We start from the raw sequence: 122,200 nt of genomic DNA, 5'->3' as shown, positions 1-122,200 counted from the left end.
GTTTTGAATTTTTTTTTACAGTTTGTGTCACAAACACCCAAAGTGACCCCATGGAGCTAGTGGATTATTTGACGGACGCAAACAATCCTCTCGCAAGTGGTGTCTACGCTTCGCATGGACTCTCCCAAGCCACCGCCACTTGATTTCCCAGTGCCCTATTTACTAGGCTAGGAGCTTGGTAAAGCACGCGCTTTACCTCTGAGAACCAAAAGAATAAACTAACATCCAGAAGGAAAACTTTTCATCCAATCTTGAGTGATTTTTATTTGCTAACATGCATTTACGGTAATAAATCAAACATTTAAAAAGTTATCAAATACAAACAATGTATGTATAAGCATTTACCCCCTGAACTGTAAATAGAAATGAACTAATGTATGAAAGGAAGTACAAATATACGGTATGCAACGCACTATTGCCCACCTAAAATGAGCTTCTAAATATGAAAATAAAATATAACTAATATGTAAAAATGGTAATTTTGTATTTTTTTTATTGCTCTCAAATTGTGCATAAGAGGAAATTAAATCGACAATAAATGACGCAAATATGCAATATCCTAAAAGCACATGCAATGCTAAATATATGTAAATTTTTGTGGATATGCAATCTAAGATGACAGAAATGAAAAATATGATTGTTTTTGGACTCGATTCTCACGAAATGAAAGTGAGACATGTACATGGATATGCAACCTAAACGTGCTAAATGTGCACTAAGACAGTTATTCACGGAAAAATATAAGAAACTACAACAACAAAACGTGTAAAGAAGGAATATTTCAGTGATAAATTATGCTATATGCACATGAAGTGGAATTAGCTGAGTGTTCATGTAGTTTTCTTGTAGATTGCCGGAACACAGATAAACTCTGGATTAAAGAAATCCCACTTGAAGAGTGGGATGGGGAACAGTGTTTCTCATGTCCTAATATAAAAGCTGCTTTAGCCATCTCCTCCTCCTCCTTTTCCTCAGCTTTCTTGTTTCACTCACCGTAGCAGCAAAGCAACAATTGTCGCGTAGTCCGCAGCTTCACAAACCATGCAGCGGCGAGAGAGTCAAAGCTCCTACGCTAATCTCAACCCGGACTCGCAAAGGTGAATGATCATGCTTTCTAAATTTTTCCCATTTTACACAGCTCTAATAATCCTATTTTCATCCATGTCGTATTCATGCTCTCTCTCCTACTAGATCTAACATTCTCTTGCTAATCTTTCTTGTCATAGTCGATTCTGGGGTTCTTGAATGCTGCAACGAGCTCCTTTGCTGCTTAAGATTTAGTCCTTTAACTTTTTTACTTAGGTCATACTACTTGGTATTGGGAGTTCGCTTACTTTGGGTTGAGAGAAGTGAGTACGAATCTGCAATGAGATCCTTTTCTCATTTTCTTTTCCTTCTTTTAATGATTTTCACAGTATTATCATGATGAACAGTCATACTTGTATTGATTGTGATTTCAGAATGATAATTCCTTTCTATTCCAAATTGGGTTTCCTTTTCTTGCTGTATAAGTTATATATACAGACTGGTGACATTCGTATTCTCTCATTCGGATGCTTACGTTGATATGTTCCTGTTTTCTATCAAATCTGAATAAATTGCTAGTGACTTGAGCAATTTTCACCTCATTTCTTGGAAGAAATGGGGAATGAATGGTCAGATTCAGACCATTCTCATACTTTGTTAAACACTTTTGAACCTTCTGCTTCAGACAAACCCATTCTGTTTTGTAAACATTTCACTGGAATTGAAATGATTTTATAGCTCTATAGCTATCTGCCATATCTTTTGAGGAGAACATGCTATATTTTAATATTTTTTTGTGAAGTCATGAATTATGTCATAGATTTGTAATTGATTTATCCGGGTAGTCTATGATACTGCAAAAGTATGTGATGTAATTGGGCTACTGCTAGGTTTGAGGATGTACTTCTTCTTCAATCTGAATTCTATGGAACTCAGCCAAATGTTGAGCAGTCCTGCTGGAAACTTTACTATTAATAGTGGTTGGGGTAAACTTCGATCTTCACCTGCTAAACTGCCCTGGCATAAGCCGGTTTGATTTGCTTAAAACAAACCAAAACACATTTTTATGAGCTGGCTCGTTATTTTGAATAAGCTGCCTACTTGAAATAGATTGAAGAAGAGGAATCCATGGTGGAATAAATGGAAGTTGAAAGGCTTGCAAACGCGCAAACCTAAAGCCACGCAAAGCCCTTCGACTTCAGATGATTAAACAAAAACTTCTCTTATCCATCAATAAAGAGGAAAGCAGAGGGAGACCCCCTTTTGCTTTCTTTGGCCAGAAAATTGACAAACGACATGAGCGAGCGCGCAATTCTTTACATGCCTTGAGCAAAAAGAAAAAGCTGGTCTCGTCATTGACAGGTGAGTTATTGGTTCTTCCTTTTGGTAATTAAAGATCATTGTCAGAGTAATCAACCTCAAAAGATATTAATTTTGGAGGAGAATAATGAAACGTCCATATTCGCAAGCAAGAGAGTAAAAGTGTTATGTTCTTGACTTCCTTCTGGTTTACAAATCCAATGAAAATTCTAAAAGAAACGAAGAAGGAGAACTGCATGTTGAATTAGAAAAGAGAGGAAACGTGTTCAAAACTAAGACGTAAATAGGGATTAGTATGTATATATAAATTTGAAGATAAGAAAACGAAGAAATAAATAAAAGGATAGCCATGTATGAAACATATAGAAATTTATGTTGTTAAGGTAAATATTAATTTTTTCTATAAATATGGTGGGTGGGCTTGGGTTGGATTCAAGGTCTTGCCCAAGACAGCCAAGTCCGGGATTTTGGCCCAAAAGCATTGCACAAGCCTATTGTGGCAAAGATTAAGGTCACGACTAACGCCTGCCCATGTAGCCAAGCGGGCTTCATTAAAACACAAAATGTGGAAAGTTACTGCACGTGCAATAATTAAAACGCATGTCCATTAACTTGTTGTCACGATACTGTGACTTTCTGAAATCCGACCCACTTGGGATTTATGAAATGAATGATTTATGGACGTGCTTGTAGTTAGATCTCGCCTGGAATTGATCACTCTAGGGATGCTAACCGTAAGGGAAAGGCTAATTAGGGATTTAAATTCGCGTGACCAAAGAAACTCGATCGTGAATTGACTTTCAACCATCGAATTGTCGTGGTGACATTTTGAACCAATGTAGGCCGATCCAAGGATAGTTAGGGATCAATTCGCTGCTGTCATATTAGTGGATCGCGGGTGATTCCGCTTGACCACAAGATGAACTGACGAATAACCCTAAACCTATACCAAACGATCGCGCCCGTCGGAACTAGCGATCGATCCTCACGATTAAGTGACAACCGAGGTCGTCACGACCCAAGTGAACTTGAACGTGGCTTGATTCAGTATCGGCCACGGGTTAAATGTACAAATTTCCCCAAAAGCCACCCGTTAGTTCGAGATATGCTCAAGTTACGTTAATTAAATTTGGTCATTAATTAACGATCAAGATTGGGCCTCGGAAATTATGAAGGTTATGATAGGATAGTTGGACGATGTTGTTATTGGCTTAGTCAGCCTTAGAATTGTCCGAATCTTTCAGAAAAATCAAATTTCGGCGAGAAATGGAAAATGACCGTTTTACCCTTGAGACTTTGTTAAGGCCAAGTGTAAATGGGGAAGGGCATTTTGGTCATTTCACCCTCACTTTAGAAATAGAAATTTTTGGACAATTTTTCCCTTGGGAATTTTGTGAAATTTCAATTTTGCCCCTGGATATTTTTGGCAAGGATTAATCCGGACCGTCGATCTTATGATAAGATCGAATCTTGGCCGTTGATTGGAATTGTGAGAGAGGGGTATGATGGTCAATTAGCATGTGTATTAGACACAAATAATTAACGTTGGACTATTTAAATCAATTTTCTCTCTCTCTCTCTCTCTCTCTCTCTCTCTCTCTCTCTCTCTCTCCTCACTCTCTCTCCCTCTCGACATTTTCTCTCTCTCCCCCACCCGACCGAGCCAACCCCTCCCCACCGTGATCGTGGTCATCTGGCCCAGCCAGCAGCCACCGCCGTCCTTTCGCCTAGCCGGATCAGCCGCGCCCGGAGCCACCGCCGCCGCCGTGGCCGCTCGCCTCACCACCGCCGTGGCCGCTCGCCTCACCACCGCCGTGGCCGCTCGCCTCACCACCGCCACTCACCTCACCGTCTCTCTCTCCCCTGTTCTGTCCCCACCGAAACACCAGCCCCCTTCGGTCCTGTCTAGCCGTGGAAGACCAGCCACCGTCCAGCTAGCCGCCGCCGTCCGCAGAGCCGCTCGCCGTCGCCGTCTGCCGCCGTGTGGCCGCCGACTGCCGCCCCTTTCCCTTCAGCTGAGCTAGCTTAGGAATTCAAGTAAGTCACCCCCTAAACCCTATTTAGGATATCGGGTATCGATAGACTTGATTAGGGGCTGTTTTGGGATTAATTAGTGGCTGTTAAGAGCTGTTTTGTGTGGACTGATTTAAGGGCTATTGTTGGCTGGATTGTGGGTGAAATAGTGATGGTTTGGGAGTGAATTGAGGCTGAATTGGGTGCTGGAAATTGTGGCTCGCATTAACGAGCGGATGGTCCAATTTAGGGACTATTTGTGTCGGTTTGACGTGCCGAGTTGTGGCTGGATTGTGGTGGTTGTTAAGGCTGGAAATAGACTCGGAAATGCTGAATTTATGTTCACAATAGTGGCTGTGATTGTGGGCTCGATGGTGGCCTTGTATGTTTGTTGAATGGTGAATTGATTGATTGAAATGTGGGCCGTTATGTACGCGTATGGGCTGAATTGAATTGACTAACAATTGGCTGTGATTGGGTGTTTATTAAGCATGTGAAATGCGTGTGGTTTGGTGCGTGCATGGGCCGAGTTTGATCGGCTAGTATATTGGCATGTTGGCATGTAAATTGAGCGAGCGAATAAATGAGAAATTGTGTGTGATGTTGTATGTGTGGTCACGAAAGTCCCTGAGACGGTACTATTACGCGGGGAATTGTGCCGTCCTGAGGCGGTACCATAACGCGGGACGATGCCCGGTATTACCGGAAGACGGCCAACCTGAGGCGGTACGTACCATAATGCGGGTGGTGCGTAGGTGGTGGATGTTGAGCCTGAGGCGGTACCATTACGCGGGCAAGATACATAGCCTGAGGCGGTACCATTACGCGGGCTAAGGAGTATTGTGAATATGAGTTGGTCGCAGTGAACCTGAGGAGGTACTACTACGCGGGTCACTGACGAGTCAAGTGAAAATAGTGTGATGAGGCATGAATGAGTGTATGGAATGTGGAAATGAAATGGCACGTGTTCGATTTGTGTATTGGGCGTGAAATTAATTTGAAATGTTCATGTGATTGGAAATTATATATATTTGAGACTAACCTGCAGATTGTGCGTATCAAAAGCTAGGTAAGTGCAATTGTGTGCATGATGTGTTTATTGGGTGATATTATGTTTGGTCTTGTCTGGAGGTACGTGATAGCCTTGGTGGGGTTTAGGGTGTGTACTTATTGAGACGTGTTCTCATGGTTGTTTCAACCAAAAATTTCAGAACCCCGGCCTGAGCCATGAACCTTTCACCACCGCCGCTGCAGCGTTTTGGGATTCTGATGCACACCGACCATGATGTTGTAGAATACCCGATAGACGAAAATATGACCTGGGTTAAACATACTACCGTAGTCTTGGTAGATGTAGGACTACCTCTTTGGCAGGCCCACACCTACACCGCCTGGATGTTCAGGGACGGGTTGGATGAGTTTGGCCTCGTCCGTGGCTTTGACGTTCCGTTTGACGGAGTAGGGGATTGGGATCCGTCAGCCATACCCCCTCCTGATGGCGAGATGACTAGTCTGGATACTAGTCTCGCCCAGTTCGAACACCAGCCCGTACCTGCAGCACCTGAACCTCCTGTGGCTGAGCCTGATTCGGAGCCAGAGGAGTCACAGGCAAGGTATGATCATATGGATGTGGATCTTGAGGTAATACCATAGGAGGAACCGGAAGAAGAAGACCCTGAGGAAGAACCTGAAGAGGCGCCAGAAGAAGAACCCGACGATGAGCCCGAAGAAGACCCAGAGATGGAACCAGAGGACGAGCCAGAGGACGAGCCGGAAGAGGAGCTTGATGAGAAGGAGTGGGTTGAGGTTCCGGTGGAGTCGGGTGACGAGGACAATCCGATCGAGATCGAGGCAGATTCCGAGTCCTCAAATGATCAGGCAGCTCAGGGAGATTCGGACTCGGGTCCTGAGGAGTCAGACTCGGAGTGGACGCCATCCAGGGGGCGTGGGGGCTAGTGTAGGGGTTGAGTGCAGGGGTTGAGTGCAGGTCTTTTGAGGTGTTCCATTTTTAATAGTTAGGGTATCCAGGCTACTGATCTTTTTGATATCGGTGGTGCATAGTTTAGAGGTTTGGTGTGCATGTATATGATATGGTTGTATATGGTGAATATTGTATAATTTTGGATAAGTAATTGATGTTTATTCTCCCTTGTACCCCTAGCTAATTAATGTCTGGGTGTTTGTGGCTTTTGCTGATTGCTATAAATCTCTGATAAGTTGATTTGGGTCGACGATATCCTGGGACGTCGCAATATTCGGCCATAGAGGTGTGTCGCGTGCTCGATCGTGTTCGGGGCGTGACAGATACTCTTTTTCCGACATGGTCGGTGGAGAATGAGTTTAGAGGTAATGCCCAAAAAGTGGACCAACGGCCCTCAATTAGGCGTAGGCTCTCCCAAGCCCTTATCTCACGCAAATTGGATTCATTTTAAGTTCATATTAATCCTAAAGATTCTATGTGAGCTAAGAGTCGCCATTAGCCTTTCGGGGTCGGCTAGAAACCAAATGAGATATAGGAGATTGCCTCACTTTCTACATAACCAGATTTTTCTAGATTCGAGGACTTAATTACATTAATGTCTGGATTTTTAGTCAGGATATGACTTGATAGGATATGATATGATATAAAATCTAGGGATTTTGCTATATCTTGTCCATTGTTATGGTGAATTGCACTAATAAAGCCGGATATTTTCATATATTATTATATCCATTGTTTTGTATGAATAGCATATCGATGTAAATGAACTTGAAATGCACAAACAGATATGGTAAGAATTTTTCATGATTTACTGATAAAAAAATCACAAGTGCACAAATAGAGATAACCTCCATCAATTAATTCTTAATTATTGTATGATCTACATTTTAAACAGGTTTGACAATGATAATAAATGTAAACGGACTATAACAACATTGATGAAGTAGATTGGCCAGCAAACGCAAAATCTAGTAAAAAGAAGTAAGGAATTTGAAAAGAAAAAAAAACTTGGAGAGAGAAGGCGGGGTTGCAAATTGGGGAGGGAGGAGATGCTCCGCTAGGTCGTGCAACCCCGGAGGCTTTGGCAGGGGTCTCGCGACCCTCGCAACGATTTACAAGGGCTCGGTGGCCCTCATTTGTGCATGGGTAGGCTTCCGTCTCCCCCTTCTTTCTCTCTAGGTATGGTTTTTGTTAATTCTATAATGTCTTATCTAGTCCGCATGAGAAAAATACATGTAACCACTAATTTGTCCAATCAGCTCTAATGAAGCGTTATGTGATACCGCATAAGCATTTCCATTTTCCTTTGAACAGAAGGATCAATTCAAATAAAAAGTGTATGACTTAAGGATCCAATTAAACAAAAAAAAAATTGAAGAACCAGGTTGAACATTCTACAATAGTTCTGGGATCCCTATTGACTTTATCCTTTGTACCTATGGTGACTATTAAAACGGACTTGAATCCATGGTCCTATTTATTGTTGATAGGCGTACTTTGATTTGTCAAAAAATTATCCATGGTCCTATTTAAATATATATAGTCGTTGTTAATCGCAGTACTATGATCTGTTAAAAAATTACCCACATATATAATGACTGTCACTTTAGAATATATTGAAGTCCCTAAATCGCCAATGGATTACTTATACTTGATATCAATTAGGAATAAAAATAGAACTTTGTTTCACTGGGTCCACTTTTGAACACACGTATATGCTTGCTGTTTAAAAGAGAAATATGATTGCTATTTGTTTGATGAAAAGTCAGTAAGCTTTTATATTACATCATTTCCAAGATCAGTCCGGAATCCGGACATTAGGTTTAAGGATCTCATTAGGAAAATTTCCTTCTGACCAAAACTTTTACCTTGCTTGCACTTCAAAATCAGTTGAAATTGATCTAGTGCTCTTTGAATGATTAAACACTTCTTGATTTATCTGAATTTTCAATCAAACTTGCCTGAGATGAAGGATTAACTTCTCCCTTTTTTTTTTTTTCCTACAGTCAAATTTGCCTCAGATGGAGGATTAAGTTACTATTACAATTACAAAAGCCCCTTTGGTCTCCCTTTTATGGTACTTCCATGATTTTTTTGGTACTTTCATGTTTTATTGCCTAGTTATGGCATATCTCATATGAAGATGCTTCCCGATTGGGATAACAGGTCACTACCCTCGGACTTTTGGTTAAGTGATTGTGCAAAGTAGTTATGATTGAAATCGAACATTTTGTAAAAGGTATGATATCCTTATTGTAACGCCTAGAGAAGTTTGTTGGCCGCTGGTCACTCCTCCATTGTCTTTTTCACTCTACTATTATGACTACAAAAGCACCCACAGGATGCTAAACCGTGGCAAATCATGGTCATTGAGTCCGTGGCTAGTAAAATTACACATGTATTCATTCTCACTACACATTAAGCGGAGAAAATGGGGAACAAAAACACGAACTCCTTTCTTCTTTCAACAAAAAAAGAATAACTTTTTACATTCATGTGTTGACATGATCAGTTCTCGGAAAACAAGATCTGATGTTGATTCCTTGGTTTCAGGATTCCGAACTTTGAGATTCTTGAAGCTTTGATGGATCAGGAAACTTTTGCAGATTTGAACAGTTCACAATGTGAAGTATCTCCAACGATTCTGGACCACCTTGAATCTCAAACGGCTTAGTACAATCTTTTAAATGAATTTTCTTGAGCTTATTCAAGTTAGTCAGATCAGTCCACTTCTCCAATGATGGAAGTTCCACGAGCTCTAATGTTCTCAGGTTCTCCAAACCTTCGAGGCCTCGAATCTCTGTTAGCTCATCACAACCAACAATGACCAAATCTGATAACACTTTCAAATTCGAAAGATCACTCGCTGTTTTCATTTTCCAGCAAGACTTGATACCTAAGTATGACAAATTTGTCGAAAGCCTAGATAGGCATTGCAAATTACAACACTGGAGCTTGAGTTTCTTCAGCTGAGAAAGGAGAATGAGATCAGAAGATAGGGTGGTGATATAAGGAGAAGACAGCTTCAAGAACTCGTGCATTTGTAATGTTCCAATCCACCAAACACTCGGAGCTGCTTCAAGTTTACAAGGACCCTCAAGATTAATCCACAAACTCAACCTCAAATTTCTCAAATTTAATAGGTTCGAGAAGTTTGGCAAAGTCTCCATCGAGGTTGTTTTACAACATAGAATGATAGACTTTCCGGAAGCCGAGGCACCGCCGAAATTCTAGGGCTACCCAATATCAGAATTTTCAGAAATCGTAGATTCCCAATATTACCGGGAATTTCTGCAAAAGTAGCCTATGCCTCTAGTTCTTCGAGCTTCTACAACATTCCAATGGCGCTAGGTAGTTTTCTCAAGGGCCATATCATCTTTAGAACTTTCAAATTCTTCATGTTCCCAATTACATCAGGTAACTCCCGCATATTCGTACTTGATAAATTCAACTGAATTAGTGAATTGAAATTTTCAATCGACTAAGGCAGTTGAGTCAAGTGGTTATCCACTAATGAAACGTTCGCTGCTGCTGCTGCTACACAACCAATGAAACTGAACTTATTCAGTAATGTACATTTGTCCAAGTTGAGAATTTCTAGTTTTTTCATCCTTCTCCGTTCAAGGTTCTCTTCTACGGATGTAGAGTCAAGAAAAAGTTCCCTCAAAGATTCCAGTGCGCCCATCTCGTCTGGTACCTCTCGAGGATTATTACAATCCTTCAAGTTTAAGAAGACTAACTTCTTAAGCCGACTGATTGATGGATCAATTTGAACCAAACTCTCACAACTTTCGAAAATCATTTGCTCTAAATTCACATGGAAAGACAAGTCTGAGATTTTACGCAACTTCATGCATCCAGTCAGATTTAGGACCTTCAAATTCTTAGCCAACTGAAAAGAGCATAACATATTTTTCAAAATAAATTAAGATTACATGCGACAAAACAACTTTCGCTAATTTTATCTGAAATCATACCTTGATGTGGCGCCATCCATCCCATTTTTCCGTGATTTTACTCATTGACAAATCAAGGATTAGTAGCTTCCTCATGGAAAAATTGGTTAGCTTAAAAACCATAGGAAAGTAATTCCATGAAAGCCATCTTAACTTTGGAAGGATAAGTGGGCCAAATGTGGTTTTAACAAAATTTGAGCACTGGTAACATAGGAAACTGCCCACTTGAGTAAGGATAGACTTTATGTTTCCATCAATGTCTTTGCTATCCACTTGAAGAAACCTTAGATTTGAAAGACTTGCTAAGCATTCGTTTATCAAGGAGTATTGAGATATTTGATCAAGCTTGAGACATATTGCTTCGATACTTCCAATTCCATGAACATCACCTCCTATCTGCCAAAATAAAAACCAGAAAATGAAAGTTAGAAAAAAACCATAATTTACCGCGATGATATTCTACAAAGGGGGCAAACAACTATATCTTTTCTCCTAATGTTGAAAACAATTGATAAACCACTTATGTAAGTGCACAGCAAATAAATCAACTCTGATTAAAACGAAATCAAAAGGAACGAGTGGATTAGAAGTGTTAAAACTTGTTATTAAAGTGCAATTGAGCTCCAAAACTTTCAAAAAGTGCGATTAAGTCCTAACGCTTGTCACGAAAGTGAAATCAAGTTGTAAAACTTTTAAAAAGTACAATCAAGTCCTAAAACTTGTAAAATTAGTACAATCAAGTCCTTCCATTGATTGCACCTTTTTAAAATTTTAGGACTTGATTGAACTTTCGTAATAAGTTTTAGGACTTTATTTCACTTTTTGAAAATTTTAAGACTCGATTACACTTTTGTGACAAGTTTTAGGATTTCTAGTGCACTTATCCCAAATCAAAATGAATATGTTATGACCAATCTCCTTAAAAAAGAATGAAATTGTACGATTTTACCTACATTTTCTCTAGAATCTCCAATGCTTGTGTGAAAGTCCACACCCATTGTTGCTTCTCTAGTTTCTTATCACTTCCTTGTAGTATAAGATTTCTTCCAATATCTCTTAACCAATCATGCATCCACAGTCGGTTATCTTCTCTAATCTTTATCAAAGATCTTTGCTGGAGGGTGTTAGGAGATTGTTGAGGAAGAAATTTACAACTTTCCCACATGTAAATCATAATTCTTTTATCAATCCCAATGAAAAAGCAAGCAACATCAAGAAATATCTTTCTTTGGTCTGCATTTAAAGCCTTAACGATGATCATCAACTTCCTTTGAACATCCTCATGAGGAAATTCCTCTAGCTCCTTTAATGTGGCATCCCACTCCTCTGTGTTTTTTCCGGATAAAAGAGAACCTATAACCTCAAGAGCCGAAGGAAGACCGCCACAGATATTTACCGCTCTTTCGAAGTGAAAGATGTATTGCTCTATAGGATTATCTCTTCTAAAAGCATGTTTGCTAAAAAGTTGAAGAGAATGATCAAAATCCATGCCAATAAGTTCATAAGTCCAATCAACAAGTGTAGGCACATTAAGAATTCTCCAATCTCTAGTTGTAATGATAATCTTGCTTCCCTTGCCAAACCACTCACGCTTCTACATGAGTGCATCAAGTTGACTTGCTTCGTCAACATCATCAAGCAGAGGAAGCACTATTTTAGAGCATAACCTTTCCTTGATCACCTTTTTACCTTCCATGATATTGTTGATATCAAGCCATCTTTTTTTTAGAATGTTCGACACGAGCTGATTCTGCAAGCGTGTAATCTCTGTTTCTCGGATGTTAGTGTCACGCCCCGAACCCCATCGAGCTCGCGACATACCTCTATGGTCGAATATCGCGACGTCCCAGGATGTCGCCGACCCCACACGTCCAAATATAAGGCACCAGCGGAAGCAACAAACACCTAGACAATATTTAGAAAGGGGTAATAGAAAAACTATACATACATTACCAAGTCGAACTTATACAATATACACCATTTACAATCCTTTCCAAATATACACGCACACCGGGCTTCTAAAGTTCACACCACCGATATCAAAAAGGACCAGTAGTCTGGGTATACTCTAACTCTAAAAATGGGACACTTCAAAAGGTCCACTCTACCCCTAAACTAGCCCCTATGCCCTCTAGACGGCGTCCACACCGAGTCAGACTCCCCAGAACCCGAGTCTGAATCCCCCTGAGCCACCTGCTCCTCTGAGGACTCAGAATCCGCCTCGATCTCAATCGGGTTGTCCTCATCACCCGACTCTAACGGAACCTCAATTCGCTCCTCCTCTTCAGACTCCTCTTCTGGCTCTTCCTTTGGCTCATCCTCTGGTTCCTCCTCTGGTTCTACCTCTGGATCTTCTTCTGGTTCTTCATCTGGTTCCTCCTCAGGCTCTTCTTCTTCAGGTTCCACCTCTGGCACTGCACCCAAATCTACATCCATCGGGTCGAACCCTGCTTGTGACTCTTTTGGCTCCGGATCAGGCTCAGCCATTGATGGTTCGGGTGCTGCAGGTACATGCTGATGTCCTGATTGTGCGAGGCTAGTATCAAGGCTAGTCATCTTACCATTGGGAGGGGGTATAGCCGACAGATCCCAATCTCCCACTCCGTCAAATGGGACATCAAAGCCTCGAACATGACCAAACTCGTCCATACCATCCCGAAAACACCAAGCTATATAAGTGTGGGCCTACCAAAGGGGTTGTCCTATATCTACCAAAACTACTGTAGTATGCTTAATCTAAGCCATATTATCATCTATCGAGTACTCTACCACTGCATGGTCGGTGTGCATAGGTATACCAAAACGCTGAGGCGGTGGCGGTGGAAGATTCATGGTCCAGGCCGGGGTTCTGAAATTGTTTGGTTAAACAACCATGAGACATGTCTCAGCAAGTAAACACCCTAAACCCCACCTAGGCTAACACGTACCTCCAGACAAGTCCAAACACAATAACACTCAACAAGCACATAATAGGCACACAATTGCACTTACCTGGGCTTTTAATGCGTATAATCTGCACGTTAGTCTCAATTACACAAATTCCAACCACATGCACATTCCAAATTAATTTCATGCCCAAAACATAAGTCGAACATATGGCATTTCCAATTCCGCATTTCACACACTCGGTCATGCCTCACCACACTATTTTCATTAAACTTGCCTACGACCTGCGTAATTACACCTCAGGTCCATTTTAAATCCACGGTTCACATACGACCGTCTCAATTTCACAACACTCCTTAGCCCGCGTTACAGTACACGCCTCAGGCTATGTCTCTTGCCCACGTTACAGTGCACGCCTTAGGCTCAGCATCCTCCACCTACGGCACAGCCCGCGTTAACGAACACGTCTCAGGTTGGCGGTCTTCCGGTAATACCGAGCATCGTCCCGTGTTAAAGTACACGCCTCAGGACCGCTCAATTTCCCGCGTTACATTACACGCCTCAGGGACTTTCGTGACCACACGCATGACATATCACATAAATTTTTCACCCATTCACTCGCTCGAACATCATACAAACATGCTCGATTGACACACCAACATGCCAAATTACCAACCGATCCGATTCAGCCCATGCACGCATCGAACCCCACGCATTTCACATGCTCAATTGGCACACAAACAAGCCCAATTTCCAGCCAATCCAATTCAGCCTATGCACAAATAAATGGGTCCACATTTCAACCAATTATTCCACAATTCGACGAGCGTGCGAGGTCGCCATTAGACCCACAATCACAGCCACTAATATAAGCATCAAATCAATATATTCACGTCTATTTCAAGGCACAATAACCACACAAACCAGCCATGGCACAACGCACCAAACCGACACGTTTAGTCCCCAAATCGGACCATACACTCATCATTTCGAACTACAATTTCCAGCACTCAATTCAGCAACCAATCAACCCCGAAACCATCACAATTTCATCCACAAACCAGCCAAAATCAGCCCCAATTCAGCCTATCCACATAACCCCTAAACAGCCACTAATCAACTCGAATCGGCCCCTAATCAAGCCCGTTAGTACCTGATATCCTAAGTAGAGTTTAGGATGCCACTTACACGAAGTCCTAGGCTAGCTCGGCAAAAGGGGGGGAAACGGCAAGCCGGCGATCTCACGGCGGCGGACGGCGACAGCGACGGCTGAACGGCGGCGACGGTGGCCGGAGGAGCGGCTGGTCTACCTCGGCTGGGTTGAACCGAATGAAGGCTGGTGATGGTGGATTCGGTGAAGGGAAAACGGGAGAGAGAGAGAGAGAGAGAGAGAGAGAGAGAGAGAGAGAGAGAGAGAGAGAGAGAGAGAGAGAGACGGTGAGGCGGTGGTGGCGACTCGCGGCACTGTGAGCGACTGAGCGGCGGTGATCCGGCACGGCGGGTGAGCGGCGGCGATGGCTGGCCTGGAAGGCTGGCCACGGTCACGGTGGGATGGGGAAGGCTCGGCCGAGAGGGAGAGTGAGGGAGAGAGATTGCCGAGAGAGTGAGAATGAGAGGGTGAGAGAGACAAATGAGAAGAAATAAGGCTAAATGGCCAATAATTGGTGTCTAACCTTGCCAAATGACCATCCTACCCTCCTCTCTACTTTCCAATCAACGGTCACGATTGAATCTTATCTTGAAATCGACGGCCAAGATCAATCCTTATAAAAAATATCTAAGGGCAAAATTGGAATTTCACAAAATTTCTAAAGGAAAAATTGTCCAAAAATTTTTATCTCTAAAGTTGGTGTAAAATGACCAAATTGCCCTTCTCACATTATACTTGGCTTTAGCAAAGTCCCAAGGGCAAAACGGTCATTTTCCATTTTTTGCCAAAATTTGAATTTTCTGAAGAATCCGGACAAATCTGAGGCTGACCGCGCTAATAACAATGTCGTCCAATTATCCTGTCGTGACCTTTGAAATTTCCAATGCCCAAACTTGGTCTCTAATTAATGACTAAATTTAATTAACGTAACTTGAGTGTATCTCGAACTAACGGGTGGCTTTCGGGAAATTCGCACATTCGACCCGTGGCCGATACTGAATCAAGCCACGTTTAAGTTCACTCGGATCGTGACGATCTCGGTGGTCACGTAATCGCGAGGATCGATTGCTAGTTCCGACGGGCGCGATCGTTTGGTATAAGTTTAGGGTCATTCGTCAACTCATCTCGTGGTCAAGCGGAATCACTCGCAATCAACTCGTATGACAGCGGCAAATTGACCCCTAACTATCCTTGGATTGACCTACATTGGCTCAAAATGTCACCTTGACAATTTTTATGGTCGAAAGTCGGTTCACGATCAAGTTTCTTTGGTCGCGCGAATTTAAATCCCTAATTAGCCATTCCCTAACGGTCAGTATCCCAGGAGTGATCAGTTCCGGGCGAGATCTAACTACAAGAACGTTCATAAAATCATCCATTTCATAAATCCCAAGTGAGTCGAATTTCAGAATGTCACAACTCTTCCCCCCTTATAAAAATTTCGTCATCGAAATTTACAATTCAACCTAGCTACTCAAACAAGTGGGGGTATTGACGTTGTATTAGCTCTTCACTTTCCCAAGTAGCGCCTTCTATCCCGTGATGATCCCAAACAACCTTGACCATCGGGATCGTCTTGTTCCTTAAAACTCGTTCTTTCCGATCTTCGATCCTTATTGGCCTTTCGACATACGACACCCTGTCGTCAACTTCTATCTCTTCATAGTTTAACACATGAGTTGGTCCGGTTTATACTTTCTCAACATTGACACGTGAAATACATTATGCACTTGCGACAAATTTGGCGGTAATGCAAGGCGATAAGCTAAGTCTCCAATCCTTTCCAAAATCTCAAAGGGTCCCACATACCTCGGACTCAACTTCCCTTTCTTGCCAAATCGGGATCATCGTCTCATGGGTGATACCTTAAGGAATACGTGATCCCCTACTTGAAATTCCAAAGGTCTTCGCCTTCTATCTGCATAACTCTTTTGACGGCTTTGAGCTATTTTCAGCCTTTCACGAATAATCTTAACCGCCTCAACTGACTGTTGAACTAATCCTGGCCCGGTTATGCTCATTTCTCCAACTTCGTCCCAACATATGGGCATTCTACATGCTCTGCCATACAGCGCTTCAAATGGCGCCATCCCGATACTCTGCTGAAAATTATTATTGTATGCAAATTCCGCTAAGGGCAATTGTTCTTCCCACTTGCCTTGAAAGTCCAATACACATGCCTGAAGCATATCCTCTAGAGTCTGAATTGTCCTCTCAAACTGGCCATCCGTTTGTGGATGGTAAGCTGTACTAAACTGTAGTTTTGATCCTAATGCCGTCTGCAGACTTTTCCAAAAGTTGGCGGTAAACCTAGGATCACGATCCGAAGTAATCGTCACTGGCATCCCATGCAAACGAACTATCTGTTATACGTACAACTCCGCATACCGATCCAATGCGAAGTCCTTTCGTATGGCCAAGAAGTGTGCTGACTTTGTCAATCTATCGAAAATCACCCAAATGGAATCATGGCCTCTTTGGCTCCTAGGTAATCCCATTACAAAATCCATAGTAATATGTTCCCATTTCCATTCTGGGATTTCTAAAGGTCGCAACAATCCTCCGGACTTACAATGTTGCGATTTCACTTGTTGGCACGTCAGACACTTAGCCACGTGTTTAGCTATGTCTACCCTTCATGCCATTCCACCAATAGTACTGTCTCAAATTCTGATACATTTTTGTACTCCCCGGATGGATACTATAATTACTACGATGCGCTTCCGACAAGATTTCTTCCTTAAGTTCCGCATTGTCAGGCACGCATAACCGTCCACGGAATTTCAAGATCCCATCCTCGGATACTAGGAAGTTCGGTTTTCTCTTAGTAGCGTCTATCTCTAGAATCTTCTGAATTTCTTGATCCGTAGACTGTAAAGCCTTAATTTTAGTCTGGATTTCTGGTTCGATTCTTAAAGTGGCAAACAAGCTCGAAACTTGACTTACTTCGAACTTAAACTCCGAGTCTCGCACTCCTTCCAACAAAGTCCATTCCTTGACCATCAAGTGTGCGATACTTGACTTCCGTCTCAATGCATCGGCTACCCGATTGGCCTTTCCGGGGTAATACAAAATATCACAATCGTAGTCCTTAAGTAACTCCATCCAACGACAATGTCTCATATTAAGCTCCTTTTGAGAAAACGAATATTTCAGACTCTGATGGTCCGTATATATCTAGAATTTCTCTCCGCATAAATAATGTCGCCAAATCTTAAGGGCAAATACTATTGCGTCTAATTCCAAATCATGCGTCGGGTAGTTCAACTCATGCGGTCTCAACTGTCTTGATGCATAGGCTACTACTCGTACATTTTGCATTAGTATACATCCCAGTCCTTTCAATGACGCATCACTATAAATTTCATATCCTCTTAGTCTTGATGGAATAGTCAATACCGGGGCCGTGGTCAATCTATGCTTTAGTTCTTGAAAACTCCCTTCACATTTGTCGGTCCATTCAAACCTTGTTTCCTTTTTCAACAGATATGTCAAAGGTGTTGCTATTGCCGAGAATCCTTCCACGAAACGTCGGTAATATCCTGCCAAACCCTAAAAGCTTCGAACCTCTGTTATCGTCGTTGGTCTCGGCCATTTCATTACAGCCTCAATCTTTGCTAGATCTACTGAGATTCCTTCCCCAGAGATCACGTGTCCAAGAAATGCTACTCGATTGAGCTAGAACTCACACTTACTAAACTTGGCGTACAACGCGTGTTTCCTTAAGGTCTGCAGAACTTTACTCAAATGGAACTCGTGCTCATCCAAGCTCTTCGAGTACATCAATATATCGTCTATAAAGACTATAACAAATTGATCTAAAAACTTCTTAAACACCCGATTCATTAAGTCTATAAAGGCAGCAGGGGCGCTAGTCAATCCGAACGGCATTACTGTAAATTCATAGTGTCCATATCTCGTCCTGAATGCCGTTTTCGGTATGTCCTCCTTCCTAATCCTCAACTGATGATATCCTGTCCTCAAATCAATCTTAGAAAATACCGAAGCCCCTTGTAACTGATCAAACAAATCATCTATCCTTGGCAGGGGATATTTATTCTTGATCGTCACTTGATTTAACTGCTGGTATTCAATACATAACCTTAATGACCCATCATTCTTCCTTACAAATAAGACTGACACTCCCCATGAAGACGCACTTGGACGAATAAAACCCTTATCCAATAATTCTTGCATTTGCACCTTTAACACTTTTAACTTTGACAACAACATCCTATAAGGTGCCTTCGAGATTGGCTCAGTCCCAAGGGCCAACTCGATTACAAACTCTACTTCCCTTTCAGGTGGCAATCCCGGTAATTCCTAAGGAAAGACATCGGGAAAATCGTACACCACGTGTCACGCCCCGACCTCAACGAGCTCGCGACATCCCCTGCTCCGGTCGAATTGTTACGACGTCCCAGGAATGTCGCCGACCCAACCCAAACATCAGAGCCACATGCGGAAGCGTATAACAAAACCCCGGACAATTAATGACGACAACGGGGTAGAACAACAGAACAATCCAGCAACCACATATTCATACAGCACCAAATATACAAACATATTCAGCAAACCAGCATCCGTAATCACCGTCATAACAAAATATCAGGGTCTGGTTAACTTAACTTCACTACTAGTCAAACTAGTCTGAACAACCCCTAAAATACCCTAGGAAAACCTAGGGCTCATCCTCCTTTCTTCAGGCTCCTACTTCGCCTGGTTCGATCCTCCGGAAGACTTCTTAGGCATCGCCTGCAACTCCACTGGGCAACCTGGACGGCTCCTCAAAATTCCAAAAAGAGGAGACGAGCCTCCTGGGTCTAAGGCTGGGGGTCTGAAAGTGGTGGTTATACAACCGTGAGACGAATCTCAATAAGTGTACAACCCCAAACCCCACATAGGAACTCACGTACCGCCAGACGAAACATGCATAACACACAATCTATCAACCAAACTAGCAACCACACGCGACCCTACCTGGAATCCATCATGCACGTCCCTGCACGTTAGTCAACCACACAGCCAGTATGCCACATAAATACGTCACAGCCGCGCGCGTGCCCCGATTATAGAGCAAAATCCACTTGGACACGTCCCATACCATGCCTAGCAGTTTTTACCCCATAATCGAGCATCACACCACGCGATACAAACACACTCGCACCCCAACTCACACCACGAGTCACTTTCTTAATTTCACTCGTCCCGCCAATTCTTGCTCATTCTCAACCTTTCCACCACTACCGCGCCCGCGTAAAACGCATCAGGCCAACGGTCTTCTGATCTCGTCAGGCATCGTCACCCCGTCGGGCCGGGCATCGTCACCTCGTCAGGGACGGCATCGTCCCGCGTAAACGTACACACCTCAGGACGAAATCCTACACACACTTTCCTTCTACCGCGCCCGCGTAAAAAGCATCAGGCCAACGGTCTTCTGACCACATCAGGCATCGTCACCCCGTCGGGCCGGGCATCGTCACCTCGTCAGGGACGGCATCGTCCCGCGTAAACGAACACGCCTCAAGACGGACCTTTTCCAATCAATCCTACACACCCGTACCTTCGTTCCACACTCTCCACACGTTCCACGCTACCACACAAACACACTACCAAACATACACACTTCACACCCATTTCACATTTACACAACCTCGTTACGCAAACACCACACAAACACCCATGCTTGGCATGCGAACTCAATGCACAATCACACTACCACACCACCACACTACACGGCCACATACACACAACACCCCACCACAATTCACAGCCACTCACATAGCACACACAGTCACGCATAATCAGCCCACAGCAATTTCCAGCACACGCGCTCATTACAAAATCACACTACCACACCTCACAGCCACACAATCACACATATGAGCTCATTCAAGCATCAAATTAACCGTCAAAATGCCACGATAACACCGAATAATTCTCGAGTGAGAGAAAAATCGAGAATATATAAAATCGGGTCCAAACTGGGCAGTTGCGCAGCGACAGAAATCCATTTGAAATAAATAGTAAACGAACTCCAAAAATTCTAAATTTTGGATATGTCATAAAAAAACATCTTGATCAACATTTCTTATGAGGAACACGAAATCCGGTTCAATCTGCAACCATGCCGTTTGGTCCCTTGAAATCAGACCAAAATCAGTTCGCTCAAATAGACCGTTTTGTCCCTGAATATACATTTATTTCAATACCCAAATCACCTTGAAAATATTTTAAATTTTTATATGTTATAACCACGAATGTTCCCAACAACTTTTGTGAAGGAAGTATTTTGAAAATATGCCTGAAAAAATTTATAAAAATTCGAACAGACCCGAAGATCGGGTGAACAGTAAATCGGGCAGTTTTATTTCGGTCCAAAGATGGACTTCCGAATGGAATCAAATGATTTCCAAAAATTCCCAAATTAAAATATGTTATACTTCAAGATGTTGGTAACAACTTTCATGAAAAACACTTCCTCAAATTCGGGCCACATAAGTCACAGTAAAAATAACAAAAACCAGCGACGCAGCAGCAACCTAACTGGAAATCAGCCACACACACCAACGAGCAAACCAGCCACTAAATTCACCCTAAACCGAGCCCTAAACAAGCCTAACAATACCCGAGGTCCTAGGAGACATTTGGGGAGGTCACTTACCCTACAAAGGCGGGACAAACTAGCTGGATGGGTGGCTGGAACGGCGGAACAGCAGCCACAGAACCGGTTTGGCTTCGGTGAGGCGATTTGTCGACAGAAAACGGCACGGACGGGTTACGCACGGTGGCGGGGAGTCACGGCGTGGCTATTGGTTGCTCCACAGCAGCAACACAGCAGCAACACAGCAGCAAGGGGGCTGTTCTGTTTGCTCAATCGAAGGAACAACAAAATAAAGAGGAAAAGGGGAAGTTGCCGTGGAGAGGAAAAAGGAGAGAGAGAGAGTGAGAGTTCGGGAGAGTGGGCTGAATGAGGGGAAGGAGAGAGAGAAATAGTCCAATGCTGGTCAAAGATGATGGCTAAAGTGGACACATGTCGGCGATCCGCAATTTTTCCCAAAATACCCTTGATCCAACGGTCCTCGTTTGTCTTTATCCAATAATTCAAGGGCAATGTGGTAAATCAATAATCCCAATTTCTTTTTTTCACTTATTTTAGTCCTCAATTATTGCCCAAAATTGTCCAAAATTCGGAATTCCCAATACCGGGTCCAGGGGCAAAATGGTAATTTTTCCGGTCCCGGGGCGAAATTCCAATTTTCGCAGATACGCGTTCTATATATGCGTGGCCAACCTAATATGGTGTCGGAATCGCGAAATTCACTTTTTAAGCCCCCGAAAATTGACTGCAAAGTTTCGGGAATAAAATAATATTATTTTCCCAATTTTTGTCGAAATTCCAATTTTTGGCCAAAACCACTCTGAATGTGCGTGGCCACCCCAAAATGACCTTGGCCGCGAAAAATAACCTCAAACGGCCTCAAAATCCAACATCGGTGTCCACAGGGGCAAAATCGTAATTTTCCCGGTCCCGAACCGAAATCCATTTTTTTGCAGAAATGGTTGGCCCCAAGGTTGGCCAAGCCAAAAACGTCATCGGCCGTCCAAAATTGTCACTTTCAAAATTCTCGATTCCCGGGCCCGAATTCCAAGAAATGACTAAAATCGAAGAATCGCGACTTTAGCTTATCTCTTGCTAACGGGTGGCTCATTGGGATTACGCGCTCTCGACCCGTGACCGACACTAAGTCAAATCACGTTTAAGTTTGCTCGAACCAAGGCGACCTCGATTGTCATATAATTGCGAGGGTCTGTCACTAGTGTCCTTTGGACACGATCAATCAAGTAGACCGGCCTCGGTTGGCTCAAAACATTCTCTCGTCAATCGATATGGTCGAAGATCGAACCTAGGTCGAGTTCTTTGGTCGTGCGAACTCAATCCCGTAATAGCCCTACCCCTAAGGTTAGCATTCCGTGAATGCGCATTTCCGGGTGAGATCTCACTATAAGTGCATTGATCAAATTCATTTCCTAAATCCCGGGAAAAGGATCGAAAATTCAGACTGTTACACCACGGCTATGTCCTCTAGCCTCGGCTCCTCAACCGTCGAATCGATCACAGTTGCTAGAAATCCTTGACACCTTTCGTTCAATAACTTAGTCATTTCCAGCGACGAAATCCAAGGGATTGAGGTTCCCCCTCTATTTCCCACAAATTCGAATTTCGGATGTCCAACCAGATTAAATTGGATCACCCTGCTACTACAATCCATGACAGCCCTCTGCTTAACTAACCAATCCATACCCACAATCACATCGAGGTCATACATGGCTAAAACCGCTAGATTTATCATTTCCTCCCTATCACCAATCACAATCTTACAATCCGGGCACCCTAATGAGACTAGCACCTTATCATTCAGTAGAGTGGTAACACACAATACAACGTCACGTAATTACGGCTTTATACCAGTCAATTTAACAAACTGTTCTGATATAAATGAGTGTGACGCCCCAGGGTCAAACAAAGCATATGCAGCATGATCGCATAGAGAAATCGTACCTGTGACTACCCCTGGCGCATTCTCAATCTCTCTCCTAACCATAGCGTACACCCATCCTTGGGCCGGTGGCCTATTCTGATTAACCGACGGGGCAGCTCCAATTTGGTTCCCGTTCCGGGGTGGCGGCAACGCAGGCGACCTATTCTACTTGATGTTGGGGCAAGTCCTTATCTGATGACCAAACCCGCCATATCCAAAACATGCTCCGCCCCTGTTCGGACAAGGTCCATTTCCATGTCTTTCCCCACACATTCGACATGGTCTGGAAACGGTTCGGTTTCCCGATATTCCTTCTAACAGGAGGGACGAAACGTCGATTATTCGCCATTGGCCTCTTCCCAAAGTGGTGATTGTCCCTACCCGAGGCAAATCTTGACCCAGAAGCGGTAGCCCTATCCACTAAGTCACGCTCGATCGCTTGGGCCCGATCATAGATCTCGTTATAATCCCTCAAATTCAGCGAAATCATTTGGCTGCGAAGGTCCGGCTTCAAACCGTCTTGGAACCTCCGAGCCCTATCCAACGGGTCCTCCACCATCCTTGGGGCAAACTTAGATAATCGAGCGAATTCAGCCTTATACTGATCTACTGTCCTCTGTCCCTAACGAAGCCTCATAAACTCAGGTAACTTCTGTTCCCGAGCACTCTCAGAAAAATACTTACCATTGAAAACTTCCACAAACATCGCCCAAGTCTAGGCGGCACCAGTAGGGAACACCCTTCCTCTGGTGGCTTTCCACCAATCACTTGCATTTCCTTGGAGTTGGTACACCACCAAGGTCACTTTTTCTTCCTCGGTGCACCCTAATACCTCAAAGGCATTTTCTAACTCCTCTACCCACAGCGATGCAACCTCAAGGTTGCCCTTACCATCAAACTTAGGGGGCTTTAATTTCAAAAATTGCTCAACTAGCTGATGCATCTGTCTATTCACATTCACTTACCCCTGCCCTTGATTCCCATTGTTATTATTGGTGGCGGCGGCCACAGCGGTCTCAACAGCTTGGGCAATAGTGGCAGCTCGTTCCTAAGTCTGCCGTCCTATCAGATTACCAATCTCTTCTAGGGCCCTCATGATCGCATCCATTCTCGGATCTCCCGCGGGTCGGGCTCACGAACTTGATTGACCCCCTGTCCCTCTACCTCTCGAACTCATCCTCACAATTTTCTATCGCTCACCTACCTGCTATAATTCCACTCAGGAATTAGAAACCTAGACCAACTATACCAATCTAGTCCTAGGCAGCGAATTAACACAATAATTCACTTAGCAATCAATCAACCACCACAACACAAGATCACAATCAATAAGTTTCATGCACGTACCTCAGGTCCAGACGCACCTGCAACTCAACCGTTAAAGCACTCAGTTCACCCATCAATCACAACAAACAGTTTGGAGGCATGCGTAGTTCGTTGCACACCTATGACTCGCTAAGGTCTCCCTAGATGACTACCACAGGGTCTCCGCTCCTTATCACTCTAGGCTTCGACCAACTTAGATCGAGCTGAGCTTGCTTTGATACCAAATCAACGCGGGATGTCACGGCCCGAACCCCATCGAGCTCGCGACATACCTCTATGGTCGAATATCGTGACCTCGTTCATTATAATCTGATTTTAAAAGTTACAGTATTCTAGAAGTCATATTATTATTGCCCATTTTTTGGCAATTCTCTGGTCAAGTTAATCTTCTTGTGTGCTCAAGTGCTTGAGTGTGTGCCTTATGTGCGTCGTGCATGAAGTTGTGTGCCCCTCCATCCACACCCCAAACTATCTTACACTGAAGGAGGAAGAAAAGGGATAAAAGATGGTAGTTCTTTTTTTATTAATCCAAATTTCGCATTTTCTTGTAAGCATCAAATGCACTAGGAGTTGTGTATGTCGACGTCAACCTAGACTTTGACGTTCACTTTGATTTGGCTTGCTGTAGTGTAGATTAATTAATGTTCGGTTGATGTGATTTTGATGGCAGACCTTGTCACGTCGATCCATGAGAATTGGTTCTGCGCAAGATGCATGAACACATTAAATTCTGCTGGTGAAGGGGCTATTGTCATGCAAACAACAGCTTTCATCTTGGTGGCACTGTGAGCATAAGTTTTAAGGATGTTGGTAGATAGAAAGAATTGGTTTAGGATGATAATGAAAGCATACTATGCAGTTTTAAGCAATCAGCTATGGAAGATAATGCTTTAGCATGCGTTTCCCCCATCTATCACACGTATGATGGTTCAATTGGAGCGGCATCGAGTGCTGTAATGGCTGCTGATCAGTTTGCATGGCAGTTAAATCGAAAAAATCTTTGACCTCGCAACGAAGTTGAAATTGTAAGCGTCAAGATTTTCTCTTGTTTTGTTGTTTGGATAAGTCAATCTTAAGGAGCTCAAAACTATGTTCCCGTCCAAGTTGGTTAAGTGAATCGCAAAGAGCTCAAAACTACGTTCACTTTAGCTGCTTTCATGGGATAAACACGAAATGGACTTTTTTACCATGTTCTCTGAGCATTAAAAGGTATGGTTCATCTGCAGACTCTTCCGTACCAGTCTGAGCCAAATACTCGCAGCTGGTGATCCTGATAATCCAGTGAATCCGTTCAGCAAATCTGTCATTGATGGCGAGGAGATCATCTGTCTTGCTAGGCTTCAAGTTTGTCACTGCTGGGCTCAGAATGTTCAAACAAGACAAGCTCCAGCAGGTTCGATGGTTGTTGCAAGAATTTTCAAGCGACTAGTATTTACAAGCATTGGACTTTGATTAGGATGAATTGGGTAAAGGACTCTCTGAGTTAAAAATCCTCTGTGAGATCGTTGGTCTGCTTTTTCTTACAAAACTGAGGTCATCTTATTGCGGCGAATTGCTTTGTTCTTTTGCCCACTTTATTACTGAATTTAAACTCTACTTGATAGATTCATCTTCATTAGGTGCCTCAAAACTATATTGCTATTTGGCCATCCTGGTACCGGGTGAAGGTCTTGCTGGTGTCTGCATTGTGATATTCCTTTGTACAAAGATCGTTAAATAAGGCTGTTCAGCTGCCTTTTTACTGTCAACATCATTCTTATACCTGGACTTCATGCCGATAATAGAAATTAGAACAGGGATGAAACTGTGCTTGGATTAATTACATTTAAGTTCTATGTCCTCATCCACTTCTTTTAGCATCGAATGAGCCCTCCTTTTATCTTGAAGCAAGTCGTCTTCTTTTATAGATCGGGCTACCACCTTCTCGGAGAAAAACTAGTCGTGTAGCTTGACCCAGAAATGAAGAAAACAGAAGTTGATCATGGCAGGAGTTCATAAGCATAGCACAAGCAGGATATTAATAAAAATAGCAGTTTATTAGTACTATTAATAAAAATTGAGACTTACTTTCTTCTCAATTTCATTTCTTTAACAGGATACATTTGTCTTCACGGTGGATCTCACACCAAAGCAGTCCTAGAGCTCGTTATGATGCATGGCACAAGCAGAAGCCCTGGGATGTTCAATTGCATTGCATATTCTCTCACACCATTATTGTATAGACAGAAATATATATCCCCTGGCTGAAGCGAACATTATCAATTAATCATCTCTAAATGTACAATTTCATGGGAAAAAAATATATAGACTCGGAAGAATCAGATCAAACCTGGGAGCTTGTTGACTGAATAAGGGAGACAGATCTTGTTGGTCTATAATGGATCTATGAGGCAAAGTAAAATAAAGACGAATTGATCCAGAAGCACAAGGTCAGATTAATCAAATAAGCTTTCCTTTTCAAGGACCCACCTGTCCTCATAACCCAAGTCAAGGACTGTTGCTAGATCCTGCAACGTGAATTGGCTCTTTTTTAAACCATTTTAAAATGCATTACGAAAATATGTTGAACAAACTATGATAACTTATGTATAAAGGAAACAAGTCAGATCAACAGAAGAAATCCTTAGAGCATTTCCAAAATTCTTCATTTGGAGTTTGTCCTATGTTTACCACCTACAGCAAAAGAGCAAGCATCCTCTGCTGTCAGAATTCTATTGAGCTGTCTGCTTTTAGAGTGGGAAACAAGCTACTGACTTGTCTTATAATGGTATAACAAGAAGCAACATCAGTACTGTCCTTCTAGCAAAAATTCAGAACTTTTACCCCAAACTATACTAGGAAACACTAAAGTACATATGTTGAAATGATATTGAAGACTAACTACAAGTATATAAACAAGTGAACTAAATCAAATATAGGAGCAAGGGATAGAGAATTTGGTCAATCGATTTATAGTGGTTCGGAGCAAAGTCGGTGCCTACGTCCGCTCCCCGAGCCTTGCTGGGAGTGCTTTTTTTTTTTTTTGGTAAGGAAACCTTGCTGGGAGTTTAAATCCACTATCTCAACAAACATTTACAGTTTGGTTGATAAGGAGCCAAATACTCCAGAACAACGTGAATTCATAACTCGTACAAGTGATTGTCTCTCAATAGACAATAGCAAGCCATTTTCACAAATGTTTCAGCAATCTCCAACAGAATACAAGTGTTCTGCCCATTTAAAAATACTCAAAATAGACCTCACTATGTTTGCAAATAAACTAAAGAAAAGCTAGCTGTTGAAGCTTCAAAATCAGTTCACTTGAAACAGGATCAGTCGATTGGCCCGAGGGACATGGTGACCAGGTAGGTTCTTGCCACAGCCTGTTAGGTTCAGAGACGACTTCAAATCACAAGCCTTCGAGCCATGACTGTAGGGACTAACTTTGCAACCTAAAGGGGGTGAATAGGTTCCTATAAAGGTTTTTAAAAACTTTTGCGGAAGACAACGTGTAGAGAGAAAATATCGGATTTCACCAAATGTAAAGAAAGCAATGATTCACTTGTGTGCTTAGAAATGATAAATAGAAGAATAAGCAGCTGCACAAAATAATATATAGTGATTCGGCTTTGATTTCAAGCCTACGTCTACTCTTATCACTAACAGTCACAAGTTGGATTGGATTGCACTAATAAATTGCTGAACAAGTTATACTCAACGTACATCACTCTTATCAATTCATAGATCTCACTACTAGGAGTTGGATGCAGCTATTACTTGATACACTTGATTTTTCAACACAATAACAATGCAGCAAGTGCTATTGATAGACATGAGCTTTTTGCTCAGTACACAACGTATAGCAGATTCTGGAATTTTATGAGCACTCTTTAACTTGTTGACTTCAAAGACCTTCTCTTTTATAGGCATCTTCAATATGGTCATTGATGATGTCTTAGAGAGGCAAGATAGCCGTTAGAGCCATTGGTGCTACTGTCCCAGGAACTGACTGCCCATATAGCCTTTTTTGGAACTTCTGCAGACTTTCCCAAAATAACTTCTACTGCTATTCTGTAGCTGTGGCTCTAACAAACTGTCAGATGTCCTGTTCTTCTCTATACAGGATCTTCTGCTGTGCAAGTCCAATCAACAACGGTTAAAATAGTGAGACAATGGTCATATTAAATGATTCATTACCTAAACATTACCATTTACTTGATCTCTTCAGCTTCAATGAGACATCGTCATTTAGCTGATCTTTGTGATCGATTGTGTTATTTATATGATCCTTCAAGGACAGTCTTATGATCTTTTCTTCAATGAATTACACCTTGAGTATCACTTAATCTTTTGAAAATAAATGCACTTAGACAATGTAGATATTATACTAAGGATAGTTTGGGTATCATCAAAATTCATTTAAAAATGTGTCACACCCCGTTCCCTCGGGACCGCCAACTTCTCTCCATGGTCGTTTAGTTGCAACGTCTCCGGACACATCGCCGACCCTTTCTTTTTAATTTTTCATTAAACGCATGCGGAAACGTATAAACTCCCAAACACAAAACAAAGGGGAATAGCTAAGAAAACCCATCGACATAAAACAAACGAGCCATTTTATAAACATATAGTTAACCTTGAGGAGCTACACTTTACAAGCCCATCTAGGGTAGCTTCCTTAACGACCGATCATACGCAAAAAGGGGCAATCGGTCAAGTCAACTTAGGCTCTTCTATAAAAAAAAAAAAAGGGGTGGTCAACAAGGTGGGGCATCCTAAGCCCATCACCAAAGCCGGTGATACCCAGAACGAGTGTCCGGATCAGATTCCTTAGCATCCGGATCCTCTCTAGATCAGAGTTAGCTCCATCAGGAGAGTCGAGGTCCATCGAGTCCCAGACCTCATCTCCAGTACCTCTACTAGGGGGCCTGTCAAATCCCCTAATAGGACCAAAAAGATCATCTTCCTCCTTTATAAACCAAGCTAGGAACTCATGCGGCACCCACACAGCCAACCCCTCGTCTACCTATACAGTCATCAAATGCCTCTGGAAGGCTCTATTCGGTCCGACCAGGTGTTTCGTCACTACCGTGCCCATATCCATGGGCATCCTGAACCGCATCGAATAATGGTTCATAAATGGGGGTCTGAAAACAGTCAAACAAACAACAATGAGAAAAACTTAGCAAGTTAACGACCTAATCCTCGTTTAGGAAGTCAACTCGTATCCGATGCACCTAAACCATGTAGCGATATAATGATGGCAGATCAATTACAAAGCAACCCCTTACTTTGCTTTAATTATACACAATGGCAGGCAACTCGACACATCATACACAAACACACCATCACACAATCCCAGGCATCCTTACCTTGCCTTGGTACACACCCTGTACGTTGTAAACCATCATGTGCCATAATAAAGCAATAAGCATATAACATAATCAGAACACATAGCAACTTTCCCCTGCATAATGCACATATGCGTGTCCTGATTATTGCGACCATTCAGAGCTACAGCACAACCCCACGGGTTGACGGTCTTCCGACATGATCGGGCATCTATAACGGCCGTTCAGGGCATGCCCGTCCTCGAATAGGGGGTCTATCGATTGAACCGGGTATTTATCACGGTCTTTCAGGACATGCCCGATGTCACGCCCCGAACCACCATCGAGCTCGCGACATCCTCTGCTCCGGTCGAATTTGTTGCGACGTCCCAGGAACGTCGCCGACCCAACCCAGACATCAGAGCCACATGCGGAAGCGGATATAAAAACCCCCGGACAAAAAGATGACGACAACGGGGTAGAACAACAGAACAATCCAGCAACCACATATTCATACAACATCAAATATACAAATATTGTAATACAAACATATACAGCAACCAACATCCGGAATCACCGTCATAACAAAAGATCAGGGTTTGGTTAACTTAACTTCCCTATGGGTCAACCCAATTTATACAACCCCTAAAATGGCTTAGGGAAAAAAACCTAAGGGTCGCCCTTCTCCATTCTGCCCCTAATTTATCTGGCTCAATCCTCCGGAAATCTCTTGGGCATCGCCTGCGAATCCACCGGCACCATGGGCGGCTCTTCGTACTTCAAAAAGAGGAGGCGGTTCCCTGGGTTTATGGCTGGGGGTTTGAAAGTGGCGGTTATACAACCGTGAGACGAATCTCAATAAGTGTACAACCCCAAACCCCACGTAGGCACTCACGTACCGCCAGACGAAAACACGCATAACACACAATCTATCAACCAAACTAACAATCACACACGACCCTACCTGAAATTCCTCATGCACGTCCCTGCACGTTAGTCAACCACACAGCCAGTATGTCACATAAATACATCACAGCCGCGCGCATGCCCCGATTATAGAGCAAAACCCACTTGGGCACGTCCCATACCATGCCTAGCGGTTTTTACCCCATAATCGAGCATCATACCACGCGATACAACCATACTCGCACACCAACTCACACCACGCGTCACTTTCTTAATTTCACTCGTCCCGCCAATTCTTGCTCATTCTCAACCTTTCCACCATTACCGCGCCCGCGTAAAACGCATCAGGCCAACGGTCTTCTGACCTCGTCAGGCATCGTCACCCTGTCGGGCCGGGCATCGTCACCTCGTCAGGGACGGCATCGTCCCGCGTAAACGTACACGCCTCAGGACGGAATCCTACACACACTTTCCTTCTACCATGCCCGCGTAAAACGCATCAGGCCAACAGTCTTCTGACCACGTCAGGCATTGACACCTCGTCAGATCGGGCATCGTCACCTCGTCAGGGACGGCATCGTCCCGCGTAAACGTACACTCCTCAGGACGGACCTTTCTAACCAATCCTATATTTCCGTACCCTCGTTCCACTCAAACCACACTTGCCACGCCACCACACAAACACACTGCCAAACATACACACTTCACATACATTTCACATTTACACAATCTCGTCACACGAACACCCATGCTTAGCACGCGAACTCAATGCACATTCACTCCACCACATCACCACATTTCACGGCCACACAAACACGGCACACAACCATACCGCATTCAGCCCAATACACAAATCAGAACCAGCCAACAACAGCACACAAAACAATTAATCAAATAAACCCGATCAAGCCAATACGATTCCAATTAATCACACCATTCAACCCCGATCGATCCTCAACATCACGGTCCTAACCAAGCCTCCTAAACCTCGAATTTCCCTCGCCAATCAGTCCACAATCACCTAAACAACCAGCCATTAAACATAATTCACACAACCACGCACAAATTTCCATTCAAGGCACAATCCCATCAATTAATCGCACAATTCAGCCGCGATCATTTCGCATCACCTCAGCCCCATCCAAGCCTACCAAACCATGCATTTTCAATCTCCCAAATCAGTCCATAACCTCCGAATAGCCAGCCCCGTTCTCAGTCCTAAAACAGCCACGTAATTACCCAAACCGAGTCCTAAACGAGTCTAGAAATACCCGAGGTCCTAAATGACATTTGGGGAAAACACTTACCTAAAAAGCGAGACAGAACGGGGCTGGAACGGTGTGGAACAGAACAGCAGCAGCAGCAGCGGCGGTGGCGTCGCCGGCGAAGTACGGACACCCGTACGGATCCCCCGTACGGACACTGTACGGATCCGTACGGACAGCAACGTACGGCGAGACTGGACGTCGCTATGGCTGCGGCTCGGCTGTTCGAGCTCCGGCGAGGCGGCGATCGGCCTCCAAGCGGCGGTTCTCGGCTTTCCTTTCGCCGAACGGGGAAAAAGAGGGAGAGAAAGACAAGATGGGGCGGTGCTGCTGGTGGGTGGTGGCTGGACAAGGCAGCAGCAGTGACGACGGCGGCCGACGTGGCTCCGGCGAGCTCCGACGAGGACGGCCAAGGAAGAAGGAAAACGAATGAGGAGGAAGAAACGTGGGGGAGGGGCTGCTGTGGGTGGTCTGGCCGAATGGGGTTGGGAGGAGAGAGATAGAGAGAGAGAGAGAGAGAGAGAGAGAGAGAGAGAGAGAGAGAGAGAGAGTCAGCTGGTCAAATATGATAGCCCCAAGTGCCACGTGTCGCGATCCTACGCACTTTGACCATTTTACCCTTGATCCGACGGTCTAGGTTTAACCCAATCCAATAATTGAGGGGCAAAATTGTCCAAGGTCCAATAATGCAGCTGAAAAAACCAATAATAATAATCCCAAATAATTTCCCGAAATTCGGAACTGAAACGGGCCCAGGGGCAAAATCGTCATTTTCCAGATCCCGGGACGAAATTCCAATTTTTATCCCAATCAACCCCAAATATGCGTGGCCAACATAATATGGCGTCAGAATCGTGAAAATAGCTTCTTAAGCCCTTGAAAATCGACTGCAAAGTCCTGAGAATAAAATAATATTATTTTTCACTTCCGAGCCAAAATTCCAATTTTTGACCGAAACAACTCTAAATGCACGTGGCCACCCCAAAATGACACTAGCCTCGAAAAATAACCTCAAACGACTTTAGAATCGTCATCGGTGACCAGAGGGGCAAAATCGTCATTTTCCGGGTCCCGGACCGAAATCCATTTTTTTGCAGAAATGGGTGGCCCCAAGGTTGGCCAAGCCAAAAACGTCATCAGCCGCTCAAAATTGTCACTTTCAAAATTCTCGATTCCCGGGCCCGAATTCCAAGAAATGACTAAAATTGGACAATTGCAACTTTAGCTTATCTCTGGCTAATGGGTGGCTCATTGGGATTATGCGCTCTCGACCCGTGACCGACACTAAGTCAAATCACGTTTAAGTTTACTCCACCCGAGACGACCTCGATTGTCATATAATTACGAGGGTCTGTCGCTAGTTCCCTTCGGAAACGATCAATCAAGTAGACCGGTCTCGGTTGGCTCAAAACATGTGACATCCCGAATTTCGGCCCTTTTTTGGGATTTATAAAACGCGTAATTTGTCAGTGTGCTTATAGTAAAATCTCGCCCGGGAATTGATCACTCCCGGTTATCATTTTAAATTAGAGATTTCGCTAGAATCGCACTCGATCAAATTTGACCGTTATTTAGACCCCGGACTTGGCAGTCGATTTTCGGGAGTGTCGGGACGAAATAAATTGGACGGTGTCAATATTATGGTAGCCAACGTTGAGATTGTCAGGAATGATGGAAAAAGGGGAGTTTTTGACCAGGTGCAAATTTGGACTAGTAGACCTTCCTCGCTATAGTTTGATTTAATTAATTTGGCCTTTGTCCCTTTTTATGTGCGAGGCTTATTTTGGATTGGTAGACCATTTTCGGTTTTTAATTTGGGCCATCAGATCGCATTTAATATTTGAATGAAGTTTATTTTCTTTTATTTCTCTCCCCTCTCTCTCTCCCTCTCTCTCTCTCCTCCGCGCACACGCTCCCCCCCTTCTGACCGCGCACGTTCCCTCTCACTCTTTCTCTCACTCTCTCTCACTCTTTCTCTCTCTCTCTCTCTTTTCTCCTCTCTGCCGCACGCAACCCCCCTGCAGAAGTCCACTCACGCCCATTCTTCCCCCCTCCTCTTACACCCTCTCTCCTGTCTCTCTTCTTCTTCCTTCTTCTTCTCTTTCTTCTTCCTTTCTTATTTTCTGCTTCGGTCTTCTTCCTCCCCGACGAGTCGCGTCTGGACTCCGCTCCGCCAGACGCCATCTCGCTCGTCGCTAGCTGCCGCTCGTCGCCACCGCACGTCGCTTGACCGTTGCCGGCACCCTGTCGCCGCCACCATAGAAGCCCCCACTCTCTCTCCTCCTCCCGGGCCGACTGGGTCTCGCTTTACCTTTGCCCAGCGGGCCGACCGCCTAGGCTCGCTTCGGGACCGCCGCGTGCCTCGCCATCGCCGGCCAACTCGACCGCCGTCAAGCGCCTCGCCCTGGCCCGCCGCCCGAGGCTGTCGCTTTCTCCTCCTCGTCGCGCGCGGCAGCTAGCCGAGCTCGCTGCTGGCGGCTTTGGCGCCCGACCGCGCTGTTCGCTGGCTCGCCGGCGGCCCCGCGCCGTCTGCCGCCTCCGATGCCGCTGGTCGCCGCCGTGTTCCACCACAAACAACCGGCAAGCCCCCTTCCCTCCCTTTTCTCTCTCTCTCTCTCGGTTTGGCCGTGAGAGGCCTTGAGCCGAAGGAGCTCCGCCGCCGCAATCGTTCCGTGCGCGGATCCGTCGCCTCGCCCGCCGTCCCACGCTCCATTTCCCTCTCTATCTCTCGACCGTGCCCCTCTCTCTCCCTCTCTAGGCCGTGGATTAGCTTAGACCGTCGCCGTCGCCGCGCCGCTCGCCGGAGCCGCCGCCGCCGTTCGTTTCCGGCGAGGGACCGCCGCTGTCCAGCCGCCATTACCACGTGTTCAGCTCGGTTTGAAGCTTAGAACATCCGGTGAGTTTGACCCTAAGCCCTAATTAGGACAATTTGCATTTCTAGACGGGTTTTAGGGGTTAATTAGGGTAATTAGGGGCTAAATGGTGGCTGCTGTTAGGGGCTGATTTTGTGGCATTTTTGGTGATCAAGGATGATTATTTGGTCGAGGTTTAGTGATTGGTATAGTGTTGTGATGTGGCGAAGCGTAGGTGTCGGGATTTGGACAAAATGGTGGACTTGGGGAAATGAAATTAATAACCCGTGTTGTGGCTGATCTTGTGGCTATTTTACGGGCTTAGTGTGATAATTTAATTGAGGTTTGGTGGCCCGTATAGTGCTGTGCGGTGGCTGGGCATAGGCGCCTTAATTTGGGCGAAAATGTGAATTTAGTGGGTGAAATTGGGAGACCGAATGGTGGCTGTCTTGGTGGCTATTTTACGGGCTTAGTGCGACAATTTAGTTGAGATTTAGTGACCCGCGAGGTGCCGTGAGATGGCTGGACAGATTGGTACGGAGCGGTCCAAGTTTGGAGTAAGTTCGGGCTTTAAATATGGATTTTAGTGCGTGCCTCACTTGATCTTTGTGGTGGCTGATTAGAATGATGGTTTGGGGAGTTTAATGGGGCATTTTGAAGATATTTATTGGCCTAGACATTGCGGTATAGTGGCTGGCCACGACAGGATTTGATTTAGGCGAGGCGTGATCAATTTGAAGTTTAATTGTGCAATTACCGGGAATGATCGCATTGATCAATTGACTAGCTAAATGAGCCTTGTTGTGATTGATTTTAGGATGCCATGTTGCTTGTTTAGCGGGACTAAGAATGGAATAGCTTGGCGGGCCTCGAATGCGAGGGTTCTTGTTATCCCGGTTGTATGGATTGTGCATGGATTGTGTGTCAAGTTGATGCCATGGCTGATTTGAATTGATTGTCTGATTGGGCATGTTGATTTATGAAATTGAATATGCGTGGTGCAAATGCGCATGATTGCATCGTGATTTGAGTAAGTGGTGCGGTGCAAGTGAATGCCCGAGTGTGAAGTTTATGGCCATGAGTTTGCATCACGAGCATTGGCACGGCATGTGCATTTACAAGTGTGCTCGAGTGACATGTGCATTGTGATCACCTAAAATGCCCTGATGCGTTTAACGCGGGGTTCAGATGAAAATTGGTACTTGTGAATGTGTGATCACAATAAACCCTGATGCGTTTTACGCGGGGTAGTGAACCCGTCCTGAGGCGTGTTACGCGGGACGATGCCCGGTTTACCGGAAGATGGCCAAACCTGATGCGTTTTACGCGGGTGTTGTGCCATGAGCCTGATGCGTTTTACGCGGGCTAGAGATCGATCTCGAAGTGATGGACCTGATGCGTTTTACGCGGGTCGGACCTGATGCGTTTAACGCGGGTCGGAGGAGAAATTGATAAATGGCAAGTGTGCTAGAGTGCAAGCGTGCGAAATGCATTGATGAGGCGTGAGCACGCGTATGAGCACGAGCATAAGCATGACATGCGTTGTGATCAAATGATGTGTACGCGTGCTGCGATTGGGTCCTATGTTTTATGCCTGAACTGTAAGTGCCTAACCTGCAGGGCAATGTGAGTGTTGGATTTGGGCCCGAGGGCCTAAGTCAATTATGATTTGCTTGGTGTGTTGATTTAGTACTCGTCAGGAGGTGCACTTTAGCCTAATTTAGGTTTAGGGAATTACTCGCTGAGATTTATTCTCACTGTTGTTGAAACCCAATTTTTCAGACCCCCCAGCCTTGAGGATGGCAGGCGTATCGATGTGTTTTGGGAGGAGCCCCGGTTAGATATAGTGTTTGATCGCCGAGCCACGTATCCGCTTTGATTTTTGACTGTGGGCAGTATATGAATATTGTATATGTTTCCTAATGTCAAAACAAGTGTATATTTATCCATGCTGGTTGTTGTATGGCTATCCTTGGTTAGGTGTATTTTAATGTACGGGTGGTTTTAATTACTTCCGCATGTGCTTTAAATCTCTGTGTTGGGTGTTGGGTCGGCGACGCGTCCTGGGACGTCGCACACGAATCGACCCTTGGCGAGGGATGTGGCGCACCGAGGAGTGCGGGGCGTGACAAAACATTCCCTCGTCAATCCATATGGTCGAAGATCGAACTCAGGTCGAGTTCTTTGGTCGTGCGAACTCAATCCCGTAATAGCCCTACCCCTAAGGTTAGCATCCCGAGAATGCGCGGGTCCCGGGTGAGATCTCACTATAAGTTCATTGGCCAAAATATTCATTTCTTAAATCCCGGGAAAAGGATCGAAAATTCAGACTATTACAATTCTTCCCCACTAATAAAAATTTCGTCCTCGAAATTTACAACTATACCGGCTATCTAAACAGGTGGGGGTGATGACGTCTCATTATTCCTTTCTCCCAAATATTCCCACACGACTTAGACCAACGGGACCGCCTTAATCCTTAAAACTGGTTCCTTCCCATTTGCCCCTAAAATCCAATATACATGCCCCCAACATATCCTCTACAACCGTATAGTCCTTCCAAACCGGCCATCCGATAAAATCTCTTACTTAAATCCTTCAACAATGCAACTATCGAGGTTCCTTCTCGACTCCTTACAACCTCAAATCTAAGGTGTCCAGCCAGACTAAACTGAATCACCCTACTGCTGCAATCCATTACAGCATTCTGTTTAACTAACCAATCCAAGCCCACAATTATCTCAAAATCACACATGATCAACACAGCCTATCCATCATATTCCCAATCCTCTCTAATACTCTGAGGACTCCTTCCATACGCGGATCTTCCACAGGTCTAACATCAGCTCTGGGGTCCACTGCAGCTCCAACACCAACTTCAGGATTTCCTACTACCCCAGCATCCATACCCAGATCCTCTACGGCTCTAGCTCTAGCACGACCTCGACCCCGTACTCCTCTTCCTGCACCCCTTCTTGGGACTCTTCCTACTCCTCTTCTTTCGCTGCTCATTGAATCAGCTTCCTACTATTCTCCTTCCTGTTATAAGTCCACACGGGTATCAGAGGTCTAGGCCAACTACACTAGTCCAAACCCTAGGCACCAATCTCGACAACCAGCATTCGACAACCAACAACCCACCATCAAACCGATCACCCAACATCAAATCAACACTACCAAGCACTCAACAGGGTTCTCGTACTCACCTCAAGTCCTGCCGCACCTTCGTCTCAACCATCATTACAACCACAACAACCCACACAGCAATCACAGGTGCGTACTCACAGAGCATGCACAAACAACATAACCACGCATCTACAAAGGGCTCCCTAACTGACTACCCTGAAGTCGTCGCTCCTTATCACTCCAAGTCTCGACCTTACTGATATCGAGCTAACCTTGCTCTGATAACAATTCAAAACGGGGATGTCACACCCCAAACCCCCATCGAGCTCGCGACATCCCCTGCTACGGTCGAATTTGTTACGACGTCTCAGGAACGTCGCCGACCCAACCCAGACATCAGAGCCACATGCGGAAGCGGATATAAAAACCCCCGGACAAAAAGATGACGACAACGGGGTAGAACAACAGAACAATCCAGCAACCACATATTCATACAACATCAAATATACAAACATTGTAATACAAACATATACAGCAACCAACATCCGGAATCACCGTCATAACAAAAGATCAGGGTTTGGTTAACTTAACTTCCATATGGGTCAACCCAATTTATACAACCCCTAAAATGGCTCAGGGAAAAAAACCTAAGGGTCGCCCTTCTCCATTCTGCTCCTAAATCATCTGGCTCAATCCTCCGGAAATCTCTTGGGCATCGCCTGCGAATCCACCGGCACCATGGGCAGCTCTTCGTACTTCAAAAAGAGGAGGCGGTTCCCTGGGTTTATGGCTGGGGGTCTGAAAGTGGCGGTTATACAACCGTGAGACGAATCTCAATAAGTGTACAACCCCAAACCCCACGTAGGCACTCACGTACCGCCAGACAAAAACACGCATAACACACAATCTATCAACCAAACTAACAATCACACACGACCCTACCTGAAATTCCTCATGCACGTCCCTGCACGTTAGTCAACCACACAGCCAGTATGTCACATAAATACATAACAGCCGCGCGCGTGCCCCGATTATAGAGCAAAACCCACTTGGGCACGTCCCATACCATGTCTAGCGGTTTTTACCCCATAATCGAGCATCATACCACGCGATACAACCACACTCGCACACCAACTCACACCACGCGTCACTTTCTTAATTTCACTCGTCCCGCCAATTCTTGCTCATTCTCAACCTTTCCACCACTACCGCGCCCACGTAAAACGCATCAGGCCAACGGTCTTCTGACCTCGTCAGGCATCGTCACCCCGTCGGGCCGGGCATCGTCACCTCGTCAGGGACGGCATCGTCCCGCGTAAACGTACACGCCTCAGGACGGAATACTACACACACTTTCCTTCTACCATGCCCGCGTAAAACGCATCAGGCCAACGGTCTTCTGACCACGTCAGGCATCGACACCTCGTCAGGCCGGGCATCGTCACCTCGTCAGGGACGGCATCGTCCCGCGTAAACGTACACTCCTCAGGACGGACCTTTCTAACCAATCCTACATTTCCGTACCCTCGTTCGACTCAAACCACACTTGCCACGCCACCACACAAACACACTGCCAAACATACACACTTCACATACATTTCACATTTACACAATCTCGTCACACGAACACCACACGAACACCCATGCTTAGCACGCAAACTCAATGCACATTCACTCCACCACATCACCACATTTCACGGCCACACAAACACGGCACACAACCATACCGCATTCAGCCCAATACACAAATCAGAACCAGCCAACAACAGCACACAAAACAATTAATCAAATAAACCCGATCAAGCCAATACGATTCCAATTAATCACACCATTCAACCCCGATCGATCCTCAACATCACGGTCCTAACCGAGCCTCCTAAACCTCGAATTTCCCTCGCCAATCAGTCCACAATCACCTAAATAACCAGCCATTAAACACAATTCACACAACCACGCACAAATTTCCATTCAAGGCACAATCCCATCAATTAATCGCACAATTCAGCCGCGATCATTTCGCATCACCTCAGCCCCATCCAAGCCTACCAAACCATGCATTTTCAATCTCCCAAATCAGTCCATAACCTCCGAACAGCCAGCCCCGTTCTCAGTCCTAAAACAGCCACGTAATTACCCAAACCGAGTCCTAAACGAGTCTAGAAATACCCGAGGTCCTAAATGACATTTGGGGAAAACACTTACCTAAAAAGCGAGACAGAACGGGGCTGGAATGGTGCGGAACAGAATAGAAGCAGCAGCAGCGGCGGTGGCGTCGCCGGCGAAGTACGGACACCCGTACGGACCCCCCGTATGGACACTGTACGGATCCGTATGGACAGCGACGTACGGCGATGTACGGCGAGGCTGGACGTCGCTGTGGCAGCGGCTCGGCTGTTCGAGCTCCGGAGCGGCGGCGATCGGCCTCCAAGCGGCGGTTCTCGGCTTTCCTTTCGCCAAACGGGGAAAAAGAGGGAGAGAAAGACAAGATGGGGCGGTGCTGCTAGTGGGTGGTGGCTGGACAAGGCAGCAGCAGCGACGACGGCGGCCGGCGTGGCTCCGGCGAGGACGGCCAAGGAAGAAGGAAAACGGAGGAGGAGGAAGAAACGTGGGGGAGGGGCTGCTGTGGGTGGTCTGGCCGAATGGGGCTGGGAGGAGAGAGAGAGAGAGAGAGAGAGAGAGAGAGAGAGAGAGAGAGAGAGAGAGAGAGAGAGAGTCAGCTGGTCAAATATGACAGCCCCAAGTGCCACGTGTCGCGATCCTACGCACTTTGACCATTTTACCCTTGATCCGACGGTCTAGGTTTAACCCAATCCAATAATTGGGGGGCAAAATTGTCCAAGGCCCAATAATGCAGCTGAAAAAACCAATAATAATAATAATCCCAAATAATTTCCCAAAATTCGGAACTGAAACGGGCCCAGGGGCAAAATCGTCATTTTCCGGGTCCCGGGGCGAAATTCCAATTTTTATCCCAATCAACCCCAAATATGCGTGGCCAACATAATATGGCGTCGGAATCGTGAAAATAGCTTCTTAAGCCCTTGAAAATCGACTGCAAAGTCCTGAGAATAAAATAATATTATTTTTCACTTCCGAGCCAAAATTCCAATTTTTGACCGAAATAACTCTAAATGCACGTGGCCACCCCAAAATGACACTAGCTTCGAAAAATAACCTCAAACGACTTCAGAATCGCCATCGGTGACTAGAGGGGCAAAATCGTCATTTTCCGAGTCCCAGACCGAAATCCATTTTTTTGCAGAAATGGGTGGCCCCAAGGTTGGCCAAGCCAAAAACGTCATCAGCCGCTCAAAATTGTCACTTTCAAAATTCTCGATTCCCGGGCCCGAATTCCAAGAAATGACTAAAATTGGACAATTGCAACTTTAGCTTATCTCTGGCTAACGGGTGGCTCATTAGGATTATGCGCTCTCGACCCGTGACCGACACTAAGTCAAATCACGTTTAAGTTTACTCCACCCGAGACGACCTCGATTGTCATATAATTGCGAGGGTCTGTCGCTAGTTCCCTTTGGAAACGATCAATCAAGCAGACCGGTCTCGGTTGGCTCAAAACATTCCCTCGTCAATCCATATGGTCAAAGATCGAACTCAGGTCGAGTTCTTTGGTCGTGCGAACTCAATCCCGTGATAGCCCTACCCCTAAGGTTAGCATCCCGAGAATGCGCGGGTCCCGGGTGATATCTCACTATAAGTGCATTGGCCAAAATATTCATTTCTTAAATCCCGGGAAAAGGATCGAAAATTTAGACTGTTACACCCGAAATCTATCAGGCGTCTCATCACGGCCATTCAAGGCATGCCCGCACTCATATGGGGGTAACGGATTCTCATTATGTGATCACGCAAACACCTCATGCCATTTTCATTTTTTTCTCATTTAACCAATGTAGACGTGGTTGTGCTCACATATCAACATACTGCAACTTTCATGCCTAAAAATGCAGTAATAAATTCACACATAATCACATACACACAATTAAACCGTCAAACTTTGCATGCTTCCCTTTTTAAACAACAAAAGGACACTATAAGTGCCATAAGTTGTGTACGAAGATCACTTTGGTGCCATAAATTTTTTTCGGATCACTTGGTGCCAAGTCGGAGGAAAAGAGATCACTTTAGTGACTCCGGCCAAAATTCCGACAAAAAAAAGAGCCACGTCAGATTACCGGTGAGCCACGTCAGATTTTCGGCGAGCCATGTCAGCATTGAAAATTAATAAAAAAAGAGTCACGTCAGATTTCTGGCGGCCATGTCAGCATTGGCACTAAAGTGATCATTTTTCAAAAAAGTTGGCACCAAAGTGATCTCCGTACGCAACTTATGGCACTTATAGTGTCCTTTTGCCCTTTTTAAACATTCTTGCCCTATTTAACTTATAAAATTTGACATATGAACCCGACACCTCGGGGTTTACTATTTATGTCCACAAAAACCCTTTTAAAAATTAACTAACAAGGTTTCACATAGGGCAATTATTTTTCAGGGCAAAGCAGGCATTAAACAGCATGAAATGAGCATAATTCAACACTTAACTCAAGCAGAAAACACCCATATAAAATTCACTTATCGCCCTAATCGTGATAATTTATCAACCAATTATTGATAGCTTATCACCCTTTGGTAATAGCTTATCATTAAAATATCCATAGCTTATCGTCCTTTTGACGATAGCCTATCACATTTTCTCGATAACCTATCAAGTCCACTTATCACCTATCGCGATAGCTTATTACTTCTGCCTATCACTTATCACGATAGTCTATCAACTAATCCCTCATTAATTAGCACTAAGCATAATTAACTTAGTCTAATCTAACCCTAAGCAAGTTTAATGTACTAATCAAGGGATTAGAGCATTAACTCACCTGTTAACGATGCCGGTTGCACGAGAACGATGGCGGCGGTGCGAGCGACGAGCGGTTTCGCTTGGAAATGGCGAGAGGCGGCGGAAGCTCACGGCGAGGAGAGAAGAGGGCGCTGGTGGTTCGGTGAGGGCGCCCGCGAGGAAGAGAGAGAGAGGCTGTTAACGGTGGTGGCTTGGACGAACGACACGGGTGGAGGACAGCACACGGACGATGGTGAGGATGGCTTAAAGCGGTGCGGCACAAGGCGGTGGTGATGCACGGCGGCAAGGGGCGGGGGGGGGGCGAGTGGCAACGGGGAAAATCAAGAGGAAAAGATGAAGAACAAGAGAGAAAATGAGAGAGAATAGAGAGAGGAGGGGGTGGCCGCAAGAGGGAGTGAGGAGAGAGAGTAAGTGAGAGAAAAATGAGAGATATTTCTCTGTTGAAAGGCTGTACCTAAAATTCATCATTTCCCGTCATTAATATCCAAGACTTTCACTCATCTTTTGTCACTTCTTATCTAATGCAAGAAGCGCAAAATGGTCCTTTCACAAAGTATAGTATAAAATACTTTACGCATATATGGGTCAGAATTATGTACAGGTTCGTATAAATCAAGTTTGGGCTAGAATAGCTCATGGGCTTGATTCAGCCCAAGGTGGCCGAATCTCAATGGGCTTGAGGCACATTGGGCCTTCGTCCAGTCCGCTCCTTCATGGGCTTCAATTCTGGGCCTGTTAATGCTTAAGGAGATCTACGTGGAACTTTTCTTGGAAGATAGTGAATGTCGATCATATCTATGTAGAGTTTACCATTTGCGGCTAACGTTTGTCTTAAATTTTAGGTCAAATGTCTTTTGCATAGGAGATGATTCTAATTCTTCTTGACCTATTAGTTTGTTATGCCACGAGAGATTGTCTTTTGCAAAATTACTCTTTCGCGGCCCACCTAGCCTCTCTCTCTCGTTTCATCCATGTATATTTGACATTCTAGATATTCACCACTGAATGTAATGTGAAAGTTTCGCAATCAAAGGTGTTATATTCAATGAATTCGTAGCCATTTTTAGTGGAGTGAAATCTACCGATGGCTGCTAAACCGTGGCCACCATGTTAGTACTTGTCGGAAAATTGGTCGGCTTTTGGTTAAAGCTATCAATTGCAAAAAAAATAAAGTTAAAAAGATTATAGTGCATTGACGAGTAAAATCAAGTATCACTTAATTGCTAACGGTAGCGAATTACACCAATCATTAGTGAAGTTTACCCATTTTTATATTTTGCTGGACTTTCCTTCTTTTTTTTTCGGCTAGCTAAGAGATCGGACCCTGTGGGTCCCCTACAAAAACACTTCACTTTTTACAACAGTAGCTAAACTTCAAGATTTGAATCCCTGACTTATGTATCCCCTTCTAGAGAAGATGTTAGACTTTGATAGATCATGACGCAATAACATACAGATTCAGCAGCTTGGACGTAGCTCAGTGAAAGTGCGCAAATAAACAGGATAAGTCTTCAGACCAAAAAAAAAAAAAACAGGATAAGTCGATCCATTATATTCTCTTATTTTCTTTTCCCTAGCGATCATAAAAAACTCTTCCACTCTCTTCAAAGCATCCAATCCAAGCATGAAAAAACACTGTCAAAAGTCATCAAGTAGTTGTGGATGTTGATAGGTGATGCATATAAAAGCTGTAGCTGGCGTACAGAAGAATGTGTGCATCAAAATCAAATGTTATTATGTCCTCTTCTATGTTTCTCTCTCGTGTACTTAAGTTTAAAGGTTGTGCTTCTCCCGTCTCTTTTCTTTTGCTCTGATAATTCCTTTTGTTGAATTGCTTATGTACCCCTGGCTAAAAGAAAAAAAAAAGAAGCAAAATGAAATCAACTAATCGCACTCGAAGTAAATCAAGATTTAACGCGTTAAACTACATCAGAGATAGCGAGAATCAATCACCGCTTACAATTAATCTATGATCTTACACATTATAAAATAATAAACCGATGCATTTATGGCGAAAATAACTTAGAGCGAAATTACCAGAAGTAGTGGGGAGATTGAAGGACAGAATTTGACAGTGGCGAGCCTGAATAAGATGGAGGCAACAAGATAAGGAGCAACGAAGAAACGGGTCTTGAGTGAAGAGATGGTTCTTGAGTGCTGCCTGCACTTATCCTCGTTGCACATCAAATGGAGAAAGAACAGAGGAACATCCCTTTCTTATGTGGACCCGACAAGGAAATGTGGGAAATGATCCCCCTTTCTTGCTTTCACACGAGAAAGCACTTCTTTTGCATTACTTTCTTGCTTTTGTAAATTTCCTGTCTCGCCACTGTGTTGACTCCATAAGTTTTCTCGTAGGGAAAACGCAATGCGTCATCACTTATGGTCCATACCCATGTTCACACTCACGCTTTATCAACACGGCTAACAAAAGGAGGTGAAGGGGAAAGGAAGACAACACACTTTATCAACATGGCCGAAAGGACTAAATTGACAAATCATAAAAAATTTAGGATTAAATTGACGAAATTGAAATGTTAAGAATAAATTGGCACAAGTGGAATAGGTATAGGATTTCTTTTGGTAACTTCCCCTTCTCTACAGCTTTGCAAAAATGGAATGGAATCAAGGAGATGCATTTCAAATCCTTCACTATAGTGCAGCAAGGAGGTGCAGCCCCATATATAGAACTTACTTTAAGATGGGCTCTTAAAATATTCCATTTTTTGGTAAGAAAACGAAATTACGAGGGAAAAGATCCAGAAAGTCCAAGAAAGAGAGTGTATCAAGTTTAGAGACGGTAAAGACCCAAGAAAAGATCCAAGGGACCCAATTTCACTGAGTTTGAATCAATTTGCCATCGGAACGAATTATTTGTGGAGGTCTACCAGTCTTGGAAACTCTGGCAGATTCTCGGATGATGTTTCTTTTGTAATGATTAGGATGCTTGATTTTTTTCCTTGAACTATTGGTTTAGTGGTCGTACTACCCAAGCCAAGACCTTTTCAATATCCAAGAGGTGTTAGAATCCCTCTCTCACAAGAGATTGTTTATAGGTTACCACACTTGGTGCTCTATCAACTAAGCATTACTTCCTTATCATGTAAAATAATCTTGATCATTCATGTGGTTCCCCGGAGAGGTAAGTTCATCATCTGCAAGGTTGACTTTAAGCCCCAAATACGCCTCTAAGCAAGAAAAACTGATCTATACTACACATCCACAATGTCTCAGGTGCCTAGGATCATTTTGTTATCAGCAAAAGTTGATAAGATCAATGTAACATGGAATAATTTGATCAAACCCGTTCTGAAAACCAATCTTTGCAGCCTATCTTGATTAGCATGGCATTTTGCTTGATACGTCCCTAGCTAGAGTGAAAAATATGGGGGTAGCCTTGTTTGGGTCCCAGAAAAATTGAACAGACCATCTGTGACTCCATTCAATAATTAGGGCAGAGAGGTTGAAACCTTAGTCTGATGCAACGTTTACTACCAACATTTTTCAATTAGCCATCAGAGAATTACCTTCAGCAAGTTGTTTTTCACCTCATTCATTTCCACATTATCACTCTGTCAAAGAACATATTTGACATTCCTATATCTGTTATCAGAAGAGGAGGGGAAGTATGTCCACCATGTCATTTGCTAGTCTATATGTTGTCAACGTAAAACAAGAGGGATGTTCTACCACTGTAATGAGAATAATAAAAAAAGATATAAATTGCTATTTTTTACATATAACAAGTGACAATTCAGTAGTGAAGATAGTACCGCTTCGTAAGGCGCCTGCTGTTTAGCAAACCCACAATTATAAACACCACTGTTTATGCAGTCGTATATCCATCCATTAGCTTCGTCTATCTGGGCTTGCAGGTTAGGAGGATAAAGGTCAAGATCCGGATTCTCTGCTAAACCATTGAACTCAGAATTAAGCATGCGAATGATCGTTCTTTTGCATTTCTTTCTTGCTTTTGTAAATTTCTTATCTTACCACCAACTGTTGTCTCATTAAGTTTTCTCGCAAGGCAAATGCAATGCGCCATCGCTTATGGTCCCTACCCCATGTTCACACTCACTCAACCCAAAGAGTCAAAGACTCTTTCTTTATCAACATGGCTACAGAAAAGTAGGTGAAAAGGAAACGAAGACCATTAGCAAAAATAAACAGAAAAAGAGCTTCCTCAAGTTACTCAGATCTGGCAACTTCGCCAGTGATGGAATTGTTGAGAGCACTAATGTTCTCATGTTCTTTAAACCTTCAAGGCCTTGAATCTCTGTTAGCCTGTCACAACAACAAACTTCCAAATATGATAAAGCTTTCCACTTCGAAAGATCATTTGTTGTTTTTATTCACCTGCATTATTGCTCGATACATAGGAATGACATATTTGTTGGAAGCCTAGGTAGGCATTGCAAATTAGGGCACCGGAGCTTGAGTTGCTTCAGCTGAGAAAGGTGAGCGAGATCGGAAGATAGGGTGGCGACCCTAGGCAAATTGAGGGCATTCATCGAAGTGATAAACGGATTACTAAGAGAGCCCAGATATGCCTCTTGCGAGGTGGCACTAATACTTAGGTATGATTTTCCCAAATCCTATGGATCCCAACTCGGTTCCTGAATTGATTGTGAAAATTTATTTTTTCGTTATGGAGTTGTCACTAAGCTTCTTTGAGTTTGAAAGTTGCTTCTCACGGGTTCACATTTTAATGGTCTTGCAGGTGATAAGAGTCGGAGAGATTCAAGCATGTGCTACGACAAAACCAGAACCAAACAAAAAACATTTATTATGGATATTTCCGACGACCATTGTTGCCTCTTTGGTCTAATCATACTGGCCTTTTCCGCGAAATTTCAACAACGAAACAGCGACAAGAAATTCGTTAGCAATTTCGTCGAAGCACAATGTTTCCAATAGCTGGCTTTTTCCGTTGGTAAAGGCAAGAATAGATAGGATAACTTCTGAGAAAAAGGGGCAACAAACCGACTTCCAATTACGTCTCAATCATAGCCATCTATTCCATGTTGTTCTTTTAGAGAGGTGATATGAAAATCATTCAATCAAGGCCATCTGCTCATATCCCATAATTGCGTCCAAATTTCTTTTGGTTAGGGTCACATGCAAAGGCCAAAACTTGGACTGAACCGTTTTATGGAGTTTGCAAGGTGTTTCATGGATGTCCAGTAGTCGGATCTCCACATTCTTGCCACTGCATTATTAAAACAAATGTTCATTCAATTAATTAAGCCAATTTTTCTCGAATATATCTGAGTGGTTTATCTTCTTAAAGTAAGGAAGTAGCTTCCTTTAGACGGGAAATTGTTTCTCAAAATGCATCCTATGTGAAATTGGTGATACGGGCAATTTTGCATAGGAGTGTGCAAAACCGATTGCCTGGACCGAACTGGACCGGTCGGTTTGGTCTGGTTTCTAGTTCCTAAAAGAGGAACCGGTATCCTAGTGGTTTGGTTCCCGATTTCAAGAGGGAACCAGAACGGACAGACTACGTGTACTTTTTTTATTTGTTATTTCTTCAAAAAAATTAGTAAAAGTGAACTAAATCAGTGCACAACGCTTTCCCCTTATTGCCACACTACAATGACTCTTTATTCATCGTCGCTTCCGTCAATTTATTGAAATTTATGTTGAGATTTGTCACTCTCTCTCGTTGTGGTGGGAAAAAAATAAAATAGTGACTAGTTCCTTTGGATCAGACCGGACCAATCTGGACCATTGGTCCGGTCCAGTTCCCGATCCTAGGACCAACCGGTCCGGCCCCCGGTTCTCAAACTTGGGAATTGATACTCCTCGTGTGGTTCCCAGTTCTACCTTAGAATTGGACTAGATCGGGAACCAATTGCCCTTAATATAGCATCATAATGGATGAAGTTCATCATGAGAGCCTTACCTACAAGAAAACTCTACACGTATAAAAGCACTTGACTCCCACGTTCAAGAGGAGAAGGCATGACAGAAGGATTTGGCACGATCGAAGATTTTCTAATCCTTATTTCTTACTCCTTGCAGTCTCTATTGCTTCTTTCAAGAATGGATCAACATAGTTCACAAGTATAATAATCCTCTTCTTAGGCTCCGCTCATTTTGCGAAAAATGTGGCGCTTTCTGAAAAATATTTTTCAGAAAGCCATTTTTCAGGAAAATGATAATATTTTTCAATGTTTGACTAAAACCTAAAAATGAACTAGAAAATATTTTTTGCCATTTGGTATCTAATTTGATTTTCTAAGGAAAATTACCAAAAAATTCGAAATTTTTAATTTTTTTAATTTATTAATTCTTTTCTTTCCTTTCCTTTCCTTTCTTTTTCTTTTTGGTTCTTCCTCGGCTGGTTGCTTGCCTCGGTGATGGCCGGCGACCGGCCACAAGCGAGCTGGAGCCTCATCACAGGCCAATGAGGCTCAAGCTCGCTAGATTTTGGCGAGCTCAAGCCTTGTAGGCTTGTGGCAAGGCTCTGCCTTGCTTGATCCAGCAAGGTTGAGCTCGAGCCTCGCCGGATCGGGTGAGCTAGGTGAGGTTCTAGCGACCTCAAGCCTCGCTGGCTTGTGACAAGGTTCAAGCTTGCCTGTGACTGGTCGTCGGCCACCGCTAGGTCATTTCTGGTCAATAAGGAACCGGTGCCATTACCATAGTAACGTCCTAAAAAAAGTAAGTACCTGTAGAATTTGGCATTAAAACCATGCTTTCGTTTTCAGCTAGTTCATTGTATGTTTAGTGCTTCTTTTCCACATCCTCAATGTCAAATTTTCCCTCTAGCAACGCAATCTCGTGCACCCAACAATTGCTCATTAAGTGTTTCAAAAGCACTTAAAAAACCTTGAATAAAATGGATTTGTTCCACACCATTAAAATAGGGAAAAGTATTGAAAAAGTCTTAAATCTTTTGTATTGATATCAATTTAGGCTAAAATCATTGTTTTTGTGCCAATTCAGTCCTTCCGGCTAATTTTGGCCAAACTTTGGTGACGTGGACACTGGCCAGCCTACGTGGCGCCGCTGGCGCTAACGGGGACAATTTTTAATAATATTTTATTGATTTTTTAATTAAATTTTCCTGATTTTTTTCCTTTTTCCTTCTTTTCTTTTTCTTTCTTTTTTGTTCAACCTTTGGCTAGTGGCCGGACACCCCGGCGATGGCGGGGTTGGCTAGCCTCGTCTAGGCAAGGTCGCTGTTGCCTGCCACAAGCGAGGTCCGCCTGACCCTCGCCTGGGCGAGGGCCGGTCTCGCTAGATCTAGCCTAGGCAAGGCCCCACCCAGCCAAGGGTCGGCCAGGCCTCACCTGTGACAAGCAACGGCAGCCTCGCCTAGGTGAGACCAGCCAACCTCGCCATGGCCGGCCATGGTTGAAGAAAGAAGAAAGAAAAAGAAAATAAGGAAAAAAGAAAAAAAGAATCAGAAAAAATATTAAAAAATTGAAAAAAATATTAAAATATTATTAAAAATTATCCACATCAGCGGTGCTACGTATGCTGGCCGGTATCCACGTCACCAAAATCCGACCAAAATTAGTCAGAAGGACTGAATTGGCACAAAGACAAAAGGTTTAGGACTTAATTAGCACAAAAAAAAGTTTATAATTAAATTGGTACAAATACAAAAGGTTTAAGACTTTTTCAACACTTAGACTTGAGCGAATAGAAACTAGAAAACTTTTAGCTGACACAATGCATGTGAGCTCAATTAACATGCACTAGTAGATGAGGTGAGCCCTACGTGAGACTCACATGATCTCGGTAGATGTGAGCTGGGCTCACATGATCTGAGTGCACCCAACAATTGCTCATAGAGTGTTTCAAAAGCACTTATAAAACCTTGAATAAAATGGATTTGTTCCACACCATTAAAATATGAACCCGTGAGAAGCAGCTTACAAACTCAAAGAATAAGTTTTTTGTTTGGGTCTGGTTTTGTCGTAGACCGTGTCTTTGCCTGCGTCGTATTTGGAAGACTTTATATTCTATTAATATATTAGATATATACGACGATGACCAACCGGCGGACAACATATTTTATTTATTTCCCGCACTCATGATGCTTTTTTTTAAAAATTTATTTTACAATTAAATGCCGTTTAGAATACGCTAGTTAGAAGTATACTGGTTCAATATTCATTTGTATTTCAAGAACCTCCTTGGAGAATATGGTTCTTCACATCCTGCCCTAATATAAAAGCTACTTTACAGAAACTCTACCTTCTCCTTCTCCTTCTCCTAAGCTCTCTTGTTCACTCATCATAGCGGCAAAGGAACGTTTGTCATGTAGTCTGCAGCTTCACAAACCTCGTAGAGGCGAGAGAGTAAAAGCTCCTACACCAATCTCTACTTGGATTCCCAAAGGTGAATGATCATACTTTCTCTCATCTTTTATAGATTTGATTCCTCCGATTTCACACTGCTCTAATTAGCTTATCTGCATCCATGTGGTATTTGTGCTCTCTCTCCTACTAGATATGTCATTCTCTGGCTAATCTATCTTGTCGTAGTCAATTTTATGGTTCTCGAATGCTGCAATGAGCTCCTTTGCAACTTAAGATATAATCCTTTAAATTGTTGACTAAGGTCATACTTCTTATACTACTTAGTTGGCATTAGGAGTTCGTTTTCTTTGGGTTGAGAGAGGTGAGAACGAGTCTGCAATGAGCTTCTTTGCTCCTTTGCTCATTTTTCTTTTCCTTTTTCCTTAATTTGCACAGTATAATCATGATGATCATTTTTACTTGAATTCATGATGTTTAGAATGATCATTCCTTTCTATCCCAAATTAGGTTTCTCTTCTTTGCTGTATATGTAATATGAATATTATTTATATTAGACTGGTGACATTCCTGCTTTCTCAATTGGATACAATTTCTTTGTGCTTACGTTGATCTGTTCCTGTTTTATATCAAATCTGAATAAATTGCTAGTGACTTGAGCGATTTTCACCTCATTTCTTGGAAGAAATGGGGAATGAATGGTCATAATCAGACCATTCTGGTACTTTGTCTAACACTTTTGAACCCTCTGCTTCAGAGAAACCCATTATGTTTTAAAAACACTTCACTGGACTTGAAATGATGTTCTAGTTCTTATAGCTATATGCCGTATTAATGAGGAAAACATGCCATATTTTGATTTTTTTTGTGAAGTTGTAAATTATGTCATAGATTTGTAATAGAATTATCCAGGTAGTCTATCATACTGCGAAAGTAGGTGATGTAACTGGCCTAGTGCTAGGTTTGAGGACCTACTTCTTCAATCTAAATTATGTGGAATTCAACCAAATGTTGAGTCTACTAGAAACTTTACTGTTCATAGTGGTTGGGGTAAACTTCGATCTTCACCTGCTAAAATGCCCTGGCATAGGCTGGCACAAGCTGGTTTCATCTGCTTCATAAAACACAGTATTATAAGCAGGCTCGTTATTTCGAATAAGCTGCCTACTTGAGATAGATTGAAGAAGTGGATTCCTTCTTTGGATGATGTTTGCCTTCTCTGTGGATCTTTCCCTGAATCTAGGGATCATTTGTTTTCCAAATGTGCTATTTCTTGTGAAGTCTGGACCTTGGTTTGTAGTTGCTGTGATATTCGAAGAAGTAGGCAGAATTTGAGTGATGAGTTGCAGTGGGTTGGTGCTAGTTGGAAGGGGAAAGCTATAGCTAATGTTGCTTGCAAGATTGCTGTGGTGTGCTGCTATTTATCACATTCGATATGAGAGGAATAGAAAGCTTCATGATGATAATTTTCTTGTTTCTAGTGGTTGTATTAAGTCCAGCGCTAAATGTGATGTTTTGTATAGATTTGGTAGAATCAAATCAAATCGATAATTTCTTAGTTCAACCTCAGAGTACGCAAATCTGTAGTAACTGGAGACTCTTGACCTGAGTTGCTGTATTTCTTGAGTTTCGGTTGTAATCCTTTATGTCACTTTGTGGCAGGATTCCCGTGCTTTGTTTATATGAATAAACCTCACTTGCTTACCTAAAAAAAGAAAAGGATAAATACAAGCATCAAATTCAAAGATTCAAAATAAATTTTATCCGGCACAAATACAAGATATTTCAAATAAGCCAAAAATCTCTTTGCAACAATTTTCTGTTTATTTTTTCATTTTTTTGTTGTAATATATAAACGAACGCAATTTGGGCCCGAATAATAATCATTTTGTTTCTCTATTTTTTTATTTTTCTATTCCTGGGAACAGGTTTGAAATAGAAATCTGTTTGATAATGCAATTTCATTTTTCTATTTCCAGAATAAATTTTAGGTCTATAAATAGGTTTGGAACAGAAATAGGAATTAAAATTTTCTCCTTTTTTGTTTTTGGAACAAAAAACTATTCTCATCGCTAGCCCCTGTCGCCTATTACATGCGACAGCCGCCGGCCACCACCACCACCCCCCACCGGCCATCGTCTCTTGCTGGCCCCTTCCGCCACCCCCTATCGGCCAGCCATTGGCCATCGCCACCCCCCGCTAGAGGTGAGCATGGTCAGGGTGGGCGGTGCCCACCCCAAAACTGTGGACCGTCGACTAAGGACCGGTTCCAAAAAATTGGAACCGAGAACTACCCGTCGGTTCCATGGACCCACCCGAGAATCGGACTGTCGGTCCGGTCCGGTTCCCGAGTGGGTTCATGGAATCGGTCCCACTAAGTTTTTCTAGACAAATCAAAAAATGGACTGGTCTAATTCTTGCCCGTTGGTGGATTGTGTTCATCACATGCTACTTTGACTTACCTTAATGCACATGTGTGATGTATCTTCAGTGTACACAAAACACCCCTACTTTGGCATTTGATTTCACTAGTCTGATGCAGAAGTCATGCACTTCCATCTAAAATGGTCTGATGCAGAAGTGCCATCTACAACTTTCCAAACTTCTACACGACCTGCTCAAGCCTCAAGAGTTAAGAGGCTCTCATTTAAACTAACATATTAAATAAGCCTAAAACCCTAAAAAATAATGACAACAAGATTTCCTACAAAGTTTAATTATATATCACAACAAGATTCGTCACAAATTTCACAACTTCACAAGCTTCACATCAAATACATCCATAGCCTATATTATATATCACACGTGGGAGTTTGCTACAAGTTCACAATAGTCAGCAAGCAAACAAAACAACAACTCTCCTATTTTCTTTTTTCTTTTTTATTTTTTTTGGTCAGATTTTTTTAATTAAAAATTAAAAAAAAATAAATATATTCTTATTATATTACTGGTCCTGTCTGGGTGGGCGGGCGGGCGGGCGGTTCCACACCGAGAACCGGGAACCGGACTGTTACCCACCGGTTCCATAAAATTGGAACCAGGAATTGGACCGGTTCCCTTGGGAACCACCAGTTTCGGGCGGTCCCGAGCGATCCGGGCGGGTCTCGGTTCTTTTGCACACCCCTAACCCCGCCAACCATAGCTTCCTGCCAGCCCAGCCACCACCATCACTCGTCGGTACCGCCCTCGATGAATGGAAAAGAATGTAAGATGAAAATATTTTATGTCTTTATCAAATGCATATCTTTATTTAGAAACTCATTTAGCGAATGTCCAAAAATCTATTCCACAAACAGAATAGTTATCATTCGCACGTTTCAAGATGAGAGAGACATACCCACATAGACATGGCCACGGGCTAGTTTTGGCCCGAAACCGGCCAGGTCAAACCCGGGCCCGACCCGTTGACCGAGCCCGCGGTTCGAAACCAGAACCGGCCCGTGGCCTTCGGGCCCGGTTCCAAATTTTTTTTTTTAAATAATAATGAAATTTTAAAAAAATTCATCATTTAATTTTTTTTTTATAAAACAATTTGAACTCTAATTGCCATGCATTGTAAGTGCATTGATCTCTAATTACAATGCTTGACTTGAGTGTATTAAACTCTAATTACAAGGCTTAACTTGGATTTTATATATAATGATTCTAATGCCTCTTCGTTCCCATTCGATGTGGGACTCTCGGCTTGCCTTGAAGACCTTCAATGTGAGACTCTTGGCTTGTCTTCATGCAAATGCCAAGAGTCCCACATCGAATGGAAATGAAAAGACCATCAAAGGGGTTGTGTATAAAACCCAAGCCAAGCCATGAGCATGTGAAGTTGTATGCCTTTTGTGGCTACGATCCTTTGCTAGTTAAGAGCAAAGGGTTCCATTGGACTGCCTAGAATCGGACCGGACCAATGGTCTGGTTCCCGGTTTTATGATTTGCTGGTCCGGTTCCTAGTTCTAAAATTAAGGGACCGGTCTTACCGGTTCGATTCCCGGTTCCGAGCGAAACCGAACTGAACAGGAAACCGATCACCCCCACAATTTACATTTTGATTACAATTTATATTGAATAATTCATTATTTCATAATTTTTTTATTTCATAATTTATTTTTAAAATTTTTAAATTACGGATCGGAACCGGCCGGTTCACATATGGCCACGAATTGGAACCGCCGATTCCGAACCGTGGCCATGTCTATACCCACACCTTTCTACTGTGCGGCTTTGTGTGTTGGCCGAAGGAAAACCTCTTGTCTGGTTGACTTGAAGAAACAAGGACAGCCAGGCTACACGAAAATGAAAACCCTATCTATTTTATTTTATTTTTATCTTCTAAAACCGTAGGTGACCCCCACGAATTTATGTATAAATAGAAAACTTGTGACCCTCTTCTTTGTCTTCTAGTGGCAGAAATCTTTCCCTCCATTTTCCTTTCATTGTGCAGCTCAAACCTGTACATTTATCCAATCGGGTCGAGTTTCGTAAACAGCTCAAATTCAAGACATAATTCAATAATTTTTCATCTTGACTTGATGTTTGAAGCTATGTTAAAGTGTTTGTCATGGTACTCATCATCCATGCTGCCCTCCCAACGCCTCCACGGGCGCTTGCTTTCCACATATGCCAATTGTGCTAAAGCAAAGCTCCAAAGGAACAGACTTAGTCATCATATCTTCCGAGTTCTCTATTATCGCTATCTTTTTCACAACAACCTTTCCCTTCGTCAAGACATCTCGGATGGAATTGTACCTGATGTCGATATGTTTCGTTCATTTGTGATAGACCGGATTATATCCTAGATATATTATACATTGGTTATCACAGAGTATATCAACACTTTTCCGTTCTAACCCAAAGTCCTTAACTATATTACCTCATTCGCTATAAATGTTAGTGTTGTGTACTCTGCTTCAATCGAAGATAACCATGAGCATAAACACGTACCTTGCTAAAGACATGCACTTATTCAAGTCACCGGTGTGATCCGAATCCATATAACTAGTGGTCTCACTGCCATTGCTATCCCTCCAGTACTACGCTCACAGCCTGTGAAATGTCAAGCCTAGTGCATACCATAGTATATATAACACTACCCACTACATAAGAATAAGAAATACATGACATGTGCTCCTCCTCCTCCACAATCTACGATGATAACTTATCAAAAAATTGCAAGTGCTTCGCTAAAAGCGTACCCGCAGAATTCGCTAACTGCGTATTAAAACATGCCATAATCTTCTCAATATATATTTCTTTTGAGACAGACGTAAAACTCAAGCAGTTCTATCATGCAAATTCTCCATACTCAATTTTTTCTTTGCAGCACCTAAATCTTTCATATGAAACTCAACACTTAACTGCCTCTTCAGCATATCAATATCAGGCATACTCTTAGCTACTATTAATATGTCATCAACATATAATAAAAATAAATCAAAGACCCATCTTCCAATCTTATCAAATAATCACAGCTATCCATATGACTTTTTGAACAGTCCTGACTAACCATGAACGCATCAAAACGCTTATACCATTGCCTAGAAGACTGTTTAAGCCCATACAAAGATTTCTTTAACAAGAAAACACACTCTTCCTTACCTGGAATAGAAAATCCCTCTGTCTGTCTCATGTAAATCCGCTCCTCCAACTCACTGTGAAGAAATAATGTTTTCACATCTAGTTGCTCCAGCTTGAGATCATGTCCAACAACTAAAGCAAGTATAACACGAATAGAAGTATGTCTTATCGTAGAAGAGAACACCTTGTTGTAGTCAATGCCCTTCCACTGTGTGTACCCCTTCGCAATAAATCTCGCCTTATATCTCGCTACCTCGACACTAGGATGTCCTCCTTCCGTTTATAGACCCATTGCTTCCGACAATCCTCTGTCTCTTGGGTACATTTATTAGCTTCCATGTTTGACTACAATGGAGTGATTTCATCTCTTCGCTCATAGCCCCTAGCAAGTGCAACGACTCAATACTAACAATCACCTTAAAGTAAAATAAAGGCTCATCTGTCTCCACCTCGTCACCTACGGTCAATGCATAAGCAATATCAGTATAATCATAATGCACCAGTGGTTTAATTTGCCTTTTATGTCTGCCAGTGGCTATAGTATGTTGCGGCTATGCTGGTTGTTTAATATCACCAACTTCAGGAATCGTGGCCTCATCTGCAGTCTCAACCTGTGTTACCTTCGAGGTCTCCAAAGTCTCATGAAACTCTACCTCACTATTGACACCATAATTAGTCTGCTCTACTGTTAGTGTCTCAGGACTCCTCTGTTGAAGCATTGCAATCTCATCGAAGATCATGTCTCTGCTAATTAGAAAACCGGGTGATCTGGGATCAGTACACTATAACCGATAGCCTTTTAGCCTATATGCATAATCTAGAAATTCGCCTCGGCTCAAGCTTACCATCACTTGCATGAGTATACGCAGGACATTCAAATACTCGTAATCTAGAGTAATCAATAGGTTTCTCCGACCATACTTTCTTAGGAGTTTTCCACTCGATAGTAAATGATGGAGATCAACTAACTAGGTAATACACCATGTTCAGTGTTTTGGCCCAAAATTTCTTGCCTAGTCCTACATGTAAAAGCATGCACCAAACTCACTCAAGTATAGTTTTATTCTTCCGTTATGCTGCGTCATTCTGTTATGATGTCCCAATTATTGTGCAATGTCTAACAATTTCTTTTCTCTCGCAGAACTTGGTAAAATTTTTACTGCAAAACTACATGCCATTATTGGTTTTCAAACACTTGATTTGTTGCTTCTCAATCAATACCTTAAATTTCTTGAATCGATCAAAGACATCATCTTTGTGCTTCAGAAAAGTATACTCATACTTTTCTTGAATAGTCGTCGATAAATGTTGGAATGTATCGAGCACCTCCTTTTGAAGGAACTGGAGACGGGCTCTAAACATATGAATGAATGTACTCGACTAGTTGCTTGGTCGAATGAATAGCTGTAAGGAAATTTAATTCGACACTGCTTGACGAAGATGCAGTGCTCACAAAATCCAGCTAGCCTATCTTTTGACCCTTCAAAAACCTCCTCTCACTCAGTATCGTTATACCTGTCTTACTTATGTGGCCTAACCACATATGCCATAACTAAGTCAAGTCAGAGTCTGATTCACCTAACAAAACTGCAACAACTCCTGTCACGGTTCTCCCAGTAGATGATAGAGAGTATTCACTTTCTTCCCGTTCGTCACTGTCATGGCACCTTAAGAAATCTTCGGTACTCCACCTTCAGCGGTGTACTTACACCCGATATCATCAAGTGTCCCCTGAGAAATAAGGTGCTTCTTGAGATTCGGTATATGCCTCACGTTTGTCAATGTGCGCACCCCCATCATGCATCCAAATCCGAACTATCCTTATGAAGGTTACATTATTCTCCATCACAACTCTACCACCATCTATAGTTTGGTAAGTAATAAACAAGTCCTTCTTAGGTGTCATATCATAAGAACACCCCAAATCTAGCACTCATTCGTCTCTTGACGAACTAGTAGTCACACACAAGATAACCTCTGCATCACTAGTGTTCTCCTCAACAACGTTCGCCACACTGCTTATGGCATTCTGCATGTCACCTTGATTTCTCTACTTTAGACAATCTCTCTTGATGTGTACCACCTTATGACACTCAAATCATGTCACGCGTCCTTTGGACTTTCTATGGCGTGACTTCGACCTACTTTTACTTCTATTGCTACTGGACCCCCATGTTGATCTCTACCTCGAATCACTTGTCCCCGCGCTACATCCTGCGTATACTGTCATCTTGCAACTTTCTTTATCACTCCTTAGAAAACAAGGTAGACTTTACTGCTGGGAGAAGGACATTAAAAGTGCCAAAAGTTGTGTACGATGCTCATTTTAGTGCCGAAAGTTTGTTTCGGATCACTTAAGTGCCACTTTTTTAAAAAAAAAAATCACTTAAGTGCCAAATCCGATCTGGATTATCGAAAATCTGACGTAATAATATTTTATTAATTTCTTAGTCCTACATGGCTAGCCGGCATACCCAGTTAGCATATAACCCATAAACGACGTCGTCAAAAAGTTATAAATAGTGATCGTTTCAGTACCAAATTTTGGTTAAAGTGATCACTTTAGTGCTAGTTGTTGTTAAAAAATGATCATATCAATGCTAGTTGGATTGTACGACGTCGTTTTGGATGTCCACGTAGATTGAATTTTTTAAAAATATATGTCAAGTCGTATTAAAAATTTTAATTATAAATTTCACGTAATCAATTTGGCTGGAATTGACACTTAAGTGATCGTTTTTTCTCCGATTTAGCACTTAAGTGATCCAAAAAAAACTTTTGGCACTAAAGTGAGCGCCGTACATAATTTTTGGCACTTCTAGTGTTCTTCTGCCATTTACCGCTTCCGAGGTAATTGTAGTACGCCATTGTAAAAGTAAATCGGTAAAGTGCTCCCATGACTTTGGTAAAAAAGTTAATAACATCATGCCTGCTCTTCATCATCTAGAATCTTACCGACGTTCTTTAAATACATCAGAATTTACTAAACTCATGTAGGTGAGATCTGATAAATGTACCTTTAGTATATCTAAATTGAAACATCATCTTCAACATGTACAAGCGTTTGTTCAAACCTTTCGTTACATAAGAGTGCTTGAAGTTTTGCCTACAACGCTGCTTTATACTTCTCCTTGACCTTCTCTGTTAACACCTCATCTGATAGATTCAACAGAATTATTCTCCTCGCCTTTCTCATTAACTCATCCTTTTCGGCATCTTTCATTATCTCGGGCAACTTATCCTTGCCCTCCAATACTTCAGACAAAGCTTGAATTGTTAATAGCGCCTCCATCTTAACGCTCCATAACCCAAATTTGTTCCTCTCATTAAACTTCTCAATTTCAACTTTCACCCAAAATAATTGCAACAATAAATTTTCCAGTTATTAATCAGACAAGCAAAAGCCCCAAATCACAATTCAACAAAATCCTATCCGTAGCTTTAATACCAATTATTTTAATATATAAACGAACACGGAAGTTGACCGGGTTCTTGCAATTTAAGTCAAGGCAAAAATACCAAAGAAATCATGATGAATGATAAAGGACATCAAAATTTACGTGGTTCAATCTGATTATCGGTACCTATACACACTCGAGTGTTTCTTACACCTAAATTAAATTCAAATCCAAAGTATTTACAAATAAATAGCTTATTTTGGATGTAAAATGCTCACAGCACAAATTTCACCTTGTTTGAAGCACGTCCGCATCAAGAGCTCTTCTTCGTGGCTGCGTTCTTCGTTTGGCTGGACTTCTCACTGAAGGAGCCCACACATTCTCACTGTGCAGATACTCTGCTCTTCAAGAAGAGCTACTGTTCGACCACTTCAAGAGGAGAGAGAGAAACCCACACCTTTCTAGTGTTGGCCGAAGGAAAACCCCTTGCGCAACTTACTTGAATAGATAAGGACAACCTAGGCTACATGAAAAAGAAAACCCTATCTATTTCACTTTGTTTTTTTTCTTCTAAACCCTAGGTGACCCCACACAAATATATATATATATATATATATATATATATATATATATATATATATATATATAGAAAATGTGTGTCCCTCTTCTTTGTCTTCTAGTAGCAGAGATCTTTCCCATCATTTTTTTTTCATTGTGCGGCTTATACTTGTATATTTATCCAACAAGATCGAATTTCATAAATGGCTTAAATTTAAGACATAATTCAACACTTTTCTTTTGCACAAACATTTCGCTTTGCAAATAAGTTATGTTACTAAACAAAAAAAAAAGTTTTGCTAAAGTGATTTGATACCTAACATTACTCAATCAAAACCCTTATGGACTCTTAATGACCATATATTCATATTGCCTTTTCCACGATAATGTAGAGTTAAATGTCTAGTAAAATTTTTAATATATCCCAATCTTTAATTTACTTTAGTATTAATAAGAATTGGACCATTCAGGGGAAAAGTGTCAGAAAAGCTCTAAAACTATTGTATTTGTGTCGATCTAGTGCTAAATATTTTTTAGTGTCAATTTAATCCTAGTGCCAATTCAGTCATTTTTGCTAATTTTGGCTAGATATTGCTGACATGGACGTCAGCTGGCCTATGTGGTACTGCCAGAGCTGACGTGGACATTTTTTTAAATAATTTTTTCATATATTTTCAATATTTTTTCCAATTTTTTTTCTTTTTTTCTTTCTTCTCTCTTTTTTTTTTCATTCTTCCTCCTTTTGCTGGTCATTTGCCATGAGCCATGGCCAAGAACGCCGGCCTCGCTTGGGCGACGGTTGCCCTTGTTCAACCGGGCTTGGCAAGGCTGACTTGCCCGGCCATGGCCGATGGTTGGCCATTACCTATGGCCAGTGGTTGGTCACCGACAAAAGGTGGAAGAAAGAAAAAATTAAAATATAAAAAATTGAAAAAAATATTATTAAGTTTTCCACCAAATAATAGACAGGATAGAATATGAAAATTTATGGCCTCAATACTACGATTCAATAAATAATGAATAGGATATAGCAAAATATCTAGATTTCATATCCTAAATATCCAATCTTATCTTGACTAAAAATCCAAATGACCAAACATATCCCGAGTCTGTTCATGTATTTTGTTTTCTTTTGTTCTAAGAATATTTAAGTGAGAGGGTTTAGGGTTTATGCTTTGGGAGTTTTATTGTTTCAATTTAATGATAATTTATTTTGTTCATGAATTGCAGTGGTTTAACAAATGCTTAAATTATGGATTCTCTACTGTGAATGATATATAAGGGATGGATTTTGTCTCATTGGAAAATTGCATACTTTAGTCTTTGAAACAGCTAATGAGTTTTACTCACCAAATAATATTACTTGTGTTGTGGAACTTCATTTCTTTTCAACTAGAGATGGGTTTTTATTGGGTCTTGACAACTAGCTTCTTGGGTGGGTCGGTGAGGTTTTAGAGGAGGGGGCCTCCAACGGTGGCGTGAAGGGGAAGGAATGCGGCTCGGTTGGAGGTGAGATCGAAGTAGGAGAGGTTGAAGAAGGAAAAGGAGAGTGTGAAAAAGAGGAGGGTGGTGAGAGTGGACATTCGCGGTGGGGAGGAGAGAGTTTTGTGGGGGACTTTGGAGGTGAAAAAGAGACAAAGATGAAGATCAAAGCCAGATGATGAAGAAGAATAAGGACGTGGCGTTACTATAATTATATTGCATAAAAATGGTGATTTTGATCGGAACCATTTTCGATCGACTCGAACCCGATGTGACCCACATGTTGGATAGGTCTTCTGATGATTGTTGAAATTCGCTCCATTTTGCAAGTAGATCGCTGAAAGTGATATTTGATTTCACTCATCAGTGCACTATGTTTTTTTACTGATTTTTTTTGGCAATTGATATGTTATGACCAAAACCCAACCAATTTTCCTACAGAGTACTAACAGGGTGGCTACGTTTTAGCGGCTATTGGTAGAATTCACTCCACAAAGCTAACAAATTCATCAAATATAACATCTTTTGTGGCAAAACCTTTATTATTTGTGATTTCTGAAATTTGTCAAATATGTTAGGGCATGGTTCATACGTTCCAACGATAGGAAGTCATGGGAGTCCCACGCGTGAACTAGGATAAAAACTTACGCTGGATGTAACAAAGAGGTGCGATGTGCAAATTATGATGGAATAATCTGCTAAACATAACCCTAGTTTAAGGGTAAACTATGAGAAAAACTTTGTGTCTTGATTTTCTTTTCTCACTTTATTCTCTATTTCCTTGTGATTGTACGCTCATCTAGTATCAGAGCAAGGTTTGAGGTTAGGGTTTCTTGATATAGAGACATCTGAAAAAAAAAATCGAATCTTGGGAAGATGTCATCTAGTCAATCACGGATTGAAGTAGAGAAGTTTGGAGGAAAGGGTTTCGAGCCCTACTTGTGGATAGAAATATATGGCATGTGATCAAAGATGATAAACTAGAGAAAAATACCAAGGGGAAGGCAAAGGCGTCTGAGTCAAAGGACTCTACATCCACTGAATTGAATGAGTGGAACAGTAGCGATCGGAGGGCAAGCCTGATTTGGCTATGTCTTGCAAAAAACGTCCTGGTGAACGTGACGTCGAGAAGACGGCCAAGGATCTTTGGACGAAGCTGTGAAGCCTTTATCAAAGTAAGTCGCTTGTGAACATGTTGTTTCTGTGGAAGCGATTTTACAACCTTTGGATGAGCGAAGGTGATTCTTTTTCCACACATTTAAATGAGTTTAATACTATTTGTGGGCAACTCACATTGATTGATGTTAATCTAGATGAAGAAGCATAAACTTCACTATGTTCACTGCAAAAATCATGGGAACATATAAGTGTTTCGATTGGCACTAGTATTAGTGCGTTATCCTTTGAGGGTGTTGTAGCTGCTTTCTTGTCTAAAGAGATGAGGAGAGCAGGTTCTGATAGTACAATGCAAGAGGCTCTTTTCATAAAAGGAAGGAACATTAAATGATTCAAATCTAGATTTGGTAGTAGGAATAAATCCAGAGGAAGATATAAAAGCTGAGATCAATCGGAAATAACGTGTTGGAGGTGCAAAAAGTCTGGACATTTGAAAAAAGATTGCAGAACCAAAAGTGTAGGTCCAGAAAAGCGAGACAAGGCAACACTGTCTAATACAAAGAAATGATGACAACGGAATGGGAGACGTGTATCTCATCTATAATTCATCACAAGATGACTATAGTGCATAGATAATTGATACTGTAGCATCTTTCCACATCCTCATAGAGATTGGTTCTTCTATTTTGAGCCATATTGGGGAGGTACAATGCAAATGGGAGATGAAAATACGCTTGATATTGTTGGTCGCGAAAAGATGACGCTAAAGATGAAAGATGGTGTGACATTCCGAATTTTGGCCCATTTTTGGGATTTATAAAACGGGTATTTCGTCAGTGCGCTTATAGTAAAAATCTCGCCCGGGAACTGATCACTCCCGGTTATTATTTTTAAACCTTGAGATTTCGCTAGAATCGCATTCGATCGAATTTGGCCGTTATTTAGACCCTGACCTTGGCAGTCGATTTTCGAGAGTATCGGGACGAAATAAATTGGACGGTGTCGATATTATTGTGGCCAGCGTCGAGGCGATTAGGAATAGTGAGAAAGTGGATTTTTGGACCGGGTGCGAATTTGGACTGGTAGACCTCCCTCGTAGTGTGTTTCGAGTTATTTTATTTTGGCCCGTTGTCTTATATTATTGTTTGGGATTTTTCGGGGACAGTTAGATCTTTTTCCGGGTTTGAATCGCGACAGTTAGAATAATATTTAGTTTGAACCGTGTCCGTTGGTTCGCGCTCAAGGATAAATATTAGCTTTTCTTTCTCTCTCCTTTCTCCTCTGCGCCGCGCCACCCCCCCCCGTGCAACGTCCCCTCTGCGCACGTCTCTCTCTCTCTCTCTCTCTCTCTCTCTCTCCTCTGCGCCGCGTCTGCCCCCCCCTTGCGTGCACGTCCCCTCCCCCATTAAGCCATGCAGACCCATCCCTCTCTCTTTTCTCTCTCCTCCTTTTTCCTTTTCTTTTCTTTCTTCTCTTCTTCTTCTTCGTTGTTCCTCGCGGGCGTCTGGTTCGCTCCGCCGTGCCACCGCTTCGCCGACCGCCGTTCGACCGCCGTTCCGCCTCCGTCCAACGCCACCCCACCAGCCGCCGATGCCGCCGTCCTCCCCGCGCCGTCGTCGCCGCAGCCGTGTCGCCCGGTAGCCTCGCCCGACCCTGCCTTCTCCTCCTCCCGAACGCGTGAGCTCGGCTCGCCGCCACTGCCCGTCTCGGCCCGTCGCTGCCCAGCCGGCCGCCTTGCTCCGCTCTGCCGTCCAGCTCGCCGTCGCGGGAGCTCAGCCCGTCGCCTTCGCCGCTCGTTTGTTCGCGCACCTGGGAGCTCGCCGATCTGAGCTCGTCCGTTCCGTGCCGTCCACCGCCGCTGCTGCGAGTCACCGCCGCGTCGCCCAGCCGTCCCCGTCGTTCCTTTCTCGCCGGCCGGCTCCTCCATCGCCCGGCTCGCCGGCCAGGCTCACCGCCGGTCCGCCATCTCTCCCCCCGGCCCGATCCTCTCTCTCTCTCCTCACCCTCACCCCGGCTCACTCTCTTTCTCCCCGTTCAGCTCGTCGCCGCCGCCGTCGCCGTCGCCGCCGGTCGCCGCCGCGTGCGTCGCCGCCGCGCCGCCGCTCGCCGTCGCCGGGTCGCCGCCCCGACCAGCCCGGCCCAGGCCGTAGCCGGCTCGTCGCCCACGCGACCAAGCGGCGAGCCCGTCGCCGTGCCCGTTCCGCGCCGTGCCCGTGCGTGTGCCGTGGCCGAGCAGCCGTGGCCGAGCTCGCCGGCGCCGTGCCCGTCCGACCCGGGCGCGTCGCCCGTCCGACTAGGCGCGTCGCCCGTCCGTTCGCCGTGCGCCCCCCGCACGCCGCACGGCCATCGCGCCCGCGCGCCAGGCACGCCGATCGGCCATTGTGCCCGCGTTGGCCGGCCACCGCGCCTGTTGGCCCGCGCCCACGCCTAGTTCGGCACTGTTCACCCGGGCCATTTTAGGCCCGAGCCGATTTTCTCCGGGCCAAAACCAAGTAAGTGACTTCCTAAACCCTACCTAGTACTTTGGGTATTTTTAGACTTGTTTAGGGTGAAATTTAGTACCGGCTTAGGAATTTAATTAGGTATGGGCTAATTAGACTGATTGTGTTTAATTGGTGAATTATTGTGGTGATAATTGTGCGGCTAATTTAGTAATTGACTGAGATAGATATGCCTGACTGAATGGTTGTGGCGCTTGTGGGTGAATTGAATTAATTGAATGTGCCGACATGAATGTCGGGTCGGTGGACTGATGTGGGGAGCATGAATTGAGTTGACTGATGTGGCGTGCTGGATTGACATTGGTGAAAGGGTGGTGATTGAAATTGATTTATATGACTAAGAGCATGGTGAATTTTGTATTGTGGTGCATGTGCATGAGAAAAGCCCGGCTTGATCTGAGGGCTGACCTGAGGCGCAGTAGCGCGGGTCGTGGGAAAGTGTGAAATGTCCAGTGAGGGACGAAGCCCGGCTTGATCTGAGGGCTGCCAACCTGAGGCGTGGTTACGCGGGTGTGGCTAGAAAGGCAAGTACGGACCTGAGGCGTGGTTACGCGGGTCGAGAGAAATGTCCTGAGGCGTGGTTACGCGGGACTGAGCCCGGCTTGATCTGAGGGCTGCCAACCTGAGGCGTGGTTACGCGGGTGTGGCTAGAAAGGCAAGTAAGGACCTGAGGCGTGGTTACGCGGGTCGAGAGAAATGTCCTGAGGCGTGGTTACGCGGGACTGAGCCCGGCTTGATCTGAGGGCTGGCCTTGAGGCGTGTTGACGCGGGCCGTGTGAAAGGACCTGGGAGGTCGTGAGAAAGTTGCTCGGCCACGCATGCGAATTGAGTGTGATTGAATTGACTGGTTGAATTAGTTGGAGTGATTGAGTGAAAGCGTGGTTGGTGTTTGAGCGATTTGTGATGTGTTGTTTAATTAATATTATTGCCTTATCACGTGACGACCAACGTGTAGAGTTGGCATGGACTTGATGACGAGGTAAGTACAATTATGCGAATTTTATATGTTATGGGGTAGATTGCATGTATGACTTGTCTGGGTACGCATTGGCCTACGTGGGGTTTAGGGGGTTGCTTATTGAGACTCGTTCTCACGGTTATTATATAACCATTTCAGATCCGCGACCGTAATCGATTCGGAGACGCCGCCAGAGCACCACAGGGATTGAAGAATAGATCGTTTACCCTGTCTTTTGAGTACCTTTTGTAGAGGAGATAAGTTTGTCAACCACCGCCCCCTTTTGAAAACTGTGGTTCTAAATTGGTAGCCCGAGTTATCGTTTTGTATAGTGACTATTTTATGATGGTATGCAATTATTGTTTCGCACTATCCCTTTGTCGTTGTTTATTGTCTGGGTTAATTAGTTTCGCTTCCGCTTGCTTTTATTGTTGGGTGTTTCATTTGGGTCGGCGACGCGTCCTGGGACGTCGCGTTCAATGATCGACCACCAAGGGATGACCGCGCGCTCGCAGGGTGCGGGGCGTGACATCCCCGTTGATTTGGTATCAGAGCAAGGTCAGCTCGAACCAAGATGGTCGAAGCCTGGAGTGATAAGGAGCGATGACTTTGGGGTAGACAGTTAAGGAGATTTGTGTGCCATGCGTACCCCAGACTGTATGATTGTGATTGCTGAGTGGTTTTTATGCAATATTATGTGAGGTGCAGGTGCGTCAGGACTTGAGGTAAGTGCATGAACTCTGTTGGTTGTGATTGGGTGTTGTTGTGGTTGGCTGCCTGCTTAATGAAATGTGTTGTGATGCACTGCCTAGGGCTTAGGCTGGTGTAGTTGGCCTAGGTTTCTAATTCCTGCGTGGAATTTAGCAGGTGAGCCTTGTGAGGACCGGTAAGATGAGCGGTCGAGGTCGAGGTAGAGGTCGAGGTAGAGGTCGAGGTCGAGGTCGTATAGCCCCGCAAGCTGGAGTTGTGGGGGATCCCAGATTGGATGAAGTGTGGAGGGTACTTGAGGAAGCAGGATTATTATCGGGTAGACAGACGGGAGAAAGGAGCGCGACTGTCGCTGCTGCAGCTGCCAGTGAGATCATAGGGAATAATGGAAATCAGGGGAATAATGTGATTAGTGGAAATCCGGGTATAGTGCGAGTAAATGCGAACAGGCCGATGTCCAAGCTAGTTGAGCAATTTCTGAGGTTGAAACCCCCGAAGTTTGATGGGAGAGGCGACCCCGAGGCTGCACCAAGATGGGTAGAAGAGCTAGAGAAAGCTTTTGAGGTGCTGGGGTGTACTGAGGAAGAGAAAGTGACGCTAGCAGTCTATCAGCTTCAGAATAATGCAAGTGATTGGTGGAGGGCCACCAGGGGTCAAGTGTTCCCCGCCGGTACTGCCCGAATTGGATTGTTTTTACCGAGACCTTCAATGGCAAGTATTTCTCGGAAAGTGCCCGAGAACAGAAATTGGCTGAATTTATGGGGCTCCGCCAAGGTCAGAGATCGGTAGATCAGTATGAGGCCGAGTTCGCAAGACTGTCCAAATTTGCCCCCAGGATGGTGGAGGACCCGATGGACAAAGCGAGGAGGTTCGGGATGGGTGAAGCCGGACCTTCGCGACCGGATGATCTCGTTGAACTTGAGAGGCTACAATGAGATATATGAAAGGGCTCGAGCAATTGAGCGAGATCGGACGGATCGAGCTGCCGCTCCGGATCGCGGTATGCCCGGCTAGGGACAACCGTCAAGCCAGGAAAGGACCCATGACGGGAAATAGTCGCTCGTTCCACCCGCTCGGAGGAATATCGGGAAGCCAAACCGTTACCGAACGCCCGTGTAGGCATGTGGTGGAAAACACGGGAATGGACCTTGCCCAAATAGGGCGGAGCATGTTTTACATGTGGTGGAAGGGGCCATAAGATGAGAGAATGTCCAAACAACAAGCAGGCCGGGTCACCTGCACTTCTGCCGCCGCCGCCGCCCCGGAATGGAAATCAAATTAGAGCTATCCAGCCGGCCAATCAGAATCGGCCGCCGGCCCAAGGACGGGTATATGCAATGGCAAGGAGGGAGGCTCAGGACGCGCCTGGCGTGGTCACAGGTACGATCTCTCTCTGTGATCATGCTGCTTATGCCTTGTTTGATCCGGGGGCGTCGCATTCATTTATATCTGAGCAGTTCGTTGAATTATCTGGGATTGAGCCAAAATTGCTTGATGTTATGCTGTGTGTGACTACTCCGCTGAATGATAAAGTGCTGATTACGTTTGGGTGTCCCGATTGTAAAATAGTGATTGGTGATAGAGAAGGAAGGATAGATTTGGCGGTATTATGTATGCATGACTTCGATGTGATTATTGGTATGGACGGCTAGTCAAGCGGAGATGTATGGATCGTAGTAGCGGGGTGATCCGGTTTAATCCGATGACATCCTAGATTTGAGTTTGTGGGAAACCGAGGAGGAACCTCGATCCCTGGATTTCATCGCTCCAGGTAACAAAGCTGTTGGATGAAGGGTGCCAAGGATTTCTGGCAAATGTAATCGATTCGACGGCTGGAGAGCCGAGACTAGAAGACATAGCCGTGGTGTGCAACTTTCTCGATGTTTTTCCTCAGGAATTGCCGGGACTGCCACCTGATCGAGAAGTGGAGTTCGCGATTGAGTTAGCCCCAGGGACGGAACCGATCTCGAAAGCACCCTATAGGATGTCACTGTCGGAATTGAAGGAATTAAAAGTCCAAATGCAAGAGTTGTTGGACAAAGGCTTCATTCGCCCTAGTGCGTCTCCATGGGGAGCGCCAGTGTTATTCGTGAGGAAAAAGGATGGATCCTTGAGGTTGTGCATTGACTACAGACAATTGAACCAGGTGACCATTAAGAATAAGTATCTGTTGCCAAGGATTGATGACCTATTTGATCAGTTGCAAGGGGCGTCGGTGTTTTCAAAAATCGATCTGAGGACTGGCTATCACCAATTAAGGATCAAGAAGGAGGACGTGCCGAAGTCGGCATTTAGGACGAGGTATGGACACTATGAGTTTACGGTAATGCCGTTTGGACTGACGAACGCCCCTGCAGCCTTTATGGATTTAATGAATAGGGTATTCAAGGAATTTTTAGATCAGTTTGTGATCGTGTTCATAGATGATATTCTGGTGTATTCAAAGAGTTCCGCCGAGCACGAGGTACATTTGGAAAAGGTTCTACGGACCTTAAGGGAACACGCACTCTACGCTAAGTTCAGTAAGTGCGAATTCTGGCTTCACCAAGTGGCGTTCTTAGGACATGTGATATCCGGAGAAGGAATTGCGGTGGACCCGACAAAGATTGAAGCCGTCACGAATTGGCCGAGACCGACAAACGATAACCGAGGTTCGGAGCTTCCTCGGACTAGCGAGTTATTATAGACGCTTCGTGGAGAAGTTTTCGGCATTAGCGACGCCGTTGACGCGGTTACTAAAGAAGGAGATGAGGTTTGAATGGACGGATAAGTGCGAAAGGAGCTTCCAAGAATTAAAACGAGAGATTGACGACCGCGCCGGTGTTAACGATCCCGTCGAGGCCGGGAGGATATGAGATTCTGATGACGCGTCGTTGAGAGGATTAGGATGCGTGCTAATGCAACACGGGAAAGTAGTGGCATACGCATCGCGACGCTTGAGGCCACACGAGCGGAACTATCCGACGCATGACTTGGAATTGGCCGCGATTATTTTCGCTCTTAAGATTTGGAGACACTACTGTGTGGGGAGAAATTTCAGATTTATACGGACCATCAAAGTTTAAGGTACTTGTTCTCCCAAAAGGAATTAAATATGAGACAGCGCCGTTGGATGGAACTCCTTAAGGATTACGACTGCGAGATTATGTATCACCCTGGAAAAGCTAATAAGGTAGCGGATGCACTGAGTCGGAAATCGAGCATCGCGCATATGATGGTCAAGGAGTGGACTCTGTTGGAGGGAGTTCGGGATTCAGAATTTAAGTTTGAAGTGAGTCATGTCTCGAGTCTACTTGCAACGCTGAGGATTGAACCAGAAATACAGACTAAGATTAAGACTTTACAATCGACGGACCCGGAGACTCAGAAGATTTTGAGTATGGATGCCACAAAAAGGAAATCGGATTTTCAGGTATCCGAGGATGGAATTCTAAAGTTCCGTGGACGGTTATGTGTACCCAGTGATACAGTACTGAAGGAAGAGATTTTGTCTGAAGCACACCGTAGCAATTACAGTATTCACCCGGGTAGTACGAAAATGTATCAGAACTTGCGACAGCATTATTGGTGGAACGGCATGAAAGTGGACGTAGCCAAGCATGTGGCCAAGTGTTTAACATGTCAGCAAGTGAAGGCACAACATTGTAAGCCGGGTGGTATGTTGCAGCCATTGGAAATTCCCGAGTGGAAATGGGAACACATCACGATGGACTTTGTAATGGGATTACCGAGAAGTCAAAGGGGTCATGATTCGATTTGGGTGGTAGTCGACCGATTGACAAAGTCAGCACATTTTCTACCTGTACAAAAGGACTTCGCCTTGGAAAGGTATGCCGAGATTTACGTGCGACAAATAGTCCGTCTGCACGGAGTGCCAGTGACAATCACTTGAGACCGGGATCCTAAATTTACTGCCGCCTTTTTGGAAAAGTCTTCATGCGGCATTAGGAACGAAGTTACGATTTAGCACGGCCTATCATCCCCAGACGGATGGCCAGTCTGAAAGGACGATTCAGACCTTGGAAGACATGCTGCGAGCATGTGTGTTGGATTTTAAGGGTGGTTGGGAGGAACAGCTACATTTGGTGGAATTCGCCTACAACAATAGCTATCAGCAAAGTATCAGAATGGCACCATTCGAGGCACTTTATGGCAGGGCTTGCAGAACACCGGTTTGTTGGGATGAAGTTGGTGAGAGGAGCATCACAGGTCCCGAGTTGGTTCAGCAATCAGTCGAAACAGTCAAGGTAATTCGGGATAGGCTTAAGACCGCTCAGAGCCGCCAAAAGAATTATGCGGACCGGAGACGTAGGCCTTTGGAATTTCAAGTGGGGGACCACGTTTTCCTCAAGGTATCGCCTATGAGAGGATTATCTCGGTTTGGTAAGAAAGGGAAGTTGAGCCCGAGGTACGTGGGCCCATTCGAGGTCTTAGAGAGAATTGGTACCCTGGCCTACCGTCTCGCGCTACCACCAAACTTGTCTCAAGTGCACAACGTATTCCACGTGTCAATGTTAAGAAAGTATGAACCGGACCCGACCCACGTGCTGAACTACGAAGAGATAGACCTAGACGACAGAGTGTCGTATATGGAAAAGCCAGTTCGGATCGAAGACAGAATAGAAAGAGTGCTGCGGAACAAGAAAATTCCGATGGTCAAGGTGATTTGGGAGCACCATGGAACTGAAGGTGCGACGTGGGAAAGTGAAGAGTTGATGCGACACCAGTACCCTCATTTGTTTGAATAGTTGGGTTGAATTGTAAATTTCGAGGACGAAATTTTTGTAAGGGGGGAAGAGTTGTGACATTCCGAATTTTGGCCCATTTTTGGGATTTATAAAACGGGTATTTCGTCAGTGCGCTTATAGTAAAAATCTCGCCCGGGAACTGATCACTCCCGGTTATTATTTTTAAACCTTGAGATTTCGCTAGAATCGCATTCGATCGAATTTGGCCGTTATTTAGACCCTGACCTTGGCAGTCGATTTTCGAGAGTATCGGGACGAAATAAATTGGACGGTGTCGATATTATTGTGGCCAGCGTCGAGGCGATTAGGAATAGTGAGAAAGTGGATTTTTGGACCGGGTGCGAATTTGGACTGGTAGACCTCCCTCGTAGTGTGTTTCGAGTTATTTTATTTTGGCCCGTTGTCTTATATTATTGTTTGGGATTTTTCGGGGACAGTTAGATCTTTTTCCGGGTTTGAATCGCGACAGTTAGAATAATATTTAGTTTGAACCGTGTCCGTTGGTTCGCGCTCAAGGATAAATATTAGCTTTTCTTTCTCTCTCCTTTCTCCTCTGCGCCGCGCCACCCACCCCCGTGCAACGTCCCCTCTGCGCACGTCTCTCTCTCTCTCTCTCTCTCTCTCTCTCTCTCTCTCTCGCGCCGCGTCTGCCCCCCCTTGCGTGCACGTCCCCTCCCCCATTAAGCCATGCAGACCCATCCCTCTCTCTTTTCTCTCTCCTCCTTTTTCCTTTTCTTTTCTTTCTTCTCTTCTTCTTCTTCGTTGTTCCTCGCGGGCGTCTGGTTCTGCTCCGCCGTGCCCTGCTCGCCGACCGCCGTTCGACCGCCGTTCCGCCTCCGTCCAACGCCACCCCACCAGCCGCCGATGCCGCCGTCCTCCCCGCGCCGTCGTCGCGCAGCCGTGTCGCCCGGTAGCCTCGCCCGACCCTGCCTTCTCCTCCTCCCGAACGCGTGAGCTCGGCTCGCCGCCACTGCCCGTCTCGGCCCGTCGCTGCCCGGCCCGGCCGCCTTGCTCCCGCTGCTGCCCAGTCCGGCTCGCCGTCGCAGGAGCTCGGCCCGTCGCCTTCGCCGCTCGTTTGTTCGCGCACCTGGGAGCTCGCCGATCTGAGCTCGTCCGTTCCGTGCCGTCCACCGCCGCTGCTGCGAGTCACCGCCGCGTCGCCCGGCCACCCTCCTTCTTCTTGCTCGCCGGGCCGGCTCCTCCATCGCCCGGCTCGCCGGCCAGCTCACCGCCGGGTCCGCCATCTCTCCCCTCGGCCCCGATCCCTCTCTCTCTCCCTCACCCTCACCCCCCGGCTCACTCTCTTTCTCCCCTGTTCAGCTCGTCGCCGCCGCGTGCCGCCGCCGCCGTCGCCGCCGCGTCGCCGTCCGCCGCCCGCCGCCGCCCGACCAGCCAGGCCCGGCCGTAGCCGGCTCGTCGCCCACGCGACCAAGCGGCGAGCCCGTCGCCGTGCCCGTTCCCGCGCCCGTGCCCGTGCGTGTGCCCGTGGCCGAGCGCCGTGGCCGAGCTCGCCCGGCGCCGTGCCCGTCCGACCAGGGCGCGTCGCCCGTCCGACTAGGCGCGTCGCCCGTCCGTTCGCCCGTGCGCCCCCTTGGCACGCCGCACGGCCATCGCGCCCGCGCGCCAGGCACGCCGATCGGCCATTGTGCCCGCGTTGGCCGGCCACCGCGCCTGTTGGCCCGCGCCCACGCCTAGTTCGGCACTGTTCACCCGGGCCATTTTAGGCCCGAGCCGATTTTCTCCGGGCCAAAACCAAGTAAGTGACTTCCTAAACCCTACCTAGTACTTTGGGTATTTTTAGACTTGTTTAGGGTGAAATTTAGTACCGGCTTAGGAATTTAATTAGGTATGGGCTAATTAGACTGATTGTGTTTAATTGGTGAATTATTGTGGTGATAATTGTGCGGCTAATTTAGTAATTGACTGAGATAGATATGCCTGTGAATGGTTGTGGCGCTTGTGGGTGAATTGAATTAATTGAATGTGCCGACATGAATGTCGGGTCGGTGGACTGATGTGGGGAGCATGAATTGAGTTGACCGATGTGGCGTCTTTGGATTGACATTGGTGAAAGGGTGGTGATTGAAATTGATTTATATGACTAAGAGCATGGTGAATTTTGTATTGTGGTGCATGTGCATGAGAAAAGCCCGGCTTGATCGAGGGCGGACACGAGGCGCTGATAGCGCGGGTCGTGGGAAAGTGTGAAATGTCCAGTGAGGGACGAAGCCCGGCTTGATCGAGGGGCTGCCAACCCGAGGCGTGGTTACGCGGGTGTGGCTAGAAAGGCAAGTACGGACCTGAGGCGTGGTTACGCGGGTCGAGAGAAATGTCCTGAGGCGTGGTTACGCGGGCCGAGCCCGCTTGATCGAGGGGCGCCAACCCGAGGCGTGGTTACGCGGGTGTGGCTAGAAAGGCAAGTAAGGACTGAGGCGTGGTTACGCGGGTCGAGAGAAATGTCTGAGGCGTGGTTACGCGGGCCGAGCCCGGCTTGATCGAGGGCTGGCCTGAGGCGTGTTGACGCGGGCCGTGTGAAAGGACCGGGAGGTCGTGAGAAAGTTGCTCGGCCACGCATGCGAATTGAGTGTGATTGAATTGACTGGTTGAATTAGTTGGAGTGATTGAGTGAAAGCGTGGTTGGTGTTTGAGCGATTTGTGATGTGTTGTTTAATTAATATTATTGCCTTATCACGTGACGACCAACGTGTAGAGTTGGCATGGACTTGATGACGAGGTAAGTACAATTATGCGAATTTTATATGTTATGGGGTAGATTGCATGTATGACTTGTCTGGGTACGCATTGGCCTACGTGGGGTTTAGGGGGTTGCTTATTGAGACTCGTTCTCACGGTTATTATATAACCATTTCAGATCCGCGACCGTAATCGATTCGGAGACGCCGCCAGAGCACCACAGGGATTGAAGAATAGATCGTTTACCCTGTCTTTTGAGTACCTTTTGTAGAGGAGATAAGTTTGTCAACCACCGCCCCCTTTTGAAAACTGTGGTTCTAAATTGGTAGCCCGAGTTATCGTTTTGTATAGTGACTATTTTATGATGGTATGCAATTATTGTTTCGCACTATCCCTTTGTCGTTGTTTATTGTCTGGGTTAATTAGTTTCGCTTCCGCTTGCTTTTATTGTTGGGTGTTTCATTTGGGTCGGCGACGCGTCCTGGGACGTCGCGTTCAATGATCGACCACCAAGGGATGACCGCGCGCTCGCAGGGTGCGGGGCGTGACAGATGGGACAATCGAGAATCTTACAGATGTGATGCATATTCTTGGTCTTAATGTAAATCTGATTTCCATGGGAATTATGATAGATGCTGGCATTACTTTCACTGGCGACAAGTATCCATGCAAGCTAACCTGTGGATCTATGGTGATCGCCAGAGGCAAACGATATGGAAAACTATGGAAATTATTGGAAAGCACCATGATCAGTAGTGAAAGATACATCTTAGAGCAGGCGGAAGAAGATCCTTCATGCTATGACATCGGAATTGGGTCATATCGGTGAGAAAGAGCTGATGACCCTTACATCAAAGAATATGGTGGATGAAATTTTAAGCGGTTGTATGGGTTTTGGATTTTATGAACATTGTTTACATAGGGAATAGAATAGGGTATCTTTTGAATCCATCGGAGGGAGAGTGAAAGGTATTCTAGATCCGATCCACAATGACATCTTTGGTCATACAACTGTAGTATCATTTGGAAAATCAAGGTATTATGTTTCTTTAACCAATGATTTTTCCAGATATGCGTGGTTATATTTTCTGCAGAGGAAAGATGATGTGCTTGAAAAGTTTCATGAGTTCAAAGCTTTGGTGGAAAATCAGTTTGATAGGAAAATCAAAGTTTTAAGGACCGATAACAGAGGAGAATTCTGTTGAGCGAGATTTGATCAATTCTGTGCGACTAGTGGCATTGCAAGGCATAATACAATGCTCTACACACCTCAACAGAATAGGGTGGTAGAGAGGCTTAATCGGTTTCTCATAGAGAAGAAAAGGAGTATACTAGGTGGTGCAGGCTTAGCAGCTGAATCTTGGTTGGAAGCACTGGCTACCGCGTCCTATATGAGGAATAGGTCTATCATATCAGCTTTGAATGATCAAACACCATTTGAGCATTGTTTGAAAAGAAGCCAAACATATTCCATGTTAGGGTGTTTGGTTGTGAAGCATATGTACATGTGCCAAAGAAAAAGAGGAACAAGTTTGAGAGCAAGTCAAAAAGGTGCATCTTCATCTAGCTCAAGGATGGTGTCAAAGAGTATAAACTGTGGGATTTTGATACTAAACGTATCATCTATAGCAAGGATGTGGTGTTTCGAGAATCTACGTAAAATTAGATTGTTCCACAAGCTCCTAAAAAAATATAGATGATTAAGTTAGATGATACTTTGAAGGAAGATATAGACGCTACTCAAGCTGGAACATAAAATTCATATTCTAAAGCTTCTGAAGCTCATGAGCCGGACGAGGTGGATGACTTAGTAGATTATGAAACTGAGTTTGAAGTCGAAGCACCACCAGAAATAGTCTTAAGAAAGTCCACACGTCTAAGAAAACTACCTAAAAGGTATACTCTATTTTCCTGTAATGAGAATTGCACTCTAACTATTATAGGTGATGATCCAAGTACTGTCAAGGAAGCAAGAAGTGCAAAGGATGCCAAACAATGGGAGAAAGCCATGAAAGACGAGATTGACTCCCTGGATAAAAACGGAACGTGGAATTTGGAAAAACTACCTTCAAACCAAAAGGCAATTGGTTGCAAGTGGCTATTCAAGAAGAAGATGTCCGCTGATGGAGATAGAATGATACAAAGCTCTTTTGTTTGTGAAGGGATACTCGCAGATAGAGGGAGTCAATTATAGTGAGATCTTTTCCCCGGTTACTAAATTGAATTTCATAAGACTTTTCACATCTGTAGTAGCTGCATACAATTTAGAGGTAGAGCAGCTCAATGTTAAAACTTCATTCCTCCATAATGACTTGGAGAAGGATATTTACATGAAAGAACCAGAAGGGTTTGTGGTCAGGGGAAAAGAAAAATTTGTTTGCAAACTGAACAAGTTTTTGTATGGCTTGAAGCAATCTCCAAGGATGTGATACCAGAAGTTCGATTCATATGTCTTGAAGATTGGCTTTGTTTTGTGATGCTGACCATTGTGTCTATGTAAAGAGGTTAGCGGATGATTTTATTATATTAACCTTCTATGTTGATGATATGCTACTAGTTGGGAACAGTTTAAGAATGATTAGCACTGGGAAAGGAATTTTAGCAAAACAGTTTGAGACAAAAGATCTAGGCCCACCAAACTTTATCTTGGGCATGTAGATAAAAACAGAGCGTGAGAATGGGAAGTTGTGGTCAAGTAAGAAGAAATATGTTGAAAGTGTGTTAAAGAAGTTCGACATAGTAAATTGTAAACCAATGAAGACCCCAATGTCCACACATTCCAAGTTATCAATGTTCTAGTGTCCCAAGATTGAAGAGCAAGCTAAAAGATGGCAATAGTCCCATATGAAAGTGTAGTTGGGAGCTTGGTGTATGTCATGGTATGTACTCGTCCAGATATTGCCCAAGCAGTGGGAGTATTGAGATGATATATGTCCAATCTGGGGAAAGAGCATTGGATGGCAGCAAAGTGGGTGCTTCATTATCTTCGTAGTACATCTAACTTTGAGTTGTGCTATGAAGGCATGAAAAGCTTAAAGGGACAGAAAGCTTTAGAACTGAAGTGTTTTGTGGATGCTGATTGGGGTGGTGACATTGATAGTAGGAGGTCAATTAGCGGATATGTTGTTTCCTTATTCGGCGGAGTTGTGAGTTGGATGAGCAAAAGGCAGAGTACGAATGCTTTATCTACTACTAAGATAGAGTACATGATCTTACTCATGCTACTAAGGAAGTAATCTAGACATGCATATTATGTAAAGAGCTTGGTTTTACACAAGGAGGAGTGAAGAATGGATGTGATAGCTAGAGTGTTATATTATTGGCCAAGAATCCTGGATTTCCTGCAAGAACAAAGCATATCAACATACAATATCACTTCATCCGAAAGAAAGTGGAACAAAATATTGTAGTACTAGAGAAAATTGATATATAGGTGAATAGTGTAATTTTTTTTACCAAGACAGTAGGTGCAGAAAAATTTGAATGGTGTACAATTGTGTTGGGTTTAAAGAAGTATGTGGAGTATTCACCAAGTGGGAGGATGTTGGGTGTGGTTCATACTCCCCAGCGATAGGAAATCAAAGGGGTGCTGCTCGTAAGCCAAGATAAAAACCTCTGCTAGACGAAACAAAGAGGTGCGATATACTAGTTTTAGTGGAATCCTCTGTTGAACTTAGTTATAGTTTAAGGGTGAATCAGGATAAAAATCTTGATGTCTTGATTTTCTTCTTTCACTTTGATTCTCTATTTCTTTGTAATTGTACCTCGAATCCTAACAAAATATTCATTGATAAAACTAAAGAGAGAGGCTTGGATAGCTGTGAAAGAGTATTTTTGCAGAAGACAATCTCTCATGGCATAAGAAACTAATGGCCAAGCAACAACTAAAGCATTAGAAGCTTCTCTATGCAAAAGACAATTGACCTAGAATTTAAGAAAAACGTTGACCAGAAACAGAGAACTCTACGTAGAAGAGATTGACACTCATTATTTCCTTACAAAATTCCACAGAAATCTGCTAAACAACACCACAAAAAGATGTGATTTGTGAACCACAACTTTTAATTAAGCATTCTTTTCGGTTCCCTTCCTTCAGATTTTAGAAGGATAAAACTTTCGCTTCCACAGGGTCTAAAAATTTGTCATGATATAGCATGTGCTTTTGCTTCAGATAGAAATTAGCCTCACCTCACCTTGTTAAAATGACTTTAAACTTATCTCTACATTTGCTTCTAATAGAAATTAACCTCATCATCCTGAGGGTGGTTATCATTTTCGGGGAGTATTTCAAATCCTTATTGCATAGGGCAGTTGCATCAACCTTTGTGGTTCAACTTTGCATTGACAGTAGTTGCTACTATTTTTTGTCTTTTGTACTAAATGCAGCCTTAGGAGAGCGTGTACAGAGAACAATATATATGTTGAACGCCTCTTCTGATAATCAGGAAATGGAGAAGTCATCGGGATATGATTACGAAGTATTTTTGAGTTTCAGAGGACCGGATACCCGCAGGGACATTACTGATTACCTTTACACTAGCATGATTGACGCTGGAATTAGGGCATATAAGGACGATGAAGAGCTCCGGACTGGGGAAGAGATCAACGGCCAGCTTCTCCAAGCAATTGAGCAGTCAAAGATATCAATACCGATCTTTTCTAAAGGATATGCGGACAGTACATGGTGCCTTAGGGAGTTGGTCAAGATGGTGGAGAGCAAGAGCACAAGGAGACAAAAGATCATGCCCATTTTCTACGATGTAGCACCGTCGGAGGTAAAATACCAGACTGGGCACTACGGCAATGCCATTGTTTCTCATGCAAACAAGAAGTGGTTTGGTGATGAGACTATTTACAAGTGGAAGGCTGCTCTTAGTGAGGTCGGAGCACTAAAGGCATGGGACCTCCAAAGCATGCCATACAGGTATTTGATTATATCATGTACGGTCTAATTATTTCTAATGCATTATTTTTGTTCAGCTAAACCTAACGTCTTGATGCTTTTTCCTCAAAACTATCAGAGGAAAAGGTGAATTTGTTAAGGAAGTTGTTGATAACGTTTTGATTGAGTTGAAAGCCGCCTACTTGGAAGTATCCGATTGCTTAGTTGAAGTAGATGATCATGTGGATTTAATCATGAGGATGATAGGTGCACACGACCCTAAAACAAAGATTATCGGAATCCATGGTATCGGTGGTATGGGAAAGACGACTCTTGCCAAAATAGTGTACAATCAACTTTCTAACGATTTTTCGGATTGTTGCTTCCTTTCAAACATCCGAGAAACAGAGATTACGTGCTTGCAGAGTCAGCTCATATCAACAATCCTTAAAAAACAATGGCATGATATCAACAATATCATGGACGGGAAAAAGGTGATAGAGAAAAGGTTTTGCTCTAAAAGAGTGTTGCTTCTACTTGATGATGTTGACAAAGCAAGTCAACTTGATGCACTGGTGCAAAAGCGTGAGTGGTTTGGTAAGGGAAGCAAGATCATCATTACCACTAGAGATCGGGGAATTCTCAATGTTGATGAGACTTACGAAGTAACAAGCATGGATTTTGATCATTCTCTTCAACTTTTTAGTAAACACGCTTTTAGAAGAGATTATCCTGTAGAGCAATACATCTTTCACTCTAGAAGAGCAGTAAATATTTGTGGTGGTCTTCCTTTAGCACTTGAGGTTATAGGTTCTCTTTTATCTGGACAAAGTGTGGAGGAGTGGGATGCCATATTAAAGGAGCTAGAAGAATCTCCTCAAGAGGATGTTGGAAAGAAGTTGATGATTAGCATTGAGGCATTAAATGAAGACCAAAGAAAAATATTTCTGGATGTTGCTTGTTCTTTCATTGGGTTTGATAAAAGAGTTGTGATTCACATGTGGGAAAGCTGCAAATTTCTTCCTGTACAATCCCTTCGAATCCTCCAGCAAAGATCTTTGATAAAGATTAGAGAAGATAATAGATTGTGGATGCATGATTGGTTAAGAGATATTGGAAGAAATTTTATCCTACAAAAAAGTGATAAGAAGCCAGAGAAGCAACAATGGGTGTGGACTCATGCGCAAGCATGGGAGGTTTTGGAGAAAATGCAGGTAAATCGTACAGCTTCATTCCTTTTTAAGGAGATTTGTCACCAGCATACTCATGTTGGTTTTTGTTTCTATCAAAGTTGATTTATGTCCCGTGTAGTTACATTTGCGGTTTATCAATCTTTTTCAACGTTAGAGAAAAGGTGTAATTGCTTTTCCCTTGAAGGATATCAACACGGTAAATCATGGGTTTTTCTAAATTTCGTCTTCTTTTTTAATTTCGGCAGATCGGAGGTGATGTTCATGGAATTGGGAGTATTGGAGTGATATGTCTCCAGCTTGATAAACTATCTCAATACTCCTTGATAAAAGAATGCCTACCAAGTCTTTTAAATCTAAGGTTCCTTCAAGTGGATAGCAAAGACTTCAACGGAAACACAGACTCTATCCTTACTCAAGTGGGTTGTTTTCTATATTACCATTGGACAAATTTTCTTCAAACCAAATCTGGCCTATTTATCCTTCCAGAGTTGAGATGGCTTTCATGGAATTACTTCCCTACCGTTTTTAAATTGACTCATTTTTCCCTAAGGAAGCTAGCAATCCTTGATTTCTCAAGGAGTAAAATCACGGAAAAATGGGACGGATGGAGCCACATCAAGGTACGATTTTTCATATAAAATCAATGTGAGTTCTTTTGTTGTAGGTTATCTTACTCTAACCTGAACAGCAATATTTTATCTTCTTTTCAGTTAGCAAAGGATTTGAAGGTCCTAAATTTGACTGATTGCAGAAAATTGCGTAAAACTCCAGACTTGTCTTCTCTTGTGAATTTAGAGCGACTTATTCTCGAAAGATGTTATCATTTGGTTCAAATTGATCCGTCCATCAGTTTCCTTGATAAGTTAGTCTTTTTAAACTTAACGGGCTGTTATAGACTCCAAAAGCTCCCAGACGAGATGGGGGCACTGGAATCTTTAAGGGAACTTCTTCTTGACTCAACACAAATAGAAGAGATCGCTGAATGGAGAAGGATGAACAAACTTGAAATCCTCAGCTTGGTCGGATGTAAATTACTAAATAAATTCAATTTCGTTGGTTGCGCAATGTCAACAGTGAAGCCTTCATTAGTGGATAACCATTTGACTCCACAGATTAAGTCAATTGAAAATTTCAATTCTTTAATTGAGTTGGATCTATCTTATTCGGGAATTCAGGAATTACCTGATTCAATTGGGAATATGAAGAATTTGAAAGTATTAAAGATGTGCAACAGCTACGTAAGAAAACTGCCTAGCACCATTGGAATGTTGGAGAAGCTCGAACAGTTAGAGGCAGGGGGAAATTCTTTGGGAGGGGAAATTCCTGATAATATTGGGAAGCTACCAGTTTTGAGAATCTTGGTATTGGCTGCCACTACCATTTCGGAGATGCCTCAGCTTCCGGAAAGTCTAATCACTCTATGTTTTACTTCATTTTCAATGGAGATGTTACCCAACCTCTCGAACCTATTAAATTTGAGAACATTGTCTTTGCGTTTGTGGGGGGAGCGCAATGATCCTCCTAAACTTGAAGAAGCTCCAAGTGGTTGGTGGATTGGAAGATTACGCATGCTTGAGGTCTTGAAGTTGTTTTGTCCTGGTATCACCACCTTATCGTCCGATATCGTTTTCCTTTCTCAGCTGAAGCGACTCGAGCTCGTTTGCTGTAATTTGCAATGCCTACCTAGGCTTCCAACAAAACTGTCATCCTTACTGATTAACTATAGTTTGAGTTTGAAAACAATGAATGATCTTTCGAATCTGAAAGTGTTATCGGATTTGGAGATTCGGGGTTGTGACAAGCTAACAGAGATTCATGGCCTCGAAGGTTTGGAAAATTTGAGATCATTAGAGCTCGAGTTTCTTCGTTCATTGTTGGAGTTGCCTGATTTGACTAACTTGAAGAAGCTCAAGAAAATTCATCTAAAGCGCTGTCCTAAGCTGTTTGAGATTCGAGGTAGTCCAGAATCGTTGGAGATACTTGATATTGAGGACTGTTTAAATCTGCAAAAGTTACCTGATCCATCAAGCTTCAAGAATCTAAAAGTTCATATTAGATGAAATGGATTTGATTTGATTACAATTTACGAACACTCTTTCTTTTTGTAAAGTTCACGTTTTCTTTTGACTAGTTTGAATTATGTATGTATTAATGCCGTTAATAATTGCAGTCTCTCCGACTTCATAATGTGATTTGGTTACTGAAAAATAAATCTATCATGCTCTCTAGCAAAATGAACGAGAATCTTTTATTTGATATTAATCAAAATGGATGAAATCTTGTTTTCAGAAGACTAAAAGAGGGTATCATGACGTAACTCTACTTTCTTCTTTGCTCATAAGGATTAGTAATCTTTTGACGAATGAGAAAAAAAGTGTTCTATGTCGACACAAGAATGTAAACAGTCCTATCCACAGACTAGATAACTCTATTTCTTATCTGGCAATTTAATCTTATTCAATTTTTTTTTTTATCTTCACCAATTCGTTTTGCCGACATTTGATTTTGTCCCTATTTCGTATTCCAAAAGAGTACACTTGTTAACGTCAAAGAATTAAATAATTGTCGGGTTAGGCTTTTCTTTTAGGAAAAAAGAGATTTGAACACTAAAGCTTGAAACCACCGCCCTCAGCGGCTGCGTTGGCTTCGGGCTCCCCTCCCCCCACGAAGGGTAGGAGTTCGAATCCCAGCGCTGGCGTTAGGGATTCTTAAACGTGACGTCGTGGTGGTGGGTCCTGCGCTAGCGTCACCCCGGGTTTACCTCCTCGGCTGTCGGCCGTGCGGAGGGTTCCCGGGTTACCAAAAAAAAAAACACTAAAGCTTGAAATAATAGCTGATTTTAATTGGCTATTGCAGCATTTTGTTTTTGGAGTTTTGATAAGTGATTATTTAAAACTAACCGTTTATCATTGTTCTTTTCATTATTTAAAGCTATTGCAGAATGTATAACTTGGTTCTTCAATTTTTTTTTCGTTCATTTGAGTCATTAAATTGGACGCTTTTTACTCGAGTTGTTCCTTCCGTTCAAAAGAAAATGGAAATGTCAATTCGGACTCACATTAGCGTTACGTTAGAGCTGATTGGACAAGTTAGTGGTAACATGAAATGTTCGAGAAGGTTTTGAAATCTATTACTTTTAAGGAGGCATGAGAGATCCTTCACAACACACACCAAGGAGTATAAAAGGTCAAGAAGATTTGCCTTCAAACTTTGAGAGATGATGAAAAAATCTGAATCAACTGTTGATTATTTCACTGGAGTTTTCGCGATTGTCAACTAGATGAAAAGAAATGGTGAAGATGTTCCAGATGTTCGAGTTGATTCTTTGGTCCTTAGATAAGAAGTACAATCACATTGGCATTGCAATTGAGGAGTCCAAAGATCTAGATGCCATGATGATCGATCAGCTTTTGGGTTCATTGCAAGTCCATGAAGAAAGATTCAAAAGAAACAAGCATAAACCGGTGGAGAAAGTATTCAAAACTAATTTGACTAACCGAGATGTGAGGAACCAAAGTAGAGATCCCATGCTAATTCGAGGGACTAATCAAGATCGTCGTTGAGGTTAAGGTCGAGATTGCTTTCAAGGAAGAGGTGGTGGATGAAGCAGAGGAGATATTGCTCGAAATGACAATAACTACTAGAATCATAGAGGTGTTCATAGAAGAGGAAAGAACTTGAGAGGCCAATGGTATGATAAATCAAAAATTCAATTTTATCATTGCAATATACTTGGCCATCATGCTTCTGACTATTGGTAGAAAGAAAGTAGCGGAGCAGACGAAAATGCAAATTTAGTGAATGATGCAGAGTAAGTTCTTTTATTGGCATTCAAAGAAGATGAAGATGACAAAATGATACTTGGTAATTGGGCACTGGTGCACACAACCGCATGTGCAAGCGAAAGGAGATGTTTACCAAGTTAGATGAGACAATCAAGGGGAAAGTCTCGTTTGGTGATAATTCCAAAATTCCCGTAAAAGGCAAGATACAATTCTAATTTGTTTGAAGAATGGTTCACATCAGTTTATTACTAATGTTTATTATGTACCAAAATTGTCAAGTAATATCTTGAGTTTGGGACAACTTTTGGAGAAAGGCTATACTGTCCACATGAAAGATCTTAGCCTTGTGCTAAAATAACAAAATAATAAACTGATTGCAAATGTGAACTGCTGAAGAACAAGATGTTTATTCTCAATATGAAAAATGAAAAGACTCGATGCTTAAATGCATGCGTGGATGATCCTTCATGGTTGTGGCATTTAAGGTTCAACCATCTCAATTTTGGTGGACTCAATTTTCTTTCCCACATATTAATCATCTTGATCAATTATGTGAAGGGTGCATTATCGGCAAGCATTCCAAAACTAGCTTTGTAAAGGAAGCAACTTATTTTGCAAAGAAGCCACTTGAGTTCATTCATTCTGATGTGTGTGGCCCAATTACTCCTCAGTCATTTGGTAATCATCGATATTTTGTTAGTTTGATCGATGATTTTACTCGAAGAACTTGGGTGGATTTTTTGAAAGAAAAGTAAACAATATTTGATACTTTCAAACAATTCAAGAACCTAGTTGAAAAGGAGAGTCGCTATTTTATCAAACCTATGAGAACTAATCGTGAAGGAGAATTCACTTCAGCCTTGTAGAACAAACTCTGTACGGATTATGGTGTTCAGCATTTCTTGACGGTTCCATATTCTACTCAACAAAATGATGTGGCTAAACCTTATATGCCTTCTTGCAAATTGTCTGAGCTTTATGAAGCCATTGATGCACTTCACCTTGTATGTCTTATTGCAGATTATGAGTCACTTGTCTACAATAATGCTGTCAAAGAAGAAAAATGGGGGAAAACTAGGAATGAAGAAATTGAGCTATTGAGAAGAATCACACATGGGAGCTTGTTGATCTTCCAAAGGACAGGAAAGCAATCGACGTCAAATGGTTTTACAAGGCCAAAAAGATTGAGAAAGGGGAAGTGACAAGGTATAAGGCTAGATTAGTCGCTAAGGAGTACAAGCAAAGGCCGAGATCAACTATGATGAAGTTTTTTCCGCTATCATCCACATGGAAATGATTAGATTGATAATTTTTGTTGCAGCTCAAAATGGTTGGCAAAATGTATCAAATGGATGTCAAAATAGCATTTTTAAATGGCATCCTAAATGAGAAAATTTATGTTGAGCATGGGGTTTCCTGTGAAAGGCCATGAAGACAAGGTGTTGATGATGAAGAATGCTTTGTATGGGGTTGAACAAGCACCGAGAGCATGAAATCCCAAAATTGATGCTTATTTCAAGGCAAGTGGCTTCTCTTATATGGAATTCTAGAATTGATGCTTATATGTCCATATGGGCATGCACATTATTTGAAGCATGATGTTCTATTGGCCTAATTATATGGAGATGACCTTATTTTTACAGGAAATAATCCAAGAAAGATTTATGCTTTTAAGGCATCCATGGTGAAGGAATTTGAAATGACTGATAATGGTCTCATGATTTATTTCCTTGACATAGAAGTGAAGCAAAGTGCAGATGGAATTTTTATTCTGAAAAAGGATATGCAGAAAACATACTTGAAAAATTCAATATGAAGAATGATAATGGTATCAATGTTGATTCAATGTACTATAGAAGCTTGATAGGAAACTTGAGATATTTGACATATACTGGACCGGATATCGTGTACAGTGTTGAAACTGTGAATTGGTATTTGGAGAAACCAAAGTCATCTCATCTTCAAGCTGCAAAAAGGATACTTTGCTACGCCAAAGGGAATGTTGCTCACGGCTTACACTAACATCAATCTAAATCCTTCTAGCTTAGAGCCTATTTAGACAATGATTATGGTGGAAACATTGATGATAAAAAAAGCATTATAGGCTTTGTATTTTTCTGGTGTGTTACTACTTTCACGTGGTTATCAAAGAAGCAATCCAGCATTACTTTTTCGATATGTGAAGCTGAATATGAGACAGGATTTTCATGTGTTTGTCATGTACTATGATTGGGAAGACTACTGAAAGAAATTCATATGGAGTGGAAGAAAGCAACGGAGAATTTTGTTGATAATATTTATTCTATTGCTTTGGCCAAAATCCAGTTTTTTTATGAACAAAGCAAATATATTGATGTTCGATATCATTTCATTCGAGAATAAGTGAAAGAGAAGGTAATTCAAGTTTCACATGTGAAGACGGGAGATCAAGCAACAAACATTTTCACATGTTTTGTAAATGCATCTTGATTGTTCATGTTGCTATGTCAAATTTAATGTTTTGTAAATTCCCAGGAATCTATCTCATTAGAATGTTCAAAATATTTATGAGTCATTTAAAGTAAGAGTCATGGAACAAACTTATATAAAGACAAGACTTGTGATCATTTTTGATAAGGTGAAATAAAAAGAAAATTAAAAGTCTATTCATCTCCTTCTCTTCCTTGAATGGTGTGAGTTGTCACGCCCCGAACCCCTACGAGCTCGCGACATCCCCTGCTGCAGTCGAATAGTTGCGACGTCCCAGGAACGTCACCGACCCAACCCAAACATTAGAGCCACATGCGGAAGCGGATATTAAAAACCCCGGACTAAAAGATGACGACAACAGGGTAGAACACCATAACGATCAAACAACAACCTAATCATACAACACCAAATATACAAACATTTTATTACAGATATAAATACAGACGAACATCCTCCGCCACCGTTTTAACAAAAATTCAGGGGTTTGGTTATCTTAACTTCACTATTGGATAACCCAAGACTACATGTCACGCCCCGAACCCCCACCGAGCTCGCTACATCCCCCTCTGCGCTCGAATAATTGCGACGTCCCAGGAACGTCGCCGACCCAACCCAAACATCATAGCCACATGCGGAAGCGAATATAATAACCCCGGACAAAACGATGACGACAACGGGGTAGAACAACAGAACAGACAAACAATAAAAACAGCATTTCATACAATATTACAGCACCAAATATACAAACATTATATTACAGACATATTTAGCAAACTAGCATCCGAAATCACCGTTATAACAAAATATCAGGGGCTTGGTTATCTTAACTTCACTATCGGATAACCCAAGTTAAACAACCCCTAAAATAGCCTAGGGAATGCCTACTGGTCGCCTTCCTTTCTGCTCCTGATTCTTTGGGCTTGAGCCTCCGGACACTCACCTGCAATTCTACCGGGCACCAAAGGTGGTTCCTCGAACTTCCAAAAAGAAGAGGCGAACTTCCCGGGTTTACGGTTGGGGGTCTGAAATTGTGGATTATACAACTATGAGACGAATTATAATCATCCATCTTGTTTAAGAATTGCAATGCTTTGACAAATGCCTATTTGCTGGCTTCTCTGCTTATGAATCATATATATGGGATGGATGTTTTTTTTTTTTTGTTCTGTAAGGGATGGATGTTGTCTCATTGGAAAATTGCATACTTTCGTCTTTGAACCGGCTAATTAGTTTTCCTTATCAAAAAACGTTAACTGTGTGAAAAAGAGGAGGGTGGTGATAGTCGACATTGGTGGTGAGGAGGAGAGAGTTGTGTGGGGGACTTTGGGGGTGAAGAAGAGATGGAGACGAAGAGCAATACGAGATGATGAAGAAGAAGAATGTGGTTTGGGATGGGTCGATATAATTGTATTACATATTAATGGATCATTATGGGTTAAATGAATTAATTTGGGTCGGATCCATGTTTGACCTACTCAAACCCGAGCCACATGTTTTTCTTTTTTAGGTCTTCTATGATTGTTAAAAATTCGCTCCATTTTGCAATTGGCTCACTGAAAGTGATATTTGATTTCACTCATCAATGCATTATGTTGTTTTAAAACAAAAAAAATTGACGATTGATATGCTTTAACCAAAACCCAACCAATTTTCCTACAGAGTTCAAACATGGTGGCCACATTTTAGCGGCCATCAGTAGATTTCACTCCACAAAGCTAATATATTCATCAAATATAACATCTTTGATTGCGAAACTTTTGCATTGTTTTATGCGAATTCTTAAATTTGTCAAATATTCATTGATGAAACTAAAGAGAGAGGCCAGGATAGCCGTCAAACAGTATTTTTGCAAAAGACAATCTCTCATGGCATAAGAAACTAATGGTCAAGCAACAAGTAAAGCATTAGAAGCATCTCTATGCAAAACACACTTGACCTAGAATTTAAGAAAAACGTTTACTGGAAACGGAGAACCTCACGTAGAAGAGATTGAGACTCATTATCTCCCTAGATAAATTCCGCGGAGATCTGCTAACAACACCACAGAAAGTTGTGATTTGTGAACCACAACCTATAATTGAGCATTCCTTTCGGTTTCCTTCCTGCAGATTTTAGACAAATCTAACTTTCGCTTCCACAGGGTCTAAAAATTTGCCATGAAAGAGCATGTGCTTTTGTGGATAGTGCTTCGTTATAATTACTAAAACCAAATCTCTACATTTTCTTTTGATAGGAATTAGCCTCACCACACCTAGTTACAATGACTTAAAACTAATCTCTACATTTGCTTCTAATAGAAATCAGCCTCATCATACTTCACGTGGTTATCATTTTCGGGTAGCATTTCAAATCCTTATTGCACAGGAAATTTGCATCAAGCTTTGTGGTTGAACTTCGCATTGACAGTAGTTGCTACTATTTTTTGTCTTTAATACTAATTGCAGCCTTACAAGGGGAGCGTGTACTGAGAACAATAAATATGTTGAACGCCTCTTCTGATAACCGGGAAATGGAGAAGTCATCAGGATATGACTACGAAGTATTTTTGAGCTTCAGAGGACTGGATACTAGTAGGGACATTACTGATTACCTTTACACCAGCATGATTGGCGCTGGAATCAGGGCATATAAGGACGATGAAGAGCTTCGGACCGGGGAAGAGATCGGCAGCCAGCTTCTCCAAGCAATTGAGCAGTCAAAGATATCAATACCAATCTTTTCTAAAGGATATGCGGACAGTACATGGTGCCTTAGGGAGTTGGTCAAGATGGTGGAGAGCAAGAACACAAGGAGACAAAAGATCATGCCCATTTTCTACGATGTTGCACCATCCGAGGTAAAATGCCAAACTGAGCACTATGGCAACGCCATTGTTTCTCATGCAAACAAGAAGCGATTTGGTGATGAGTCTATCAATAAGTGGAAGGCTGCTCTCACTGAGGTTGGAGCACTAAAGGGATGGGACCTCCAAAGCATGCCAAACAGGTATTTAGTTATATCATGTATGGTCTAGTTGTTCCAAAATCATTATGTTGTTCAGTTGAACCTAATGTCTTGAGGCTTTTTCCTCCAATACTATCAGAGGCAAAGGTGAATTTGTTAAAGAAGTTGTTGACAACGTTTTGACTGAGTTGAAAATCGCCTACTTGGAAGTATCTGATTGCCTAGTCGAAGTAGACAATCATGTGGATGAAATCATGAGGATGATAGGTGCACACGACCTTGAAACAAAGATTGTTGGAATCCATGGTATGGGTGGCATGGGAAAGACGACTCTTGCTAAAATAGTGTACAATCAACTCTCTAATGATTTTGTCAATTGTTGCTTCCTTTCTAACATCCGAGAAATAGAGATTGCGTACTTGCAAAATCAGCTCATATTGACCATCCTTAAAAAACAATGGCTTGATATCAACAATAGCATGGACAGGAAAAAGGTGATCAAAGAAAGGTTATGCTCTAAAACAGTGCTTCTTCTTTTTGATGATGTTGATGAAGCAAGTCAACTTGATGCGCTTGTGCAGAAGCGCGAGTTTTTTGGTAAGGAAAGCAAGATCATTATTATCACTAGAGATTAGGGGATTCTCAATGTACCTACACTTGTTGATGGGATTTATGAACTTACTTCCATGGGTTTGATCATTCTCTTCAACTTTTTAGCAAGCATGCCTCTAGAAGAGATTATCCCATAGAGCAATACATCTTTTACTCTAAAAGAGCAATAAATATTTGTGGCGGTTTTCCTTTAGCTCTTGAGGTTATAGGTTCTCTTTTGTCTGGAAAAAGCATAGAGGAGTGGGATACCATATTAAAGGAGCTAGAAGAATTTCCTCAAGAGGATGTTCAAAGGAAGTTGATGATCAGCATTGAGGCACTAAATGAAGATCAAAGAAAAATATTTCTCGATGTTGCTTGTTTTTTCATTGGTCTTGATGAAAGAATCATGATTCACATGTGGGAAAGCTGTAAATTTCTTCCTCATCAATCTCTTGGAATCCTCCAACAAAGATCTTTGATAAAAATTACAGAAGATAACCAACTGTGGATGCATGATTGGTTAAGAGATATTGGCAGAAATATTATACAACAAGGAAGTGGTAAGAAACCTGAGAAGTAACAATGGTTGTGGACTCATGTGCAAGCATTGGAGGTTCTAGAGAAAAGCAAGTAAATCGTACAGCTTAAGTCCTTTTTAAGGAGATTGGTCACCAGTATATTCGTTTTTGTTTTCTTCTTCTATCAAAGTTGGTTTATTTCCTCTGCACTTACATATGTGATTTATCAATCGTTTACAATATTAGGAGAAAAGATGTAATTGTTTTCCCCCTGAAGAAGATCAATATGGTAAATCATGGTTCTTCCTTTTGTTTTCTTTGTTTATTTATTTTGGCAGATGGGAGGGGATGTTCATGGAATTGGAAGTATTGAAGCAAGATGTCTCAAGCTTGATAAACTATCTCAATACTCCTCGATAAAAGAATACCTGGCAAGTTTATCAAATCTAAGGTTCCTTCAAGTGGATAGCCAAGACTTCGATGGAAATAAAGAGTCTATCCTCACTCAAGTGGGTCGTTTTCTATGTTACCAGTGGTCAAATTTTCTTCCAACCAAATTTGGCCCAGAGTTAAGATACCTTTCATGGAATTACTTCCCTATGGTTTTTAACCTGACTGATTTCTCCTTGAGGAAGTTAGTAATCCTCAATCTCTCAATGAGTGACATCACGGAAAATTGGAATGGATGGAGCCACGTCAAGGTACGATTTCAGATGAAACCAATGTGAGTTGTTGTATATAATGTGGTTTAACCTGAATAGCAACATGTTGTCTTCTTTTCAGGTGGCTAAGAATTTGAAGGTCATAAATCTGACTGGATGCCAAAAATTGCATAGAACTCCAGACTTGTCTTTTCATGTGAACGTAGAGCGTCTGATTCTCGAAAGATGTGAGAGTTTGGTTCAAATTGCTCTGACCATTAGTAACCTTAAGAAGTTAATCTTCTTAAACTTGAAGTATTGTATTAGTCTCCAAAAGCTACCAGATGAGATATGGGCACTGGAATCTTTAAGGGAACTTCTTCTTGACTACACATCTGTAAAAGAGATCCCTGAATGGAGAAGGATGAAGAAGCTGGAAAGTCTCAGCTTGGTCAGATGTAAATCACTTAATGAATACAATTTCATAGGTTGTGCATCATCAACAGGGAGGCTTTTATTTGTGGATAACAATTTCACTAATCAGGAGTTACATGATTCAATTGTGAACATGAAGAAATTGAAAATACTAAAGATGAGTTTCAGCCTCATAAGAAAACTACCTGACACCATTAGAATGTTGGAGAAGCTCGAAAAGCTCGAGGCTGGGGGTCTTTATTTGGGAGGAGAAATTCCTGGTAGTATTGGAAAGCTACCATTTCTAAAAACCTTGATACTGTCTGCCACTAGAATTTCAGCGGTGCCTAGGCTTCCAGAGAGTCTTATCACTCTATGTTTTTATACACACTCAATGGACACATTGCCCGACCACTCGAACCTAGTAAATTTGAGAACTTTGAGTTTGCAATTGTGGGGTAATCTCAAGGATCCTTCTAAACTTGAAGACGCTCCAAGTTCTTGGTGGATTGGAAGATTACACGTGCTCGAGGTCATGGACTTGGTTTCTCCTCATATCGCCACCCTCTCTTCTGATGTTGTTCTTTCTTAGCTGAAGCGACTTGAGCTCCAATGCCCTAATTTGCAATGCCTACCTAGGCTCCCGAAAACTTTGTCATACTTACTTATCCAACATTGCGGGAGAATAAAAACAACCAATGATCTTTCGAATTTGAAAGCGTTATCATATTTGGACTTATCTGGTTTTGATGAGCTAATAGAGATTCATGGCCTTGAAGGTTTGGAGAACCTGAGAACATTAGAGTTTGTGAAACTTCCATCATTGGCAAAGTTGCCTGATCTAACTAAGTTGAAAAAGCTCAAGAAAGTTCATCTAAGGTTTTGTTCTAAGCTGAGTGAGATTCGAGGTAGTTTAAGATCTTTGGAGATACTTCACATTGAGAACTGTTTAAATCTGCAAGAGTTGTCTAATCTATCAAGTTTCCAGAGTCTAAAATTTTTTATTCAATGAAATGGATTTGATTTGATTACAATTTACAAACACTCCTTTTTGGGGAAAAGTATCAGAAAAGTCCTAAACCTAATGCATTTGTGCCAATTTAGTCCTAAATCTTTTTTTGGTGTCAATTATGTCCTAAATATTTTGTCTTTATGCCAATCCAGTCCTTCCGGCTAATTTTGGCCGGATATTGCTGACCTGGACATCGGCCGACCTACATTGCACCGCCGGCGATGACATTGATAACTTTTAATAATTTTTTAATATTGTATTCTTTTAAAAAAATTTCTTTTAATTTTTTTTCTTTTTTTCTTTTTTTTGCTTTTCCTTTCTTCTTCCTCTAGCTGGAGGCCAGGGCCAGCGAGGGAATTCGCGAGCCTCTAGCGAGCCCCGCTGACCATTGGTGTGGCTCGCCCTCGCCAGCGATGGCGAAGTCGAGCCTCGCTCGATCGCTAGCGAGGCTCGCCTCGCCTTGCTAGTGGCCGCGAGGGTGGCCTTACGCTGGGCTGGCGAGGCTTGCCGGATGGCCGGAGAGAGGCCTCGCGCTGGGCAAGCGAGGCTCACCTTCACCGTCTTTGGCAAGAGCAAGCCTCGCCAGTGGCCGGCCAGGTCCCTCACCGGCCTTGGCCTCTAGCCGATTGCTAGACCGGTGATTGGCTAGAGGAAGAAGAAAGGAAAAGAAAATAAATAAATAAATCGAAAAAATATTAAAATATTATTAAAAGTTGTCCACGTCATCATCGGCGGTGCCACGTAGGCCGGCCTTGGCCTCTAGCCAGTCGCCAGACCAGCAACAGCCGGAGGAAGGAGAAAGGAAAAGAAAAAAAAAAGAAAGGAAAAAAAAAACAATATATATATAATTCAAAAAATATTAAAATATTATTAAAAGTTGTTCACGTCATCGTTGGCGGTGTCACATAGGTGGGCAGTGTCCACGTCAGCAATATCAGGCCAAAATTAGTCGGAAGGACTAAATTGGCACAAATACAAAAGGTTTAGGACTGAATTGGTGTTGACACTTATTTTAATTTGCCTAAAATTAATTACACAAAATTTAAGAGTTAATTTTCTTTAATTCCTAAAACAAAAAAATATTTCTATTTAAATGCATTGCATATAGAAATTAGGCACATTTATATTAATAGAGTCTATTAAAGTGTTTTTTTTATAAAAAAATAAAAAAAATCAAATTTTAAAAAAAATTCAAAAAAAAAATCGAGTCGGGCCGGGTCGACCTGGCCCTTTTCTTTTTTCTTTCCCCCTGCGCGGCCCAGCCCCTTTTCTTTTCTTCCCCCGCGCGGCCCGGCCCTTTTCTTTTTTTTCTTCCTTTTCTTCCCCCCGCTCGAGCTGGGCCTAGCCCGGCCCAGCTCCCTTCCTTCTTCCTTCTTCCCCCCGCCAGCCTGTCGCTCTCCTTCCCCTGTTCGCCCCTGTTCTGGCCGCAGTGCCACGAACGGACGAGCGTGGCCGCGCTGTCCCCATCAGGTCAGAGGATGGCCGACGAAGCACGCCAAGGGGACTGGCATTGATGGCCATTCCCCTCCTTCCCCATTTCCCGGCCATCTCTCTCTCCTTCTCCCTCCTATTTTCCGGATGTCAGAGCCCCCCCTGCACCAACCTAAATGGCCACGAAAGTCATGAGCCAGAGTAGGCCGGTGCAGGCCGTTGTCAGCATGCGTATGGAGCAGGTGAGACGCGTCGTCGCCGGCTATAAAAACCAGAGAGAGAGACAGAGAAGGGGTCGGCCATTGGAGAGAGAAACAGAGAGAGAGAGGACAGAGAGAGAAGAGAGAGATTAGAGAGAGAGAAAGCAAATCGAGAGTTCGCCGGGGCAAGAAGGAGAACCAGCAGCGTCGTCGACGTCCCCTGAACAGCCGGAAGCCCCCCAGAAGTGTCGCCGACCGGTGAGTCTCCCTGGTTCCCTGTTCTGCCTTGTTCGCCCCTGTTTTGGTGTCCAGTTTGGCCGGGACTTACGTCAGTCGTTTCGCGCGAATCCCGGCCCATACTGTCGTCGTTCCCGTTCCCCACTCGCCGTCGAAGGCGAACCGTAGCCGCTGGAGTCAATCGAGTCGCCGGAGGAGGTTGAGATCCCTCGATTTTGGTTGTGCCCTCCACCTGCTCGATGAAATGCCTCAAGCAAGCTGGTTTGTTTTTTGGCCGCCGGCCGGCGAGCGGGACGTCAGACGGCAAGTGGACGGCGGAGGAAGCTCGGGGACGATCTCCAGAGGCCGATCTTCGGTCGGTGCCAGTCTAGGTCGGCCAGCGGAAGGCCAATTTTGGCTCCGCCGGCGCCCTCCGCGTGTCTATGTACGCGGGTTCGACCCGACTTGGATCAGCTGATCCGACCCGGGTTAACGCCCTGGGTCGGATCCATTGACCCGGGTCGGTTCTGACACAATCCGGATCAATTGACCCGACCCAGGTCAGCACCTTGGGTCAGATCCGACCGACCGGATCCACGACCCGACCCGTTTTTTATTTATTTATTTTATTTTAAAAAAATTAATTGAAAAAAATTAAAATATTCTTTCTTTTTCTGTTTCCGTATTTTCTTTTTATTTATATTTTTTTGTTTTATTTTATTTTATTTTTTAATTTTTTTTTAAATTATGTGATATATCCGATTGTTTTAATTTATTGTTGTATTATTATGCATGTTGTTATAAGTGCATAAATTGCCATGTTTAAATTAGATAAGCCTATAGGGTTATGCAGTAGTATTTTATATGTTATTCTTTACTACTGTTTTGTTATTATTATGCATGTTTTTAATTAAAACATAATTGCATGAACTGTTATGTTTTGAATGTCATCTGACTTAGTTAGGATTAGTACCTAAGGCTGCATATTTATTTTGACTACTGATCATTTATGATTATGCACTCGCTTGATCACCTCACATGTTAGGAGAAAGGTCCTAAAATCAATCCAAATTGCCTGACAAATGTTTTCAGAAATGAACAGGGTAAAAAGGTACCGAAATGGCATTAGTTATCCAACTAGTGTAACCAAGTCCCCGAACTCAGTTAGTCTCTGCTTCGTAGGAATAGGGTGGTTCTCTCATCACCTTATTTGGGTTTCTAATCGACCCACCCCAAATTGATTAGTGGCGACTCCTTGATATAAACCACTTGCATGTTAAACACTTAAACCCTAAGTCGCGATATGGTATGGGCTTAGGAGAGCCCGAGTTAAGTCCCGAACCTAGACTTAGTGCGTGCCAGGCGAGCCCTCCCTTTTTGCATGATAAAAAAAAAAATGGGAGGTCGGTCTCGACAGACTGGCGACTCCGCTGGAAACTTGCATTTTTTTTGAAAAAGTGGACTTAAGCCAAAATTTTTTATCATGTTAAAAAATAATCTTTGTTTGGCAGCGAGTATTCCAGGTATAACCTTGACATTAAGGTGTTATTTGTTCTTGCAGGTTCAAATTGATTGTTTTATGAATTGTTGTGCATGCTTTAATGATTTAATACTACACTGTTGCACACACAACCACGCTGCCGGACCTGGGCCGCGATAGGGCAATTTAGGATGGTGTTAAGAAAGATATGACCTCGAACGCGAGCCCGCGATGTAGAGGTTGCTTTTCTTTTCCCCGAAATTTATTTCTAAAAAAATTGTAAAGAAATATCTTTAGCTGCTATTCGCATGACTATAAGATATTCCTTTCGATTTGGCCAAGGTTAAAAGGATTTGACACCAACGTGAGACTGCGATAGTCAGGCACCCTTTTAATTTCATTTTGCTGAGCCAATCTAGATAGAAATCGAACCTAACTTCTGTCACGCCCTGAACCCCAACGAGCTCGCGACATCCCCTGCTCTGGTCGAAATGATGCGACGTCCCAGGAACATCGCCGACCCAACCCAAACATCAGAGCCACATGCGGAAGCGAGTAACAAAATCCCGGACAAATAATGACGACATCGGGGTAAAACAGCAGAACAATCCAGCAACCACATATTCATACAACACAAAATATACAAACAACATATTACAGACATAAATACAGACTAACATCCTCAGTCACCGTTTAAACAAAAGTTCAAGGGTTTGGTTATCTTAACTTCACTATCGGATAACCCAAGTTATACAACCCCTAAAACACCCAAGGGAAAAACCTAAGGATCGCCCTCTTCCATTATGCTTCTGAATTTCTGGCTTGAATCTCTGGAACTCACCTGCAGCTCCACTGGGCACCAACAGCAGCTCCCCGGACTTCTAAAAAGAAAAGGCGCACTTCCCGGGTTTAGGGCCGGGGGTCTGAAAGTGGCCGTTATACAACCGTGAGACGAATCTCAATAAGTGTACAACCCCAAACCCCACGTAGGCACTCACGTACCGCCAGACGAAAACACACATAACACACAACGATTGGCCAAACTAACAATCACATGCGACCCTACCTGGAATCCATCATGCACGTTCCTGCACATTAGACAATAACACAGCCAACACATCACAGCAAGGAATCACAGACGCGCGCGTGTCTTAATTATAAGACAGAAACCACTTGAGCACGTCCCATACCGTGTCTAGCAGTTTCTACCCCATATTTAATCATCACATCACGCAATACAAATACACTCGCACGCTACTCACACCATGCGTCACTTTCCACAATCCTATCGCTTGTCTTGCCAAATCCCACTCATTCTCAACCTTTCCACCACTACCGCGCTCGCGTAAAACGCATCAGGCTAACGGTCTTCTGACCACGTCAAGCATCGACACCCCGTCGGGCCGGGCATCGTCACCTCGTCAGGGACGGCATCGTCCCGCGTAAACGTACACGCCTCAGGACGGATCTTTCCAACCAAACCACATTTCCATATCCTCGTTCCACTCAAACCACACTTACACACGGTCAACAACCACACGACCCAACACAATTCCACATTGCACACACAATTCACAAGTCACATACACTTCGCAAATATACATTCTCACCACGCAAGTACACCACACAATCATGCACATATAACACGCGATCCCAAAGCACAATCAAACATTCTTGGCACGCGAACATATTGCGCAATCGCACTGCCACACCATCACACCTCACGGCCACACACGTGACATATACGACCACACGTACACAACCCGAAACACAATCCCAAATCAGCCAACTACCACAAATCGCACAATCACGCACAAATTTCCATTCAAGGCACAATTCCAATAATTAACCGCACAAATTAATTCCGATCAAACCTCAACATCACAGCCCTAATCCAAGCTCCCTAAACCTCAAAATTCTTCGCCTAATCAGTCCGCAACCACCAAATAATCAGTTACTCAAATCAGTCCCGAACAGCCCCTAAAACAGTCACAAAATCGCCTAAACCGGGACCTAAACGAGTCTAGAAATACCCGAGCTCCTAGGTAGTTTTTGGGGGAGACACTTACCCAAAAAAGCGAGACAGAACGGGGCTAGAACGGGTCGGGACAGTAGCAGCAACGGGAGCGGCGTCGCGGCGACGTACGGACGGCGTGAACAGTGTATCGTACGGGACGCGGTGAACAGTACACCCGTACGGACACTGTACGGACAGGCTGGGACGGTGGCCGGCGAGGTGCCGGTGACAGCCGCGGCGTACGTACGGTCCGTAGTGAATAGTGATCCGTACGGCGCGTGAACAGTCTGTACGGACACTGTACGGATGGTGCTGGGCGGCGACGTACGGCAAGGCTAGACGTCCCTGTGGCAGCAGCTCGCCCGTTCGAGCTCCGGCGCGGCAGCGATCGGCCTCCAAGCAGCGGTTCTCGGCTTTCCTTTCGCCGAACGGGGAAAAAGAGGGAGAGAAAGACAAGATGGGGCGGTGCTGCTGGGTGGGTGGTGGCTGGACAAGGCAGCAGCAGCGACGACGGCGGTCGGCGTAGCTCCGGCGAGGACGGCCAAGGAAGAAGGAAAACGGAGGAGAAGGAATCGGCGTCCAAGGGGGAAGGAACGGGGAAGCTTGGCCGAGTGAGGGAAGGAAGAGAGAGAAGAGGGTCAAATGTTGGTCAAAATTGGCTTAGTGGAGGACACATGTCAAAGATCTAAGGGGTTGGACCAAATTGCCCCTCATCCAAAGGCTATAATTCCTTCTTACCCAATAATGTATGGACGAAATGGTCATTTGCCCTCAATTATTGGGCTGACCATATTTGACCCAAAATAAACCTTAATTAAATCCCAAAAAATCACATCCAAAATTCGGAATTGGCCAAATTAGCCGTAGGGGCATTTTCGTAATTTTTCGGTCCCGGGTCAAAATTCCAATTTTCGTACATACGCGTTCCATATGTGCGTGGCCAGCATAATATGGCGTCGGAATCGCGAAATTCACTTTTTAAGTCCTCGAAAACTGACTGCAAAGTCCTGGAAATAAAATAATATTATTTTTCGCTTCCGAGCCAAAATTTCAATTTTTGGCCGAAACCACTCTAAATGCACGTGGCCACCCCAAAATGACACTAGCCTCGAAAAATAACCTCAAACGACTTCAGAATCGCCATCGGTGACTAGAGGGGCAAAATCGTCATTTTCCGGGTCCCGGACCGAAATCCATTTTTTTGCAGAAATGGGTGGCCCCAAGGTTGGCCAAGCCAAAAACGTCATCGGCCGCTCAAAATTGTCACTTTCAAAATTCTCGATTCCCGGGCCCGAATTCCAAGAAATGACTAAAATCGAACAATCGCGACTTTAGCTTATCTCTTGCTAACGGGTGGCTCATTGGGATTACGCGCTCTCGACCCGTGACCGATACTAAGTCAAATCACGTTTAAGTTTGCTCGAACCAAGGCGATCTCGATTGTCATATAATTGCGAGGGTCTGTCACTAGTGCCCTTTGGACACGATCAATCAAATAGATCGGTCTCGGTTTGTTCAAAACATTCCCTCGTCAATCGATATGGTCGAAGATCGAACCCAGGTCGAGTTCTTTAGTCGTGCGAACTCAATCCCGTAATAGCCCTACCCCTAAGGTTAGCATCCCGTGAATGCGCATTTCCGGGTGAGACCTCACTATAGTGCATTGGTCAAATTCATTTCTTAAATCCCGGGAAAAGGATCGAAAATTCAGACTGTTACAACTTCTCATGTGCATGTTATTATGATTGCCATGGTTCAAGGAAAGGTATATATTCTATCCCTTCTCATTTTATTATACAGCCTACTTATTCATTTGATTTGTTACTAATAGGCCACCCATTGATTGCATTCTATATACGATGGGAAGAGTTGATGTCCACTTCGTCTTTACTCCTAAGAAAGAGCTTCTGGCATGGTAATACCGACTCGATCAGAATGGCCAACAGTATGTCAGGACAAGAAAAGATCCACCATTCCTCTCTGTTCTACATTCTACATCATCAAATTCCGACGAATCTACAGCCAAAAATCCCGGATGTAACCAACAAGCCCAGTCGCCAAGCACAGATCGACCATCTCGAAAGGACTGTGGGGATGAAGGATACGCTTATTGCGGAGCTTGTCCGTGAAAATAAGCGGCTCCAAGAGACTGTAGCTTCCCCATCGTTTATAGAATGAGCATCCGGGAAGGGCGCCCTTTTTGTTAAAAGCCCCTGTCTTTTATATTTCCTAGTAATTATGTTTAGAGGTTTTGGTTTTATTCTTTAAAAGTATTTATGGGTTGTACTAATGTTAATATAACTCGAACCGCTTTTTATTCTATAAATAATATGTTTTGCGCCTTAATGACTCCACCGTGGCCTTCGGCCCAGTGGTATCCGGGGATGAGCGAAAACAGTTCGAGGCGACCGGGGTTCGAATCCCGGGGACGCCGCCTGTAATGTTAATATTAATAAAAACCTTTTTTTCTCGATTTTTTTCTTTGCAAATAAAGAAAATATGTAATAATATTATGATTAGGTCATGAAATAATTATTTATTAGGCATTATACTCATTCATTTCAACGTTTTCACAGGTAGTTATAAAAAATGGCCGAAGAAAACGTCCATCTCGATAATATGGAAAACGAAATGAAGATGGTTTTCAATGCACTTGAAAACCTCACCAAGCAAATACAATCCATCAATGGCAAGCTCACACCCACGCCTGCAGCAATCGAGGTGGTGTTACCACCACTGTCTACTGGAAAAGACAAAACCTCCGCCAGCGATAGTAAAATGCCTCTGCTAGAGGACGATCCGCTTCCCTTGGCCGTCAGGAAGACTGAACCTGAAAGTTCACTGATGACAGAACATGACAAACGCCTTGCAAAGGTTGAGGAGATGCTGAAACAGCTACAAGGCCCACAGCATGCTGTCCCACTTGACCTGTCTATATACAAACGGGTCAAAGTACCAAAAAAGTTCAAGATGCCGGAATTCGAGAAGTATGATGGTACCTCATGCCCCAGACACAATTTGCACATGTATCATGTGCGGATGACCCAGTACGTTGATAATGAATCCCTCGTGATTCAGACCTTTCAAGCATGTTTGACGGGGCCAGCTTTGACATGGTATATGTCAAAAGATATGGATGCTTTTAAGTCTTGGGATGATGCTGTTGATGCATTCCTCAAGCAGTATCAATTCAACCTCGACGTCACCTTTACTCGTGACGATCTAGAACGCACTAAAAAGAAAAAGAGTGAGTCCTTCAAAGAGTATGCCACCAGATGGAGGAACTTAGTCACCCAGGTTACCCCAGAACTTACTGATCATGAACAAATGAAGTTGTTCATTAAGTCTCTTCCGAATGAATACTGTCACGCCCCGAACCCTATCGAGATCGTGACATCACTTCTCTAGTCGAATATTGCGACGTCCCAGAAAATCGCCCACGTCATTTCATTTTATCATAGAGTTAAATCAACCAGCGAAAGCCACAAATACCCGGACAATAATTGACTAGGGTACAAGAGAGAATAAACATCCAATACTTATCAAACTTTATACAATATCCACCGTATACAACCCATACCATAATTTACATGCATACCGAGTATCCTGCACCACCGACGTTCAAAAAGATCAGCAGCCTGGGTATACCCTATCTTCAAAAATGGAACATTCCAAAAGAGTTACTATAACCCTAAAACTATCCCTGACGCCGGTTAGACGGTGTCCACTCCGATTCCGTCTCCCCGGAATCTAAGTCTGAATCCCTCTGAACCTTTTACTCGTCTGTTGGGTACTCTACCACGTTATGGTTGGTGTGCATCGGTATCCCAAACGCTGCGGCGGCAGAGGAAGATTCATTGCTCAGGCCGGGGTTCTGAAATAGTTGGTTGAAACAACCATGAGATCACATCTCAATAAGCACACACCCTAAACCCCACCTAGGCTAACACGTACCTCCAGACAAGACCAAACATCATAACACTCAATAAGTACCTCACAAGCACACAAATGTACTTACCTGGGCCTCTCATGCGTGCAACCTGCACGTTAGCCACAATAATATAATTTCCAACCACATGCACATTTCAAACGCATTTCACGCACTCTTTCCTGCCTCATCACATTCTTTTCACTCGACTCGCTAGTGACCCGCGTAATGGTATCTGTGACATCCTGAAAATTAGTCCATTTGGAATTAGTAAAATACTGAGTTTTATAAATGTACTCGCAGTAAATTCTCGCCCGAAACTGATCATTCCTGGGATACTAACCATTGGGGAGAGGCTAATTAGGGATTTAAATTCATGCGACTAAGAGAAAATTCGATCGTGAATTGACTTTCGACCATAAAATCGCCGAGGTGACATTTTGAACCACTGTTGGCCGATCCAAGGATAGTCAGGGGTCAGTTCGCCACTGTCAGAGTAGTGGATCGCGGGTGATACCGCCAGACCACGAAATGAATTGACGAATGATCCTGAACCTATACCGAACGATCGTACCCCTCGGATCTAGTGATTGATCCTCGCGATTTAAATGACAACCGAAGTCGTCGCGAACCGAATAAAATTGCACGTGACTCGATTTAGTATCAATCACAGGTCGAATATGCGAATTTCCCCAAAAAGCCACCCGTTAGTTTGAGAAACGCTCGAGTTGCGTTTAATAAAATTTGATTATTTAATTAAGCCCATTTTGGACATCGGAAAAATTTGGAAGTCACAACGGGATGTTAGGATGAAGTTGCGGATGGAACGTGCAATTTTGGATTGTTCCGATTCCTTCAGAAAAATTCGATTTCGATGAGAAATGAGGAAAGTGACCATTTTACCCCTAAGGATTAACAAAGGGCATGCTTCATGGAAGAAGGGCATTTTGGTCATTTTGCCCTAACTTTTTTATTGGACAATTTTGCCCTTGGACTTTTTGAGAAATTACAAGATTACCCTTGGATATTTTTGGGTGAGATTCGATCTGGGCCGTCGATTTCAAGATTAGATCGAATCTGGACCGTTGGATCAAAATGTGAGAGAGGGGCATTTTGGTTATTTGGCAAAATTGGTCAAAATTGACACTATTTAGGTCCAAGACCCTTTCTCTCTCCTCTCTCTCTCCCCCATTCAGCAAACCCCCACCCCTCACCGAACCCACCCCTCCGAGCTCTCTCTCTCTCTCTCGCCGGACCGCCTCACCGCCCGGATCCGCCGTCGCTGCCGCACCGCCCACCGCCGCGCCGTCGCCGATCCGCCGCCCCCAACCTCACGCCACCCTCACCCCACCGTGATTCTCTCTCTCTCGGTTTCTCTTCCCTTGGCCGTGAGCCAACCGGCCACCGCCCAAGCCACCGCCGTTCGCCGATCGACTCCAATCATCACCGCCGCCGCGAGCCGCCGTTAGATCTTCGTCTTGCCACCGCTTTCCGTTCTAGCGTGTTAGTCTAGAACTCGGTAAGTCTCGCCTAAACCCGATTTAGGATATTGTGTATCGACGGATAGTTTTGGATGGAAACCGGATTTATTTGGGTGCGAGATTGTGTGGACTAGGAGTAAAATCAATTGGCGGGCCTAGGATTGAGTTCGGGAGAATTTTATTGGAAATTTTGAGGACAACAGTGGGCTGTGGATGATTGTTCAGTGGGCTGCGATGGGCCTATCGGGACGTAAATTGGATTTTTAGAACCGGCAATTAATTGTGAGAAAGTGCCGTGAAGGGCCGGAATTGATTTGACGCCGTTTGGTTGGAGAAAAATGGCAGATTGTGTGTTCAATGAGTGTTGGAACTGCGACTGAGTTGTGGTGATAAAAATTTAGTGCATGGTTGTGTAATTACATGATTGTACTATGCTTGTCGGGTGCACGCTTGGGCCAGATTGATTTTAATTATTAAAATTGGCCATGTCAAATGCTGAGTGAGCACTGTTTTGTGTGTGAATTGATGCGTGCACGGGCCACGTGTGATTGGCCAGTTGAGTGTGGAAAATGTTTGTTGAGCATGTGCATGAGTAAGAAAGAAATGTGGTGTGACATGGGATTGTGAGAATTGTGCCGTCCTGAGGCGTGTACTTCAACGCGGGATGATGCCCGGTATTACCGGAAGACTGCCAGCCTGAGGCATGTACTTCAACACGGGTTGCGCAGTAGGTGGTAGGTGTTGAGCCTGAGGCGTGTACTGCAACGCGGGCAAGAAACATGGCCTAAGGCATGTACGGTAATGCGGGCCCTGAAGTGTTGTGATAAGTGGTCGTAGTGAACCTGAGGCGTGTACTGTAACGCGGGTCACTGGCGAGGAATGTGGAAAAGAGATAATGAGAACGGAATAAGTGCATGGCATGAGATTGTACATGCTTGTGATTGTATGTGATGTGCCTGCTATGCGATGATTTGGTGTATGTGTGATTGTGTTTTGTGATTATCTGGAGGTATGTGACAGCCTAGGTGGGATTTAGGGGTGTACTTACTGAGATGCAGTCTCATGGTTGTTTCAACCAATATTTTTCAGAACCCCGATCTGAGCCATGAATCCTCCGCCACCGCCACCAGAGCGTTTTGGGGTACCAGTGCACACCAAGTATGAGGTTGCAGAATTTCCTATGGGTGATGGTATGACCTGGATTAAGCATACTACGACTGTTTTTGTAGAAGTAGGACTACCTTTATGGGAGACCCATGTTTATACCGCCTGGTTCTTCCGGGATGTAGCCGGGGATGAGTTCGGGCCCGTTAGAGGTTTTGATGTTCCGTTTGACTTAGTTGGGGATTGGGATCCATCTGCCATACCCCTGATAGATGGAGAGTTGACTAGTGCAGAGGTTAGTTTAGCTCAGTCTGGGTTACATCCAGCGCCCGCAGCTCAAGAATCTTCTGGGGCTGAGCACGAACCTGAGCCCGAAGGATCGCAAGCAGAATTCGACCCGATGGACATAGATTTAGAACCAATTCCCGAGGAGGAACCAGAGGAGGCAGAGCCCAAGGCAGAACCCGAGAATGAGCCTGATGAGTTTGAGGAGTTTGAGGAGGAACCGAAGTATATACTCCCGTTCGAGCAGTTTATGGATCCCAATGTAGTACCTGAGGACGACTTCTTTGGGGGACCGGCTGAGGAGGATCAGTATGAAGTTCCATCCGAATCGGGAGACATTAATCATCCGATTGAGATTGAGGCAGAACCGGAGTCCTCGGAGGAGCAGACCGATCAGGGGAGTTCATATTCAGACGATGAAGAGTCGGACTCAGAGTGGATGCCGAATAAGGGGCGTAGGGGTTAGTACCGGGGTTGAGAATAGTTTTTTTTTAAGAGTACCATTTTTGAGGTTAGAATACCAGGTCATCGAACCCTTTTTGCTGTCGGTAGTTTGTAGTACGGTGTGCAAGTGTAGATGACGGTTGTAAATTGTGAATATTTTATAAGTTTGATAATGGAATCGAATATGTGTATTCTCCCTGAGTGTTTCCCCAGTTTTATTTGTTCGGGTAAAATTGTAGTTTCCGCTGTTGATTTAAATCTCTGAAGTTTTGAGTAAAGTCGGCGATACCCTGGGATATCGTATAGATCGACCAGTGGGGAGGATGTCGCGACCACGATGGGGTTCGGAGCGTGACAGTACCGCCTCAGGTTCACTGCGACTAACTCATTCTCACTCGCCAGTGAACCGCGTAATGGTACTGCCTCAGGTTCACTGCGACTAACTTATTCTCACTCGCCAGTGACCCGCGTAATGATACCGCCTCAGGTTCACTGCGACTAGCTCATTCTCATCTCGCCAGTGACCCGCGTAATGATACCGCCTCAGGTTCACTGCGACTAGCTCATTCTCATCTCGCCAGTGACCCGCGTAGTAGTACCACCTCAAGTTCACTGCGACCAACTCATAACAATACTTCAAGGCCCGCGTAATGGTACCGCCTCAGGCCGTGTATCTTGCCCGCATAGTGGTACCGCCTCAGGCTCAACACCCACCACCTACGACACAACCCGCGTAATGGTATCGCCTTAGGTTGGCCGTCCTTCGGTAATACCGGACATCGTCCCGCGTAGTCGTACCACCTCAGGACGGATCAATTCCCCGCATAATGATACCGCCTCAGGGATTTCCATTATCACACGTACCGCATCATGCTCAACACTCACATGCCAACATATTGGCCATTCACACTTGGCCCGTGCACGCATCAAACCACGCATTTCTCATGCTCAATAAGCATCCAACACGGCCAATTGACAACCAATTCAATTTGGCCCGAGCGTGCACATAACAAAGCACATTTCAATCCATCAAATCACGGTACAATAAACACACAATGCCACTCACGGGCCCACAAACACAGCCACGTTCATAGGCATAAATTCGACATTTCCATATTCGTTTCAGGCCATAACAAGCCCCAACAACCAGCCACACTATAACACACCAACCCGACACAATTTGTCCTTAAATCGAGCCCGAAGCTCGTCAATTCCATCCCACAACGTCCGGCACTCTATTCAGTCTCACTCCAGCCCCGAAACATCCTCATTTCATCCTCAAATCAACTCATATAACACACATTCAAGCATCAATTCTAGTCACGAGGGCAGCAACTATTCAACCTCGACACCCCCACCATTCCGCTCATAAAAATGAACATCCATAGAATCAGGGTAAATCTGGGCAGTTTACACAGTGACCGAAATCCCATCAAAATAAATAGTAAACGAACTCCAAAAATTCTAAATTTTGGATATATCATAAAAAGCATCTTAATAAACATTTCTTATGAAGAACACCAAATCCGGTTCAATCTGCAACCATGCATTTTTGTCCCTCGAAATCAGACCAAAATCAGTTCGCTCTAACAGACTGTTTTGTCCTCAAAATACATTTCTTTCAACACCCAAATCATCTTGAAAAGCTTTGCAATTTTTATATGTCATAAAAAAGAAAGTCGGCAACAACTTTTGTGAAGGAAGTTGATTGAAAATAGATCTGGAAAATTTTATAAAAATTCGACCAGACAAGAAGGTCGGGATGAACAGTATTCCGGGCAGTTTTAATACGGTCTGAAAATGGGTTTTCGTGCGACCCAAATGGCCTCCAAAAATTCCAAATTTAAAATATGTTATACTTCAAGATTTTGGGAGAAACTTTCATGAAGAAAACTTCCTCAAATTCGGCTCACACAATTCTCCACAAAAATAGCAAACCGGACGGGTACAGTAACCGTGAATCCGAGAATCACACCAAACCTTCAAGATTCAAACCCTAATTGATTTCTACTGAATTTCAACTGTCAAAACTCATTCCACCATGTCCAAACTATCATCCAACAGCCACATGAACATCCATGAACACAACAAGAGATCAAGCTCTCTTCTAATCCATCTATAATCACTTCCATCAACCCCTAAAACCGACTAAACCGTGTCTAAACTAGTCCGTTAATATCCGATATCCTAAATAGGGTTTAGGGGGCGACTTACCCGAACTCTAGGCTAACTCGGCTAGAGTGGAAAGGGGGATCGGCTGATCGGCGGCTCAACGTGGCACACGGCTGTGGCGAGCGGCTCGGCGACGGCGACGAGCAGCGTACTTGGCGGGTGGCGACGATCACGGTGAGGGGAGGGGCTAGCTGGTTTGGCCGGGAGGAGGGGGAGGGAGTTGCCGAGAGGGGAGAGAGAGAGAATGAGGAGAGAGAGAGAGAAAAATTTGGTCTAAATAGTCCAAGGCAATAATTAAGGGACCAAATGACCATCATGCCCCTCTCTTACAATTCCAATCGACGGTCTAGATTCAATCTTATCCTGAGATCGACGGCACGGATCGAATCTTTTACAAAATATCCAAGGGTAATTTGGAAATTTCTCAGAAAGTCCAAGGGCAAAATTATCCAAAAATCTCTAATTCTTAGGCTAGGGCGAAATTACCAAAATGCCCTTCCCAAATTACATTGGCCTTAACAAATCTCCAGGGGTAAAATGGTCATTTTTCCATTTTGTTGCCGAATTTGAATTTTTTTGAAGGATTCAGGAAAATCCAAAGTTGTACGTTCCAACCACAACGTCATCCTAACGTCCCGTCGTGACTTTCTAATTTTCCGATGCCCAATTTGGGCTCCAATTAATAATTGGATTTTATTTAACGTAACTCGAGCGTTTCTCAAACTAACGGGCGGCTTTTGGGGAAATTCGCATATTCGACCCGTGACTGATAATAAATCGAGTCACGTGCAAGTTCATTCGGTCCGTGACGACTTCAATTGTCATGTGATCGCGAGGTTCGATCACTAGTTCCGTCCAGCACAATCGTTTGGTATAGGTTCAGGATCGTTCGTCAATTCATTTCGTGGTCCAGCGGAATCACCCGTGATCCACCACTATGACAGTGGCGAACTGGCTCCTGACTATCCTTGGATCGGCCTATAGTGGCTCAAAATGTCACCTCGACGATTCTATGGTCGAAAATCAATTCACGATCGAATTTTCTTTAGTCGCACGAATTTAAATCCCTAATTAGCCTTTCCCTAATGGTTAGTATCCCAGGAATGATCAGTTCCGGGCGAGAACTAACTACGTATACGTTCATAAAACCAAGTATTTCATAAATCCCAAATGGGCAAATTTCAGGATGTCACAACTCTTCCCCCCTTACAAAAATTTCGTCCTCGAAATTTACAATCCAACTAACGACTCAAATAAATGGGGGTATTGACGTTGCATTATCTCTTCACTTTCCCAAGTCGCGCCTTCAGTCCCGTGATGCTCCCAAATAACCTTGACCATCGGGATCGTCTTATTCCTAGAACCCGATCTTTCCGATCTTTAATCCTTACTGGTCTCTCGACATATGACACCCTGTCATCGACTTCTATCTCCTCATAATTCATCATGTGAGCTGGGTTCGGTTCATATTTCCTCAACATCGATACGTGGAACACATTATGCACTTGCGACAGATTGGGTGGAAGTGCAAGGCAATACTCTAAGTTTCCAATTCTTTCTAAAACCTCAAAAGGTCCCACGTATCTCGGACTCAATTTCCCCTTCTTACCGAATCTAGACAGTCCTCTCATGGGCGATACCTTAAGGAATACGTGATCCCCTACTTGAAACTCCAAAGATCTTCGCCTTCTGTCTGCATAACTCTTTTGACAACTTTGAGCTGTTTTCAGCCTTTCACGAATCAACTTAACGGCCTCAATTGACTGTTGAATTAACTCTGGCCCAGTAATACTCCTTTCTCCTACTTCGTCCCAACACACGGGCGTTCTACAAGCCCTACCATATAGCGCTTCAAAGGGCGCCATTCCAATACTCTGTTGAAAACTATTGTTATATGCAAATTCTGCTAAGGGCAATTGCTCTTCCCACTTACCTTGAAAATCCAACACACATGCCCTAAGCATATCCTCTAAAGTCTAAATCGTCCTCTCAGACTGACCATCCATTTGTGGATGGTAAGCTGTATTAAACTGCAGCTTTGATCCTAATTCCGTCTATAGACTTTTCTAAAAATTGGCGATAAACCTAGGATTACGATCTGAGGTAATCGTCACTGGTACCCCATGCAAACAAATTATCTACTGCACATACAGTTCAGCAAATAGATCTAATGCGAAGTCCTTTCTCACAGCCAAAAAGTGTGCCGACTTTGTCAACCTGTCGATAATCACCTAAATGGAGTCATGGCCTCTTTGGCTCCTTGGTAATCCCGTCACAAAGTCCATAGTTATATGCTCCCATTTCCATTCTGAGATTTCCAAAGGCCGCAATAATCCCCCGGGCTTACAATATTGTGCCTTCACTTGCTGGCACGTCTGACATTTGGCCACATGTCTGGCTATGTCTACCTTCATACCATTCTACCAGTAGTACTGCCTCAAATTCTGATACATTTTGGTACTACCTGGGTGGATGCTATAACTACTACGATGCGCTTATGACAAAATTTCTTCCTTAAGCTCAGCATCGTCAGGCACACATAATCGTCCACGGAACTTCAGTATCCCATCTTCGGATATATGGAAGTTCGGCTTTCTCTTGGTCTCGTCCATCTCTAGAATCCTTTGGATTTCTTGATCCGTAGACTGCAAAGTCTTAACCTTAGCCTGGATTTCCGGTTCAATCCTAAGCGTGGCCAGCAAGCTCGAGACTTGACTTACTTCGAATCTAAACTCCGAGTCTCGTACTTTTTCTAACAACGCTCATTCCTTGACCATCAAATATGCGATGCTTGACTTCCGACTCAATGCATCAGCTATCCGGTTGGCCTTTCTGGGATGATATAATATATTACAATCGTAGTCCTTTAATAACTCTATCCACCGACGCTGCTTTATATTTAACTCCTTTTGAGAAAACAGATATTTAAGACTCTGATGGTCGGTGTAAATCTGAAATTTCTCTCCGCATAAATAGTGTCGCCAAATCTTAAGGGCGTATACTATTGCGGCTAATTCCAAATCGCGCGTCGGATAATTCAACTCATGAGGTCTTAACTGCCTTGATGCATAGGCCACTACTTGCCCATTTTGCATGAGTACACACCCCAATCCTTTCAACGATGCATCGCTATAAATTTCATATCCTCCGGGTCTTGATGGAATAGTCAACACCGGTGCCGTTGTCAATCTATACTTTAATTCCTGAAAACTCCTTTCACATTTGTCGGTCCACTCAAACTTCGTTTCCTTTTTCAACAAATGTGTCAACGGTGTTGCTATTGCAGAAAATCCTTCTACGAAACGACGATAATATCGTGCCAAACCCAGAAAACTTCGAACCTCTGTTACCATCGTCGGTCTTGGCCACTTTATTACAGTCTCAATCTTCGCTGGATCTACTGAGATTCCTTCCCCAGAGATCACATGTCCAAGAAACTCTACTTGACTGAGCTAGAACTCGCACTTGCTAAACTTAGCATACAGTGCGTTCTCTCTTAAAGTCTGCAAGACTCTACTCAAGTGAAACTCATGCTCCTCTAGGCTCTTCGAGTACACCAATATGTCGTCTATAAAAACGATCACAAATTGATCTAAGAACTCTTTAAACACCCGATTCATTAGGTCCATAAAGGCAGCAGGGGCGTTCGTTAATCCGAACGGCATTACCGTAAATTCATAATGTCCATACCTTGTCCTAAATACCGTCTTCGGTATATCCTCTTTCCTAATCCTTAACTGATGATACCCCGTTCTCAAATCAATTTTAGAGAACACCGAAGCCCCTTATAACTGATCAAACAAATCATCAATCCTCGGTAGGGGATATTTATTTTTGATTGTCACCTAATTTGGCTACCTGTAATCAATACATAACCTCAACGATCCATCTTTCTTCCTCACAAATAAAACCGGCGCTCCCCACAAAGACGCACTCGGACGAATAAAACCCTTGTCCAATAACTCTTGCATTTTCACCTTTAACTCATTTAACTCCGACAACGACATTTTATAAGGTGCCTTCGAGATTGGCTCAGTTCCAGGGGCCAACTCGATTACAAATTCAACTTCTCTTTCTGGTGGCAATCCCGGCAATTCCTGAGGAAAAATATCGGGATAATTGCACACCACGGCTATGTCCTCTAGCCTCGGCTCCTTAGTCGTCGAATCAACTACAGCCGCTAGAAATCCTTGACACCCTTCATCCAATAACTTAGTCATTTCCAGTGACGAAATCCATGGGATCGAGGGTCCTCCTCGATTTCCTACAAACTTGAATTCCGGATGTCCAACAGGATTAAATTGGATCACCCTACTACTACAATCCGTAACAACTCTCTGCTTAACTAACTAATCCATGCCAATAATCACATCAAAATCATACATGACTAAGACCGCCAAGTCTATCCTTTCTTCTCTATCACCAATCATTTGCATTTCCCTGCAATTGATATACTGCTAATGTCACCTTCTCCTCATCTGTACATCCCAACACCTCAAAAGCCTTCTCTAATTCCTCTACCCAAAGCGATGCACTCTCGAGATCGCCTCTGCCATCAAACTTAGGAGGCTTCAATTTTATAAACTGCTCGACCAATTGGTGCATTTGCCTATTCACATTCGCTTGCCCCTGCCCTTGATTCCCATTATTATTATTATTAGCAGCAGCGGCCACAGCGGCCTCGGCAGCTTGAGCAATCATAGCAGCTCGTTCCTGAGTCTGCTATCCTATCAGATTACCGATCTGTTCTAGGGTCCTCATGACCGCTTCCATTCTAGGATCTTCTGCAGGTCGGGCTCGGGCTCATGAGCTGGATGGACCCCCAGTTCCCCTACCTCGCGAACTCATCCTCACGATTTCTACCACTCAACTACCTGCTACAATTCCACTCAGGAATTAGAAACCTAGGCCAACTAGATCCATCTAGTCATAAGCAGTGAATTAACGCAATAATCCACTCAGCAGGTAATCAATTATCACAAGCACAAGGCTACAATCACACCACTCCCTTGCCCTCTGTCTCAGATCATGCCTGTTCTCCTAGAAAAGAGGTTGCTTGCTAAAGAGCCAAAGCGTGAAAATCCTGAGCGTTTCCCCAACTACGATCCCTCCAAGGCATGTGACTACAATTTGGGTGAAATGGGACATTTCGTCAATGATTGTGTTGTCTTGAAAAATAAAGTCCAGAAATTGTTGGATGCAAAGATGCTTTCATTCCGCAATGCACCACCCAATCAAGCAGGAGGCGCAGATGTCGTCATTAAGTAAACCGAAGACTCAATTTTCCTCCCTTAGAATAGGGGCATATTTAATAGTTTGAATCCTTCCATATATGGGAGCTTTTATTGCTTTCTAAAGTCTCAGCTGTTTTCTAAGATTCCTAGTTTTCTGAATCTTTAATTATGCTTAGAATTTTAGTATAGCAATTTCCATTCCAACAAATGTAATTCGCCTGAATTATTCAAAAGAATTACAAATGTTTTGTTTTGAGGGCCTGAAGAAGTATCCCAAACCGGCCCATTGATGATATCCAGCCACGAAAAGGAAAGTGTTCTGAGGCCCGGGCTTCCTCATGCTTCCTTGTTTCTAAGCTTTTGAAAATAAAACAAACGTTTTATCATTTTTCAAAAGGGCCAAAAAAAGAATGGTGGTGGAAAAGCGTGCATACTCATAGCCCTGTTTGTTTTTCTAACTTGCTCACTTCGTGTCTCAGAGCATACTTCGTTTTGATTTGTTATTACAAAGAGGACATTTGGAAATGGCACAAACTGAAGAGCACATCAGCCCCTGGTAATGATCGCAGACCGACTAATCCAATAAGGACAGTCCGAGCAAAGATCAGCCAACCTTCAAAATAAAATGTGGGGCAAATCTCATTACTTCTAGTGTGAGATATCAATTCCAGAGAGTCAGAGGGAGTGCTGAGCATTCCTTGACACCATGATGAGCGAAACATCATTTCGTACAAAAGTCGGGGGCAAATCAAGAAAAGATTATCCCTTTTGAAAGAAAAAAAGGTATGTCTTATTCCTTAACAAATTGTGGGAATGACATTCCATCCCTTTTCTTTTTGCAGATAATGAACTGGGGAACATGCTAGACTCTGACGTGCTAGCGAGCCGGATAAAGCACAAATATTGGGACCTCTCGAATGAAACACGACGAAATGCTAAAAGGATGTATCTGGTTCCTTGTCCTAGCCTAAGTTCGTGCAAACAACTAATGTGTTTTTTCTTTAAAACGCAGAGAGTGCTTAATTGGGAAGGTAGATTAGGGGGCATGACGAATTTGAGTAAAGATTCAGCACAAGCAGCTAGAAGGAACTTTACATATAACAAGATGGCGTCGATGCTGATCCTAACAACCATGGAGCCTCGACGGTAGTCGCGCCCACATCCATCAAATACCCTTAAAAGCAGAAATTAGCTTTGCTGCAAAGATCCCCATGTAAGCAATTGCACATGCCCTATGCATGTCAGGAATCATATGATTCTCGAGAAACTCCCCGACGTGCCGGGACCGTACTGACATAGCATGCGCTGACAATAAGACCGTCTAATTGGGAGCATCCTTAATTATAGAGAATTTCATTCGAGCTTTGAGACCAACCATGAGAGGAGAAAAGACTCTGCTAGCTTTGAAGGCAAAATAGAAGAAGGGTAATTTGTATCGTTCTCAATTTACCCTCAATCATCTCATTTCTAACATAAGCTCATGTTATTGTCAGAAGGGAATTATCGACATCCAAGAAAATTCAAGGAGTTGTCAGTTTAATCTCAAATGAAGGGAATCACGAAGGGTAACGTTGTATCGTTTCCAATTCCTGTCCCTCAAAGAACCGTTCATTAACATTGTTTTCCTTATTACCTTGCAGGTATATCCTACTATTGCAGCATAGATAAGTATCTCTTTCCCTAAAAACTTTTCTCATAATAATACAAAGAAATAAAGAATGAGGAAACATGTTAAAGCAAATGAATGCTTAACCTTCCTCCAAGTGCATCGCATATCTTTTGAAAAGAATTTTGCATGGTAGTTTTACCTGTTTAATTCACCAATTCCCTGTGAAAATCTTGATAATTCGACGAATGGTGTCGAACTACTTCGATGTATTGAACGAGGTGTGTCAGGATGATGAGAGGCAATCCTTAATCTATACACATTCTCAAGTACCAAACCCTTGTAAGATGAGCGAAAAGGTTTCATTTCTACAAGGTAAAGAGATTTCTCGCATAAGGTATGGTAGCCAAAATGACGAGAGGCAGTTCATTTCTCTACCCCATACACTACCGTTTATCCTTTGCTTGACCATTTGAGCCCATACACTTGAAGGTTCCTTTTAAATCACCCCTAACAAGAACCACCCCACATTGGGGCAGCTTGAGGTAAATCGACATCACAAGGAGGATTCAAATTCAAAGGGAACAAGAAAAGCGTCCCTCCCTTTCGATCATTGCCCCCGTGGCTTCGGCCTCGTCGTTTTCATGGATCCAGTGGTCCTCGATAGGGTCCTCCAAGACAAGCATACCATCGACGGTAGGACAGTCGAGGCTAAGATGGCTTTGTCAAGAGAGGAGCAGCAAACTAAAGCCTATCCAAAATGCCAACATGTCATTGATAATAGTGATGTTTTCACCTAGGAACTGAACAAGACAAGAAGGATAAGGAGTTTATAATATCTAAAATTTTCTATGATCATCAGCCACAACAGCTCGCACAAGGTGAAAAAGATGAATAGAAATTTTCTTGCTCTCACTTACATTAATCTTTGAGTGTTATTATTGCAGATGAACTCTCGCGATAATTTAAGTGCCCTAGGATGATGAAGAGCATTCCTTCTTCTATCCCATACACTTATATCCCTTGCTAGCCCAATTGAGCCGGCAATTTCATTTCGTACGAACCCAGTTGGTGATCATCCCTCACACCGGGCAAGGCAAAAGTCACCACAATTTGAGCATCATGGTCCAAAGTACCGAATGAAGATGAAGACTCCAAGAGCCTAATAATATTGTTCTATTCAAACTTATTTAGGCTAGTCCTGACAACACCAACAAGCAGCAAAACATGTTGAAAACTAGAGGCATAAAAAGTAGTGTGCCTGGTAAAAGTAAGGCCAATGCCCATGAATAAAAAAACAAAGAAAAAGAGAAGGAGAAGAAGAAAAATGATGGAAAAGATGAAGAGAAAAGAGTCCCTAATTTCTGGGTAACTGCTATGAAAAACAATGAAGTTTTAGCTGAGGAGATCTCTGAACGTGATGAAGGCACTCTCAAATATCTCAAAGATATTAAGTGGTGTAAAATAGACGACCCCAAAGGATTTAAACTTGAGTTCTTCTTTGATACAAACCCCTGTTTTAAGAACTCTGTCTTGACAAAGATCTGCCACATGATAGATGAAGACGAACCTATTCTGAAGAAAGCAATTGGGACAAAGATCGAATGGTATCCAGGAAGATGCTTGACGCAGAACCTCCTCAAGAAAAAGCTGTCCGAGAAGCCAAAACACGGAATTGCCCAAGAAGTTTTCCAAAAGGATTCTGACGGTGGAGAGAAGATTATGACAATGCTAAGATGATCACCAATTCTCACATTTACACACATTTTTGAGCCCAACGATCATTTCATTCCTCAACCTATGAACCAAGCCTACATTACATCCTTCATGAAGTCTCTTCTGACTAGGGCATTTGAATTAACGTGAAATTTCAAATGTTTATAAACAACGCTCGAGGAAGTGCGAGCAAGACTATTTCTATCTCGTTTTGCAGGTTCTTGACTTGTAAACCTGGAGATGATTGCAAAATATTTTCTTTCATGGCCTTGACTCGGACAGTCTCTTTTGTTAAGCCATTGACCAAGCCTACACTACGACCCTAAAAAAGACCTCTCAGATTTGCAGTGTCGTACCGCTTGCGAGAAAACTCAGACCCTTGTTGATGTGATAACGGTCATATTGAGTGTTTTCAATGTTCCCGCCTTAATGGTCGGGACAAACAATTCTTTTCAAATGAGAGTGAGTGAAAAGTCCTTTCTGACTGAAGATCCCTCGTTCAGCATCTCGAGAAGTCCACCTTGCGAGCGAAAATTGTCTTGATTGATAATTACCCTCGGTGGATGTTTGGTGATGCAAACATGGCAAAATCATCATGCATGAACTTTCAAATACACATTCTGGAATAGCCTAGCTTGTCTATCCTTGATGAATGCATGCATGTTTGCGCTAATCATCTTTGACAGCTCAGAGTTTTAATCCCCAGTGATAGGATACGAAAATTCAGGCGCTGGAGAAGCCCTCATTGTCATCCCAAGAGAGATGCCCCGAAAAAGGTCGGGTATTCAGCAGATGATGCATCAAACCTCCGGGTAAGAAACCCTAGGTATTTCATCATAATTCTTTTCAAACTACCAAGAAGGTAAACATGGTGTTCCTTTGAAAAAGAAAAGCATCTTGACTTGCGGTCAAGATATTTCATACGATATTCTAGAATAGCCTTAGTTGTCTATTTCTCCGATGAATGTGTATGTCTTTGCAAAAAAAAAAAAAACTTTTCTGACAGGAGATATGCCCTTAAGAGGCAGGAACGTTCCCATGTAAGTATATTCTATCCATGCCCGGTTCCAAAATTCTATGTACCTACGATCGTTATGGTACCCCTCCTGAGCATGGGATTGACTCCCTCTGTTCACATCAAATCCTCGAGCGAGGACCCCTAGATGCTCATTATTTGAGTCTTTTCAAGACCTGCTGGTGAGGACCCACCAGGCAAACCATCAAATCCTTGGGCGAGGACCCCCATGTACTCATTATTTGAGTCTTTTCAAGACCTGCTGGCGAGAACCCACCAGGCAAACCATCAAATCCTCGGGCGAGGACCCCCAGGTGCTCATTGTTTGAGTCTTTTCAAGACCTGCTGGCAAGGACCCACCAGGCAAATCAACAAATTCTCGGGCGAGGACCCCGAGGTACTCATTGTCGCGACCTAAAAAAATGGGGTTTTCCGATCTTAGGCTAATGGATTACTAGATCAATTAAATTAACTAACCTAGCTCGAGTTCTCCCAAACTTTACCAATTCACAACTTAGGTCCAATTATGAGCATGCAAATATTTTCAATGGGAGTCGCCACTAATCATTTAAGGTAGGTTGATTAGAAACCTAAATAAAATAGTACTATTTTATTTCTGCGAACCAGAAATTATGGATTCGGGGACTTGGTTACGCTAGATTCTCTAACGCCCTTTCGGTACCAATTTCAAGAGAAATACTCAATTGGACAATTTTGATAAATCCTGACTTAGAGTTCAAAGGTGCAGAAATTTTCTTTTTTTGATTTTTGATTTATTTAAATGAAAGCTAACCTATATGTAATGACGTGCAAAAATTGACATGTGATTAATGCAACCTAACATGCAAACTATATGTCATGCGACGACGTTATCTATTTCTAATGACGGGCATATTATTTTTTTTTTGTATTTTTCTTTAATGAAATTCGGAATTAACAATGCCAATTATCTAAACATGCAATTTTAAACTAAAGAAATTAACCTATTCTAGAGTAATCTTTTTGGCATTTTTTTTATCAAAATTCAAAATTAAAATCAAGTAAAAATATAACCGCTAAATCTTTCGAATTAAGTTTCGATCTGAAGCCTGACAGATCGATCCTAAAATTCGAAATACCCGCTATGGGAATAACTCTATCTAAAGCCTGATAGATAGATTTATTTCCACGTGTGCGGTTGCGGATTAGGAAATTTTCCTAATCGATCACATCTTGAAAAAAATTAGATATCTTAAATATCTTGGATATATTCAAAAGATTTTGAAAATTCTAAATTCTATCCAAATTTGAAAAGTAATAGATATCCAAGATTTCAAAAAAAGGAAATAAAATCCTAATTGAAATAATGCTTATTATCCAAATATGCAAAATTAGATATCAATAAGCACAAATTAGGCAACCAAATATTCGAATCAGATCGAGATATGATAATTACCTAATTTGCAGATTTCTTTCCTAATTTGAATCTGTAGGGGATCAGGATTGCGGATCGGCGGTGCGTCGGGAGCGGCGGCGTGACGTCGGGAACAGTGGCGGCTAGCGACGGGAACGGCGGCGCGGCGGGCGTCTCGGGCAACGGCCAACAGGCGGGACGGGCGACTCTCCGGCGGGCAAGCTGCAGACAAACAGCGGCCTGACGAGCGGTGGGCTAACAGCGGTGCGGGCGGCTCCCGGCGCGGCGCGGTGCGGGCGGCTCTCCGGCGGCTGTGCAGCGAGCAGCGGCAACACAGGCGGGCGGAGCAGGGACGTCCAGGCAGCGATGGCACCGGCGCGGCGGTGGTGTGCGACGAGGTAGCAGCAGGCAGGCGTGCAGCGGCGGTGGCACACGGCGGGAGACGGCAGCGCGCGGCAGGAGGCAAGTGGCTAAGGGGCGGAGCAGCTCCGGCGTAGTGCGGCAGGCGGTGGCGAGGGCAGGCGTGCAGTGCGGCGTGGCGGGCGGTCTACTTCTCTTTCTCTCTCACTCTTCTCAAAATTCTCTCGTATGTCTCTCTAAAAATCCAATGTGAAAAATTATGAGAGCCTCCCCCCCTTTTTCGATTATGAGATATAAACATATATTTACAATCTAAACCTAGGTCAATTAGTCGGGCTTTCTAGTCCTAATGGGCTTAGGTTTAGGCTTTAATTTAATTCTAAGTGGGCTGAATTAATTTGGGCTTTTCTTTAATTAAGCATAATGGGCTAATTTAAGCTCAAATTAAGACAATCAAGTCATTTTGTGTGTGATTTTCGGCCCATGCTTTCCGAGTGAGCCGAGTCTCGTTCGGTGCCCGAGCTCGATTTACGTGATGAATTTTAAGCTCGCTTACCACCGCCGATCCGATGCGAAATGCAGTTAATCTATATGAACCTAAACTTTATGCTATGCGATTTGTAATATTTTTGTTCAGGGGTTAAAATTTAATCCCTAATTTTCTATGCAATTGACCACTAAATGATGCGCCAAAGTTTAGGTGTCAACACTCATTGTTTGAGTATTTTCAAGACCTATTGGCGATGACCCACCAGGCAAACCAACAGATCCTCGGGCGAAGACTCCTAGGCACTCATTGTTTGAGTCTTTCCAAGACCTGCTGGCGAGGACCCACCAGGCAAACCATCAAATCCTCGGGCAAGGACCCCTAGGTGCTCATTATTTGAGTCTTTCCAAGACCTGCTGGCGAGGACCCACCAGGCAAACCATCAAATCCTCGGGCGAGGACCCCCAGGTACTTTGGCAAAACAACCCCCAGTCAAAGCGACCGAAGATAGGTTCGGGTATGAGACAAACGAAATCCAGTCAAGGCAACCGAAGATAGGTTCGGGTCCTAGGCAAATGATTTCCCCAATCAAGGCGACCGAAGAAAGGTTCGGGCCCTAGACAAACGAAATCCAGTCAAGGCGACCGAAGATAAGTTCGGGTCCTAGGCAAGCGATTTCCCCCAGTCAAGGCGACCGAAGAAAGGTTCGGGTCCTAGACAAATAATTTCTCTCGTCAAGGCGATCGAAGATAGGTTCGAGTCCTATACGAATGAAATTTAGTCGAGGCGACCAAAGATAAGTTCGAGTCCTCGACATATGATACCAATTATCTAGAATTACTTTACCCTTCGGCAAGGTAAGTAGCCCCAGGTATATTTTTATTTGCTTTAGCATGCATCATCTTATCGCATTATAAAAAATGGGACTCATGGTCTCGCCAAAAATAGCATTCATTGAGCATGCATGGGCCAAATTTAGGTGTCATTTTATCTTTGAATGTAATCACTATGAGCTCAACCTCTGCGAGTACACCTTCAAAGAAGGGCAGCTATTGACACCTATTTTAATTTGCCCAAAATTAATTGCACAAAATTTAGGAGTTAATTTTCTTTAATTCCTAAAAAAAAATATTTCTATTTAAATGCATTGCATATAGAAATTAGACACATTTATATTAATAGGGTCTATTAGAGTGTTTTTTTAATAAAAAAATAAAAAAAAATTAAATTTAAAAAAAAAATTCAAAAAAAAAAATCGAGTTGGGCCGGGTCGGGGTCGGGTCGACCCGGCCCTTTTCTTTTTACTTTCCCCCCGCACGGCCCAGCCCCTTTTCTTTTCTTCCCCCGTGCGGCCCGGCCCTTTTCTTTTTTTTCTTCCTTTTCTTCCCCCCGCGCAAGCTGGGCCTAGCCCGGCCCAGCTCCCTTCCTTCTTCCTTCTTCCTTCTTCCCCCCGCCGGCCTGTCGCTCTCCTTCCCCTGTTCGCCCCTATTCTGGCCGCAGTGCGACGAACGGACGAGCACGGCCGCGCTATCCCCATCAGGTCAGAGGATGGCCGACGAAGCACGCTAAGGGGATTGGCATTGATGGCCAGTCCCCTCCTTCCCCATTTCCCGGCCATCTCTCTCTCCTTCTCCCCCATGTTTTTCGGATGTCAGAGCCCCCCTGCATCGGCCTAAATGGCCACGAAAGTCACGGGCCAGAGTAGGCTGGTGCAGGCCATCGTCAACGTGCATATGGAGCAGGTGAGACGCGTCGTCGTCGGCTATAAAAACCAGAGAGAGAGATAGAGAAGGGGTCGGCCATTGGAGAGAGAACAGAGAGAGAGAAAGCAAACTGAGAGTTTACCGGGGCAAGAAGGAGAACCAGCAGCGTCGTCGACGTCCCCTGACCAGCCCGAAGCCCCCCTAGAAGTGTCGCCGACCGGTGAGTCTCCCCAGTTCCCTATTCTGCCTTGTTTGCCCCTGTTTTGGTGTCCGATTTGGCCGGGACTCGCGCCGGTCGTTTCGCGCGAATCCTGGCCTATACCGTCGTCGTTCCCGGTCCCCACTCACCGTCGAAGGCAAACCATAGCCCCTGGAGTTGACCGGGTCGTCGGAGGAGGTCGAGATCCCTCGATTTTGGTTGTGCCTCCTACCTGCTCGATGAAATGCCTCAAGGAAAATGGTTTGTTTTTTGGCCGCCGGCCGGCGAGCGGGACGTCGTACGGCAAGTGGACGGCGGAGGAAGCTCGGGGACGATCTTCAGAGGCCGATCTTCGGTCGGTGCCAGTCTGGGTCGGCCGGTGGAAGGCCAATTTTGGCTCCGCCGGCGCCCCCCACGTGTCTATGCACGCGGGTTCGACCCAACCCGGATCAGCTGATCCGACCCGGGTCAATGCCCTGGGTCGGATCCGTTGACCCGGGTCGGTTCCGACCCAATCCGGATCAATTGACCCGACCCGGGTCAACGCTGTGGGTCGGATCCATTGACCCGGGTCGGATCCGACCGACCGAATCCGCGATCCGACTCGTTTTTTATTTATTTTATTTTTAAAAAAAAATTAATTAAAATTTTTTTTAAAAAAATTAATTTTTTGCTAAATAATTTTTTTCTTTCTTTTTCTCTTTCCGTATTTACTTTTTATTTATATTTTTTTGTTTTATTT

At 43.6% G+C, this 122,200-nt stretch overlaps 2 protein-coding genes and 2 pseudogenes across 2 annotated transcripts; 3 read left to right on the top strand and 1 right to left on the bottom strand.

Annotated features, from left to right (window-relative positions):
• The first annotated feature begins 978 nt into the window (after positions 1-978).
• On the top strand, positions 979-90,064 carry LOC115688996 (disease resistance protein L6-like). Its single transcript, XM_056317664.1, has 2 exons — positions 979-1,097; positions 89,310-90,064. The coding sequence occupies exon 2, from the start codon at positions 89,345-89,347 to the stop codon at positions 89,876-89,878; it is 534 nt and encodes a 177-aa protein (XP_056173639.1). The 5' UTR covers positions 979-1,097; positions 89,310-89,344; the 3' UTR covers positions 89,879-90,064.
• On the bottom strand, positions 8,805-11,461 carry LOC115688998 (disease resistance protein RPV1-like; annotated as a pseudogene).
• On the top strand, positions 78,950-82,671 carry LOC115689016 (disease resistance protein RUN1-like). Its single transcript, XM_056317925.1, has 5 exons — positions 78,950-79,460; positions 79,558-80,632; positions 80,857-81,231; positions 81,322-82,097; positions 82,173-82,671. Exons 1-5 carry the CDS (start codon positions 78,955-78,957, stop codon positions 82,669-82,671), a joined length of 3,231 nt encoding a protein of 1,076 aa, XP_056173900.1. The 5' UTR covers positions 78,950-78,954.
• Positions 90,065-90,604: 540 nt separating the features above from the next.
• On the top strand, positions 90,605-105,595 carry LOC130139927 (disease resistance protein RPV1-like; annotated as a pseudogene).
• The last annotated feature ends 16,605 nt before the right edge of the window (positions 105,596-122,200 follow it).

This window comes from Syzygium oleosum, unplaced genomic scaffold (genome assembly GCF_021117445.2).
Source record: "Syzygium oleosum isolate NSW1041296 unplaced genomic scaffold, Sole_v2.1 Sole_v2.14, whole genome shotgun sequence".
Lineage (NCBI taxonomy): Eukaryota > Viridiplantae > Streptophyta > Magnoliopsida > Myrtales > Myrtaceae > Syzygium > Syzygium oleosum.
Note: the sequence above shows the minus strand (reverse complement) of the source record. Positions and strands in the feature narration are given on the sequence as shown.

What these genes read in the sequence shown, in the direction of transcription:
- LOC115689016 (XM_056317925.1), top strand. Translation starts at nt 78,955, where the DNA reads ATGTTGAACGCCTCTTCTGATAATCAGGAAATGGAGAAGTCATCGGGA. An exon ending in CTCCAAAGCATGCCATACAG is followed by an intron (nt 79,461 to 79,557) that starts GTATTTGATTAT and finishes CAAAACTATCAG; the next exon opens with AGGAAAAGGTGAATTTGTTA. An exon ending in ACGGATGGAGCCACATCAAG is followed by an intron (nt 81,232 to 81,321) that starts GTACGATTTTTC and finishes TCTTCTTTTCAG; the next exon opens with TTAGCAAAGGATTTGAAGGT.
- LOC115688996 (XM_056317664.1), top strand. Translation starts at nt 89,345, where the DNA reads ATGTTGAACGCCTCTTCTGATAACCGGGAAATGGAGAAGTCATCAGGA.